This window comes from Acinonyx jubatus, chromosome B1, assembly GCF_027475565.1.
Source record: "Acinonyx jubatus isolate Ajub_Pintada_27869175 chromosome B1, VMU_Ajub_asm_v1.0, whole genome shotgun sequence".
In the NCBI taxonomy this organism is placed as follows: Eukaryota; Metazoa; Chordata; class Mammalia; order Carnivora; family Felidae; genus Acinonyx; species Acinonyx jubatus.
Window position 1 is genome coordinate 51,483,977 of NC_069382.1, and position 125,200 is coordinate 51,609,176.

Here is a 125,200-nt window from a genome sequence, read left to right on the forward strand (position 1 = left end):
AATAAGTAAGTCATGCAATGTAATATACAGCATGATGACTACAGTTAACAATACTATATTGCATACTTGAAAGTTGCTTGGAGAGTAAATCTTAAAAGTTGTTATCACAAGAAAATAAGTGTAACTATGTATGGTGATAGATGTTAACTAGACTTATTTATAGTGATCATTTCACAATATATACAAATACCAAATTCTTACATTGTTGACCTGAAACATACATTATATCTCAATTATACCAACCACAAGGAGACAGGGATTTCTCTACCACTGCCTAGTTGTGCTCTTTGAACATGTAATCTTGTTCTGATTTAGCTTTGCAATCTGTAAAGGAGGACATAATTTTTTAAAATGTGGGGGGCACCTGGGTGGCTCAGTTGGCTAAGCGTCCAACTTCAGCTTAGGTCATGATCTCTTGGTTTGTGGGTTCAAGCCCTGTATAGGGCTCCATGCTGACAGCTTGAAGCCTGGAACCTACTTCAGATTCTGTGTCTCCCTTTCTCTGCCCCTCCCCGATTTGTGTTCTGTCTCTGTCTTTCAAAAATAAATAAACATTAAAAAAATTTTTCAAATTTTGAGAGGCATAGTTAAGGCAGTGTTAAGAAGGATATTTATAACACTAAATGGTTGTATTAGAAAAGGGAAAAAGTCTCAACTAAATAAGCTCCCACCTCAAAAAGCTAGAAAAGTCAGAGTGAAATAAATCCAAAGTACGTAGAAGGAAAGAAATTAAAAAGGCAATAATAGATATCAATGAATTTGAAAACAGAAAAAATGATAGAGAAAAATCAATGAAACAAAAAGCTGGTTGAAAAGATCAATAAAATTGACAAAACTCTAGCAAAATTGAAAATTTTAAAAGGAAAGCAAAGATACAAATTGCCAAGATCAGGTATGAAACAAGGAATATTATTTCAGACCCTCCAGGCATCATAAGACAAAAAAGGAGTACTATGATCCATTCTACACACATAAGTTTGACAGCTTAGATGAAATTGACCAATTCCTCAAAAAACAAACTACCACAACTTACTTAATATGAAATAGATCATTTTAGTAACCCTGTAACTCCTGAGAATATTACATTTGTAATTTAAATTCCCAAAAAGGAAATATCCAGGCACAGATTATTTTATTGGATAATTCTACCAAATATTATGAATGTGAAGAAATAACAGCAATTCTATACAATCTCTTCCTAAAAACAGAAATGGAGGAAACATTTCCCAGTATATTTTATAAGGCCAGTATTACCCTGATACCAAAGCAACACCAAGAAACACACAAAAAGAACATGACAGACCAATATCTTTTTATATAAATGCAAAATCCTTAACAAAATATTAGTAAATAGAATACAGCAATATATAAAAAGAATTGCTCATCATGACTAGAGAGATTTATTCCAGGGATGCAAATCTGGTCAAATATTTGAAAATCAATCAGTGTAACCCACCACATTAATAAGCCAAAAAAGATAAATCATATGATCATATCAATTGGTACAGAAAAAAGCTTTTGACAAAATTTGACATCTATTCACAAAGAAAACTCTCTGAAAACTAGGAAGAGGAGAATTTCCTCAACTTGATTAAGATTATTTACAAAAGACTTATACCTAACATTATACTTAATGGTGAAAGACTGAATGCTTTCTCCTTAAGATTGAGAATTAGAGAAGGATATCCACTCTCATTACTTCTGTTCAACACAGTACTAGAAGGTTAGTCAGAACAATGAGACAAATAAAGAAAATAAAAGTAATGCAAATAAGAAAGGAAAAAATAAAAGTATGCCTAGTAGCAGATGACATGATAATCTACATAAAAAACCCCAAGGAATCACCAAAAAAGATTTCTAGAACTAAAAAGTGAGTTCAACAAGGTTGCAGGATACAAGATCAACAATTATGTTTTTATATGCTAGCAACAAAAATGAGAAAACTGAAATTAGAAGTATAATATATACAATTGCTCAAAAAATAAATACTTAAGAGTAAGCTAACAAAACATGTATAGGACTATATACTAAAAATTATAAAACACTAGTGAAAGAAATCAAGAAATATTTAAATAAATAGAGAGCTATACCATGTCCATGGATTGAAAGACTCAACATAGTAAAGATGTCAATTCTCCCAAAATTCATATATAGATTTAATGCAACTCTCGTGAAACTCTCAGTAAGACTTTTATAACTACAGACAAGATTATTTTAAAATTTATGTAGGTAGCCAAAAGAATTAGAGTAGTTAAAATGATTTTGAAAAAGCAGAATAAAATAGGAGAAATCATTTTGCTTGATTTTAAGACTTATTATATAGCTATAGTCATCAAGAATGCATAGTATTTTTTTAATTTTTTAATGTTTATTTATTTTTGAGAGAGAGAGAGATAGAGCATGAGCAGGGGAGGAACAGAAAGAGAGGGAGACGCAGAATCCAAAGCAGGCTCCAGGCTCTGAGCTGTCAGCACAGAGCCTGACACAGGGCTCGACACAGGGCTCAAACTCACGGACCGCAAGATCATGACCTGAGCCAAAGTCAGATGCTTAACCGACTGAGCCACCCTGGTGCCCCAAGAAAGTATAGTATTTTTAAAGAAGTAGATACAAAGACCATTGAAACAGAATGGAGAACCAAGAAAGAGACTCACACAAGTACATCCAGCTGATTTTTGACAAAGGTCCAATTCAATGGAGGAAGGATAGTCTTTCAACAAATGGTGCTGGAGCAACTGGATGTCCATAGGTAAAACAAATAAATAAACTTTGAACTAAACTCACACCTTATACAAAACTAATTATCATAATTAATAATTAATTAATTATCAAAATTAATTATCATAGATTTAAATGTAAAATATACAGGTATAAAACTTTTAGAAGAAAGCATAACAGAAAATCTTCAGAATCTAGGGTTTGGTGAATGTTTCTTAGACACCACACCCAAAGTATGATCCATAAAAGAAAAATTAATAACTTGAACTTTATAAAAATTGAAAACTTTTCTCAGTGAAAGACCCTCCTAAGAAGATTAAAAAATAAGTCAGAGACAAGAAGAAAATATTTGAAATATTTGCAATAACTAGTTGTAATAATAGTGCAAATATTCGTAAAATAATCTGACAAAAGATTCCCATCTAGAATATATCAAGAACACTCAAACTCGACAGTGAAAAAAGAAACAACCCAATTAGAAAATGGGCAAAAGACACGAAGAGACATTTCACTGAAGAGAATATACAATTGCAGATAAGCACATGGAAAGATTTTCAATAAACGTCACTAGCCATCAGGAAAATGCAAACTAAGACCATGATAAATATCACTGTAAACCAATCAGAAGAGCTAAAATTGAAAATAGTGAGAGACCAAATACTCCACAAGGATGTGGAAAAACTGGATCTCTCACACATTGGTGGCAGAATATAAAATGATACTGTCACTCTGGAGGACAGTTTGGCAGTTTCTTACAAAACTAAATATACAGTTACCATGTGACCCAGCAATCACATTCCCGGCATTCATCCCAGAAAAATAAAAACCTATGTCCACACAAAAACCTATACACAATTACTTTTAGCAGCTTCATTTGTAATAGCCAAGAACTGGAAATAACCAAAATACCCCTCAACAGGTTAATGGTTAAAGACTGGCGCATCCATACCATGGGATTCTACGCAGCAATGAAAAGAAATGAACTAATGATACCTGCAACAACTTGAATGAATCTCAAGAACATTATGCTGATTTTCAAAAGCCAATTTCAGGGTGCCTAGGTGGCTCAGCCAGTTGGTTAAGCATCTGATCTTGACTTCAGCTTAGGTCATGATCTCACAGTTAGTGGGTTTGAGCCCCATGATGTGATCTGCGTGGACAGCACAGAGCCTGCTTGTGATTCTCTCTCTCGCTTTCTGTCTCTTTGCCCTTCTCTCTCAAAACTAAATGCACATTTAAAAAATAAAATAAAATAAATAAAAATAAAAAGCCAATCTCACAAGGTCACATACTGTATGATTCTATTTATATTACATTCTCAAAATAACTAAATTACAGAGATGGAGAAAATTGGTGGTTGCCAGGGGTTAGGGAGGGGGATGGGTGTGACTATAAAGGAGTAGTACAAGGGGGAGGGAGTCTTTGTGGTAATGGAATAGTTCTGTATCTTGACTGCAGCGATGGTTACACAAATCTACATATGATAAAATGGCACAGAACTATACACATACATTGTACCATGTTCCTGAATTTGATACTGTGCCATAACCATGAAAGATGTAATCACTGAGGGAGGGAAACTGGGTAGAGCATATGGAATGTCTCTGTACTGTCTTTGCTTCTTTCTGTGAATATGTGTGTGTGTGTTATATTAATACATTACATTATTATATATACTCAGTGGTGTATTAGCAGCCAAGAGACCTTCCTATGAATAAGGCCTGTAAAGGGAAGAGCATTTGGGTTATAATGAGTCCTTTCCTCATATTTTAATTGCACACATTTCTTTTAACAAGCTATGGATGATGGTCAGGGATAAGAACAATGATTGCACTGCCTTCCTTTTATTTTTGAGAAAGGGAGAGCATGCACGCACAAGAGTGAGGTAGGAACAGAGAGAGAGGAGGACAGAGGATTCAAGGCAAAGCAGGTTCTGCACTGGCAGCAGAGATCCTGACCTCAGCCGAAGTCATTGCTTAACCAACTGAGCTGCCCAGGCACCCCACACCGTCTTCCTTTTAAAGTATATAATGTCAAAGGAAGGCTTAATCACTTAGAACTTAATAAAAATTGGGGCACCTGGCTGGCTCAGTCAGAAGAACATGCGACTCTTGATCTCAAGGTTGTGAGTTCAAGTCCCACACTGGGTGTGGAGATTACTAAAATAAATAAACAAATTTTACTTTTTCAAAAAAAGAATTTGAGGGGTGCTTGGGTGCCTCAGTTGGTTAAGCAGCCAACTCTTGGCTTCGGCTCAGGTCATGATCTCACGGTCATGACAGAGCGGAGCCTACTTGGGACTCTGTCTCCCTCTCTGCCCCTCCCCTACTTGCCCTCTACCTCTCTCTCAAAATAAATAAAAATAATCACTTCTCAGCCTTTTGGCTAAGATCAAGTGCAAAATAAAATTAATTAATTAATAATAAAATAATTTTGTAGAAACTGTCAAACCATGAGAGAAAAAGGGATACAGTTTCTTCAGTTCCATAGTCTCCTCATTTATACAGGCCAGCCAGTCAATGGAATTACAAATTATTCTGTGTGTGCAGCCCTTTGTTGGTATTCTTCCATTGCAAGTGTCTAAAAAAAATCATATTAGCTTAATAAAGGTATAGCTGAATCTAGGGGTTCAAAATATGTCATCAGGGCGCTCATTACCTCCCAGACTTTCTTTCACATGTGGAGCCTGAAGTACACATCCCACCAACTTTGGAGCCCCAGTGGACAGATGGCTTGTTTTTCATCATTAGCCTTGGCTGGAAAGTCCCAGGAAAACCTGAGTGCATCTTCAAATTGGCCAACTTGGGACACTTGTTCCAACTAAGCCACCAAAAAATAAATGTCCCAGAGGAAAGAGGATTCTGCCACTTGAAGAAGGGATGAGAAAGGCCAAGTGCTGGGACCATCCTTCCTAAAAAGCCCTCTCTGCCCTTAAAAAGGGAATTTTCAGGCAGTCTGTGCTCCTGAAGACTTTATGTTCCACAAGGAGAAATAAGATAAGCCCAAATGCCCAAGTTGTATATCAACACAAGAGACAGGAGCTTGCAAATATGTACGCATTGAACCCCAACTTTCTAAAAGACTGATCTGAGTAGGATATCAGGAAAGTGTGAATAACAAACTGCTGCACTGGTCTTGGACATGAGTGGAGGACCTGGAATCTGATGGATCTGGTATGGGGCGGGGGGGATCTAATTTCAAAGGAAGGGAAGCATTTTGGCTCCTGAACACACAAGGTTAATGGGTCAAATGAGAGAACAGAGGCGAATGCTTGCTAAACTGTAAACTACTTACACAAGTATTATTTAGCAGACAACATGGGGAGAACATCCCAAACTTGAGGAAGAGCCCAATGCGTGGTTCAGAGTCCATTGGCCCATCAAGAATAACAGGGTTGAAGCTAGCAGACCTGAGTTCAAGGCCTTCTGTGACATTAGATAAAAGGATAAGGGAAAATGCACATAAAGTGTTCAGTGTCGTGCTTGGCACACGATGAGAGCCCAAGCAATGGTCACCATTCATAGCTATGGTCCTGGTTCATCAGGTCCATGTGCAGAGCAAGAGGGAGAGAGTGTGACTGAGCTGCAGGTACAGACACAGAAGATGAAGCTAGAATGAAGTGAAACTAACAAAGCCCTAAGGACTGCTCTAGCTAGAGAGCTTGGGATTTTATTTAAGGAACTTTTAGGAAACGTCTATTGAATCCAATCAAATTGCAGCCAGGGTGATGGAAATGTTCTGGACTTAGATAGCGGTGATGATTGCACAGCCTTGTGAATATACTAAAAGCCACTGAACTGCACATTCTACAAGAGAGAATTTTACGATATGTGAATTATATATTAATTTTTTTTAATAAATTGAAACCTGACAGGCTAGAGAAGAGAAAGAAGTCAAAACAGGGTGGAAATGCAATTAAGTCAGAACCTGCTCCCCCCTCCCCCCTGCCGCCCAGGCCATTTGTTTCTGTCTTTACCTCTGCCCATGCCACAAGGACCTGAGGGACTTCTAGAGTCAATGAGTTCTTCTTAAGACCCAGGCTCACATAAAGTGCCCACCCTTACCTAAAGCTAGTCCCCTAGGGCTTCCTGGTCCCAAGGGGATACTTACCTACAGTTATGTCACCACAATAGAAGGGACTGCTACCTGCTAAGCATGGCACAGCCATGAGATCCTGATCCTGGAAGAGTTCTTGGACAGCTGGCCGACACTTGCCAGGCAATTGTCCATGGATTTCCTGCCTGGACACAGGTAGGCACAGGTGGTTAGAGCAGGGTCACTGGGTGAAATGCAAGCCTCCTCTTCTGCCCCCAGCTAATAATATTAAAAACAGTGTATTTATGTATTTATCCATTCAGTCAGTCATTTTAATTAAACGTTTATTTATTTACTCTGAGAGAGAAAGAGAGGGGGGAGGGCAGAGCTAGAGAGGGAGTGAGAGAGGTCCAAGCAGGCTCCAAGCAGCCCTCAGAGCAGAGACTGACCAAGGGCTTGATCCCATTACCATGAGATCATGAAGTGAGCCCAAATCTAGAGTTGGCCGTTTAACCAACTGAGCCACCCAGGTGCCTCTTTTCATTCATTCATTTAATGCCAGGCTTCACACTCAGTGATTCCCATCTCATTGAACTTATGCGATAAGAATTGTTATTCTGCCCATTTTACAAATTTGAAAATTGAGGCTTAAAGATGCTAATTAATTTGCTCACACAAGAGGAAGAAATGTAATTTCTGGAGACTATCTCTTAATCATATGCTCGATGTTAAACATCTCAGAGAAAGAACAGGCTCCAGAAGGGAAGTGAGAATTTAAGAGTTATTTGGTGAGAGGAGGGGGGCAGGTGGTAAGAAAGACTGTCATTTTCTACCTTCTATAGTACTTTTAATTTTAGCAATAAATATGTAACACTTTGATAATAAAAAAATTAATAAAACTCTGTGTGTGTGTGTGTGTGTGTGTGTGTGTGTGTGTGTGTGTATACGTGCTTTAAAGAATAGGGAACTACAGGGGCGCCTGGGTGGCTCAGTCGGTTGAGCGTCTGACTTCGGCTCAAGTCATGATCTCGCAGTTTGTGAGTTGGAGCCCCGCATCAGGCTCTGTGCTGACAGCTCAGAGCCTGGAGCCTGCTTTGGATTCTGCGTCTCCCTCTCTCTCTGCCCCTGCCCCGCTCATGCTCTGTCTCTCTCTCTCTGTCAAAAATAAATAAACATTAAAAAAAAAAAAGAATAGGGAACTACAGAGAAAGACAGATACCATATGTTTTCCCTCTTATGTGGATCCTGAGAAACTTAACAGAAGACCATGGGGGAGGGGAAGGGAAAAAAAATTAGAGAGGGAAGGAGCCAAACCATAAGAGACTCTTAGAAACTAAGAACAAACTGAGGGTTGATGGGGGGTGGGAGAGGGGAGAGGGTGGGTGATGGGCATTGAGGAGGGCACCTGTTGGGATGAGCACTGGGTGTTGTATGGAAACCAATTTGACAATAAATTTCATATTAAAAAAATAAATAAGTAGCAATCCTAAAATTCATATGGAACCACAAAAGGCCCCGAATAGCCAAAGTAATTTTGAAGAAGACCAAAGCAGGAGGCATCACAATCCCAGACTTTAGCCTCTACTACAAAGCGGTAATCATCAAGACAGCATGGTATTGGCACAAAAACAGACACATAGACCAATGGAATAGAATAGAAACCCCAGAACTAGACCCACAAACGTATGGCCAACTCATCTTTGACAAAGCAGGAAAGAACATCCAATGGAAAAAAGTCTCCTTAACAAATGGTGCTGGGAGAACTGGACAGCAACATGTAGAAGGTTGAAACTAGACCACTTTCTCACACCGTTCACAAAAATAAACTCAAAATGGATAAAGGACCTGAATGTGAGACAGGAAACCATCAAAACCCTAGAGGAGAAAGCAGGAAAAGACCTCTCTGACCTCAGCCGTAGCAATCTCTTACTCGACACATCCCCAAAGGCAAGGGAATTAAAAGCAAAAATGAATTACTGGGACCTTATGAAGATAAAAAGCTTCTGCACAGCAAAGGAAACAACCAACAAAACTAAAAGGCAACCAACGGAATGGGAAAAGATATTTGCAAATGACATATCAGATAAAGGGCTAGTATCCAAAATCTATAAAGAGCTCACCAAACTCCACACCTGAAAAACAAATAATCCAGTGAAGACAAGGGCAGAAAACATGAATAGACACTTCTCTAAAGAAGACATCCGGATGGCCAACAGGCACATGAAAAGATGCTCAACACCGCTGCTCATCAGGGAAATACAAATCAAAACCACACTCAGATATCACCTCACGCCAGTCAGAGTAGCCAAAATGAACAAATCAGGAGACTATAGATGCTGGGGAGGATGTGGAGAAACGGGAACCCTCTTGCACTGTTGGTGGGGATGCAAATTGGTGCAGCCACTCTGGAAAACAGTGTGGAGTTTCCTCAGAAAACTAAAAATAGACCTACCCCATGACCCAGCAATAGCACTGCTAGGAATATACCCAAAGGATACAGGAGTACTGAGGCATAGGGGCACTTGTACCCCAATGTTTATAGCAGCACTCTCAACAATAGCCAAATTATGGAAAGAGCCTAAATGTCCATCAACTGATGAATGGATAAAGAAATTGTGGTTTATATATGCAATGGAGTACTACATGGCAATGAGTAAGAGTGAAATATGGCCCTTTGTAGCAATGTGGATGGAACTGGAGAGTGTGATGCTAAGTGAAATAAGCTATACAGAGAAAGACAGATACCATATGTTTTCACTCTTGTGTGGATCCTGAGAAACTTAACAGAAACCCATGGGGGAGGGGAAGGAAAAAAAAAAGGAGGTTAGAGTGGGAGAGAGACAAAGCATAAGAGACTCTTAAAAACTGAGAACAAACTGAGGGTTGATGGGGGGTGGGAGGGAGGGGAGGGTGGGTGATCGGTATTGAGGAGGGCACCTTTTGGGATGAGCGCTGGGTGTTGTATGGAAACTAATTTGACAATAAATTTCATATATTGAAAATAAATAAATAAATAAATAATGATCAAAATTTTAAAAAATTAAAAAAATAAAGAATAGGGAAAACACACCAAAAGCCAAGTGTTCCTCAGAAAGTCTCTCTCTAGCTGTCTCCCAGGTGTGGGTTTTGAGTGATTTTTAGAGAGTTCTGGCTGCTTTTATCAGCAGCACCCTCATCTCCATCTCTGGGGGTTACCTTCTGACCGAGTAGGACAAGCATGTGAGCACATATGACGTTCAGCCCTTTTCCGGACCAGCACACTAAGCAAGAGCCGGCAGGAGGCTCTGCTAACTGGGCCCAAAGCACACCTGGGGTCCCTGGGGTCTCACCACCTCACCCGTCACCATTCTGGTCAGTGAGGGGCCCAGGGCTCCTATCCCTCCCAGGAAAGGCTGGTGCTAGCCTGGACCTGACGGATAGAGCCCCAAGTTAGGCCTCAGGATGGCGAAGTTTCAGGTTCCCCAAAATATCTTCAGACCTCTGGAAAGTTTGAAACCACAGGGGACAAAAATGGGCTTCCCTCCACCTCACAAAAAATTCTGGAACGTAGGGAGAAATGAAAATACGTAAAGGTTCGTTAACTCCCCCGTGATTGTTTTAAGTTTTCAAATTTCCGAACACAGAAAACACGTGCAATCTATAGCTTGCACATTTCTTCCCTGGGCATCCCTAGCTAGCCCCGACCCTTATGCTGTGAGGCTCCCAGATTCTTGTGGTCACATGTAGAAGACCGAGGCAAGGAGATGTCAGTGCTGGGACTCCAACACAGGTGCTGCTGTCTCTGCACCTTAATCAGAAGTTAGCTCCCTTAATCTTTTAATAAGGAAGCATTTCTATGAGCGCTGTCTCTGCTCCAATGTAACTCCCAAGAGAACCTCATGGACTCCCTTCTTTCCTACTGCAAAATCATTCTCTCTTACAAGCTTCTGAGCAGGCAGGGTAATCTGCCCCTGAATAGAACCCTAAGTAGGAAAAGTGGAAGTTGCCTCTTCTCCAAATTTTAGATCAGAACTCCATAAGGAGTGGAAAACAGCATGGCGGTTCCTCAGAAAATTAAACACGGACTGCTTTATGATCCGGCAATACCACTTCCTGACAACGGGAACGAGACACAGGTATTCACACAGCCATGCTCAGAGCAGCATTGTTTACAATAGCCAAATCGTCCATCCGGGGGTGAATGGGTGCACCAAAGTGGTCTCTCTACGCAATGGAATATTATTCAGCCTTAAAAAAGGAAGGATATTCTGACACATGCTGCAACATGGATGAACCTTGAAGACATTACACTAAGTGAAATAAGCCAGTCATAAAAGGACACGTGCTGCACGTTTCCACTTAAATGAGGTACCTAGAGTAGTCAAATTCATAGAAACCAAAAGTAGAATGGGGGTTGCCAGAGGCTGGGGGAAGAGGTATGGGAGTTGGGGCTCAAGGGGGCAGAGTTTCAGTTTGGGAAAATGAACAATTTCTGGAGCTGGGCGGTGGTGATGGTTGCACAATATGGATACACCGAATTGTATACCTAAAAGTGGCTAAGATGGTAAATTTTATGTTATACATAGTTTACCATAATTTTTAGTGTTTATTTATTTTGAGAGAGAGAAAGCGTGTGTGCACAAGTTGGGGAGGGGCAGAGAGAGAGAGAGAGAGAATCCCAAGCAGGCTCCACGATGTCAGCACGGAGCCCAACACGGGGCTCGATCCCAGGAACCGTGAGATCATGACCTGAGTTGATATCAAGAGTCAAACGCTTAACTGAGCCACCCAGGTGCCCCTTACCATAATAATTTTTTTTTAGGAATAGAATTTAGTGATTCATCACTTATATATAACACACAGTGCTCATCCCAATAAGTGCCCTCCTTAACGTCCCTCACCCATTTAGCCCATCCCACCCCCCGACACCCCTCCAGACCATAATAATTTTTTATAAAGTCCATAAAGGGAAGCTACTTGGGAGCAAGACAGTCCTCTGGTGAAATATTGGACGTGCTGCTCCCCTGGAGAAAGAAGGTGGACCAAAGCTTCTGCGTCCTTGTCTTACACTGTTCAGCTCACTCTTTAGGAATTTTAATGATCTGACACCACAGGGAGTTTTACACTAAAATCTTCCCGTGGCATAGTTTTTACAAGCTATTTGGCGGGGGGAAGAGTGTAGAGGCAGATAACAGTAATAGACACCTTATTCATCACTTATAAAAATATTCGTAACTAAAAATTTTTAGAAGGGAAAAATATTCATTTTCCCCTTGTTTTTCCTTTTTTTCCCAGGCCTTCATCTCTCTAATTTCTTTTGCACTACACATTTGCTCTTTGATTTCTGGCAGTTCAGTTCCCTTTTCTTTTTCAGGTTCCCGGTCTACATACAGAAAAAAGGTAGTAGGTTGTATGTCCTCTCCTCACTTGGCAGAGACCGTTGTAAGGATCCTGGGAGTCTGGGAAGCGGGAACTATGTTAAAGGATAAAGGTATTGTTGTTCTTCTTATTATTAAGACCCGCCTCTGGGAGATGCTGATTCCACAGAGGAGACTCGTCCTAAATAAGGCCGGGCCTGAGAGGAAAGAATTCCATGCAGCTCGTTCGCCTGATGACTCCAATCAGGCCTTGGCTGGCCACAGCTCCCTGTTGCTTCCCGTGTGCCTGGCACAGCCCTGCAATCTTGGGTCATTTGTGGGGCAGGGAAGTATGGTGGCCAGTAGAGCTGTACCTCCATGCATTGTAGAGTGATGAGCTCCCCATAGCAGGAGTATTCAAACAGAGTACAGCTAATCACCTCATGGGGATTCCTGCTTTGGGTAAGAGATTGGAATTCTGAGGTATCTTGCAATCCTAAGAATTCACTGATTTCTTTATTGCTACATTAGAGAGCAATTCATCTAGAATCCGACATGGGCTCTATCCTTTTCCAGGCTGTGTGACTGGGCCACCGGCACATTTCTAACCTCTCCAGGCTCAAGGACCTCATACTGTTTTAGAAGCTGCCTGCTGCTCCTGTTGTGAGGAGCCCAGGAAATACTACATGAACAAGTGTTATTTTTTATTGCCTACTGGAAGAGCAGTGCTGCTGTTATTGTTATTTCTGCCCTCAGAGGACGATGTCGCCTAGGCCAGCACCACCAAAGGCTGGACTAGCCTCTGAGAGAGACTTGGGGTGAAGAAGTCTCATGCTGTGAAGTCAGCATTTTCCCCCCACAAATGGTGACTCCTTAAGTTTGTTTCCTGTAGGTCTCAGTCCTTCTGAGTGACCTTCCGGAAGCATCTCTGGAACCTTGTGAACACTGACTTATTAAAAAAACGTCCAACTAGGGCTTCATTCCCTAACAGGGTTTCCTTCCACTTGTACACATACCGGAAAAAAAAAAAAGGCTTGCTGAATTAATGAACCACTTCTCTTATCTATTTTTCCTGTTATCTAATTCTGAGGGGAAAGCTGGGAGCTCTGAGGGAGCTGGGAGACTCGGCTCACAACGCCTCCCTCCCACCCCGCTGAGAACAGCCTGGAATCCCTGAGACTGAGGGAAGAGGGAAGGACGGAGACCGACCGTTCCTGAGAGACTGCCTCACACCAGCCTCAAGGAGCTGCAGGGACACCGCTCCCACCGAGGGTGAGTCCTTTCCTGGCCTTCCTGGGGACCCTCCGCCCGGGAAGAGAGAGAGGCAGGGAGCTGGGAGGCCAGGAAGGCCAGGAGCAGCAGGGCGGAAGGAAGAGAAGGCCGAGTGAGCTCTGACTCTCAGGTTTGGGCAGAGGGGAGGTGTGGGGATAGGGGCAGGGAGAAGACCTGCCAGTGAGGATGGGCAAGAGGCTCTCAGACCTTTGAGGACAGGAAGAAAGGATGAGATTCTTGGCAGACCAAACGGCAGATACAAGGCTTCCTTTCCCACTTCTTCCCTGTGCTACATTTTCTCTCTGTTTCCCTTTCTCCCAACTTGGTACCGTGTAGTGTCTCTATTTCCGGGTTCAGCCTCCTACTCCAACAATCAGAAATTGGTGGGGATGGTCAGTCTCTCAGTAAAAAGTAAATAAATACATACCACACAAAAATGCAAACGGATCTGACCAGGTGCCCCTGGGCCGGCTTGTCTTTGCTCGGTCCAACACAGATCCATGCCTTTCCCCTGGGTCCACGCTGCTGATGCTCAGTCTTGAGAACCCCTTGAGAAAGCTCAGGAAAACCCTTCCTGACCCCTCTCAGACCAGCCCGGTAGGCTCTCAGGCCAGAAAGTCTCAGCTGTGTTTCCTATGGCTTCATTAGTGAATTAGCGAATGGGCCTCAGGGCCCTCGGGATCTGATACTTTTCTTTGCCTATTTACAGGCCAAGGGTCAGCCAGGCTAGGTGTAGGGTTTAATTTTCATTTATTCTGGAGCCAGACATGTGATGGGAAGGAGGAGTGGAGGTGGGTTTTGCAGGTGCACTGCAATGATTGTGGTTTTCTTCCCCAAGCCCACTGCGTGCTTTGAAGAGCTTGGTTGCATATGCTTTTGCATACAAGATAAAATGACCTTCGCTTTCTATAAATCCTGAGATTGGGCAAATGAGCTTTGAATCTTATTTGTAGCTGAGAAAAGAGCCGAGTCCAAAAGGAGAGACACAGGTGAAGAAAGACGGGCAGCTCTGAGAAAACACAGGTGGAAAGTGAGAAGATCCTGAGTCCAGAGTGAAGCGTTACTTAACAGCTAAGGCTCTGGGAGAGTTTGAAGGCAGCCGGTTTGTCTGAGTTCCTCCCCTTGCCCAAAGGTTGAAAACAGACAAGGGCATATTTTAACCTTGCAGCCTTAGGGAGGACTGGGTGAGCCCTTTTTTGGAATGGGGTAGGATTTAGTGCAGTCTCTTGGTGTCTGTGCACTTACTACAAATACCAGTTCTGCAAAACAGAGAATGGAAAATTGTTCCTTCGTGTATGCTTCCCTCTCCCAAAGCCTTGCTGGCTTCCACCAGGATAAATTCAAAAGCTGTCTCAAACTTTATTTTCCCCCTGCCCAGCTCCAGCTTGCCTTGGCCCTCCTCATTTCCCCCGAGTCCCCACACACTCACTCTCCTGCGGATTCACCAAGATGGAGGGAAACTGGAAGGCTTTTAGCTGGGCAGGATTAAGGAAGTGCCAATATCTGAAATGAGGGGAAGCATGACTGTGAAAGTCTGCTAGAATCCCACAACCTATCATCACAAAACTGGCTTGGCTCTTTTATTAGTAGTAGTGATTAAGTGTTTTGTCTCTGTTAGTCTTCTTTGGATAAATGAGCCTAGAGTAAAAAGATATTTGAAAGTCCCAATTTATGAAGTTTTTTTTTTTGTTTTTTTTTTTACAGAATACATTGGAGTTCATTTTTAGTGATGTAGACATTTCCTCTTTCTTCTAAAGAATTTGTGAAAGTGATTTTTCATTGACGAGTTCAAGGGGCGGGGGTGGGACATTTAGACAGTTTTGTGAGGTTGGTATTGAGGAAATGGGAATAAGTTGCTCTTTATCCCTGCTCTATTTCTCAAGCCCAATAAAATATCCATTTCAAATGACTTTCTAATGCCTAGTTATATTTGCCAAGTGATTTATAGGACGTAAAGTTACAGTTTGCATGTGTAAGTCCAGAGATGTGTTAAGGCTGGGGACAGTAGAGAAGACGGCGTTGAGGGCTGGGGCAGCACAGACACTGAATAAATTCAAACGATCAATCTCCAACTGTCTAAACACAGCACCAAGTGGAGATTCGAGACAATTATCCGAATAATTGCGAGGGGGGAGGCGGGCACTTTCACCTACCTTATCTAGATAAAGGGGCGACACAGGCAAATATTCGTGGCCCTGAAGGCCCTGCCTCGGTTCTCTCCACGATCACGGGAATTGGGGCGATGTTTCTGTAGGTTCTGGGAGCTGAGTCAGGATGGGGCCCGAATGAGAGGTTTTTAGAGAAGTTTAAAAAGGGCTCCCACCGCGCCACTGGGGGGGGGGGGAGGGGGGGAGAACGTGCCCCGCGGGACGCTCCGCGGGGCCTGATAAAGCCGCGGAGCAGATCTAAGGTCAATAAACCAAGTGGCGTCAGGCTCTGGCGGAGGGTAGGAAGGGACAGGAGAGAAAAGGGAGCAGGCTTAAGGTTGCCGGAAAAATGAAAAGAACCGAGGACGTCTGAGTTCCAAATCTGGGCGCCAGTGACGAGCGCGCGGGGCCGGAACCCTGGGTCTCAGTGCGGGCGCGCAGCCGGGGAAAGGGAGCCGGCCAGGCGGACTGGGTGGGGTCCCCGCGGCGCGGCCCAGCGAGAATAGCGACGACCTTAAAAGTGTCCCCGGGGAGGCCTTAGTGGGACGAGTCTGGGGCGAACAGTCCTAACCCCGTGGAGAGTTTGGTGAAGGAAACGAAAAGTAATTTTTTTTGATTTAAGGGAGGAAGGGGCAATGGAGATTCCCAAATAATGGGAACACTCAATAAAGCTTCAGGGACCCCTCAAAGAGGCAGAGAAATGCCCCTAAAGTGGGGGGGGGGGGGAGGAAGAAGACCGTATTAATTAGTGATCAATATTAATCCCTTTTGGGTGGAGCTTAAAAGTTTACAAATTCACTTCACATCGAGGTGTTGTTTCTCCCACACCTTACATGACGGGAAGAAAGATTGGGAGCAGTTACTCTGCCCAAAGTTACATCGCCTGGGTGCACCGCAAAGGGGCTCGAACCCTTTGCCAAACAACTCCTCATCAGGAGCGATCTTCCCGGGAGCAAGCCCCGTGAGAAGCACGCAGCCCTCGCGGAAACCCGGGCAATGGAAACCCGAAGGGACGCTGCTCTCCCGTAGGCTGGGTTAACGTCCCGAGTCCCTGGTCCCTCTGGGGGAGCCGCTCGTGCACAGTCCGAGTGGCCAGGTGGGAAAACGAAGCGGTGGTGGTGGAGACGACTCCTGCCTGCAGCAACAGGAGGCCCGGAGGAAACCCCGAGCGCGTGACCACACCTTCTAGACCAGCGGATCTTTGCAAAGAAATAACTAGACCGCTTGAGTTCTTGGCCACTTTGCAGCTGAACCTCCTCTTATCGTTTCTATTCCTGGCGAGGCTGAGGTTAGGTTGGTTTGGACGCATTCAACCATTAGGGCGCCACATAAGCCAGATCACCTCACACGGGTGTCGCTCCGGCGGCCCCCAGCCTCCCGAGCGGGGGTAATGGGCGAGAAAGCCCAGGCCGCAGACAGCAGAGTCCAGGTCGCGGTCAGTCGTGTGACCTCGTGCCGGGGCCTGGTGCTGCTCAGAACGCGTCCCGGATCGCCCTCTCCCAGATCTGAGCTTGGGGAGCTCAGACCCCGGAAATGCTCAACGCACAGATGGACCCGGGAGCCGAGGAGATCCGCCTGCGCGCGCCGTTCCAAGGGCAGGGGCTGGCGCGACCCTGGACCCGCTCGCCCCAACGCCGCTGCCCTCACGGTCTGGGCAGCAACGAGGGGAGCGAAGCCGCGTCCTTCCGCTGTCGTTCCAGTCTCTAACGCCCACGTAAGGTCCCTAAACAGGCCAAGAATTACAGTGGGAGTTTCATCAAAACGTGTATTTTTACACGCACACACCCACCCCCAGTTAGGCTGTTCCGCATTTCAACATCCCCCTGCAGATAGACACCTCCTTCCCACCCTAGTCGAGGGCGCAGCGAACCCGACTCCAGTCCGCAAGGCACTGGTTCAATCCTTTCCTTGGCGGGGTTTGGAGGGTTCCTAAGGGACTCGGATGGCACCCGGATCTGGCTCGCGGGCTTAGTGGCTACGGACGCAGAGTTCAGAGTCTCCCTCAGCCGCGTTCAAAGAGCCTTAATATTTCATGCACAGTTCCTGCCGGCGCGGAGGCCGGAAGCAGAGATTTCTCGAAGCTTCGGGACCTGGGACTTGCGGAGAGGCCACCGGATTCCCAGGCCTGGGCAAGCTGAAGTTCTGGGGAAGGGCACTGCCTTTTTATCATTTCTTGGCCGCAAACTCGACAGTTCCTCAGCGCCCCTCCTTCTGAGCCTAGAAAAGACTCCTGGCAGACCCTTCCCAAATCACATTTCGCTAAACCCAGGGTCAGTAGTGGCAATCCTGCGCACAGATGCCCGCCCCAGGGGGCCGGTGTCCAGGCGCCGGGCGCGGCTTTTACTGGGTCGGTGTTTGGCAGGGCGGAGTTTGGAATGGCTGCTGCTTTTTCTTAGATGCCGTGATGTGTCGTTTCTCCCCCATCCACCCTACCCACCGGTCTGAGGGATTTTCTTTATTCGTTTAGTATTGTCTTAGCTTTCCCTGTTTTCTCCTTTCCTTCGTTCATCCCCACCCATCCCCACCTCCCTCTCTGATTCTCGTTCCCCTCCCTCTAATTCAATTCCTGAGTTTCCTTTTCTTGCTTAATCAAAATCTTTCCCCCTTACTTTGTTCTTTATCTATAAAACGTGCTCTTCTTTTTTCACTGCGTGCCTTTCTATTTGCCCGGTCCTTGGCGGCTGCAGACCAGGCTGATCTTAGTGACCGCAGGGTGCTTCCAGACACACGTCCCACATTTAAAATTTCCCTGTGTCTGGCTTGATCTTTTCTCATCCCAACCATAGACCCTTCCCCCTCGTGATAAATTCGTTTTTATTAATTTGGGTGTACCACTTGCGTGCAGAACTTACTGGATAAAGATGTCTCCTCGGGTGAATCAGAAGCCTTCTGTTGGCGAATTATTTTGAGGTCTGAATATTAATCTACACAGTAGCTGTGCTGTTTGTCCTTACGAAATTTCTTGAATTTCCACCTCTAAATAAATAGCATACTATAAAATCATTTTCCAGTGGCTAAGTGGAAGTCTACCAAGATTGATTCACTACAAAACATGATGCAGGGTTTTTTTGTTGTTTTTTTTTTTAATGTTGTAGAAACATTTCCTACTGAGCCAGATGATTTGTCCTGCCACACCATTTATTATGGCTTTTCACTAACTGCAAGATTTAACAGGAAATTGATATGGTATAAATAGATAACTTTTCCTTGTTCACCAGCTAAGACTTTATTTGCTTTCTGTTATATCACAGTACTTCTATCATAATAATGATAGAACAATTAGTCTCTCCTTGTAGATAAATAATGATTTTGAGCATTTATCATTGTTTTATGTATAATTTGTTGTTAGAGCATACATGAAATTCTTACTTTTTTATAATAGTGTTGATAAATAGTAGATCCTTTTTTGCTTTTAGATAATGACTGGAGACAAAAAAAAATCACTTGTAGGGGAAAAAATCCTTAAGGCTTATTTAAGGAACTTAAAGAAAACTCTAAAGAAACTTTTCCTTAACAAACAGGATCATCAACAGGTAAAAACTTGACCATGGAGAATTAGGAAGGGAGGTCAGAAAGTCAGCTATGTTTCCTCTGCACCGATGCAAGAACAACAAAAATTAGGAAAGGTACAGCCTTCCTGGTCTCATGCAGCAGTCGCTGTGCAAAAGCATCTCTCTGGTATTAAGGGGAGGGAGGGTGTTATCGTCAAAGTGTTTCCAGCTTCTCAGAAGTTGACAAGAAGAATCTATGAGTTACTGTCTTAGAACTGCTCCCCAGAATTCAGCAAATAGTAACTACCGACCACTTCAGTAGTTACTTAAATGCTATAGGGGGAGGGAGTGAAGGATTTAGGGTCAGAGCAAGTTCTGAGAAGAGGCGCTATGTGGAAACAGCCTCGGGGGCCCCAGGATTTGTTAGCAGCTCTCTGCTCTCCCTTGCCTTCTAGATTCCCCAGGCTTCTCGGGGCTGCCTTAGAAAGCTCTCACCAGAGTGGCCGCCCGGGTTTGCTCCAGCCACGATAACGGAGGGGCTTGCTATCTAATCTGGACAGCAGCATGAACAATCCATTAGACCTCAGCATTTATCCAGGGCGGGGGTGGAGGGAGGGATGCGGTCTGGCTGCCCCACCCGGTTCTGGGAGGCTTTGAGCTAACCCATCGGCGACAGGAGGGATTAATGAAATAGAGAATTTTGTGTGGACTCAAAACTGACCACTGAATAATATGCTTGCTGATGCTGGTAAATTATAACTCTACCCATTGTCAGTGTAAGGACGAACTAGAATCCCTTTGGGTTTGGCAGATCACATTTCCTTTTAAGAAGTTCAGAATATTTTTACATTATCTCATTCAAACTCTACACCAGTCAAAGGGCACTGTAAGAATCCAATAATCACCAATATTCCTTGGGACTTGGGAGGCTTAAATGCATCCACCATTCTTTCGGTCATTCATTCAGCAAACATTTACAAAGCTTTTCTCTGCACCAGGCATTGTGCCTTGTACTGACAGGTTAAATTATTTGCCCAAGATGAGAACTTCACTGGTGAGCGGGGTGGGACCCTAAATCAACTATTCCAGTCCCGTGACTGCTCACTTCTTTACTCCAACACATACAAATCAGAGACGTCGGGAGCTAGAAGGGCCCCAGAGGTTATCTGGTTCAGCCTTCCATTCAGTGCAGGAATCCCTTCCCCAGAAGGCCAGCAACAGTCTCTACCCTCTACTGGTGCAGTGACAATCGCTCCTGCCTAAGCTTTCCACTTGAATGTGGCTCATAGGACTGGCAGGTCTTTCCCTGGGAGAAGACCACCTCTGCTTGCCCATACCTAAGCTCAGGGTGCTAAGTCCCTTATGCTGCTGTGACCCACAATACCCCCACCAACCCAGCTGTGTCACTTCCCCTTCAGACTTCTCTTGGAAAGGGAGATCCCGGGTGCTGGACAGGAACCCCCGTGAAACTTTAAGGCTCTATGGGTCTTAGTCAATCCTCATTTGCCCACAGAGGGTATTTGCTGGCAGAAGAAACACTATAGGCAGTAGCCAAAGAATCACAAGAGCTTGGATTCTAGTCCCAATGCAACTCCCCACAAACTGGGTGACCTCAGGCAAGTTATTTCTCTTCTATTTCTGGCATATCCTAGAAATAAGATGTATGAATGTGCTTCTTAATAGTTGAGTGTCACCTTCTTCACAGATAAATTTTCCCTTCATAGATAATCTGAGATTATTCTCATTTACTGGTTAAAACCTTAAAAGCTACAAAAGGCAACTTCTGGGCAGTGAACTCATGACAAAGAACATTCTGGAGACTTTAGATTTGCCGAGATACTACATTCAAATTTGGTCAGTGGTAAGAGTTTGGACTCCAATGTGATAATAATATGATTTGAATCCCATCTGTACTACTTACTGGCTATGTTATTTTGGGAAACTTTCTTAACATTTTTGTGCTTCAGTTTCTTATATTTTGAAGTGGTTACAAACTTTAGAGAACAGACAGGACCTCTCACCAGTCCCTGAAATAATCTCCAAAGTGTGATTCATTCAGTTTGGCATCAATGTTCCCCTTGGTTTCATTTGGCATTTTGTTTTGTTTCTTACCTGTGGCTCCAGAAATTAAATTTGCCTAATAAGGGATGGAAATTTACCTGATACTTTGTCAGATCTATTTTTGAGTTATCTTACCCAAAATTGAGTGCTGCTGGTGGTAGTAGGAATTTTGGATGCAAAAATTCTAGAAAGCAACGTTGCAGTATGGATGCAAAACACTACTAGTGTTCATATTCTTTGACTCACTTTTTCCAGTAATAGAAATTTACCCCAAGGAAATAGTCAGAGGCTTACAAGATGCTTTACTTACCAAAATTTATGTCAATTTGACAAGGACACATCAAACTTCTATTTATAACAGTGAAAAGTAGAAAATAACATGAACTCTGAACAGTAAGAATTTATGTACATAAACAGTGCAATGTATGTAGCCATCATATTGTTTCCTTGAAATATTTAATGACCTAGAAATGTCTCATATTTTTAAAAAATAAAAAGTAGATTGCAAAAGCACTCTATTCAGTGTGAAACTGGTGGAGTTTGGGGAAGGGAGAACACTAATGTTCTCAGGGGTTCTTTCTGGGCGGTGTGATTAGGACAGATTTTCTTTTTCTTGATATACTTCCCTGTATTTTCCAAATGAACTACAAGGAGTTCCTGTCTCTTTGAAATTAGAAAATGAGATGTTTTGAGAGGGGTGGGGAAGATTGACCAGATCCAAGATCTGTTTCTTCCTAAGATTTCATGACTATTGTGCTTCTGATAAAAGCTTATCCATTTTAGAGAATTCAGCTTTAGACTTCCTAAAACTCCAAGAATAGCCCTGGACTCTTGATTCCTGGCTAAATACATTTACAATTGGTGGGAGTGAGATTTCCACAAAGAGGTCCCCTCATGTCCCTTTCGAAATGTTTTCACAGTTGTCTCAGAATTTCACTTGTAACCTTGAGTGTTTCTGAAATTGCAAACAAGTCTAAGTTCTTGTAACTTTTCCTCTTCTCAAAACTCCCTTTGCTGACAGAAGGATGTGCTGGAATGTAAGGCCAGGTGCTGGTCCAGCTGCAAATAAAAGCTGATTATTCAGACTAGGGAGAAGAGGAGGAGAGCTTGGACAGGGGAGGGAAGACAGACATTTAGTGGTGGCCCAAAAGCTGGAGAGGGTGTTCAAAAGAAAAGACCTTTGTGAAAGCAAGAAAGTTAATCACTAAGAATGGGACTGAAGATCAAATGAATTACAAGACAAGTATTAATGAATGTCAGGTGCCATTATTGAAACTGAAATCATTTTAATTTGTACATAAATAAGTAGCAGTTTATAAAGATGAAGGTTGCTTCCTCCCCCTTTGTAAGCAGGTGTGAGATGGGGTGAGGGAGAGAATGGTAACAAAAAGAAACAAAATCCCACCATAAAATTATGGAGGCTTCAGGAGCCTGGCTGGCTCTGTGGCTGGAGCATGTGATGCTTGAACTCCAAGTTGTAAGTTCGAGCCCCACATTGGATACAGAGATTACTTAAAGATAAAATCTTTAAAAAAAATTTTTTTTTAATGTTTATTTATTTTTGAGACAGAGAGAGACAGAGCATGAACGGGGGAGGGTCAGAGAGAGGGAGACACAGAATCTGAAACAGGCTCCAGGCTCTGAGCTGTCAGCACAGAGCCCGACACAGGGCTCGAACTCACGGACCGTGAAATCATGACCTGAGCCAAAGTCGGCCACTTAACTGACTGAGCCACCCAGGCACCCCAAGATAAAATCTTTAAAAAAAAACACGTTAAAACTTAAGGAAGCTTCAAAAACCTTTGCACTGAAATTTTTAACTTAATGTAACTCATTTGGTCATGAGAAGGTAAAAGTAACATCAAACTAAAGGTCAGTTTCATCATTGTTAATTAGCAAATAAACATTTAGCAAATAAAAACTTGTAGTCTGAGTACCTAGGAAGTATAGACTTACAATACCACTCTTATTCTCTTTCTCTGTGCTCTATACTTTTTTTTTTTAACTTTGAGGTCAGCTTTTGTCTATTTGGTTGGTTGGTTGGTTGACTGTTTGGCAGTAGGAAATATGAATAGAATTTTTATAGAACCACAGAATTTTAGTTTTTGTAGAATTACAGTTTTGTTGACTGTTCATCTCTGACCTTCTCCACTACAAGGAAAGCAGGACCCAGTCAAGCAACATATTTATCGTCATGCCACATTTGCTAGCCCCCTGGCACTGTACAGACATGGTGGGAGTGCTATCTTGAAGAATAATTCTCACAGGGCTGTGTTCCAGACACTTTTGCTGACTTCTTTACAACAGCAATTCTCAGCAACAACTGCTTTCTCTGCACACATCTCTCTAGGGAATTAAACCCAAAGCCTTGGGCGGACCATAAGTACTTTTCACATGGCCAGGGTGAACCCCAAAGCAAGGGGTCTGAGACGCAAGGAGAACCAGAGCTGGAAAGGGTACATATTTTCAAAGGCTTCAGAAAATGCTTTATTTTCTATTAGCTGGGAGTTCCTAGGTTTGTGGGCCAGTAAGATATTAACTGATTTTCTTATCAATATGTCATTTAGCATTCCCAGAAATTTCTCATCAGGCACAGGTTTCTTTTGAACACTCAATCTTTATATAATCTTTGTATAAAGATTATATAATCTATTTATATAATTTTTAAATAAATTTCAATATGTAATCCAAATAGAACAAGAGAGGTCAAACAATCCTTCCCTTGGCTCTGCTACAAACTGATTAACCAAACGGTACCTCGAATGGTCCTCTCATCTCTAAATTGGGGCCAATGAATAACATTTATCAAAGTGCTTTCACATGTATGTCACATTTGATCTTCACATTTTATTGCTCTTTGGAGTAATCAGTGTATTACTGGAGTATTGTGCCCGTTTTATAGATGAGGAAACTGAGACTCAGAAGTGTTGCATTGCCAAAGGTCACACCACTAATAAGTAACAGAATACAACTCAGAATGCCCTGCTCTAACTACCGAGTGCTGCCTTCCCCGCCCACCAGGGATATGCAAAGGATTCATGAGATAGTCTATGCGAACTGATTTGTAATTGCTCTAATAGGTATTATCAGGATCCCTTAATTTCCTCCTTTGAAAATCATGGAATCAAGGGCTCTAAGACCAGCAAACCTCTTAGAGCTGATCTAGCACCCCCCCCCCCACCATCTTCCTTCTGCAGGTGAGGCCCAAGGAGGTTAAGTGATTTGCCAAAGGTCATCTCATGAGTTAGTGGAAAATGACCAATGTGATTTTTAAAAATTAGTTTAAAAAACTGCCTACCAAGCCCATTTTTATGGCTTATTTTAAGCAAGTTAATAAGTATACCAGACATAGCTTTAAACCCAACTGAGTAAATGCTGACACTAGTTTATAGATTTAGCAGATAAGTAGCAATAAGGAATTATTCATCTCTCATTTATCAACCAGCCTCTCCAAGGTGCAAGCTATAAAGTGAAGCAAATAGCACTTTAAGAGCCCCCACACATATGAGATCAAAACAGTGAAAATAAAGTGGTTTACAAAGCCATACTTTTACAATGTGGCTGTGACTGAGGTTTCCTGAAGTGTGAAAAGAGAAAGAAATTTGCACAAATTATTGCATTTCAAAAATAGGAAATTTCTTATACGGAACTCCAGATTCAGTTTCTAGATTTATTCGTTCAGTCACTAATTTATTCTTTTGAGTGTGTATTGAGCACCTACTATGTGCAGGGCATTGTGGGGGATCTGGAGAATTCCTAAATACTATTCCAGACATCAGGGATTTTTTTTTAAGTTTAACAACGTGACAAAATAACGTGCACACACACACACACACACACACACACACACACACACACACTTGAATTTCAGAGTCAGCCGGTATAAAGGGAATGTTTATGTGGAAATAGGAGGAAAGAGGAGACTGCCTGACTGTTGGGGTAGCCACAACAAGGACCACACTGAGGAGGTGGCCTTGCCACAACCTTCTCCCCAACACCATTTCTTTATCATGAGAATGGTGTTGGGAAACATTATGGGATGGGGGGGGGAGGATAAAAAGAGACGGTGAATTAATGGCCCCAATTGAGAACCACATAAAACAAATCCTGTCTCTTCCATTTAGCTAGGTATTAAATACAAACAAACTGGTGGAGAAGAGAAAGAACTGATAGGGTGCAACAGCAGTTGTAATATTTGTAATACAGTTCTAATGAGTAATATGAACATGATCTGCTTATTTGGGAGGTGAGTGCTAATTAATTCCCACATATTATTCAGAAGGGCTGGCTTATTTTATTATTTTTAATCAATCCCAGTTTGTCAATGGTGAACCTGAAGCCCAAAGTTCAATGTCAATAACAGAGCAATCACCAATCCATTAGTGACTTTGCTCTCAGCTGCCCAGACAAAAGAAGCCCTGAAGCTTCTCTTGCAGCCCCACATTCATAAAATTGAAGCATTTTCAAAACATTGAAAAGAAAACTTGAAAGATATATGCTCAAAACCCTTTATTTTGTAGATGGGGAACCAAGGCTCAGAGAGTTCAAGTGACAAAGAGTGACCATTTAATTTGTGTGAAACTGTGTGCGCTGCTAATAATTACCCAGGACAGCAGGCATAAACTGGAACATGGGGTCACCCTATGAAATGATGAGAATCGGAACAACGATAAAGTCCAGAACTCCGCCCATTATGTGCCCTCCAACTTTTCTGTCTTATTTTCTTTATTTGGAAGGCTGGAATATTTATGAGTCCACAGGATATGTGGAAGATATTCAGTCTAGAAATATAATACACAGCAAGTGCCCCTTTTGGCTTGGTTTGTCCTTGGTCTAAGAGGGGCATGGAGTGACTAGAGTTTTGAATGTCTATGATTCCTTGAGACCCTGTGTCACATCCTCATACCCCCACCAGCCCCCTACTGGGGCTGAGCCAGGGTGACTGTTTCCACCTTCCTACAAAGGGCAGACTGAGCAGTGCTAACCAGGTTCCCAGACTACCACAGAGCTCAGTGCTGCCTTATCGCTAATCTTCTCACCCTGGTGATTGTATCAGGGTGAGGAAAGCTTGGCCTTGGGGTTCAGATTTATAGAGGGGAGATAGCAGTTCCTATAGCAGCATGTTGAAATAGAAGAACAGGGTATGACCAGGGTCCCAGATCCCCTGCTGCCAGCTTTGCCATGAAATAGCTGTGCGACTCTGAGTAAGTATGTAGACTTTTCAGGGCCCTTGGACCAGAATCTCTGTGATGCCTTGCAACTCCAGCACACTACATCAATATCAGTCAGAGAGAGGCTGTCCTGTGACCAATAACTGAGCCAAAGGTACATACATGGAGACTTAATTATGCCACCAACAGGTGCACTAGAGCTAAGACGCTAGTGAGGCATCAGATGGCATCTCCTGTATGTGCGTTTTTCTGTTCGCACTCAGTGGAAGGGACCACGGCACATGTGTTTCAGCCACATCCCTGATAGTACATCTTCAGTCATAAAGGACAGGGATTTTACACTGTATAAGGACAAGTTGAAACTCCAATTTTCTGAATTTAATTCAACAAACTTCTTAAAACATCAACTACATGCTAGAACTATGGAAAATACAAAGGCACCAAATATAGGCTTTCTGCCCTCAAGAAGAGTGAAGTTTGGGAGAGAGGGATGCGGAGACAGGCAGGCACGTGGAGATATTACACTGAAATACAACGTGTTAAAAGGCTGTGAAACCAGAGGGAGAAAAGGGATTGATTCTGGGAATGGAGGGTTAAAATATATTTTTTAAAAAATTAAAGGAGGATACATAAGAAGTAAGCCCTTGCTTTTCCCCTTTTATATCCCTCCTGGTACCAATGCCTTGTTCATAGGGGTAGTGTTTGGATTGTGAAAGCAAACTACTTGCCTATAAATCTCGGCTGTCACCTATCAAGCTGGGTGAGTTACTTAATAACTTTGTGCCTCAGTTTCTTCATCTGTAAAATGGAAACAGAGTGATTGTGTGGCTAAATGAGCTAATCTATCCATGCAACATACTTGGCAGCATGCCTGGCATATAGTAAGTGCCCAGTGTTAGCTGTTCCTCAATAAATGTTTGTCTAGTAAATGGATTGAAGTTTTCATCTGCAGTCCAAGTCTTTTATCATACACACTCAGTCAGGCCTCATATTTTGGGTTCCTCGCTGAACACACTCATTATCTGCAGCTAAGATTAGGTTCAGACTTAGAGGCCTGGCATTCCCGCCCTTCCACTGTGCAGGACCAGGAATGAACCTCTTGGTATCAGATCTTTGGGGGGCACAGAATGGCACGATTTGGTGCTATCCACTTGGGGACCCCCCCTAAGTTACAAACGTTGACGTAAGAAGGTGTCCATTCTCTTCATCTGACAGACAGGAAATTAAAGCTTAGACAAGTTAAGTGATTTGCCTGGGGTCCTGCCTCTCGCTGCGTGGAAGTGTCCGGGATTAGAACCCAAGACTTCTGACTCCCAGATCAATGAGCGTCCACCATTGGCTGCCCAGATCCTGCCCCTCCTGGCCTAAGTTGCATTCTCCAATGAGTGTCTTGAGCCACGCCAACATCCACTCTCTCTACTGAGCCCCGAGAAAAGACTGCCTTTTTTTTTGGTTCTTAAGTCTCATCGAACGCAGAAGTAGGGCCCTTTTTACCTGTCAGGGCTAGCCCGTGCTCCAAGTGGGGAAAACAACAGCGTGTACCCCTCAGCGCTAGGAGTTAAGTTGTTTCCGGTATTGCCTTACTCCTTTCATCCTTATGAAGTAAAGCGCTTTGCAGGTTACGTTCACGGTTCTCATGTTAGTGTCACCAACAGAGTAGGTGGCCTTGGGGGCTTTCGCTAGAAAGGCAGAGGAGCTAAGGCACCCTGCCCGTGTTCTGCAGCCCGTCAGGCGCTCCCACATCGGCCGGGCAGGCCTTCTTCTCGTTCCGAAAGGGCAGTGGGAAGAAAAAGAGGCAAAGCAAGGTGGGAGAAGGAGGAACTGGGAGGAATTAGGAGGGGGGCGCGAGAATGAACTCAGCTCCAGTGTATCCCAAAGGAGCAAGTAAAATGCCTTTACTGTTGGAAACGAATACTTGCTCAATCAGAAAGTAAGCGTACAAAAATGGGGGAAATGCCACGTGGGGCATCACCAACTTTACCCGTAGGTGTGCTTTTCTTTATCTATTTATCTTCTTATCGATCACTGTATACGTTTCTGAAGAACACGAATGGAATAGTCGCCGGTGTCCCAGCTTTTCTCACGCCCCGCGTGGCTGCCGTGAAACTCCTTCTAAACTGTGCTGCACGTGAGACTGGCGGCGGCGGCCGAGTCCCGCCTCGCAGGGCGCGGCCCCTTCGCTCGGGAAAGGCGCTCCTCTCCCCGAGCAGCGCCGGCGGACACCGCGGCCCCGGACGCCCGCGCCGGCCTCGCCCGGGTAGGAGCGGAGGTCCCGGCAGCGGCCGAGCGGGAGAGAGAGGAGGGGCCCCCAGGGGAGGTGTGCGGCCGCGGCCCCGAGGGCAGGGGTGCGGGGGGCGGGAAGCGCGGCGGCCGCGGGGAGGAAGCGGGCCCCGCGCTTCGGGCGCCAGGCCCCGGAGACGCTTCCGCACCCGCCGCCCCCTCTGCGGAGCCGGGCCGGGGCGCGCCGGAGGGGCGGGCGCGGCCGGCCGGGGGCTGACCCCGAGCGCCGCCGAGTCTGCGGCCGCCGGCCGCGCCGCGCTCGCCTCCTGCCGCCTCGGGTTACGCGGCGGCCGTCAGCGCGCACCTCATCAATAAGGCCTGACAGGCCGCCGGCTCCGCGGCCATCCATCACGCGGGCTTGGCGCGGGCTGCGCGGGCGGAGGCGCAAGGGCACCCGCGCGGGGGGGGGGGGGGGGCTGGGAGCCGGCGGCCCCCCCGGAAGAGCCAGACCCGGGATGGGCCGGTGTTCACCGAGGGGCCGGGAGATTTCGTGCAAGCCCCAAACAGACCCGCGTGGTCGCGGGAAGAATTTGTCTATCAATCAACAAATATTTGACGTTAGTCCACCCGTTAATCCTAGTTGTCTTTTTAGGATGTGTTCATTTGTTTTTAAAGAGCTGTAAGGGAGCTTAGAAATGATGTAGCGCAACCTGTCCATTTCACAGATGAGGAAACTGAGAACCAGGTGGGGGGTGTGGGAGGCTGGACATGCGGGAGGTCACACGACCGGGTGATGGTAGAAACTAGAGCCCACATCGCCTGACCCGGACTCCCAGCCCAGGTGCCGCCGGCCACAGTGGAACTCTGCAGGAGCCATGACCCGTATGCATGTGTGACTTCCAATGTATGAAATGGGGGAAGTCGTGCATGTTCTGAGTTTCGTCTGCCTGTCAGTGCAGGAACTATGCAGGGTCCTCACAATCCCTGCTCCCAAGCGAGGCCACCGCATCCCTAGGTCCGCAAAGAGAATAGTTAATGAGGCAAAAGTATGGGGAGTGGGAGACACCTACACATACAAATAATATAGTTCCTTGAATCCATTTACTTCCTCCTCCCACCTACCCTTCCCCGCCCCCCCCCCCGCAAGGAGTGTACATGGTTTCTCTTCATGCATTCATCTATTTCCAGAACTTTCTCCCCGTTGCCTGTTTGCTGGACTCTTTCTCACTGATCTGAATAGTTTGAGTGTAGAGACTTCGTTGTGTTCCTCCTTATATCTCTCCAAAGTTTGCAGGGTGCCTGGCACATAGTATGTATTCAATAAATGTTTGATCTATGAATTTCAACACTTGTAAGAGAATTTAAATAATTCCAGTTCAGAAGACATCAAGGCTGAAAGAACTATCAGATCATGGTGTTCCTTTCATAAGAGGGAGACTGGTCCACAACCCTGTCCTTGATTTACCTAAGGCTTCCCAGGGGGTAAAGTCAATGCTTGGTGATTCCCAGGGTTCCCTTCCTTTTTTTTCATTGCCTGCCATCATGCTCTCCTAGTTGTGATTCCTGCGCCCTTTTCACTTCTTTCCTTGCCTTCCCACCTTTTGGTTCTTCCACTGATTAATTAGCAAGCTCTCCAAGGATAGGGATGAGAGTAACAGGGAAATCCACAAAACCAAACTGTTTGCTCTGGTTCTAATAGGAAACAAAATATTTTGTGGGGGTTTGTTCTGTTTTTCTATATTATGGTGTTATGATGGTATTGTTGGTTTTTTAATTCAAGTGAAAAGGATAAGATTAAAGCCCATGGCAATGGGTGTCTGTTAACCTTAACATTATTCATTTTCCCTCCTTGACCACAGTGCTTTGACTGTAGTTGGAAACAAGGATATTATCCACAGCTCTGGGAAAGGATAGAAATCAATACACACACACTTTTATTGAGCAGGAAATGTAGCAGAGCCGTTCTATGGCCGAGGTAATCAGTGGCATTTGGGTTCCCCTGTGATGTCCACTAGACTATGATTTCTGTAAATACAGGTACAAAGTGTGGTTTTATCTGGCACCGGGCACTCTTTCTTCCCATTACCATCCACCCGATGGTTGCCAATCCATGTGCACATCATAAACTGCAGCTAAGTGTAATGAAAATTGATGTGAGAGTCAGAGTCAAAACAACTTAACCCGCAGAGCTGTTGTGAGGGTTGACTACAATCATGTGCAGGAAAGGCCGCGGTCCAGCAAATGCTTTCCCTTTGGTCCATTCAGAAATACAGCCCTCCTCTCGGGGGTACACTCAATTTTTCAAGGCCAGGCTTTGGCTTCCTCTTGCCTCGTGGGACTAGCTGGAGGAAACCCAGTCTGCCTGGGAGACCGGGTTCTGGTCAGCTGGGTCGCTGCATCCTCCACTGCCAGCAGGTCGCCTGGGAAGTGACTTTGAAGTTTCTGAGCTTCTGATGACTGGCTCCAGGACTCTTGGGATGAGAGAACAGAATAACCCATCCTCATGCGCCACCCTCCTTGCAGCCCACTGTGAAAACTGAGTGCAAGTGTGGGACATGTAGGAACCAGGCACTGGAACTGCCATAGCATTTCCCGTGGATCTGGAGGAAGGATGAGCAATAGGGAGGACCAGCCTTGGAAACCGGATCCTTTTGAAAGAGATGCAAGGCTTTCTTTTGTATATAAATCACTCTTCTGAAGTGTTTCAGGTGGGAGTTGAACATGTACCAGGGATGTGGCGTCTCGCTAAGGACTGGGGATGGCTGCACGCACAGGGGTGGGGGGGGAGGGCAGGGAGAGAGATAAAATAAGGGCTGAAGAATCTTATCCTACCCCAGCCATACTGTTTCCCCCCTGCTTTTCGAGAAAACTAATTTATTGAGATGAAGTTTACTTCCAGTAAATTTATCCTTTTTAGTGTACAGTTCTTTGAGTTTTGACAAACACACAAATGGTGTAACTACTCCCACAATCAAAATATAGAACAGTTCCAGCACTCCCCAAAATTCCCTTCTCCCCTTTTGTAGCCACCTCTTCCTCACCCCCCTGCCCCTGGCAACAACCACTGATCTGTTTTCTGTCCCTATGGTTTTGCCGGTGTGACTGTGCCATATGAATGGATTCATTTAGTCTTTTGAGTCTGGCCTCTTTCGTGCAGCCCCAGTGCCCGAGATTCACTCATGTCGCTGCATGTGTTTGCATCTCATTGTCTTTTGTTCCCGAGTAGTATTCTGTTGTGTGGATACATATCCCTGTATCTATTCCCCAGTTCAGGATCATTTGTGTGATTTCAAGTTTGGATCAGTCATGTATACAACTGTAGGGCTTGAAGATCCCAGCAATCCTCTTTTACAGATTAAAGACTAACTTAAATTTAGCTGTTCTTATCCTGAAGCATACTGGGAACAATACATCTGCTCAGGAGCCACGTTCAACAAGTTTGGGGTGAGGATGTCAGAGTCCCTAACAATAGCGGCATATGGAGGTGTGGGGTGGGGGAGGAAGAGAGCAGAAAATAAAGAAATGAATGAATAAATCTGGCGAGGAATGAGTGTGTGCTAACTACTGAAGCAGGGAGGGGTTGGGGAAGGGGAGAGACAGGGGATGAAAATTTAGGGCTTTTGAAGTGGACTAAAGACATTTCTCACATGGTGATTGAGAAATTGATCACTTTTGATTGATGAGGCTCTGTCTTATACTATCTGCTCTCAGCCTTCTGCCTTATCCCCACCACACCCCCCAAGCAGAGTGGGACTTCTCCAGAGACTTTGTAAGGGGGTGGGTGGGAGATTCGTTCCCCTCACCAGGGAAAGGCTCCAGCTCCTCACGTGAGGTGGTAGGAGATGGCCGAGGGAGGATGGGAGGTTAGCAGAGACTCCTGGGGTTAGCTCTGCACCTCCAAGAGTGAAAAGCTCCCCTTCTTCTAGGTGCTGATTATTCCATTTCACTCAGACCTTTGCTTCTTGCTCTGTCTCCCTGTAGTTTCTCGTCCTGTGGCAATTTGCTGTTTATTAGTGCTTTATTAGAGGGCCTGGGGCTGTGGAAGAAAGCAAACTTTAAGTCTAGAGCACCTGTGTCTTCCAACCAAACTCACAGATACCAAATGAATGGGGGGGGGGGAGGTTGAAACTGGTTGAAAAGACATGGAATGCCAAGGATCTTCCAGTCTTCATACTCTCTCAGGTCAGAGTATAGTACATACCCTTGGAGGGAAATAGATCGGTGTAGTTACTGCAAGATGCATGCCTCTGCTTTCCTCCTGCTGTTGCAAGAAACCAATTATTTCCAAACAATGAGTACCTCCAAGCCCAGACGGGTGTTACAAGAATGAACAGAGCACTCTCTATGGGCACCTGCTACAACTGTGGGTTGGTGGCACGTAAAGCCACGTTACTGTCCTTTACAGGGAAGCCCAGGCCTGTCTGGAGTGGGTCCTCACAGGCGTGAAGGACCTCAAGGCCTCCAGCCGCCAGTACCCCCAGCCGCCCCCGCCCCGCCCCCCACCCCTGCCGCTGTTTTCGCACTTGGGCTTCGCGCTTCCTTGACACTTTCCTGTCTCTCGCTCTGCCGCGCCAGGTCGCGGCGCCTGCCTGGGCGTCTTCTCCAACTCCGGGTCACCTCGGGCTCCGTGGCCAGGGGAAGGGTGCAGGGGCTGACGGAGGAGGGGGCAGCCTGTGCGGAAACGCACCCGAGCTGGCGATCGGAACATCACGTCTCTGGTGGCCTCACAAGTCCCCCGATATGTGCGTCGGGGTCTGACAACTGGCAGCGCTCCAGCCGCTGGTGTCCTCGTCACCACCACTGCCCTCCCTGGCAGCTGGGCGGGGGATGGGAGTGGGGGGCGGGGTAAGCCCTCGACTCCGGATTGACCTCGTCCCTATCTGGTCCCTCTCCTCCGATTGAGCCCTGGCGCTTTCCTTCCCATTTCTCTTGCTGGCTTTTTCTCGAGCTGTCTCTATTTCTGTCGCCAGGTCTCTTGATTCCTATTTCATCTTCTTTCTCTAGATTTGTGCTTTTCTCTCCCATCTTCCCCTCCCTCTTTTCTCTGGTCTCCGTCTTTAATTCCTCTCTGCTCTCTCTGCGTGTCTATTCCCTGCTGTTTTTCCCATAACGCTCCACCATTAATACTCAATATATTTGACTTTTTTATTGTCTGTCTTCCTCTTCTAGAATGTAATCTCCTGGAAACAGAGTTTTCTCTATTTTGTTCCATGCCAAATCCGAGTGCCTGGCACAGAGTAGGTGCTCAATGAATATGGAAAGGAGGAAGGGAGGAATGCACGAGTGATCCTGTCCCTCTCCGGCTTGCTAAGGCCCCTCTCACTCTCAGTTGCTGCCCCCTACTTTTTCTCTGTGCTCCTCTCAGCCTGCCTTCCCTTGTCTACCTCCCCCCCTTCTCTCCTTTCTCCTGTTTCTGACTCTCTCCATAGCCCCCCTTCATTTTTTTCTGGGTCCTAGTGTCTGCCTGGCTCTCTCCATCTTTTCAGGAGTTGTGGGTCTGGGCCCTCCGTGCTCCGGAGACGGTGCACCCGGCACCCTTGTCCGTCTTTGCTCTTTGTTCCGGGGAGTCCCGAGGCCTCCCTTGTCAATCGCCAAGGCCTCAGCGCCTAATCGGGTTCTTCAGTTTAACTCAACTTCCAAAATCCTGACTGCGCTCCGCGCCCGGAAATCCCTTCTTCCTGCAGATTCTGGAGTCCATGGACTCCGGGGTTTCCCTAGGGGCAGCCTAGATTTGGGCAGATTTGTAGTTGGCCAGGGTGGGGCTGAGCGTTGCAGATAAATGCTCTCCAGTAACCCAGACTGTGCTACTCTCTTGGTGTCCAGCCTGGACCTCAGTGAGTTACTTTGTGAACTGGTGGTGACCCTGGGCACCTACTATGTGCCCGGGGACACATTCCCCTTTGAGGGGAGTGCTCCATTCTCCAACTGCCAGCAGCCCTGGGAGATGCCATTGCAATCCCTTTTGTAGTTTTAATCATTCAACAAACATTTATTGAGCAACTGCTGTGTGCCAGCCACAGTTGCGGCCCTCATGGAGCTTACCTTATGGGGTGTGTGTGGGGAGGGCTGTGTATAACCAACCACAGATAAATGAATTTATAACTCCAGGGAACATAAGGCCTGTGGATAAAGCAAATTAATATTTTATGTATTCCAAGAACATTTATGGAGTTCTTGTTATGGACTCGGTGTTGTCAGCACTGTAGTTTCTAAAAGTCTCTGCCAGGGAGGGAAGGGGGAGGACCCACAAGTGAACATATTGAGGCCCATGTCACCAAGAGAGATCCCAGAGGTGACAGTTTTGGTCCCCAAAGGGTAGAGGCCCTCCCCTCAGCTCAGAGTCTGCAGGCAAGGAGTCTCCATGGAGCTTGGACAGTGGGTACAGGAAGCTCCCGTTTGCTGCTGTTTTCATAAGGTTCTTGGGTGAGGAGGGAGAGAAGGAGCCAGGCTGGGAAGGGAGAAAGGGGCCTGTGCGAAGGCGTCAGCGTGGCCGCAGTGAGTTGAATGATCCGGGATCCGCAGCCTGCTGGCCCAAGTGCCCGGACTTTCGGGCGCCGCAGAGACCGGGTTTCAGTTCTGCCCTCTGCGGCCCCGGGACCTAAGGAGCACCCTCCCCATTTAAAAAGTCGCTGGCATCCTTCCCGAATTTAATGAAAATGTGGGGCCTCGTTTTTGTTTTTCTTTCTCTTCCCACGGGCTCTTAGGTTATGAGACACGACCTGCTTTGTTTTAAATTGATTTTAATTTTTAAGTGTTGGGCGTATTCATTAAAGCAAATTTAGAAATATTTGAAAAACAAAATGCAGGTTTAAAAAAGTTTCATTATAGATATAAACTCAATATTAACTAGAGTGGAAAAAAGAACTAAGACTCAGGAATCTAGATTCAAGACCTGCTGCGGAGCACACAGTCTTTGCCACCTGGGACAGGTGTCTTAACCTCTCCGGTCTCTGAGTTCCTGTTCCTATGAGACGGTAACACCTTCTCTTCCGCCCTCTCGCTCGTCGATGTTGTTTCCTCAAGAGAAAAAAAATGAAATCTGGGAGCGTTCTATAATCTTGAAATGACTATAAAATATTAGGAGCTGTGCCAAAAACTCCAATCCTCACAGCCCGAAGCACCAACGAGGCGTTCGCCACGGTCTGTGAGCGACATCGTGGCTTCACTTTGCAACACCGAATAGTATTTTTAAAAACAAGACAGAATCGGAAAGCGTTGCTGCCTTTGCTCCGTTACATCTGCCAGCGGGTGATGATCACTTCCTGGGGTGCAGAGCTCGGTTCCCGGTGGGAGGGGGCAAGGGTCTCTAGGTCCCCGACGCCCTTCCCTCCCCGCCCCTCATAAAGAATTCTAGGTGTGGAACACCGGGCTCTAGGAGGGAAAGAAGGTCTCCGTAGCTTTGCAGCTTAATTCGTTCTGCGTGTTTGCATCAGCGGGAACGGCCCTGCTCCGCAATTTGGTTCTCCCAGCTCCAACCGCTTGCGGGGGCGTGGGTTTGCCCTGGGGGCAAGGTGGGCCACACGAGCAAGGCCCGGAAGTCGCAGAGGGAGGAGGAAACGTGTGGACCCGGTGGGGGAATTCGAGGGCCCTGTGGGAACCGGAGCCAGCCTACGTTCAGTGCGGGTCACTTTGCATGTCTTGTCATGAGCCCTGGGGCTCTAGTCTATAAGAAGCCTCTACATCTGGGAGGGATTCGTTATAAAGGGCGAGGGGAGACTCCTGTCGCCTCTCTGGTTCTCTCTCCCTATGGGGGTCTCTTGTTCCGATTAGAAGACTTTGGGGGCCCCGTGTTTCTTCAGACACGGTTGGTTTTCGGGTGCTGTCCGCGGAGGCTGATGGCCGCAGGTTGCCAAACGGCGTTACTAACCCAAATCTGAGATTGTGGCACCTGAGGTTGCGCTCCGTTTAAAATAAGCTGGCTCGGCTCCGGCTAGGAAATCCGGTTACCCCGTGAGGGTAGACCCTCGCTGGTGTCACCGTGAATTCCATCGCCCAGTTTATTAACCCTTTTGTTCAGGGAACTAGAGTTCAGCTTCCTCTGTACACTATGTCCAAACACAACTGTGTCTCTACCAGGGTTTGGACCAGCTCACGTCCGGGAGACCTTAGTGGAGCAAGAAAATGCAATCTATTCTTGTGTCCTGGGGAGATTAAAAAAATTTTTTTTAATTTACATTCATTTATTTTTGAGAAACAGAGTGTGAGCAGGGAGGGGCAAAGAGAAAGGGAGACGCAATCTGAAGCCGGCTCCAGGCTCCTAGCTGTCAGCACAGAGCCTACTCGGGGCTCAAACCCACGAACCCACGAACAGTGAGATCATGACCTGAGCCGAAGTCGGACGCTTAACCGACTGAGCCATCCAGGGGCCCCGGGGAGACTTTTGTTTGTTTGTTTTTACGAGCGCAGTACATCTAAATAATTCTTATTTGTCTAAAATCTCAGGACTTGACTCTTCATTAGACCCAGGACCTTAGTAAAAAAAAATTTTGCAGTGTCAAATTTTCCCTCTTGACTATGGGAAAGAAAAGAAAAGAGAACGTGAGTGGTGTTGGGCCACCATCCCAGGCCAGCCCAGGGACATGTCCTTAAAAATAGCCAAGACTCCGAACCTCAAAGCACCCCCTCCCCTTCCCAGCGGCCTCCTGAGCGAGAGAGAAGCCTGGGAACTTAGCGGCAGCCGATAAACCTCCTCCAGCCGGCGGGCCAGCGAGGCCTTGAAATGCTCCCCGCTCCTGGCAACGCGCAGCGGCCGGCCGCGGGGGCTCCCGCCTTGTCCTAGAGAGGGGAGAGGGAGGGGGCCGGACGAAACTGGAGGCAGGGAAAGAGGCAAAATGAAACACCCCCAAAGGAACAGACCGCTAGCCAACCACCTTCTGGGCGGTCCTTGAGCTGAGCCCTTTGGGGAGAAAATTTGGGGCGCCGGGCCCAGAGAAAAAGGCCACCAGAAAGAGACACAAACTTCTCCATCCCAGGCGCATTCTTAGAATCAAGGAATCTTTCAAGATTCCCAGACCTCAGCCCACCTGAAGAGCGCCAGCGGGGTGGGGGGGGGGGCGTGGGTAAAACAGCTCTGTCATGTCCCTTGTCAGAAGATTCGCCCCCACCCCGCCCCCACAGCCGTGAATCCGGGGTTCCTAGCAAGCGAGCGCTTAAGAAAAGCAGGCTCTTCTATCTAGGGTCTCACAACAGCCACAAAGAGCAGGCAGGGCCTGTTGTGCACCCTTCCTGCCCTTCCCCCCCCCCCCCCAGGAGGAGACTGAAGGTCCGAGAGGTCTGGTGTGGGGGCAGTGATGTGGGAGGCTCGCCCCTGGCCACCCAGCTAACATGAAACTCAGCACACATCCTGCGCTGCTGGAAGAAGTCTGCCTAGGAGTGGCCTGCGTCCTTGGCTTTGGTGAGGGCGCTTGGATGGCCACTCCACCAGACACTAAGCCCCAAGCCCAAGGCTTGTTGCTAAGAAAATTCACTGCCCAGGCCGAAGGCTCGGCGCTGAGGACCGCGTGTGGAAGGCAGCTCTGAGACCTAAGGCATCGCTGGAGCCACAAATACCCACTGAGAAAAGAAAGGCTAGAACAACTTGCCGCTCGACTAGCCCAGACTTTTAACTCTCCAGAAAGCCCTCATAGGCCAATGGGGATGTTGTTTCAGACTGCGCAGAGATCGAGCACCCTTCTCCACCATTCGGCTGAATATGCGTGCGCCCGCCGAGTGTCCTCCCCCAAACCGCCTCTCCCCAGCTCCAGCCTCCGGGGTCCTCAGAACACCCTCCCTCTTAAGTTCCTAGACACCTGGGATCTGCTGCGCCAAATTCTGCAGAGGCGCTGGCGAGGAGTTGAGGGAAGCTGGAGAAGAAGGGTCTCTAAACACACCGCCCTAAGCTTCCGGGGCTCGAAGGGTCCTGGGCCAGCAGCTCCTAGGGGTGGGACGGGGAGGCGTGGGTGCGTCCAGCCGCAGCGCAGACCTTACGTCGCTCCGCCGGGCGCCTCAGTTTTCTCTCCTAGGCTCTGGCACCTCTGGACCTCCGAACGTTGAGCTCAGGAAAGAGAACTCCCCGCGCAGCCGCGCTCAGTCCTTCCTCCGGGATTTTCCTGAGAATCCCCACGAGTTGGCCACGATCCCTGTGGGGTTTTCCTTCCAATCAGCCATGCGTCCTACTCTCATCCTCAGCGCTCAGGTTGCCCTCGCGCAGGCCAGGAATCCACCACTGATTACCAACAGCTGAAGCTGGCGTAGCCCCTTACCCTTCCTTCGCAGCCGCACAAGTTTCGTGTAGGATGGTACCCCGGCCCCCTCCCGACCCCTCTAATCTGGTATGAAAAACCTGCTCTAGGGAAAGAAACTCGGCCTTAGTGGGGCGGGGTGGGGGGAGTTTAACCGAAAGGGTGAGAGCCACCGGCCGGGTGTTATCTGGGGCTGAAGGCTGCGGTAATCGATGGGTTATTTTTACGCGGTAATAGGGCCCTGTGATTGCTCTATTAACCTTTAGACCTGTCTGAGGGACTCTCCGGCTCGCAGCCCCGCTGCGCTGGGGCCTCTAGGCACTGACGCCGACTACAGACTCAGGCCTGCCACCCTCCCCGCCCCCAGTCCTAGGGAGGGGGCTGAGGAGCCTTGGAAGAGCCCTCTCGGCTGGGAAAGCCTGCTCCCGCTGGACTGCCAAGCCTCCCAGGACCCCGCCACGTCCCTAGGATTGGTGCAGCGGCGCCGAAAGCTGCTGGGAAAACGGAAAGATCTGAAGGGAGGAGGCCACAGGAGATGGGAAACGTCGCCAGGAAGGGGTGCACGTTTTGCATAAATACATAAAACTGAGGGCTGGAGGGCCGCCTTGCGGACTCCCCAGGCTGCTGGGAAGGCGGAAGGGAAACTTCGGTCTCTGCGCTCTGACTTGAGTGGGCCAGTCCCAGGTTTGGTGTCTTTTCCACCGGCACTTCGGGGCTAGCAGGAACCCCACTATCCACTACCTCCTGGAGACTCGCAGCTAGCCGGGCACCCCTGGTAACCCTGTGCTCCACAGCCGGTCAGGGGTCTCGCCCAAAAAGGTCACCTTCCCGTCTATCAGCGCCGCCCCTTGACTCGCGAGTCCTGGGCTGGGGCTGGACCAGGACCACCGGGAGGCGGGGTGGGGGGTGGGGTGGAGGGAGGAGGTAGGAGAGGGGACTCCTGAATAAAGCTGACCCTGGGCAAAACTGCAAACCGGATTGACCTCTGGCAGGGCGGTGGGTGAAGCCCTGCGCCCCGACCGGTGGCACTTTAGCATTTTCCGAGATCCGAGCGCCTGGACTTTGCCTGCTGGGGGAGTTTTTTGAACAGCCCCGAAGCCCGGCGCCGAGCGGAGGTGCAGCCTCTGCGGCGCACCCCCGCCCCCCGCCCTTGCACGTGACTCCCACAGGCCAGTCAGCGCTCGGGAGCTGGAGCGCAGGGGCGAGGGGACTAGCGCCGGGAGGTGGGGGACTCGGAGGCGGCCGGCACAGTGGCCGCGAGAGGCACCGCCGCTGCCAAAGCTCCCGGGGCGCTCAGGGGAGCGTGCGCCGGCCCTCCAGGAAGCTCAAGTCCCGCCAGGTACTGCGTTTTCTGTCTTCTCCTTGCTCTTTCCCACCGTTTGAGAAACCCAGAGCTCCTCCGCGCTTGTTTGCCTGGGAAGGGAGACGTTGATCACTCCCTCCTCCCCAAACTGGCCAAAGCCCGCTTAACTTTTTGCTTTGGCTTAACAGCTTCTTTAAAGCAAAGTTAAGATTTGCGGGGAAAGCGGAGAGGGATATTCGAAGTGCTTTTTGATTTTGTGTGTGTGTGTGTGTGTGTGTGTGTGTGTGTGTGTGTGTGTGTGTGTGAGAATTTGAACGTTTTTAATCCCTGCCCCAGCGTATATATTCTCCAGCCCTTGTTTGCACCTCCCCAGGCCAGGGCCTGGATGGTGATGATGGCCGTGCGGAATCACACGATCAACTGACCCGGGACAGGTCGCACGGAGGGACTCAGGCGAGGAGTGTCGCCGGTCGGTGACTCCGGGGACTCAGAGTGGCTGTGGGAGGCTGCGTAACTGGGCCTTGGGCCCCGGGGAGGCGCTTCGAAGCCGGGAATGGCTACGGAGCGCCCGGACGTTTTATGCCCTTCTGGCCAGCCTTCTAGCCTTCCTGACTGGGGTCCAGAGAGTCAGAACGCCACCCACGAAGCTAACAACCCCACCCACCCACACTGCTTCTGGGTAAAAGTAGCTGAGGGCCGGAACCCGGGAGGAAGGCAGTGACGTTCCTCCGCTGGCCACGGTTAGCTGCCCCGATCCACAGTATTATGTCCCTTGGCTTTGGGTTGGGGGGTCCTTCAGGTAGGAGGAGGATGCCGGGATGGTGAACTGCCACCAGGTTGAGGGAACGAGGAGGCCTTTCGGTTGGGAAGCAGGGTGGAGGACCCAAGGCTGGAGGGATTTGGGGCCGCACGGACGGCTTTTCGGGGAAGGTTGGGGAAGCGCCGAAGGCAAGTATTTCCTGTGTTTCTCAGAAATGGAATGGACAGCCAAGAGCAGGTTTCAGGCTTTTAAAGTAGGGTTTCATTTGGGATAACGGAGTGGTGCCTCCTCCCCCCCTAAACTTCTGAGTCTCCACGTTCCACAGCAGCGGACAGCTATATTACTGCTGGCTAGTGTGTGCGTTCGTGTGTGACAGTTTTCCGCGCAGCAGGCCGAGAGTGAAGGCGAGAGGCTGAGCCCAAAGAGCAGGAGTGACCTGTAAATAAACACAGACATTAGGGCAAGTTTTCAGAAATAGATCAGAAAAGGGCCGTGGGCTAAATCACGAAGAAAGCATCTCCTATTTGGTCTGTGAATTGGAGGTGAACTGAAATGAGTGATCTGGAGAAGAGGGAAAAACTGAGGATCAGGCCTGAGTCCCCATGATGAGGCCAGATCTCTTCTGCCATTCTCAGTAGCTCTCTCTGCTTCCTCCACGGTCAGACGCCTGAATCGAGGCTTAATAACAGAAGCAAGCAGAATGATTTCTTGTCTTTTCAGAAAGGTGTAGAGGGGTATTTTCTCCTCCTTCTATTGTTCAGTAATCCAATGCCCAGGTAATGTACCAGCCATTTTAAAAAGGCCGAGAATTTAGTAAAGATGAGTGTTAGATTTATGGCATTTTTAGCATTTACATTTTAAAGCTGGTAAATTAGCATCTGTGTGTAAGTTGGCTTGCAAAATTATAAATCTTCCTTCTCTGCAGTTATGTGAGGAAAAAGTATGATGTTATGCATTAGAACTACGGAAGTTGAGTATTACAGAAAATACAATGAAATAGGTGAACTATTTTATTTAAAAATTAAATACTGAATATTTTATCAAGGTAAGCCTATGTGTTTACTTATTGAAGCGCACAGATTCCTATAAGGTACTAATTTTTTGCCTTCATTTTCAAAGAGTGAAGTTGGTGATTTCGGATAAAAAATTTTTTGTAATATTTTAGTTGTAAGTAATCTCTATACCCAACTGTGGGGCTCGAGCTCACAACCCTGAGATCATGAGTTGCATGCTCTACTGACCGAGCCAGCCATGTGCCCCTCAGATCAAATTTTTTGTATCTACCCTCTAGCCAAACTTCTTCCTGGAAGGAAATGTCCAACAAACCAATAATTTGTTGTATAGTTTTGAAAGCAAATGATAAACCATCTAGAAGTTGACATGTGACTATAGAAAACAGTTCTATTAACTCCATTATCATTAGTGATGTTGCAAAGATGGTTAAAAGCATTATATAGGTATATTAGATGTAGTGTAGATTAGATTTTCAGAATTTTTTACAATAATTAAGATGACCATTCATTATAGTATGATTATATCTGAGGCATTGTCTTATGGTACATTAGAAATCTGTAATAGTAATAACAATAGCCAACAATTATATAGAACTTTGTACCTGTTATAAGTTTTATAAAACCCTATTATACTTGCTTTACATATATTAGTTTACAATCCTTACAGTCCTCACCATGACTCCACAAGATAGGTACCTTTAACATTTGCATTTTTGCAAATGAGGAAACTGAGGCACAGAAGTTAAGTAATGTGTCTAAAGTCATTTGTTCAGTAAGTGACAGCCTGGGTTTAGTATAATAAAGGTCAATTGATGTTTTTGTAATTCTGTGGCAGTGAAAAAGAAACCAGTGTTAAAAAGTGGCTGTCTCTTAAGGAGACAAGCGGGAATGTAGTGGTCAGCCTCAAATCCCTGGAGACCCACGGATTCTGTCCCCCAGCTCCTTTAATTGTACTTTGATCTTTGGCAAGTTTCAAAACTTTACGATGCTTCAGTTCCCTCTTTTGTAAAATGAGGAGACACACTTTTATTTGAGGAGCTGTGGAGAAAAAAAAGACCTGAGACAGAGCAGGTGCTTCAGAACACTGAGCTCTTATTTTATCAGAAAAATTGCCTAAGAAAATAGAAACACAGGATACAAGGGCATAACCAAGCCCTACAAACTGTTCTTCCCCTTCAGTTTGTCATTGGCGTTCTGATTTCCCTCCACGGGTGGACCAGTGATTCTATATGGGAAAAAACCCATTCAGTGAATCTGAATGGTCCAGTGAGTAGTTCCACAAAGTGAACTTGTACATTTCCCTCACTATTCTGGTTTTAATATCCAATCTGCAGAATCACTAAAATATAACTATTTGCCAGAAACAAATGTCTTGTCTGATTTGACTTCCATATGGTATAGTGTGTGGATGGATAAGAGATTTCACAATCCTTTTCACAGAGATTTAGCAGACACTATGCTCATGTGTAAACATTTAGACTCTACCCCTAGTTTTAATAAAAAGATTACAAACAAAATTTTCTTAGGTTGCTGGTTTTTTTTAAAGTTTGTCATTGTGTTTCATGGGCAATCTAAAGTTTTTTCATGGCCAGGGACGCTTAGGGTTGGGTGGGGGAACAAAGATGAGCGATATTTCTTGGGTCCCAGGCATTCCGGCGAAAACTGAAACCCTTAAACTTATCTGTGACAAGGGTCTTTCCTGACAAGCAATACCAAAAAAAATTGACTAGGTCACAGTCAATAATTACATGTCTAATAACCGTGAAGCCCCACTTCTCTAAGGCTCCCCTCCCTAGGCTTCCCTGGGGCAGTCAGACCCCACGGGCTGAGAAAAACAAAGACCGAAGCTTCCTTAGGAACTTCGTGGCCTCCAAGGCTGGGCGCAGAAAGTGGCGATTTCTTTGGTTTGCGGTGCGGGAGAAGCAGCCGAGCACAAGGAAAGTGGGCTCCGGGTGAACTTGTGTCCCTTTTTGTCGTTCTTCTAGGACCGCGGCTGCGGCGAGGAGGACGGGAGCCAACCCAACCTACCGCATCGGAGCCAGCCTACCGCACCCAGAGCCGGAGTCTACGGGTGTCCTGAAGAGGGTGCGCAGCCACGGCCACCGGCGTGACCCGAAGGCCCGTGCCCCATACCGGCGCCCAGGCACTACCCCTTGTCTTCTGCCACTCGTGTAGGCGCTCAGGACCTCTAGGCCCTGGGGTAGATCCCGCCCCTTCTCCAGCACCTCCGGGAAGAACCAAAAGTTCAATTTGGGATTTTCCTGTAAACAAGAGCCTAGAGTGTTTTTGCTCGATGCTGGATTTAATACGAATATATTTTTGAGGGATTTGCATTTTTACTTTTGATTTTGGATCTTCATTTACGTGACAGCCGTCACCTGTACATTATTGTTGTTGTTGTTGTTATTATTATTATTATTATTATTATTATTACTCTCTCCCCGCCTTGCGCCTTGACTCGCGAGTGAGAGAGAGGACTCGGAGGCGGAGAGCTCCCAGAGGCCATGTACCAGAGCTTGGCCATGGCCGCCAACCACGGCCCCCCTCCCGGGGCCTACGAGGCGGGCGGCCCTGGCGCCTTCATGCACAGCGCGGGCGCTGCCTCCTCTCCCGTCTACGTGCCCACGCCGCGGGTGCCCTCCTCGGTGCTGGGCCTGTCCTATCTCCAGGGCGGAGGCGGGAGCGCCGCGTCCGGAGCCACCTCTGGCGGCAGCTCCGGCGGGGCCCCGGCGGGCGCCGGGCCCGGAACCCAGCAGAGCAGCCCGGGCTGGAGCCAGGCGGGGGCCGAGGGAGCGGCCTACACGCCCCCGCCTGTGTCCCCGCGCTTCTCCTTCCCGGGAACCACCGGGTCCCTGGCTGCCGCCGCCGCCGCCGCCGCCGCCCGGGAAGCCGCGGCCTACAGCAGTGGTGGCGGAGCGGCGGGCGCGGGCCTCCCCGGCCGCGAGCAGTACGGGCGTGCGGGCTTCGCAGGCTCCTACTCCAGCCCCTACCCAGCCTACATGGCCGACGTGGGCGCGTCCTGGGCCGCGGCCGCCGCCGCCTCCGCCGGTCCCTTCGACAGCCCGGTGCTGCATAGCCTGCCCGGCAGGGCCAACCCCGCCGCTCGACACCCGAACCTCGGTGAGTACTGAGCGCGAGTACCCGGGCCCGTTGGCTTCCGGAACAGGCTGTCCCGAACACTGCTTGGGGGCGTTTAATTTTCCGCAAGTGTGCGTATGGTGGGGAGCGGTGGGGAGGGGGCAGGATGCGTGAGTTTCCAAGGAAAGCAAACTGGAAAACAAGCTGGCGGCCGCGGCACGTTGGTGGTGGTGAAGGTCACAGCCGCAAGAAGCCCATATTCTGTTAGGTGAGGGCAGGCCTGCTTCCTAAATGCTTTTCTGAACGAGAGAGGACTGCAGGGTGCAGGGTCTGAGTGTGTCCCCAAGCAGCCCCGACGTCGGGTATGTCTGTGCGCCGTAGGTGAGCGCTGGCGGCCGACAGGCTCCAGGAAGAGCTGGGAGGAGCAGCCCCGGCAGCCCTTGATGGACAGCACTAGCGGTCGCGGGGTTTCTGTTCGCATTTCCTCTCGGCCCTCCCTTAGGGTCCTCAGCAGGGAACTGATTACATTGGCTAGGGCCCAAGATCTTCTGGGCCATTTGGCGGCCCAGTTGGAAGATCCTTCGGAGTGGCAGATGATTTTCCTGTCGGGATTTCACACCTGGAACAAAGGAGGGACTGGAGCAGCGGAGATGGGTTGAACGGAGGCTAGCACCTTGTGGGTGCCTCGGGGCCACGGCGTTCTGTGCACTTATTGTGCACTGCGCTGGTATGCCGCCGCACTTGTGAGGGGTGCACTGAAAGCGCATGCCTGGTCAGCGTCCAGGAACTCGGGAAGCGCAGAGGGGCTTCTTTGAAAGACCTGACTTAAATGGACACTTTGCAGCAGCTTCCGTAAGTGGAGCGTCCTCTTGTTCGGAGGGCCGGGGTTAGAAATAATCTAACGGGCACGACTGAATGTTTCCTGTGAATGTCAGACCCGGCAAGGACGGCAAGCCTGTGCTACCCCGCTCCGATTTACAGTTGAACAAAATGAAGCCTGAGAAAGGGTCCGGGTGCTTTGCGCTGGGAGAGAAAAGGAAGTGGCAACCACTAGTTCAAAATGGAAAAAAAAAAACAAAACAAAAAACACCTCTGGTCTTGTCGAATTTCAGGAAGGGACAGGATGGGGTTGGTTGGAGATGGCTTCTGGGGGGGAGGGGGGAGGTGAAGTCCAGACCCAAGAAACAAAGTTAACGTTTACTGACTACCTACTAAGTGCTAAATCTTTTCGCATTTGTTCTCACTTTGAAGAGTAAAGCCTGTCCCTCCCAGGTTTCCAGTCTTAAGCTGGCTCCGAGAAGGGTCCCGGCTTTGAAGAGTTTTTTAAATTATCCTCTGACCCTGGGTGGCCAGGGAAGGTCCCCAGGGGGGTGCAGCCAAATACACATCCCAGGTAAACTGATTAACCGTGGAAGTGGCGCCGGGGCTGGGTCTATAGCTCCTAGTTTCCCCCTCCCCCTCTCAGGGGAGCCAGACGGCACCCCCTGGGGGAGGAGGGGCAACTGGCTCCGGAGCCTTTCGGGAGGCCGGGAGTGAGATAGCTGGCCTGAAGTATCTCCATACAATGGCAGCTCGAGGTGGGCGTGTTGGGGAGGGGGTGGGGCGCTGTGGCCCCGCGTTCTCGGAACTCTTGCGTTCTCTCTGAAACTCAGAGCGCACTGTACCCACTGTATGCTAGGCAGTTTGACAATAAATTATATTAGAAATAAATAAAACTTTCTTTAGAACTTATGTTTTAAAACAGGGAGAAATGGTCCCTCCCCATAGTTCTGCTTTTTGAACTTGTGGGAGGGCGTGGAGAGGTTGCTTTCTAACCCCTATTACCTGGAGTCAAAAGACAACAATGGAGGATGCTTTTCTGATCAGGAGAGTTACAACCGCAACAATGTTAAAAATACACACACACACACACACACACACACACACACACACACACACACACAATGTGTGAATGCACACAGTACTTAAATTCTAAAATGTAACCCATACCAGCTAGGAGAGTGCTGAAGTCAGTAATGTTTCCCAAATTAAAGGATCAACAAATGGTAAGCTGACCTCCACGGAGCACCTCATCATGGAGAAGTGTGGCCTGTCTTCCCAGTACTCTGCTCTGTGCCATTGGTTCAGGAGGTCCTACCTGAAGACAGCCCTTGGGTCTGGCCTAGCAGCTGGATTGGCTCGCCTGGACAGAGCCAAGTGTGTTAAATGGTCAAGTCAGGAAAGCTTCCCTGTTATCTTTGTGAGGGAACATGAGGCATGCAGAGCATGTTGGCATGCACGTCTTCCGCGTGTTCTGCAGGTGGCACTTACATAAAAGCCAGCTAAGTTAAAAGCAGTGCATGTAAATAAATATGCTTTTTATATATGCCCCTCCTATCACATGGACCCTCCTGTAAATGCCTGGTAGCTGTCTCAAGGACCAACACTGGCACATTAGCTGATGCTGAGTGATAGGAGCATGGTGATAAGTGATTACTAATTCCATGAGATTTATCGAGAGCTTGCTGTATGGAGCTGCCATTGGACTCTCAAACGGTAATACAGTGTGGTGGTATGGGACAGGCAAGCCTGGATTCCATTCCAGGTACCCTTGTGATCCTGGGCAAGTTACTTACCTCTCAGTTTCCTCTCTTGTTCTGTAAAATGTGGTAATCATAACTGCTTTCAGTGTTGTCTTAAATTCGAAAAATAAGGCAGTGTTTGTGAAGTAGTTGGTTTTGGCTCCTCATAAGTGATGGCTATTTTATTAAATAGCTACTCACTATCATGTAGAGGGATGTATTTTTCTGATTTTCTTAGGACTGAGGGGTTTCCCAGGACTTGCTAAACCTAGGACAGTCCCCAATAAATGGGGATGGTTGGTCACCCTAAAGACATGAAAATGGGTAAATGACCCAGTAACATGCTGCAGGAATGAGCTGAGAGAAAAGGAGAGAAGACAGAAGTGGTTCTTTCTTCTGTCTAGGAATCTGGAAGTCTTCACCCAAGTGGTGTCATCTGCATTTGGTCTGGAAGGGTAAGTAGGAGTTTGCCAGGAAAAGCCAGGCACCTGCTTTTTGAAAAAAAGGAAAAAAGTTATACCCTCATTTGCCATCACATTTTGTGGTACCAAGAAATGACCCAACACAGCTTGGTTTTTGTGTAAATAATATATTTATGACCAGAGGTAAAACCACAGAGACTAACTCACTCTTCACCTCAGAAACTGCTTTCAATTTCAATGAAGAGAACTAAGAGAACAGCTTTATTTTTTTCATGAGGTATTAATTGCCTCAGTTTTAACAAGAGTTAGTATCTTATGTTGGTTACTGGAAAAGACAAAAATCAAGGTGATGAAAGCTACCAAGGGCCTCAATAAAGACCTGCACTTAGGTTGAAAGGAATTATTCTGCCTTGACGGCAATGTATATGAACTTCAATTCATTCCAAGTTCAATATGAACCTGACCCTGAAACAACTGTTGAAATCATTAATGAGGCTGCATTAATGGAATTATGTGACCTTACTGAGGGCAGGTACAGAGTCTTACTCATATTTAAGTGCCAGGCACATGCTGAGCACTTGGCAAATATTTATTTGAGTAGAGATCTAGAAGGTACTCACCACAGTACTCGGCCCAGGTCAACACACACACACACACACACACACACACACACACACAGTGGCTGCTTCAGAGGTCCATTGGAGAGCCTCTGGGTACAGTGAGCAGGGTGGGAGAGGGTTCTGCAACCCTTGTGACCACCTGCGCGCTCCCCCCCCCAGAACTGTTTAGGGAGGAGAAGTCACAGGGTGGTTGAGAGAGAGAAGGACCGTGTAAAAATACCTAAAAGGAACTTTAACATTTAAAGGCCTTTTATTTAACGTTGTGTTCCTCCAGGCGAGCGGACATTAGGTTTGGCAAGAACACTTTTTCACACGTGATTGTAGTTGTTGAAATGGAATATGGAATCTGGAATATAACTTATCTTAATAACACCCCCTGGGCACTGAAAGGGCTTAAGGAGGTATGGTGTTGCCATCTGCCAGTGGAGCTGGGCAGGGAATGTCTTGCATTTCAAGGGCTAGGGTCCATTGTTTGTGTGCACGTGAAATGGCTAGAGCAGGTAAGATGACTGTCTCCTTTTAAAGAACCCAATGAGGGTAGTTATGCAGGTGTATCAATTTTTCAAAACTCATGATGGAAATTTACTATTAAAATGAGCATGGGGGTGCCCAGCTGGCTCAGTGGGAAGAGTCTGTGACTCTTGATATTGGGGTTGTGGGTTTCAACCCCATGTGCAATGCAGAGGTTGTTTAAAAATAAAATCTTTAAAATAAAAAAGCAGGAGTACTTTTTTGTATGTACATTATACCACAATAAAGTTGACTTTTATATTAATGTTTGCAAATATTTAAGGCAGAAAGGAGACAATGGGAATTATGTGTAAATACGCGATGAAGTAAATAGCATTGTGGTAGATGTTACTGGAAAGCTGTGAAAATATGTTTTATTATGAAATAATTCCTTTGGGTAATAAAGAAACAAGCAATTATAATATTATCAAAGGATCTCAAAATTGTTAAATAATTTTAAGGGTTAAAAAAATGACACAGTGAAAAAATGTATATCACCCAGTGTTACCCGAATGGTTTCTTTAAAAGCTTTGCCTCATTTGTGGTGTTTCGAGAGTTTGTTTATGATATAGATTGGTAGGAAACTCTAAAGTGTTTTCTGGATCTTCTGGGGACTGCTTATCAATTAAGTCAGTTTCTTTCAGAGCCAGTTCATTTATGTAGGGAACTTTGTGAGATCAACTCTTAAGTAGCTTGTTTGGCCACAGAATGATTTGTCAGTCTTTGAGAAAACCAAAGTTGTTTAACTTTCCGGTTACCACCCTGAGCAGGTCAGTCCGAGTTGGGGCTGGTCTGTGGTGCTAGATTGAGAACCAATTAAATGGGGAAGGTGTGTGTGGGGTGGCCAGGGGTGTGTCACTGCTTCCAGTGAGATCTGTCACCTGCCCAATTGTGTCCCATCAAAAGGTCAGGCCACATTTGCTAGGCACTTTCTTTCTAAGCACTCAGGTGGAATGATGCACAGGAGACAGTTTTAGATAACACTTTCTTCTGTATCCTTTCCTTTTTTTTTTTTTTTAAACTCTAATGAGCTAAGAAAACAAACATGCTCAGAGGTGTAGGGAAACAGGAACTCTGATACCTGTGGGTGGGAGTGTAAATTGGTACAACCTTTCTGGAGAGCCCTTGATGGTATCCAACAAATTACAAAGTAGATACCCTTGACCCAGAAATTTAATTTCTAGGAATTTATTCTGCAAATGTACCGGCACAGTTATAGCCCTGTTTGTAATAACAGAAATTGGAAATAACCTAAATGTGCATTATCAGGGGAGTGTTTGTATACATACTGTATGTGCAAACAGTAGGATATCATGTAGACTTTAAAAATTAGGAAATTCATTATGTAATGGTAATAGAGTTGTCTCCAAGAGAAGTACAGGGTATGTATATTGCATGTTACTTGTGTAAAAAAAAAAAAGAGAGAGAGAGAGAGTGGGGAAGAGGTGCCTGAGTGGCTTATTCAGTTAAGTGTCTGACTTTGGCTCAGGTCATGATCTCATGGTTTGTGGGTTTGAGCCCCACACTGGGCTCTGTGCTGACAGCTCAGTGCCTGAGCCTGTTTCATATTCTCTGTCTCCCTCTCACTCTACCCCTCCCCGCCCCAAATAAATAAACATTAAAAAGAGAAGAAAGGAGTGTATGCATTTGAACATATTTAATTTATCTTTGGAAATATTTGCAAGGAATTTGTAATGTCAATTGCCCAGGGAAGGGATAACTGGGTAGGTGAAAGATAAGGGTGGGGAAAGCATTTTTACCACATATGCCTTAGAGCCTTTTGAATTTTTAACCAACATAACCACTTTTTAATAGTCACTTCTATGCTTCTTTATTAGCCATTTAAATAATAAGAAAATATATTTAAAATAAAGGGAAGTTAAAAAAATATAGGGAGGTTAAGGTTAAGTTTCATTTTATTTTTTATTATTAAAAAATGTTTTAATGTTTATTTTTGGAGAGATAGAGAGACAGAACACGAGTGGGGGAGGAGCAGAGAGAGAGAGGGAGACACAGAATCCGAAGCAGGCTCCAGGCGCTGGGCTGCCAGCACACAGCCCTATGTGAGGCTCGAACCCATGAACTGTGAGATCATCACCTGAGCCAAAGTCAGACGCGTAACGGACTGAGCCACCCAGGCACCCCTAGTTTTATTTCATTTTATTCTTTACCGTCTTAGCCATTTTTAAGTATACAGTTCAGCAGCGTTAAGTATATTCACATCATTGTGAAACAGGTTTTCAGTGAAAACACTTTTCATTTTGCAAAACTGAAACTCTAAACCAATTAAACAACAGCTTTCTATTTCCTCTTCCCCAGCCCCTGGTAACTGCCATTTTAGTTTTTGTCTGTATCAATTTGACTACTTTAGGTACCTCATATAAGTGAAATAATATAGTATTCATCTTTTCATGGTTGATTACACTTGGCATAATGTCCTCAAGGTTCATCCATGTTGTAACATGTCATATGGTTTCCTTCCTTTCTAACACTGAATGATGTATATATCACATTTTTCAATCCATTCATCCACCATGGACACTTGAGTTGTTTCCCTCACTTGTGAATAATGTTGCTGTGAATATTGATGTGAAAGTGAATCTTTTGAATTTTGAGCCATGTGAATATATTACCAATTAAAACATATTAAACCAGCTATTAAAGAGACATACAGCATTCATGAATTAACTTCCTGAGAGTCTCTCTCCCTCTTTTTGTCTAAAACAGGGTTCTATATTTAGAGTTATGGATGTCCAGGAAAAGTACTTTATAATATAAATTGTTTATTGAATTTAGCTTTTGGTTTTTGCTCATCCAACAGGAGATTGCTTTACTGAAGGGACAAAAAAAGCTTATTCCACTCTCAGTAATGTCTCTTGGTAGCAAATCTCAGCAATTGTCAGGTTGCTGGCCTTGGGGGCACATACATAGGTGCTCTTGGCTGGTATGGTAGTTCTCCCTCAGGTTATCTTGGGACTAGAACCAGAAACCACCTTGGCAGTGATAGGGATTATGTTAGAAAAATAAATTACCTTCCCCCCAGGCAAGGTAAGTCTTTTAACCAATTCTTTTCTGCCTGTCCTTTTAAGGAGATTGAGTTGTTATGTATTTAGAGCTGAAGCCAGTTGCAAATGTATGCTGCTTTTGTTTGCATACGGAAGAGGAAGGTGTGCTGGTTTTTCCATTGCCTTGCTCTTAGCAAAGGGCAATTCTTGCAGGCCTCTGGATACTGCTGCTTTAAGAACTTGAAGGGGCCTTTTTGACACCTGAAAAGTATTTGTCTGCTGGTGACTTTTTTGGTCTGCTCATCCTGAATAAGGTGCAGGTGATAAAGCCCTCTCGTGGTTTGAGAATAGGTATCACTCTGTTCTATTGACCTTCCATGGACCATGACCTGGGCTCATGTAACACATTCCATGAAGGATTATTTAAACATTTTATTGGCTATCTATATAGCTATTTCTTTGTCTCCTTCTAAAGAAAGTAGAGAAGATAATATGAGTGGGATTATAATAGGAATGGCCTCTGATCTCTTTTAATTTGTACAAAATAAATTTACAAGTTTGGATACATTAATGTTTGGAAACTAGTTAACTTTTTAGGGACAGTAGCTTATGTCTTGTGCTACATATATGCCTGTAATCTTGCACTATATAAATGCAATTTATGGATAGTGAGTTGGACCCTTTATCAAGGGTAAATGGGGAAGTTGTGATAGGGACTTGTAAGTCCTTGAGAGGGCAGACATAATCTCCATTTTGCAGAAGAGGTAACTGATCCTCAGAAAAATGAAGTAATCTGCCCAAGTTCCCCGTGGTAGTAAGCAACAGTTCTGGCTTAGAATTCAGGTAAGTCCCACTTCCAGGACTTCCATGTTTTCCTTTCATTTACCTCTTGCATTTGCCAAGATGAGGGTGCTTATCCCTTCAGGACGAGAAGGTGTGTTGTGTTTGAAGGACTCAGATGTTAGTATTTTCTGTTACTTGGTCTCCCCCTGCTCCCTCTCCCCAGTGTAGTTTTTCCTCAGTGCTTCTCCAGGTACAACATCTTCTCTAGTGGCTTTCCATCTCATTCTGATACAGCCCACCTTGCACTTGGGGAGTGTTAGGAACCCCTGCCTTGCATCAACCTCCTTTTCAGGCTCCTGATTCTCTTGTGCAGAGAACTGAAGAGACATTTCCCAGAATTCAGACCCTCCAAACTAGAGGATTCTCCTATTCTGGGGCAGGAGTGGGGATTGCTGGCTGCAAAAGAAGAGCAAAACCATATGGCTTTCTCAAAAATCCTTCCCCTTTTAGGGGAACCATCTCCAGAACCATCTCCATATTCCCTTTTCTCTGAAGATTCAAATGTATTTGTGGTAGGAGCAGAGAAAGGACAGGAGAAAAGCACTATAGTAATTATGCTTTTAGTGAAGATGAGAATAGGGGATAGGGGGATGGATGAGGACAGTGAATAAAACCTCAGGCTGGAAGAGCCCCATGGAGTTGGGCTGAGCTGAACACAGAAGCCGCCAGTGGAAGCTTTCTCATTTCTGGCAGGGGGCCTATGGTTTTATCTATTACTGCTCTGTAATCAGAATTGAGCCAGGATATTCAAGCCTCTTATCTGAATGAAGGGAATTTGGTTTTCTGGTCTTCAGCATTTTGCAGGAATCCCAAAATGGACTTCATGGCTCAGAGTATCTTTTTTTCTGCCTAAGGAGGAATATAATCCAGACAGGTAAGCCATTCCATTCTTTTAAAGTCATTGAAGAGCTGTTCCAAGTGGATTGTGAGTTTTTCACTCTGTGTTGAATTGTCCCAGATATACTTTATTTTGGTGGATGAGAAATCAAGGAGATACCACCAAAATTCGGTGGATTGTTAAACCATAAGTGTTGGGATTTCCTAATTGCAGATCTTAAAGCTGAATTTGGTCCTTAAATTATTTTGGAATCTTCCCTTTTTCCTCCCGGTTTAAAGCTCCATTTTTACTTCTAGAAATCCAGTCAAACTTTATCACCTCCATTCAGAATTGATCAATAGCCACTGGTGAGCAGGTTAATTATAATCGCAGAATAAACGCTGAAGTCTCAAAGTTCACCACTTTTGCAATGTTTCAAAACCCCTCGGGGACCGTGCCAAGAGACTCTCATTGACCCATTCAGAGCAGGTGTGGGAGTTTGAACCAGGGGCAGACAATCGGATCTGATTCAAGACAACTCAATTTGGTTTCTTATCTGCAGCTTTTCCTATCTTACGAGGTCTGTCATTGCAGATAAAAAAAAGTTCAGTCAATTGAGCTGGGAAATGGCAAGTTATGTTTTCTTCTGATAAAAGTTTTCTGGTTGTTGTTTTATCAGATCAGGTTGAAATTGTATGTTTCTGTCAAGGTCTGCAATGACCTTTTCAGATATTTTATCAGGTATTAGGTGGAGGAACCTTTTTTTTTTTTTCTTTCTTTCTCTCTTCGACCTAGCAAAGAATGACCTGACTTCCAAGATCATAAATCAAACCTGGTAAAGAGAGGCAATAATACAAGTTACCCCTCGAAATTGACTAGGCGGGGAGAAAACAAACAACAAATAAAACCTTTCCCTAGCATATAGAAAGAACTTAACTTGACCCTAAATAAAGAATGTGGTTCTCACGGAATACACACTTAATAGGAAAATACAGCTGATTTGAAAAAAGCAAATTGTTTTCCAGGTCAAAGTTGGCCTCAGAAAAGCAAATAGTTTTTTTTTTTTTTTTTCAAATAGTATCAGTAAAAATTATCCTTCTTTTATTAAACTCCATGTAATATGGAAAAATGAAAAACTCATATAAACCAGTGCACAAATAGTTTGTAATCTTAGCACCCAGAGATAACCACTGTTAGGCATTAATCCTTGACTTCTTAGTTACCATACGTATGCAGGCATGTGTATACGTATATACTTAAACAGTCATAAAAGTTAGTGTTTAGTTATTCCAGCATTGAAGAAAGTTTTTAAAGATCAGTGATCCAGACTGACTCCTCAAGTCAGACCCCTGAAGTAGAGCAACAATGGGAAACTGGTAAAAAGAACCGCTAGCCAATCAAATGGGAGAGCTGTGTGTAAAAACTTAGTTTTTCGGTCTTCTGATTTTTGTGTATAATAAATGTGAGCAGTAGCTTCCAACCCATTTTTTAGAAAGGGAAGTCAACGAGCTGAAAGCACATGAGTCTGGCACCAAGGGCCCCTAGGACTCTGTCCTGTGCTCTCTTTTCCTGCTGTACAAGTGTGAACAGCTTACTGTGCCTCTCTCCGCTTGAGTACCTGCATTATAAGACTAAGATATCAGGCCAGGGGAAGGAGTGGTGAGAAGGGCTGCCTCTGGCGCCCTTTGGGGTATTTAAAATCCTGGGTATTACAGCAGCCCCCAGGATAATAGTTCATGTTGACTTTGTCTTTGTCATACCAAAGCTATCATAGTAACTCGTAGCCTTCCCGAGCTTGCCTGGGCATCAAACTCAAATGCATGCAGTCTCTGTAACATAGGTTTCCATGGTTACCTGCCTCCTTTTAAGCAACAGTATCTGTGACATTTGGGGTTTGATGGGCAGTTTTATTTTTTATTATACATAATAAAATACTTAACTACTAAGATGTAAAAACAACTTTTGGAAACCATGGGTTAAGTTACCTCAGAGTTGGTCTTAGTTTATTGTTCCTTTGGTTTTGCTTTTCTGTTATTACTAAACCCATGCCCGTGTCTGAGTTTCTAGGAGCCTGTGGAGATCCACAGAAGGTAGGGCTCCATTTCAAACACCAGTGAACCAGCCAGCCGATATTTTTGCCTGCCTCCTGAGAGCAGGGCACTCGTTAGGCATTGGAGATCAAAAATGAACAAGATGGTCTCTGCATTCCAGCCACTTACAGTGCGGTAGGGAGAGGTAAGAAGTGACTGTGCCCCTTCAGTGTAGGGAGAGCTCTAGTGGAGTAAATCTGGGTTCCCTGGGAGCCCTTAGGGTACCGAAACTGGCCCTGTCACCTCAGACCAGGCTTCCTGGTGGAGGGAACTCCTGTGTTGTGTCCTAAACAGTGATTAGGGGGGTGCTACATAGCAGGGAAGGATAGTACAAGCTGAGGATGTGTCTGGAGTCTGGCTATTTGGCCATGTAGGTGGGAGGCCAGGAGGCCAGGAAGCCAGGATAGCTGAGGCGTGTAGAGTTCGAACTTGGCCTGGGTGAGAGCAGACTTGAAAGGAAAGCAGCACAGAGGCAGGACCCGAGTAGCATCTTGGGTGTATCGCTTCGGTTATAGTGTAGAAAGGTTGAAAATAGTGGCTCTTAGTTTTGTTTTTGCCTCACTGTGGCAAGGTGATGGCTGCCTTCCTTCTGTGTTTTTGCACCCATTCCCAGTTAGAGAAGGAACTCTGATAGGAAGGAGGTACATGCTAGCAGGATGGTTTGGAGGAGTTACGTGTATGTGCGTTAGCAGCAGGGCACAGCGTGGCTGTGTGGTTTGTGTCTGGGCTGAGGTGGAAAGAAGGGCAAAACGCCAGGCCAGCTCTAGTTCCTAAGCCAGATCCTTCCCTGTCCTGGGAAGAAGAGGGACTAGGCTACTCTGCCCCTGGAGGTGGGATCCCCACCCTCTTTTGTAATCCCGCCTGCCTGCTTCTGGTATTATCCCTAGAGAAGTGGGTGCCAGGAGTGGCCTCCAATAAGAATATGGGTAATTCCACAGAACAACACTGTTTGTGCAGGTATGCATCACTAGACCCCATAGGATGGATTAGCCAGAGCACCTACCTCCCAGGAAGTTTAGAGGTGAAGATGATGAAGATTTTAACTTCAATTCTTGCCTTTTAAACAAATTTGGTAAAGTTTCAAGTGTATGCAGAAGTAGAGGGTCACTGTTCAGCCCTCAGCTTCAACAATATCACCTCATGACAAGCTGTATTTCATCTGTATGCCCCCCCTTCCTTCCATACTATGTTATTTTGAAGGAACTTCCAGATAACTTACCACTTCATCTATAAGTACTTCTGTATGTGTCTCTAAAAGATATGATAAAACTTAAAAATACATGTAGCTCCAATGCCAGTATCACTCTGATTTGAATTAACTGTCACTCCTTAATATCATTAACTATCCAGTGTTCAGATTTTCCGCTTGTCTAACTTTCTTAGATTGTTTGCTCAGATCAGGTCCATATGTTGCCTCTGTTGATATGTCTATTAAGTTCTTTTAATCTGTAGGTTCCCCTTTCATCCTTTCTTCTTTTTCTTATGGTATATTCGCTAAAGAAACTAGGCTCTTCCCGTAGAGTTTTCCCACTCTCCAGCCTAGATTCTGTTGGTTGCATTTGCTTCACGACATAACATGTTCCTCTGTCTTGGTTTTTTTGTTTTTTTTGTTTTTTTTTTTAATGTTGAGAGAGCCTGCGCGTAAGTTGGGGAGGGGCAGAGAGAGAGAGGAAGAATTCCGCTGCCAATGTGGAGCCGGAAGCAGGGCTCGAACTCATGAACCTCGAGATCGTGACCTGAGCTGAAGTTGGATGCTTAACCGACTGAGCCAGCCAGGCACCCCTCTGCCCTGTTTTTCATATAAATCTGTAATTGGAAAAATAGGCTTGATCACATTCAGCAGCCATTGATGGACAGTGCCTAAGTCCATGATTCCATTAGTGCTTGCAAATGGTAACATTCTAATGCTCTCATTCCTTCTTCATTTACTAGCTGGAATATATCTGTAACAACTAAAAAATACTTCAGTTTCCCAATTATTTGGTCACCCTGAGATATAACTTGTGTCAGAAAGGCAGGATGAATGCTTATTTCTTTCACTTTACTTTTCAGTGTTCAAAATAATGAATTAGTTCCCTGACCAGTGACTTTTTTTTTTTTTTAGTATTGTTAAGAATTCAGAGATTTAAATGTATATGATGTGTTGTAATCCATGTTAGCTAGTGTCCTAACTGATGCTCAGATTTTTCTGTCTTTGCCAGGGGGAACCTGTCTAAATTGGGCTCCTGAGTTCTTTTGACAAAATCGTAGTTTAATCCTTTCGTGCTTTCCATACCACAAAATACTCCAAGCTCTTCTTAGCATTTTCTCCCCCTTGCTGTAGCCATTTCTCTAGGAAGCCCTGGCTCCTTTTAATTTGGACACCACTCCTAGAGCCAGCTCTGCTGGTTGTGCTCTTTGTTATTGGGTTAGTCATTCAGTAGAAAGTTTGGAAAAACTTCCCTCATCCCACCCAAAGATAAGATAAAAAAGTCACGTGTCGATACCATACTTTGGATTGAAATTAAGGACTAAAAAAAAAGTTTTCACTTCCTTTTGTGCATCTTTTTTTTTAACCTGTGCTAAAATATACACACCATGAAATTGACCCTTTTAACCATTTTCAAGTGTACATACAGTTGAGCGGCATTAAGTGCATCCGCATTGTTGTGCAGCTATCATCACCAACCGTCTCCAGAACTTCTTCCCCATCTGAAACTGTGTATCCATTCCCCATCTCCAGCCCCTGTGAGCCACCATTCTCCTTTCCCTATGAATTTGATACTAGTTACCTCATGTAAGTGGACTCATCCAATATTTGTCCTTTTGCGTCTGGTTTATTTCACTTTGCATAATGTTCTCCAGGTTCATCCATGCTGTCGCCCGTGTCAGAATTTCCTTCCTTTAATGGCTGAATCATATCCTATTGTATGTATATACCACATTTTGTTTATCCATTCCTCTGTGATGGACGCGTGGGTTGCTTCTGCCTTTTGGCCATTGTGAACCAATGACGCTGTGAACATGGCACGCTTGAGTCCCTGTTTTTAGTTCTTTTGGGCAGATACGCAGCAGTGGAATTTCTGGATCATATGGTAATTCCCTATGGTTTGGGGAACCACCATACTGTTTTCCCTGGAAGCTGTAGCTTTTTACATCTTTCATGCATCTTTCTAGCTGTAAATCTTTTCATCCACACCAAAAATTACATTCTCAACAACCCAACATCATTTCACATTTGCTTTATTTATGCCACGACATCCACAGAGTCTCAGAAAAAGAACATCGACACTTTGACTGGCAATCTGTTACCGAAACCAGTTTTGTCTGTTTGGTCATTCCTTGCCTTTTGACTTCAGGGTTACCTCCAGTGTTTCTAGCGTTTGGCTTTGTGCTCCTCTTCAACTACATGAGCTGTGTTACTCCTGGTAGACTCCCCCTTCCTCTTGCCTCTTGATACAGGGCTCCACCCTAGATGGCCATGTTGAACATTTTGGACATTATCACCCATATCTCAAAACTTTTCCCAGCACTCTGGCAGCTTGCTTCCATTTTAGGGATTGATAAGGTTGACACAGTTGGGACCAGATATGCAGGGCCTTGAAATCTAGGCAGAGGAGTTTGGGGCTTTATGAATAGAGGGCAAATATATTGAATCAGTAAATTGAGAATACACACAGAGGGGTGTGTGTATGTGCGTGTGTGTGCGCACACGTGTGTGTTTGTGTGTGTGTGTGTGTGTGTTGGCTGGCTAGTATGGAGACAAAAAGCAGGTGACTCGGTGAGAAGCTGTCAGAAGTACTCTCTAGCCTGGAGAATGAGTGAGTAGAGGCAAAAGACATGGAAAGAAAGGCAAGAGGAAATCACCAGGCCGAATTGGCTGAAGAAGGGTATAGGGGAAAACAGAGGTCATTACCTTTCTTTTGAGTCTCTGTAGCCATAGTTCGAGGAGAAAGAGGTGTGAGAAGTATGCGTAAACCTACTTCCATGTACCTCGGGGGTGGTCATCTTGAACCCACCTGGAAATTGAATTTGACTTTGCCTCATTTCTTTGGGATTTTGAGCTGTTCTTCCATGTTGTTGTCACAGAGGGTCACTCCTGCTGTATATCCTTTCTGCTTAGCTGATAATCTCCTGCTGGGGGCGGGGGGTGGGAGTGGGAAGGAGGGGACACATAGTAGCATATGGGACACAACATCAAGGCAGAAATCCTGGATTTGAGGTCTCACATCACTGACCAGTCATGTGGACCAAGTCTAGTCATTCCTTTATTTCTTTGGGGTCTACTTCCCATCAGAAACACATACCATTTTGTTGCTGTTGTTGTTGTTTGCCCAGTACCTTGATTTGCTGGATTGAAAAAGTCAGTAAACTGTTGAGTACAATTCCTCACCCCATAGTCCCATTTAAGCCTCCTTCATGGCCCAGGGACTGGGGAATCTGATTCATCACTTTCCCCTTCTGCCTGGCAGCCTCTGACTGCTGGGTCAGCCTGGAAAATAAATGGCACTTCTAGGAAGGGCACTGGGCAGGAACTGGGAGTCTCTTATTTGATTGCTTTCCTATGGAGAGAAGAGCAAATTCTGTCTTTCTGGAAAGTCCCTTGGGTTTTACCGCTTAGACTCAGTAGGTCTTGGTGTTTGACGGGAAGGCCAGGATAACTGGAACATTTGAACCGAGCTCTTGACTCTGGAGGGGCAGCCTTGCTGTTCTCTGTAATGGTGATGAGGAGCATAGACACTGGAGCCCTGACACACTGGGAGTGTCACGATGACTAGTGATTCTTACTCAGCACCTTGGCAACCATGTAGTTATCTGGTGGGCTAATTTTTTTCTTCCTACCCTAATAATTCCATAATGGCTTTTTATGCAGACAACTTTTTTTCTCTTGTTCTCACTCACTTGCCTGTGGAAGAACTGGAAACAAACAAGAATGTAGGTTCATACTGCCTGTTGGAAGCAAAGAGGGAGCAGAAGGTCGATCTTGTGAATGTGTGAAATCTGGAGTGGGATCTCTCTTTGGAATCTCTGCAGTGGGCTTATCTCTGCAGGCAGCCTTTGATATGTCTCTGGGCAGAACTGTCAGTGTTCAAACAGGGCCAGTGTTCTCCCTGTATCTTATGGTACTATCTTTTTATTTGGATTATAGTTCAGTAGCCTGGAAGTGTTTTCAGGATATACGTCATTCATTTTGGGGCCCAAGTTACAATGACATGGTAGATAATAAATGTTCATTATCTGAAAAGACAAAGCCTGGAATTCATCAAAAATTATATGTGTGGGCCCTCAGGCTCACATACTCATACCTGCAGGCTGGCCCTACGGAGACTCAGAGTAGGAGGAGAGGAGGCATCCCTGTAAAAGGAATCTGAGAGACAGAAGTCTAGGAATGAGCATGTCCAATTTTATAGGGAGAGGGACCCGGGATGGTTTGGAGGGGAACTGAGGAGATTGAGGGGTTGTAAGAATTTTGCAAAGGCAGCCAAAACCTAGAAGGCCAGGAGAGAGAAGAGCACAGAAGACCCCAATGGTTTTCTCAGAGCTAATAACAAAGAAACAGAGCACATAGAGGTGCGACCATTATTTTGGATATGGTGGGTCTGAAGCCTGAGTGAGGGACATACAGGTGAGATTTCCAGGAGGCAGGTTGTATGAGCTCAAATCTATGGGGTCATCACTCTTATTGAAGCCTTGGGAACAGGAGAGAGCCCTTGGGGTATTAGGGAGAGTGATAGAGGCAGAGAAGCTCTACTGAAGGCAGGAGGGGAGTGAGGGGCAGTCCAGCATAACAGATACCAAGAAAGGAAGCTGAAAACATGGTTAGGTGCCCTCCATGTTTTACTTTGTAAAAGCCACCTGGGCTCGTTTCCTTGATCCTGTGGTGCTCTGCTGGGTCCTGATGGTGCCCCCTTGGGCTTCCTAAGGACCCCCCAAAGTCTTCACACCCTATCAGTGTTCTGGCCTCAGAGCCAGACCGATTATAATCTTTCCCTGCCAGTTTACAGACACTTGTAGGATTTTGGTCATCGAGTTTGTCCTGAATCCACTGTTTTCCCTCCTCCCCACTTTACATAGATTCCTAAGATCCTTCTTAAAGAGCCTCTTGAGGCACCAGGGAGAGTTTTGTGTATATGAGTAACTGCCTCTCAACCTCACCCTAACACACAAGCTCAGGAACTCAAAGAGTCTCTGTAGAAACAAACTCTCCCGTCAGACTCTGTTTAAAGGGTGTAAGTGCCTTTTGATTTGGGCAGGAGGTTGGTCTCTCCCTGCCTGAAGTGCTTCACAGAAGTGACAAGACACTTTCCTTCGGGGAATGTTGATATTAAGTTTCCTGCCCTGTGTAAACACATCTCCAGGAATGGCATTAATAAAGGGGACCCTTTCCCCAGGACAAAACAGAAGGGGCAGTGAGGGGGGAAAAGGACAAAGAAGACAGATCTGCTGGGGAGGGGGGAGATGACCATCTAACCAGCTGTTCGTGGTGAAGGCAGAGCCCATTAGCCAGGCTTACTTCCATCATTTTCAGAACTATTGCTTATAATACTAATACTTTTTTTTTTCATTTTTATTTATTTCTGAGAGACAGGGCATGAGCGGAGGAGGGGCAGAGAGAGAGGGAGACACAGAATCCCAAGCAGGTTCCAGGCTCTGAGCTGTCGGCACAGAGCCTGATGCGGGGCTCGAACTCCCAAACCGTGAGATCTTGACCTGAGCCAAAGTTGGACGCCCAACCAACTGAGCCACCCAGGCACCCCAGAACTATTGCTTATGTTCCTTGTTGGGACCTCCAACTTTTTACCGTTTGGCAGCTGATAGTAGGAGGGGCAGAAGAATCTTGTATTTAAGATCGAGAGTCAGCACCTGATTTAAAATTCTAGCCATTCTTCTTGCTGTGTTCCCCAGTTTTCATGTCCATATGATTGAATAGAAGCTACTTCATAGTGTTACTGTGAGAAATAGGAAATAATGTTCATAAACCGTCGTATTTGACATGCAGGGAGTATCTTTTAAATGTTAGCCATTAGTCATTCATTAGTAAACGCTTGGTGTTATCATTAAAGGGATCATTCAAATAGGATCTTGTTGGTTCCACTAATAGAGGGTTAGGTGGCTGCCAAGTTGAATTAAATGAGGGTTTTTGTATTAGAATTTGCTCTCATTCTCAGTATTCATCTACATTCAGGAACATAGACTCTATATCCAACTTAGTGTCTATAATTCCTTCTACATAGGGGGGCCCTTTACATAAGCAGAGGCTAATTAGGGTTGTAGATACCTCAAGAGTGACTTTTGTCATAGCTTTAGAACATTTTAAAACTCGTTCTAAGGGAGTCGGAACCAGCTGTCTGCATCCAGTGAGATCTAAACAAAAGGAAAAATAACCACTGGGTTGTGCTCAGAAAGAAACGGTTGTGGTATGGCTGCTGTTGGGGAGGGCGTGCATGTTCTGAGAAAGCCCTGACAAGGTCTGTGCCTGGGAATCTCTGAGAATAAGGGACACCCCCCTTTCACCATGAATTGCTTCCTAGGGTCTGACTGTTAACCAAATGGTTAACATTCTCATGGTGCTATATCGTGTTTGCTGAGAAGCAGGGGGCAAGTCGATTGCATTGTGGGTTTCTGCCAGAAAAGGTATCTAATCCTTGGTGGCTGCCACAGTGTGAGAGGGTTTGGAGAAAGCTATGAAGAAAAGGAGGAGTTGCTTATTAGTATGTTTTGTTGTTGTTGTAATAACCCAACATATACGCCTTCCTGGGCGTTTCTCTCTGGCGTGTGTTATGCTCTGGAGACAGATCTAGGTTTCTTTATGCCTCTGTCTCTCCTGGAGGAGTGGCATGGACTTGGTGCCCATCTTAGCAGAAGTGATCAGGCTGTCTTTTCAGGAGTACTGGTGGAAGCTGCACTGTCCGTATGGGCTTTTTGGGCTTCCAGTTCTTTCGTGAAAATGAATGAATTGGGAATGGGACACCTCTTATATCTATGGGCCCTTCCAGCTCTGCCCATCTGTGAGAGTCAGGGAGGGTGAAGACTTGTGAGGTTGTTTTAATGACTCTACCAAAAATAGGAATAGAATGTGAAAAACAAACAAGTGAATTACTTGTGCTATTATTATCAGGAGCAGGGGCCTTTGTTTGGTCCTCAATTAGGGGCTGAGGATGGCAGCTGGTTAGAAATCTAGGCAGAAAATGAAGCCTAGGTCTCCATTCACAGCTTTGTCCAGCCTGCCCAGGTATTGGGCAGTTTGGAGAGATTTGTGGTAGCATCAAGGCCCAGCAAACACTCCCTGCTGTCTTCCGGCATTGTTTTGTTATTTATTCCCAGAACTGTCCTGCAGGAAGGGGTTGCAATGTCCATTAGCAGGTGGAGAAACTGAGGCTGTGGGATGTGCAAGGCCACAAAGGGGCTGAGGCTGGTGGGACTCAGGTCAGCCTGACTGCCTGGGCCGGTGCCCTTCCCATTCCCTGTGTCACCGATGGTACGATGGTACGAGTCCTCCCATTTCAAGGAACTGTATGCACGGAGGCCACCAGACATGCTCCTGAACAGCTCTGTCAGGTCTGGGCTGCTTGGGTAGTCTTCTTTCCCTCAGGACCTTGCTGCCGCAGGATTTTCCTTTCAGCCTGGCTTTTCTGCAGCTACTGTTACCTCTGAGCTTCTTCCTAGAAGACTGAGTCTTACAAAGACTATGCCATGAGGAATCTCCCCAGCTGGGTCAATAAATAGCAGCCATAGGGGTCAAGATCTGATTGTTTTGTTTTGCTTTTTAATGCACAGCTCTGCGTTTGTTCCTGATTTTTTATTTTTTATTTTTTTGTAAAGACGAATACATTATTGATTAAAAAGAGAGAGAGAGAGACAGTAGCTAAAAGGTGGAAGCAACTCTGGCATCCATAGACGGACCCATGGATGAATAAAATGAGGTATATATGTATATAGAATGGAGTATTTGTTCAGAAAGGAAGGAAATGCTGACGTATTCTATTCTACAACATGGATGAACCTTGAGAACATTATGCTAAGTGACATAAGCCTGTCACAAAGATAAATTCTGTATGATTCCACTTGTGTGAGATACCTAGAGTGGTCAGATCCACAGAGACAGGAAGTAGAATGGAGGTAACGAGGGGCTACAGGGAGAAGGGAGTTGTTTAATGTGAACAGGGTTTCAGTTTAGGAAGATTAAAGAGGTCTGGAGATGGTTACACAGCAGTATGAATATACTTAACACTGTTGGACTGTACATTTACAAAAGATTAAATGGTAATTTTATGTCACATATATTTTACTGCAGCTGAAAATAAAAATAAAGAAAGAGACCATGCAGAAGCTTTGCCAGGGGCACCTGGGTGGCTCAGTCAGTTGAGCTTCTGACTCTTGATTTTGACTCAGGTCATGATCTCACGGTTCGTGAGTTCGAGCCCCATATCGGGCTCACGCTGACAGCACAGAGCCTGCTTGGGATTCTCTCTGTCTCTCTCTCTCTCTCCCCTTTTCTCTACTTCTCCCCCACTCAAGCTTGCATGCTCGCTTGCTTGCTCTCTCTCAAAATAAATAAATAAGCTTTAAAAAAAAACTTGAAAAAGAAGAAACAACATGCTGTGTAATTTTCTCCAAGTTTTATTTTTGACTATTAATATGTTTCTGAGTTTTAATTATGTTGATAAATATGGAGGTACTTTGAGTTACTTTTATAACTTTCCAATTACACTAATATATCATATTCAATTTTTAATTTCCTTATTGATATATATTCAGGTTGTTTTCAATTTTTGCTATAATCAATGCTGCAATAGGCATCCTTGTACATATCTGTTTATATATGTAAGAAAAGTTTCTCTAGGATATATTAGACATGTTATTGATACATTCAAAGATATATTTATAAAACACTGATGTTTGCTTTTGGTTCTGTTTAACAACGTTACAGTCAGCTTTTGCTCCATATCACCAAATCTCAGTGGGTTACTATCTTAGAGATGTATTTTTTGCCCTTGCACATTACGTGTCAGCTGCAAGTCTGTCATATGTGTGTGCTTCGCTCTGGGATCCAGGCTAAATGTGCAACCTCTACCTGGGTCATGCCAGCCTCATGGCAGGGGCAAAAAGCTAGGTCAGAACCACATGGTGACCTTTGAAGCCTATGCTTGGAAGCTGTGTAAGTAGCTTATACACTTCTAGTCACATGTCATTAATCAAAGCAAGTATCACAGGCAAGCTTATGTTTAAGTTTATGATATGATCCTCCCCCAGGAAGGGCCTCCCAGGAAGAACAGTGCCATTTGCCTGCACACAAATGGGATCATACCATAAGAACTCTTCTGCAGCTTAGTTTCTCCGTGGAAGCACATCTGTTTGGATATTCTCCCATATCAGTACAGATCTACTTCACTCTCTTAAGAAGATTTATTAGTTCTACATTTTAAAGGTACATGACACTTATGGGGCACCTGGTTGGCTCAATTGGTAGAGCATGTGACTTTTGATCTTAGAGTTGTGAGTTAGAGTCCCATGTTGGGCGTAGAGTTTGTTTAAAAAAAAAAAAAGCATGTGATACTTACATTCTATTTCATAATTCCTACAGTTGTTTAGCTGTACTTTGATATTTGAAAGGATTTAATGCTTAATGCCAGTCTTTTCACACTACAGCTTCCCCGTTTCTTATGCCTTGGCTGTATTTCTGCAGGTAGTTTTTCACTACTGCGCATGAGAAGGCTGTAATGAACATCATTACATTAATTTCTGTGCCATTACCTGCTTACTTTCATTTGTTCTGATTTCTGACAGGGCAACATCTCCTCTGTCTTTTTCTATGAAAATTAACTTGGATATTCTTATACAATAACTCTTCCTTATGAATTTGCCACTCAGCCTGACCAGTTGCATTTAAGAAATCCTGTTGGGAAATTTGCTGGGACTGTATTAAAATGAGAGATTTGCTCGGGATGTTTGGAAGAAAGAATACTACTCTATTTTCCAATCCAAGAATAGAGTATCTTTTCCCATTTAGTCATGTCATCTTATACATCCTTTAGCAACGTTTTGATAACTTTTCCATAGTGGTCTTACAAATTTGTTTACCAAAGTTGACCATTCTTTCATCTGCAAATAATGAAAACGTTGCCTGTTCTTTCCAATCCCATTTATTTTCTTACCTGGGAAATTTACAACCTGCTGGAGGTCTGAGAGGTATGGCTCTTCAATGTGATCTGAATTTCCATCGTATTGGACAGTATCTCTGTAGATGAGGGTAAGAATTGTTTCCTCGTTTCACTGGAGATGAAACTTTTATTTTGGGGAGTTTGGTTTTTATTTTTTGTTTCTTTTTTCTTAATTTGATTGACTGGTGTTCAGGGAGGTCCAGGAGAAAGCATCCCTTTCCTCTGCTTTCACAGGAAGTGTCCACCCCCTTCTTCACCATACACCCTTCTCAAATCCTGTCACCTGTCCCTCTTCCTCTCACTAGCCTTTCTAGCCTAACCCAGTGTTTCCATGGGTATACTTGGAAATTAATCACAGCGGTACCGAATTTTATCTACTTTATCCTTGTCATGGAATATCATTTAGATCATTTAGTGTTTTTTTGTTCTTTCCTACCAAACTCCATTTTGCTCCTAAGCCAAACTATAAGCACGTAGAGATAAGGGTACATTTCACACCTTGTTTATTCAGTTAGTTTTATTTTCTCTGTCCTTTTTCACTCTAGTCTAGGAGTGGAGATTCCCTGCATCGGAGACTGTACAGAGCCTGGCTCTCAGCCTGTCTTCCTCCCATCCACACACAATACCACGGTTGAGTTCCCGCACTTCTCGAGCATATTTGATAACAAAGGTCTCGTAGTTCAATGCATCTGTTTACAGCTTTCACTTACTTGGCAGACATCTTAGGAAAAGTGTAAAGCTGCTGCAGAAAAACAATCTTAAACAATGAACTCAAGAGGGACAGTACTAGCGGTTATTACATTAAAACTGCTTACACCTTCAGAGAAGGCTATAGAATGTGGTCTTGAGGAGAGAGAATTTTTATAGTTTACTCTCTATTCATGAATTTTTTTAAAAAAGAAATGTTCATTTATTTATTTTGTGCAGGGGAAGGGGCAGAGAGAGAATCCCACAGAGTAATCAACTGTATTTGCAATGTCTTTTTCTTTAAAAAATATCTGAAGCAAATATGGTAAGATATTAAGATTTGACAAAGCTAGGTGGTGAGTCTAAGAGTGTTGTTATATTCTTTTTTTCTCAGTTACTGAAATACTTCATATTTGTAATAAAGTAAATTTGTACATGTGATTTACAGTGTGAAGGCATTCAAGTAAATTAAAAAAACACAAAACCAGACTTAATAAAGTTCAGAGGTGCATATACATGTGTGTAAAAATACAAGAATGAATTGGAAGGGTATCTTCTAAATTCAAAATAGTGATTGGGTAAGAGATCGTGACAGTGAATACAAGGGATTATTATATTTTTCTTGGTATTTTATGTAATTTCTAAATTTCTAAAAATCATAATTAACAAGATACAAAATGTCTAAAAATGTAGAAAATTTGCTAGCCATCATCGCCTCTAGAGAGCATGGTATCGGTAATGGTGGAGACTTTATTCTTCATGTGACATCCTCCGGTAGTGTTTGAATTTTTATAGCAGTTATGAATTATACAACTTAAACTAGGGGGGAAATTTCTTAACATACATAAATGGGAAGAATTACAATGTAGTGCCAAATTGGATGATTTTGAAAGGAGGGAGCTCGAAATCATCTTGTCCAAATACTCCATTTTTGAATTGTGGAGACCAGAGCAAAAGAGGTAGCGTTACTTTGGTAAACATTTCCATTCCTGATAGCTTGTGAAATTGTTTCTTATTGCTCCCAGCCTTTAAGTTTGGTAAATGTAGGTTTGTAATATTGAAGCAATGGATGGACCCTTAACACTCCTACAGCTATGCTCCAGCTCCCTCTAGTGGCTGGAGGACCTTCCTCAAGACCACAGGGTATGGATGTCAGCCCATAGAGGGGGGTTTGGGAAGAGTCTGGGATATCTTTTCACCTAATTAGCTGCACTGTTCTGCCTTTCTATGTCTGGCTTCCTCAAATAAATTTTCTTTGAAGACTGCTCAAAACAGCAAATGACAGAAAAATCACTAGTGCAGAGTAATTCATACATTTGATCTGAAATTAATCTGGATAATTTTCAAAGTAGGAAGGACCTAGATTATCTGGTCTAACACCCTCATTTACAAAGAAGATCCTAGGCACGGGCAGGTAAGTATAGCCCAGGGTCCGTTGTAGGGAGGGACAGTCTCCTAGCCCTGCTCTATGTGGTCTTTACCCTGGTTTTCCGTGTTGTTTTGTCTTAACTGGATTCAAAGCAGAGCCCTTCTGATTCTCCTTAGACTTCACACTTCATGCAAAAAGCTTGCAGGAAAACTAGGTGGATTAGCAGAAGATGTAAAGTGGTGGTGATTGAATTTAACCGTGGATTGATTAAGTAATCCTCAAGAAACCCCCAGAGGGGAAAATAGTCCCCGTGTATATGTTTCTATACCTTTGCTCCCCTCCCCTTCTAAAAGGCGTAAATCTCCCCTGAAATGCCTCCCTAGCATTCAGAGCAATAAAGAGGTCACATTATAACTCCATAAATCTCCCTGGCTGACTGGCTGGCTGGCTGCTGCCATTCCAGGAGGCGAAAGGGAAGTTGTTTCCTCTTGACAGCCACTGGGCTGGAAGGAAAAAGCCTTTTCCCTCCAGACCCATTGTCTTGGTCCCTGAGGGAGCTGGTCTGGCAATTTGTTCAGTGTTTCCTTTCTATCCCGCCAGCTTATAACAAGCTGGAGAGGGGTTTCAGAGTCCAACAGGCCCAGACTGACCTGGGTTAAGTCTTCTCAAATGGCCCTGATAGAGGGTCTGGCCAAAGCTCCCGCTCAGTCTTCCTAATTACAATAAAAAGAACGAAGTTTAAACAGGCAGTGTGTGTGTGTGTGTGTGTGTGTGTGTGTGTGTGTGTGTGTGTAACTGTGTATTAGAAACCAAGCCAGATGCAGTGGAGGCTGGAACCTGAGCCTGCCTGTGAAAGCCTGTCTAGGGACCCCTTGAGACAGGAGCTAAGGCACTGTGAGAGAAGACCGTGGGTCAGTGAGGCTGAGAACCCACTTGGAAAATGGGAGGCCATAAGATGCCTTTGTGGGAAATCAGAAAATGGAACCTTCTCTAAATTAAATATAGTACTACAGGGCCACTTGCATAGCTGGCGTAGTTGAGCGCCCGACCCTTGATTTTGGCCCAGGTCGTGAACCTGGGGTCATGGGATTGAGCACTGAGTGTGGAGCCTACTTAAGATTCTCTCTCTCCCTCAGCTCATCTTCCCTGCTGTTCCCCCCCCAATAAAAAATAAAATAACAACAACAAAAAAATAATAGTGTACATGAAACAGTGGTGATGTTAGGGCATATTTGTTTATTTATTCTACATACAAAAAAATTATTTATTGCAAATAGGAAATAAATTAACATAGTTCAGTCTTAAAAAGATTCATATGAACATGTGGTCAAAAGCATCCCTGAGCCACCGGGATGTTTCCCTGGCAGCAATCAATATTATCTGTTTTTTGTCTGTCCTTCTAGAGATATTTATTATATATACAAATAAATGTGTGTACAGACTCTTCTCCCCTTCTTTTTGTAAGAGAATATCATATGTACCGTTCTGTACCTTGCTTCTAATATTTCACAACATATTTTGGGAAAAATTCCATATTAGTATATGAAAGATCTTTATTCTTCATGGCTACATAGTGTACTTTAATTGAGTTAACCAGTTCCATACTGATGAACGTACAAGTTGTTTTCAATCTTCTGCTATTGTAAAAAACAAAAACAAAAAAACCCACAATGAATATTCTTATACGTGAGCCATTTTACACAAGTGCCAGTGAATCTGTAGGATAAATTCCTGGGAGTGGAATTTCTAGATCGAATGGCCCACGCTTTCGCTAAGATATGGTCAGATTGCCCCCCAGCCCCAGCCCCGAGCTGAACCATGTCACCCTCACCCACAATGTGGGGACTGACATTTAAATGACAGAGGCAGGCTGGCAGGAGGCCTAGAGAGGGACATTGACTCACCCCTCCCCTCCGTGACTCCTGACTCAGAGGGAGGATGCAGGACCAGCGTTGGACTTTGCCCACAGTGTGACTGGCAGACAGCTTTTGATTAGCTCATCATGTACATCCTCACACTTTCTGGTCCTCCACCCTGGAAAGAGCCTTTCTCTTTCCTTCTGTGGGGTAGAAAGAATAGTTGGTGCCAGGCTGGATACCTGAGCTTAGAGGAGGCTCCCCTGTGGAAGGGGAGGCAGTTGGGCCCAAGATAGAGAAGGCACTTTGTTTTTTGGAATGAGAGGAGCCCAGGAAGTGGAAGAAATTAAGTAGACCTCTCTATTCCTCTGACTCTTAGGCAGAGATGGCTTTTCAAAATTTAACTTAATTTTTTACTATTTTGTAACACCTTTATTAATATATACTTCACATTCTGTAAAGTTCACTCATTTAAAGTGAACTTCTTCAGGGGTGCCTGGCTGGCTGAGTCGGTAGAGCATGTGACTCTTGATCTGGGGGTCGTGGGTTAAAGCACCACATTTGGGCGTGGAGCCTACTTAGAAAATAAAAAGTGTACTATGCAGTGGATTTTAGTATACTCAGTTGTGCGTGCATCTCCCGAACCCTTGAGAGCATTTTCATCATTCCAAAGAGAACCTTTGCCTAGGAACAGTCTCCCAATTCCCTTTCCTCCTGCCCTTGGCAACCACCATCTGTGTCCTTCCTGTCTATGGATTTGCCCATTCTGGATATTTCATATAAATGGAACCACACACTGGTTTCTTGGACTGCCGCCTTTCGGGGTGCATGGTATTATTTTTATAACTTTTTTTGTTATTTGTTTTTTTAGCAAGGGAGAGAGAAAGTGTGGGAAGGGCAGAGTGAGTGAGTATGGGAAGGGCAGAGAGAAAAGAGAGAAAGAGAATCTTAAGCAGGCTCCACACTCAGCTTGGAGCCTGACACAGGGCTCCATCCCACAACCCTGGAGTCAAGAGCTGAGCTGAAATCAAGAGTTGGATCCTCAACTGACTGAGCTACCCAGGCAGGCTTTTTTTTTGTTTTGTTTTGTTTTAGTTGTTTTGTTTTGTTAACTCCGACGTTATTTTTAACCATTCGTTTCCCCCCAAGTTTAGTGCCTTTGCACTGCTGTTCCCAGTGTCTCCTACATATTCCCCAGATACAGAGATGCTTGTTTAATTAAATGCTTAATTAATGAACTTAAGCTGTGTTAAAGGAGGGGGAGATCTTAACATAGTTCCTATAATTGTCATTTTAAAAATCAACTCAAATTTTCCTATTTTTTTTTTTTTACTGCAGCTCAGTTTTCTTAGTCATTTCCCTATCTATGGACATTTGGCTTGTTACCAGTATTTTGCCATGAACATCTTAACAATGAACATTTTCTTTCTTTCTTTCTTTCTTTCTTTCTTTCTTTCTTTCTTTCTTTTTTCTTTCTTTCTTTCTTTCTGGGGGGGATGGGGGTGTCCTTTTGATGTGTTCCAGGGTATTATTAGAGCAGTTTTGTCACTGAATCATGGAGTAGTTTTCCATATCTCATCCATCTGTTATATATAATTATACACACACACACGGTACACATATGAGAAGCCTCTGGCCCTGCATAGTTAACTCTCAGTTGAATTATATGTGTCCAGGAACATGGCATCTCAGTGGCCAGGCTGTCAGGCAGAGCGCTCAGATTAATACCATTCCATGGGCACTATTGCTGCCTTGTTAGACACTTTAGGGCTCTGCATTTTGTTGAAATCTGATCATGAATGTGCATTGAGTTTCCGTTGTATGCCCAGCACGATAGAGTGATTCAGCCTAAGAGCAGCGTGGTGCTGGGGAGGGCAAGGATCAAGTCACAGAATGTTCTGGAATCTTACATGAGTCACTCACCTTCTCTGGACCTTGGTTTCTTCTCCTGAATGTTCATGGAATCACCCAAACATCGCTTCCAGTCTTTAAGATGACTGTGTGCCACCTGCCCTCCAGGAGACTTAGAGTCTTAACTGAGACAAGTCAGCACACAGGGGACCAATGATTAGGGGATGTCCAGAGCTAAGCAGTGGCTATAGTCACTATATAAGGCAGGGTCCAGAGAAGGGAGGGTACAGTTTGGACTCAGTACCCAGAGTCCAGAAAGTGGCAAACATTTTCAATTGCTGGTGCCTGGTCAGGGCTCTCGTGGCTGTCACTGAGCCAAAGGCGGAAGCCAGGGAGCTGTGAGATAGCAGTGGCCAACTAGAAAACCCAGCCTTTAGAGTGATTTTACACACTCCTCTCCTTGCGTCCTGCATGCACCCTGTCTGGGAGGTGGTAAATCAGCCCAGTTTAAGTCACTTGGTGACACTGGAGAAAAATGGCTGTAGGGGACCGCAGAGGGCATAAGGATCAGTGATGCAGGTCTCACAGCCAGAGTTCTGCCTAGAGTGGCCACACATCCTGATTTTAAATCTGTTGTTCCGGAGTAATTAGCAATATGCCCCTTTCCCTCAGAAGCGCCCCATCCTGGAGGATGAATTATGTGGCATCCTGGTCAGACCTGGCAGAAGAGAGGAGCACCAGTGGTTCCAGGTTTAAGAGGGTCGGTATGGGGGGTGTGCTTCAGGACGGGGAGTCCACTGGACACGGCAGCCTGTAGAGACTCAGGCTTCTGCATGCTAAGTAGCGTGAGCTCACGCTCCGTGGGCTTCTTTCTGAGGACCCACAGGGAAGAGCCTAGACTTCTCCTTCACTGAGGGGTAATGGACAGGAAGCAGGGAGAGGGAAGCCCAGAGAGGGAACCCAGATAACGCGAGGAGACAACTGGGCAAAACGGCGTTTGTAAAAGCATTTACTGTTAGAAGGACAAAATATCAACATTTGGTTAAGTTTTATAAATAGAAATGATAACACAACCCTGCCTTTGAGCATTCCCTTCTTTGCTTTGTCCATTTGCCTGCTTTCTTTTTTTTTTTTTTTTTTAATGTTTACCATTTTTGAGAGAAAGAGAAAGCACCAGCGGGGAGGGGCAGGAAGAGAAAGGGAGAGAGTGAATCCCAAGCAGGCTCTGCGATGTCAGAGCGCAAACCGTGAGATCTATGACCAGAACTGAAATCAAGAGCTGGACGCTTAACTGACTGAGACACCCGGGCGCCCCCTATTTGCCTACTTTAAAGATGCTATTCCAGCCTGTAGATCACCTGTAGGTGGGAAGGGGCTGTGGGGACCCTCTCCTGGGAGTCTACGTGTGTATGTTTAATTTCCAGATGTGGCAAAGGAATTCATATTCTCAGCACCTAACACCATAGAACTTTTCCTAGCAATGTGGCAATCTACATCATTAATGGACCTAACTTTGTATAATGCTGAAGGCCCAGGACCTAGTCATCGCTGAGGATTAACTTTGAATTGTAAAGCACCAAGAAATTTCTCCTGGAGCTAGTGAGTGACCCTGCATTTCATGGGGAAATCTTTAATACTGTAATTACAGTCTCCCATGTGGGGATTCTTGAAGGTCTCAACATCTAATCTTCCCAAAGATGAAGGCTAGGGAGCATTTCTCAATTGGTATGCCAAAGAGCATTGAATCAGATGCGCCTTCAGATGCTTCTGTGATCATATGAGTCAGGAAGACAGAGCACATGTGGGTCCTGGACTTCTTAGAGCCCCTGCTGCTGACGTGTTATATTGTGACCCTAAATGATCTTTCATGTACCGATTTTTGAACTGTTTATGTTGACACCATCTGCTTCTGGGGAAAGGATTGGGTCCCCAGCAGGATGGTGAAGTCCAGAGCTGGAGCTCATGGGATTCTAGGCCCACGGTTAAGAGACAGCTGGTCAGTCAGCGTGGGTTTGTAATGCCAGTTCTGCTATTGATTCAGTAAGATCTTTTCCGAACCACGTGAACCACGTTAACATTCTTCTATTGCCTGCCCTCCTGGGCCAACCTTCCACTCTGCCCCTGCTAGGAACACACACCAGGTAGACCTGGAGGTGGATATTTGGGGGCTTCTAGATCTCAGGGGAGGGCCGGTTGGTCACAGAAAGGAGGACAAATCGTTGACTCTTTCCATATAATCCCTTCAGTGATGGGGCACCAATCACCGAGTAGAGCCTTCTTCTCGTCCTTCTGTTTGTAATTTGCAATGTCTCTTAGCGTATGAGGGAGGTATTAACTCTTGGCAACATGCTCTAAATATTTTTCTTCAGTCTCATTTGTTCTTCAGCCCCTTCCTTTTGCTTTCTCTTTCTTTCTCCCTTCTTGTTTTTGATGCTTTTTCCTTCCTCTCAGAATGTTCTTTCTCCTTTTTTTTTTTTTTTTTTAACCTGAGTCACGTTCTTTAACTTTCCTTCTAAACCTGAAGCCAGGCTCCTAGAAGAACAACAGTGTTTTTTGTTTGTGTGTATGTGTGTGTGTGTAAAGGTGAAAGTTTATTTCCAGTGCAATTACAATATTCGCCTGGAGAAAAGGTTAAAGGTCTCTCTCTCCTATTATTCAGCCACTATTAAGAAATGTAGCATGCTAAATGTTTCATATAGATTATTTTCCACTTCCTTGTTTGTAAGATTCTAATGATGTTACGCATCTCATGAAACCGCAGTCAGAATGTAGTTGATTATCTCTGTGAATCGCTGACGTCTTTGTCCTTCAGCGCTCTGAAGCCGAGGCCGCAGACGCTAATGGCCCACTCTTGCCAGGCCTGGCGGGAACCGTTTCTGTTCAGCTTTCAGAATAGGTGCCCTAATCCCTGCCAGCCTGGATGCTGCTGGAGCTGTGTCCGCCTTCCCCTTGGCAGCCTCCTGTCACAGGCCAAGCCTGACGAAGCCCAGAAGACCAAAGGCTCAGGCTGCCAGAAAAACCTCAGGATCTGTTTGCTCCTTGTGCCCCAGACCCAGGCGCCAGTCCCGGGGACAGATCCAGGCCTGTCAGGAAATCCATACACAATCTCTGGTGAACTTTGGATGGGACAGCAGGGCTGGGGTTCAGCAAGGGACATATGGGTGGGGCTAGGGACTTTGTTCTTGAAGCCCCTTTGGCTCTGGGGGAAGTCTCTGGATAGGTACCTCCTCTGGCATCGCCCAGGCCTTGGATCCCCTCTGGTTGTAGTTTTGTAGCATTGAATGGCTGCCCAGAGCATGGGCAATTTCCATTGTGTTTATGTGTCTTCTCTCCTCAGATTGTGGAGTGATCTAGGACAGCTAAAGATGTGTAATGGAGGGCGGAGAGGTGGGGGTGAGTGAAAAAGCCTAGGTGCCATTGCAGTTTGTCACATTTAATAGAATTCGTTGTTTTGAATTGTGTATCCCCAGCCAGACCAAAACAACTTTGGGCAGGGGTCTTGCCCCAGTTGTGTCTGCTAGATCTCCATGTCCAGCACTTGCTACAGGGGTCAGTAGAGTAGACAGATGGCAAATGTTTGGGGCTTCAGTGCCCCCCACGGAAACAGTGGAGGGCCTGAGGTCAGATAGTCTCCGCATCTGAGGGTGAAGGAAGGGGCTCAACATGGACTCTGGCTCAAGACCCAGCTTTCTCTAGCAAGAGAAATCCCTCAAAAGATGGAAGCCTGAGGGGCACCTCTACAGCAGAGCAGAACCAGGCTCTGTGGCACCAACCCGGTGGGCTGGCATTCATGTGGCAGTGCCCACCAGCCTGAGCTTGACCTCCGGCACTTGGGGGACAAAGCCACTTTCGGGCAGTGCTTACCTAGTGCTGCCAACCATGACCCCGACCTCTGATTCCTTTTCCTTGTTCCTCCTACTTTGCCCCGTTCCCTCTTCCTTTTTTCTTTCTCCCAGTGTATCTAGGGTACGGGGGTGCAAGTTCACCTGACTCTGGGGGCCCCAAACAGACCAGGTTTGGCCACTCCCCACTGACAAAATCCAGAGGCAGAGAGACCAATGGTGGCAAAACCAGAAAGGAATTTCTTTCGGTGAGGCCAACCCGGGAAGACAGTGGACTAGCATCTGAAAGGTGGTCTCCAAAGTGCTGAAAACACTTCCAGGTTTATATAAGGAAAACATGGGGCAAAGGTCCGTGGGTCTGTGCAGGTGGGCAGTGAAAGTCAGACCGATCGCTGTCTTGGAGTCAGTCCTGGGCAAGGGTCTTGCTGGCTGAGGGTAGTCCCTGATGAGGGGGTCCTTTGAGTTCCCAGCAGGGATGCGTTACCCTCAGGGTCTTCTGCCTGAGTCTAGAGACAAGCTGGAAAGAAGAATCCAACTAAAAAGTTTGAGGTCAAAATGGAGGCCACCGAAACCCTCTCTCACCAGCCCTGGCTTGCTTAGCCCTGCCTGTGGGTGGGTTCCCCAAGATGGATGGAGCAGGTCAGGGGAGAGGTCGAAGCCTTTGCCTTTGATTGTATCAGTTCTCTGTGGGGAAGTCAGGGGTGGGATCCTTCAACCTCCTGGCCCACATTTTTCTTTCAGGCACTTGGGGAGAAGTGATTCCTAGGAACACCCGTAATAAATGTCTACGAAATCAGGCTGAGTTTGTTGCCCTCTTTAAAAACAATGTTTTCTGAAGTGGGTCATGGATGGAGGTGAGGAGTTAGATCCCCTTTCTCGGGGTTAGGACCCAATTCATTTTGTGTTTCTGATTGCTGAGAGTCATTAATTACTATTGCTTATGAACAGCAGCCTTGTGACCTCGTAAGTGTCCCCTGTGAACCACGTTGCCAGTTCGTTCCTTGCCCACCAGCCTCCAACTTGGTCAAGTCTGGGAGTGATACACAGTTTACAATTCTGAGCATGGCCCCAGTGGTTTGAGAAAAGGTCAGATTCCCAAATCTCCTAGCTCTTTTATCTATCCCCTCCCTCCTGCAAAAATCCCTCCTGAAGATTTGTCCCTGGCCTTCCCACTCCTTCTCCACCCCTCCAAACCTAACAATCATCCATCATTGTTATCTCATTTGGTGTTTACAAATCACTTTACAGCCATTGTTGTGAGTTTTGCCTCTCATTTGCAAAGTACTTTACAACTATTATTACAAGTCTTTTCTCCAAAGTGGGGTAATGCTGACCCACTTCCGAGAGAGTTGAATTCCCACTGCCCTCTAAGTGATTGGACCCATTCCCATGATGCTCAGCACTGGGTAGGTGGGGCTTTCATAAGTGAAGGTCATATCTATGCCCTTGGAAATCTGGCTTATAAACTGGCTTCAGACCACCGCCTGCTGGCCCTTTGGGAAGTTTCACCCAGTGCATTTCTTAATTTTTTTTCCAAGATTTTTAAAGTAATCTCTCCGCTCAACTCACATCCCTGAGATCAAGAGTTGCAGGCTTTGCTGGCTGAGTCAGCCAGGCACCCCACCCCCCAGTGCACTTCTAATGAAGGAATAAGAGATGGTTGTTACCAGGGTCCATGCTGCCAGATGTTCAGGCTGGTGTGGGGCTCCCTCACTGCCTATTACCTCCTATTTATGGCAGCCTGGCTGCTAAGCAGCAAGGTTTGAACTCCGTTCTCTCCTTCCTTCTGTCCCAGGTAGGGGGTGTGTGTGTGTGTGTGTGTGTGTGTGTGTGTGTGTCAGATGCAAGAGAGAATAGTCCCCACCTCCACCCCACCCCCATAGTGGACTGGGAGCTGCTTAACGTGATCAAAAATTTTTCTGGTTTTGTTTTCTGTTTTTTGTTTTTAATGTTTATTTTATTTTTTGAGAAAGAGAGAGAGTAAGTGGGGGCAGAGAAAGAGGGAGACACAGCATCTGAAGCAGGCTCCAGGCTCTGAACTGTCAGCACACAGCCCTACTTGGGGCTCGAACTCATGAACTGTGAGGTCATGACCTGAGCCTAAGTCGGAGGTTTAACCAACTGAGCCACCCAGGCACCCCTGTTTTTGTTTATTTTAAATCAGGTTTTTAAAAATAGGCAATATGACATTACAGAATGGTGGGTTTTTTTAATTTTTAAGTTTATTCATTTGGAGAGAGATAGAGATAGTGTGAGTGAGGAAGGGTGGAGAGAGAGAGAGAGAGAGAGAGAAAGAGAGAGAGAGAGAAAGAGAATCCCAAGCCGGCTCTGTGCTACCAGCACAGAGCCTGATGCAGGGCTTGAACTCATGAAACCATGAGATCATGACCTGAACTGAATCCAAGAGTTGGGCACTTAACCAACTGAGCCACCCAGAATGGCATTTTTAAGAAAGAGAAGCCCAGAGAGAGGTTAGAGTGGGAGAGAGCCAAAGCATAAGAGACTCTTAAAAACTGAGAACAAACTGAGGGCTGATGGAGCAGGGGAGGGAGGGGAGGGTGGGTGATGGGTATTGAAGAGGGCATCTTTTGGGATGAGCACTGGGTGTTGTATGGAAACCAATTTGACAATAAATTTCATATATTTAAAAATATTTAAAAAAATAAAATAAAATAAAAGAAAGAAAAGCCCATATCATAATAACTGGCCAAGAAAAACTTCCTTCCTGGTGGGCTTAGCTGCCATCACAATGGATATGGCATTTTGTGTATTGCATTTTTCATTTAACATGCAGGGTAAGCCTTTTCCTTTATTGTTACATTGTCTTTGCAATAATCATCTAAAATTTTATAACATCTTATTGAGTAGGTTGGATGGTACAAGACTTTCTGGTAGAAAATATGGAAATCTCTGTAGATTTGGAGGTGTAGTGGATTGTAGAGAGACATGGGATGTCTGAGAGCATATCTTTAGGAAGCATGGCCTTGACCTCCTATCCATTCTCTTCCTTTGGCTACCGTTGTTAACACCTGACCCTTCAATCTGGGTCTGACTTCTGCATTTCCTACCCTAGGCAAGAAGTATTTGCCATCCAAATCCCCAATTAGGTTAAGGTATGTTCTGAATATGAGTTGAATAATATTGTTACCCATTATCGATATTTTGGCTCAATTTGCCCAACTAGGTTATTAGCATTCTGAGAATAAGTTTCCCTCTTAGCATCTGTGACATCTATCAGAGGGCTTAAAAAGCCAATGCTCAGTAAACATTTGTTGGTGGTAAATACGTTATTTGCCAACCTCCAGTGCCTTTCCCTGGCTAGTAAAATAGTTGCTCAAGTGTGTAACCAATTCTGTGAGGCAAATGTGAAGGAATTTCTAAGGCAAACTTTTGTGTTGGGGTCTCAATGCAGCATAAGGCCAGTAACCACCACCCAAGAGACCTATAATTTCAAGGATGGTTCCTTCAATGAGATTCTGTCCCTGCATGTAATACCTTAAGTGTGATGAGAAGAGGACATCTCCCCTCCAAAAGAGAGAACAGATTATGAGATTTTTGTCTGTAGAGGCTTCTTTAGATAAACTAAAACATAGGAAAGAAGCTGGTTTGCCTATCTTTAAAAGGAGGAGAGTGCATCTTTATCTGTGAGAGCTGCATACTGGAATATTTATGAGCGAAATGGTAGAATGTCTGGGATTTTCTTTAGTTATACAAGACGGAGGAAAGTCAGTAGAGAGATACATGAGACCAGACTGGCCACAGCTTGTTGGAAGCTGGCTGATGATTAAATAAGAGTTCGTTCTGTCCACTTTGGAGTATGTTTAGCTCTTTCTGTGATAAAAAAAAAAAAAAAAAAAAAGATAGAGTAAGAGGGTTGCATTAGGTTTGGACTGGAAAAATGATCTAGAAAAGTCCTCCACTCCCAAGGCATGGTTTAGGCTAGACGACTGTCTTGGTTCAATTGTGAGGCTGTAGCGCCATCTAGTGTTTACAGCAGATCCCCACCAAAAGGATGACATTGCCAAAACCCCTCCTTGTTCGAAGGTCCTTCTGTGAACTCCCTTGGCCTTCCCAGTTCCCTTGTGGGAAGGCCTGGGCCAAGGGAACAGGGTTTACTGGCTCAGAGCAAGGTCAGCACATGCCAGTTTGCAGGTGGTGGTGGCTGTGATGGCGGTGATGGTAGTGAGGGTGGTGTGCGGGCTCATTGCTTGCCTCCCCCAGGCATGGGGAAGCAAACTGTGGACAACAGTTGCCGTTTTGTGTGTGGCTCTGAAAGCAGGTGACCTTGCTGGAGGGTTCTCAGTGTGACCCAGGTGCAAAAATAGCCTCTCGTGACTGTGTGTGCTCAGCTCCCTGGCTTGAGCAAATAGCCCCTCACACCTGCACATTGTTGACTCGTTGTGGACACACAGCTACTTGTTTGCAGGTGCAAATGACTGTTTGTATACCCAGACTTGAGGAGAGGGCCCCCCCACCATGCTCTTCTTCAGCCCGCATTCCCTTAGAGCAAGTAGCTGGGCCACAGAGCTAGAGAATGTGGGATCTTAAACCTCAGTGCTAGGTCCTCGTGGAGGGAGAGCTCTTAAAAACCCTCCCTTCCAAATATCCCCCCGTTACTAGAGAAGATCCCACTCCCACTCTGGAGGCAGGACAAGAGCTACCCTAATACCAGGGTAGCTGTACTTAGGGATGAAAAATCGGGATAGGATGTAAAGTATTTTTCAAAATAGGAAGCAGGTACATGGAGTCAGAGAGACTTCTGGAAGTTCTGAGCCAGGCTTTATACAGATCATAGGGAATAAGAAGCCCACCCCAGCCTATCTCACCAGGGCAACTGAAATGGGCAGAGTGAAATTTGTCGATTGTCAAATTCTGTAGACCTGGACGGTAAAGATGGTGATGTAGCGGGTTTGTCAACGACTGCAGGAGACTGACCATGATGGCAACATGCCCGTGGGACTGTGAGCAACAGTAAGTCACAGTTGCTTGCAGTGCGGGCCTTCATTTTATGCAGTAGGCAGGAAAACATGTCAGATCAGGATACAGCATATCAAACAGATACTGAAATGATGAAATGATGAAAATGATTTCAAAATTTCAAAAAATGTAGTCCCTTTGGTTCAGTAATTCTACTTCTAGGGGAGCACCCTAAAAGAATAAGCAGAAATGCTAAGATTTGTGCACCAAATGAGCTGTGTTTACAAAACAAAAATCGGAAGCTGGATAGTGATTGAGTAAAAGTTTAATAATAATAATAAAGGATGGCACATTTGTATGATGGATAATATACTGTGCTAAATGAGTTTACAAAGAATTTTTAAAAACTTTCATATGTTTTATTTTATTTGAGAGAGAGAGAGCAAGAGCAGGGGAGAGGGGCAGAGAGAGAGAGAGAAAGAAGAGAGGACACAGAGAGAGAGAGGATCCAAAGCAGGCTCACACCCAGCACAGAGCCCAACGAGGGGCTCAGTTCCATGACCCTGGATCATGACCTGAGCTGAAACCAATAGTTGGACGCTTAACTGACTGAGCCACCCAGGCACCCCAAGTTTATGAAGAATGTCTAATGTGGGAAATGCCTTGGTATTAAGTGAAAACAGTTGGCTCAAAATTATATAGCTTGACCTTGACTAGGCACAAATATACGTCAATATATAAAGTACTGCAAAGGATATAATAGAACAAAATGTTAATAACACTGGTGATCTTGCAGTCATAGGATTACATATGATTTGTATTTTCTTTACACATTTTATTTTCTAATTTCCCAGAGTAAATTTTTTTTTTAATTGAAATGGAAAGGGATCTCCATTTTGAAGGGAAAAGTGAGGAAAAAGGTCTGGGCAGAATTCAGTGTTGGGTGAGACCTTCAGGGATACAGGCTCTGAAAGAGAGATAGGGACGAAAATCCAGGCTGCCGGTGGTCGCGGCCCGACTTTTCTTTTTCTCGTGACTGGGGAGAGCCTTGTCTGGGATGCCCGGGAGTAAAACTGTCCACTCCAGGGGTTGAGGCCAGAGTCAGGAAATGGGAGGCAGCCTGAGGTGATCCATGTCTTTACTTCTTGCAAGGAAAAGACATTATTTCTAGATTTCCCAATGTAAGATTTCTGGGCCCCAACAAAGAATGAATCCTCTGTGTTACTCTCCACCCAGTAGACATGTTTGATGACTTCTCAGAAGGCAGAGAGTGTGTCAACTGTGGGGCCATGTCCACCCCGCTCTGGAGGCGCGACGGGACGGGGCATTACCTGTGCAACGCCTGCGGCCTCTACCACAAGATGAACGGCATCAACCGGCCCCTTATCAAGCCCCAGCGCCGGCTGGTAAGCAAGTGCCCGGCTCCTTGAGTCTGCCCTTCCCTCCTCCTCTTGGCCCCCGGCTTTCGGGCTCACACTTAGGTGGGAAATGCCTAGGTTTTGAATTCTGGACTTCGAGTCGTGTTTGTTTGTTTAAGTTTATTTATTTATTTTTGAGGGAGACAGAGACAGCAGGAGTGGGGGAGGGACAGAGAGAGAGAGAGAGAGAGAGAGAGTGTGTGAGAGGGAGTGAGAGGGAGGGAGGGAAAGAGGGAGAGAGAGAATCCTAAGCAGGCTTTGCTCTGTCCACACAGAGCTGATGCAGGGCTGGAACTCACGTAAGGGTGAGGTCATGACCTGAGCTGAAACCAGGAGTCAGGCGCCCAACTGACTGAACCACCCAGGCGCCCCTTTCAAGTCCTCTTGAAAAGGAGGCAGGTTGAGGAGTTGGGTGGGTGGCTGGCAACATAGTAATGTCTCATCCCTTTAGAGTGCGCTTGAGCTACGAGGATGTTCCAGACCATCTACTTTAACACCTTAATTATGCAGAAGTGAAAAGTGAGGCTCAGAAAAGCTAACAGCCTTGCCCACGGTCACATGGCTACTGAGTCTCCTATCTGGAACCAGAGCCCAGGTTTCCTTGTTCCCAGTCCAGCCTTGCCTCCTACATCTCCTGTTTTCTCATCTATCCCATGAACAAGGTGGACTCTTCCTTACCCTGTTTCAACTGATCAGTTGATAAAACCCAAAGCCCAGGGAGATTAAGCAGGGTGTATCAGGCCCTCTGGCTGGAAAAGTGTTTGTAATGGGGTTTTTGGCTCGTGGCTCCATGGTCTTTTCTAGTAGAATTTTCTTTTGACCAACACAAACTAGCTTTCGTGTATATTAGGAAGGGAGACATAGAGGGGTTAAGTCCTGATGCTTCCCTTTCTCTCTGGTCACAAGGCCCATTCAGTCTTTGATGTATTCAAATATAGTAATTGTTCACCCACCACCCATGGCTGGTACTGGAAGCCCACATTTATTCTACTTTTGAGAAAAGCTTTTCTGCCTCCAGTGCCCAGTGCTTGCTGGGGTCTTTGATGAATGACTGATAATGCCACTAATGCTACAGTTAGGAAAAGAATTCACTCTACTTCTCCTACAGCTGAAGTCCTTGTTCTCATTCACCACCCCGCCCCTAGGCTCTTTTTTTTCCCTTTTTTTTTTTTTTAATGTTTTTTTATTTTTGGGAGAGAGGAACAGAAGAGAGAGTAGGAGACACAGAATCGGAAGCAGGCTCCAGGCTCTGAGCTGTCAGCACAGAGCCTGACGCGGGGCTCGAACTCACAAACCGTGAGGTCATGACCTGAGCCGAAGTTGACTGAGCCACCCAGGCGCCTCGTGCTCTGGGATTCTCTCTCTTTTTTTTTTTTTTTAATGTTTGTTTATTTTTAGAGGAGAAACAGAGCTTGAGGGTCAGAGAGAGAGAGGGAGACATAGAATCTGAAGCAGGCTTCAGGCTATGAGCTGTCTGCATAGAGCCCGATGTGGGGCCCGAACCCACGAACCGTGAGATCATGACCTGGGCTGAAGGTGGACACAACTGACTGAGCCACCCCCGCCCCCCGTGCTCTGGGATTCTTATACAGGGCTACGATGGCTGACCCTGCCACCCACTTAGGGCCAGCCCCTCGGTGCTCCCTGCGAAGTAGAAGCAGCAGCACTTGCCTTTTACTTGGACTTGAAGGGTTTGCCTTCTCTGTTGCAGTCTGCCTCCCGCCGAGTGGGCCTCTCCTGTGCCAACTGCCAGACCACCACCACCACCCTGTGGCGCCGCAACGCGGAGGGCGAGCCCGTGTGCAATGCCTGCGGCCTCTACATGAAACTCCATGGCGTAAGTAACCCCACCGCCAGGCGGGGTGAGCAGCCTACCAGCGGCCATACGTTTGTTTCCATTATTCACTTCTTACTTGTCTTCCAACTTTCAGATCATAATCCATTTTTCCCTTCTTAGCAAAGAAACCTAGATTTAGAAGGGACCTTCCAGGCTGCTGGAACAAAAGTCCGTTGGGGCTGCTGTAACAAAATACCACAGACTGGATGGCTTATAAACAACGGAAATTTATTTCCACATTCCTAGAGGCTGGAAGTCCAAGATCAGGTGCCAGCGTAGTCAAATGCTGGTATGGATTTGGGGAAATACTCTCCTATGTCATTGGTTTGCATGTGAATTACTCCAAGTATTCATTAGGAAATTAACCTAGTAGTTCTTATTAAGGACAAGAAACACACATATCTTTTGATTTTGGCAGCTCTGCTTTGGGGAAAGTAGTCTATAAAACAATAAAAGAATCAGTACCTAATGATGTGTGAACTGTTTATTGCTGTGGTATTTGTAGTGGCAAAAACAAGAAACAGTCATAAAGCCTCCTAAAGGAATGGTTGACTAAATTATGGCACAAACTATAGTGTGAAATATTGTGCAGAAGTTTAAAAAATAATTAAGTCAGAGCCCTGTATCTTGACCTGGAGTAACAAAACACATTTGCAAAGTAATGTACATAGTATGACCCCATACTGTGACTCCTTACTATGGGAGTAAGGGTGAGTGAAACACACACGGATACAGATGGGTGGGTGAATGAATACACACATACATAAGTATATAGATATGTACATGTGCACACCTGTTTGAGAATGTTTTAAAATGTAAGAAACATAACAGGCTGGTATTTCAATCGCCCCATGGGGACAGGATTGATGGTAGTGGAGTGGGAGGGGTTGTTACTAACTTAGTCTCATGAATCTAAGAAAAGATTCTTCATGAACATGAATTTTTTCATGTTTCCTTTCTTTTTTTTTTTAAAATTAGGTGTTTAGTTTGAATTCCAGTGTAGTTAACATACAATGTTACATTCAGTTTAGGTGTACAATATAGCGGTTCAACAGTTCTATACATTATTCACGGCTCATTGCGAGAAGTGTACCATGTTTTCTTATTATAGTGAGAAAAAAATAGCCAAAAATATACTTAAGAACATTCATAAGAAAATACACTTCCTTCTGCAAAGAAGTGTATCAAGGATGTTTGTTGAATCACTGTAATAGTGCAAATTGAGGAGAAAAAAAACCTTCAGGAGGAAAATGGATAAAGAAATTCTAGTTCTTCAATAGAGGAATGGTAAAAGAAACTGATAAAGGAATATTATGCAGGTGTTAAACAGATTGTGTCCTCAAAAAAATTAAAAACAGAATTACCATATGACCCAGCAATCCCACTTCTGGGTGTATATCCAAAAAAGAATTGAAAGCAGAGTCTTGAACAGATACTTGTACCCTCATGTCCACAGCAGCAGTATTCATAAGAGCCAAATGTGAATGTAACCCAAGGGTCCATGGATGGATAAGTAAAATGTGGTCTGTCCACACAAGGGAATATTATCCAGCCTTTAAAAGGAAGTAAATTCTGACACATAGTACCAGATGGATGAACCTTGAAGTCATTATGCTAAGTGAAAGAAGCCAGTCACAAAAGGACAAATCTTGTACGATTCTACTCATATGAGGTACCCAGAGCTGTCAAACTCATAGAGACAGAAAGTAGAATGGAGGCTGCCGTGGACCAAGGGGAGGGGGAAATAGGAAGTTAGTGGTTAACGGGTACAGAGTGTTAGTTTTGCAAGATGAGAAGTGTTCTGGACGTGGATGGTGGTGATGACCGCACAACAATGTGAATATACTTAACGCAACTGGAAATGGTTAAGATGGTAAATTTTATGTTATGTGTATTTTACCATGATTGTTTTAAAACAAGTACTGAGGTTGGTGGGGATAAACATGAGGGCTGTATTTTTCTGAAGTCAGGATGGGCTTCAAGTGGGCCAAAGTGTGGGGCTGGGTGCTGGAGGGAGGAGAGGCTACTTCCCTCCAAAAGTGGGAACACTGACCCCTCAGTTGACTAGAAGGCAGGTTCAAGTTCACGTAATCTGATAACCCTTCTCTCTTAACCATTCCATGTTTAATCTCTCAAGTGGCAATTGCTTTCCTTCAGTATTTCAGGGATGGCCTTTATTAGTCCCATACAGGAGAAAAGCACAGACCAGGAACTAAAAGATTTGGGTTGGCCTGGCCTAAGAGAAACCAGCTGTGAGGAGGGCACATGTTTAAAAATACTAGAAAGATGACCCGGCAAGCCTGTTCCCCAGACACTTATTTAGGCATCTGTGAATGGTTCAGGAGCATGATGCTTGACAGTCACTGCTTGTTTATGAGAAGTCAGTGCCGTAAAAGTGTTGCCGATGGATAGTTTATCTCAGGACCTGGCCTCAGGGCCATCTCCCCAACATAATCTCTGGTTGCTCCCCACCACCCATGGAAACACTACGATTTGCTCCAACCAGACTCAGTGCAGTGCAGAGCTGCTCTATTCACATCTCAATTCACTGAGCTGCACCAGCTTCTGCCTATTTTCTTGGTATAATTATTAATAGCACCCCGTTTTCACTTTCACAGTGTCCTGATACTGCTGATAAACTAAAGGCTTTTGCACATACTGCTCCTGCTGCCTGAAATGCCTGCCTCTTGTCTACTCGACAGCCTCCCACAACTTAGGCATCACCTCCTCAGCGAAGCCTTCCTTGATGTGATCATGTGCCTCTTCCCCTCCTCCCGGGCAGAGGATAGAGCTTAGTGTTTCTTTTCTGTTCCCCCACATCATCTATGAGTCTGGTTGTTTCCTACTTGTCTGTCTTTCCCAGTAAACTGTGAAGCTCTGGAAGAAAGGAATGGTGTCTTTAAGCTTCCATTTCTCCAGAGCTAGTATAGTACACAGCATATAGTACAGTATGCTAGTATATTTGAACAGCATTGGTTTCTTTCTCAGCAGGAGCTCCAGGGGCTGATTCACTTAGTCCCAGCCCTAAGGTTTGTAGAGGAATTGCTTAGATGTTGCCTTCTCATAGTGTGAGTGCGTGTTTAAATAAGGTAGCAGATCACGTGCAAGTAGAAAAACCGTATGTATTGACTTGTAACTCCCCAGGTCCCCAGGCCTCTTGCAATGCGGAAAGAGGGGATTCAAACCAGAAAACGGAAGCCCAAGAACCTTAATAAATCTAAGACACCAGCAGGTGAGTAAAAGCATTGTGTGTAATTATATTAAGAACTCAGTGGCCCTTGGAATATGTAAAAGTCATGTATTCTTAGTGGGTCAGCTCAGGCTACCAAGGCATAATGATAGCATTGTCCATCCCAGCTATTCAGTTTAGTCCCTGCGGCTGTTTCCAATTTTCCACTTTCTCTCCAGCTGCTTTTGGGGAGGGGTGCTTTTCCCGTATGCCCCTCCCCTCCCCAGTCTCCGTCCTCTCTCCACCCGCAAAAGGGGTTCCCTACCTTTCGGGGCTTCTTGCTCCCCAAGTTCAGCTCTTCGTGTCGCGTACCTGCTGAATCCTGTGGTTCAGGTTGTGCAGATTGTTGTGTTAATCTCCCAATCAGTTTTCTAGGTGTGTAGGATGGTTTAGTGTTGGTCTGGCTGTATTTCATGGACGCGAGACACACAAAAAGCGTCATCCCAGCTCTTCAGGAGAGAATGATAACCCAGTGAAAAGTAACATCACCACGCAAAATTTTGGGAGCTTTTGAAGCAGGCTCAAATCAAGTTGCACAATTCTTTCCAGTTGCAAAGGCTGCACTGGGCCAGCTGGACCAGTTGTGGGCCAGAGAGAAAAAGAACATTACTGGTCCCTCCATCTTTGGTACTGCGGCCACTCAAGAACTCAGCTCCATTATGTTCTCTTTGAGATAACAGGGATCTAGGAGGACAGGGTTCCATTAATTTCAATCCACAGATTGATTTGTAAGCCAAAGTATAGTTAACATCATGTAGTACTTAGCATTCTAGAAAGCTGCTCTACAATTAGTATCTCCCTGGTCCTTAAAGACCCCCTTGAGACCAATTATCTGCATTTTACTAATGAGCAAACTGGGGCTCAGAGAAGGCAGTGACTTAACCAGAGTCATACAGCTGTGAGTGGATAGACTTGGACTTAAAACCCAGGTTTTTCCACTTCAAGCTCCATATCCTGTCCAGTATGCCACTTTGCCTTTTCAGTTTCTAGATTAAGAATGAGGACTACTTATGCTCCTATCGAGAGCATTCCCTCTTCAGTACTGCTACCAAATCAAAGATTTCACTGGGAAATGCTGCAGTTGCAGAAAAAATAAATCGGCTGATCCAGTGGAAAGTTTATCTTCTAATCTAAGGCATGACAAACAGATAAATTTTCCTCGTCCACTACTGAGAACATGACCCAAGTCCTCCTTTCCCAGATTCAACCATGGCTTACCCCTTCTGGCAGTATATCTGATTAGGTATTTTATTTTAGATCTTATTTATTATTACATCTTATTTTCTGTGTCTCATGCCAGTGGTCTTCAGCCTTTCTCCCTCTGTCCACAGTTTTAGAAGCACAGCACATTCCCCTAGGTAACTTCACCTCTTTACATGTTGCAGTGATAGAGCAAGCATTTGGTTCAGGTGAGCAGGGCCCCCTATCCAAAATTCCCAGTGTAGGGAGCTAGATTGGGCAGCAAAACCTAATCTGAACAGACTCAGGCTATTTATAGTCTTTATTTATCCCATGTGTGAATATTCACATGTTTTGCTGTAGAACAATTAATGTGCTTAGTTACGGAGTATTGTCTCAGACTCCGCTGGGAGTATTCTATAATATACAGTATTAAAATCCAAAAACTTCTGAGTCCTGAAACATGTAGTCTCAAGGGTTTGAATAAGGGGTGGTGAGCCCGTCGCTTAAATTCTGATATTTTCAGTTGTCCCGTTTTGAGAATTGTCGCCCTGCCCTGATGAAGGGCCCTGCTTCATTCCCCAGCAAATAGAAATAAAGCTGTTAGCACAGACCTACCCTGGCTGTCTCAAAGGACCACCATCCATTTGCCCCTGTCCCTGGTCTAGGTGTCCTGACTCTGCCTTATTTTAGGTCCCTCGGGTAGTGAGAGCCTTCCTCCCGCCACCAGTGCTTCCAGCAACTCCAGCAACGCAGCCACCAGCAGCAGCGAAGAGATGCGCCCCATCAAGACAGAGCCCGGGCTATCAGCCTACCATGGGCACAGCAGCTCCATGGCCCAGGTACTTCCCTGGGCGGGGAGATAGGGCTGCCTGTGGGATAGTACACCTCAGATCACCAGGTGGCTGGGTCAGCGCTGGAACACGCGCTTCAGCAGGGCCCCAGCAGGTGGCAGCAGGAGCCGCCTGGTGCCTTTGGGGTCCCACCTGAGGCCCTATAAGGGCTATCTGCACAAGGGTCTATTTCAGCACATCTGATCACATTACAGTGATTTGGACGTACAACTACAACAGACAGATGATTAGCAGCTCCTCTGTGCCAGGACCTTCAGAGACCAGGAGTGGGGAGGGACACATTATGGCACAGCCACAACCTGAATCAGACTGCATGCTTTGGGGGAGGGAGGTACAACTGTAGAAGGTTCTAGGAGGTGGCACATGGGCTTTCTGAGCAAGTCTGTCTCCTAAGTGAGAGGTGGTGTGACCTTCTCTTTGAAGTTTGGGAGGGGATGGAAGAGGACCCTCCTGGCATGGGCAGAGGTGTGGAAACTGTGGGGAGGGCAGGGTGGATGGGCAGGGGGTTGGTGAGGAGGTCACAGGCAGGCTGCCATTTAATGAGGGTCGGCTACAGGTCCAGCTTCACGTGTGTCCAGAAGATGAGTCAGTGGTCCTGTCCTTTCCCTCTTTCAAATATGATGGCATTCCTACTCCCCAACCCCTTCCCTCTTTGGTTCCCCTATTTGGGATTAGGGAAGTTCTGAGCTTGGTTACAGTTTCTAAGCAGTAATCAAGCTTGGTTACCGTTAACTCTGATCTGTCGTCTGCATGCACTTGAGGGAGTCTGTGTCCTAAAGAGCTTTTTACTGTCAGGGTAAAGAACCCGGGTCCCATAGGACCAGGAGAGCCAGGAACCTCTTCTGGGCGTGGATAAGATTGGCGTGGATCTGGATCACCTCTTCTGACGGTGATAAGATTGTGGAAGATGTCTCATGTAACTATCCGAGCCATCTGAGAAACCAGAATATCTACAAACCTCTACTGGGTCACAGTGCTCAGAAGCTGGTGAATCACACAGACCCTTTGGTTCCCACAGCACAGGGGTTAGGAAAAACAGAGAGAAATGTTGCTTGGTGTCTTGTCCTGCCCTTGTCCTAGGGCCCTCTCCCCTCATCCCTTTCGTGGGGTGGGAGCCAGCTGGGGGACATCTGTGCACCAGGGCTCCCCTCTCCAGCCCGGACCTCTCCTCCTGAGCCCTCAGGAGTGATTCTGTTGAGCTCATCTTGCACTTTTTGTTTTCAGACGTTCTCAGTCAGTGCGATGTCTGGCCACGGGCCCTCCATCCACCCAGTCCTCTCGGCCCTGAAGCTCTCCCCACAAGGCTACGCATCTTCTGTCAGCCAGTCACCGCAGGCCAGCTCCAAGCAGGACCCTTGGAACAGCCTGGCCTTGGCTGACAGTCATGGGGACATAATCACTGCATAATGTCACCTCCTTCCCTCCTCAGATTTCGGCACAGACTTGGGACTTGGAGGACAGCAGAGATGAGGCTCTGGGCTCCCAGGGGCCAGCCTGCTCTGTTGGGGAATAACTCCAGAAGAACAACCGGGAAGAAACTTGAAGTTGACAATTTGGCTTAGGGGAAGTGGGTATTGGATTTTATCGGATGCCTTTTCAAGGGTAGGCAACTGGAAAGAACCCAGACTCTGATCTGGAAGAACCCACCCTTCACTACAAGCACATTTAAGTCCCTTCTGTGGAGTAAGAGACTTCTTTCTTATTTCCGCCCTACCCCTCCCCTACAAGAGACGAGATATCTTTCTCCTCTGCCTTTCCACCACCGTGACCTAAGATGGTGGCTTTTCCATGGTGTTCCTAGCACCGGGGCTCTGAGGGTGGGTGAAGGCTCTGGGACCCCTGGTCCAGCCTGAAATTGGATGCGACAAGCCCCTCCGGGCAGCTGCTGCCCTTGCCCAGCACTCCCCCTTCAGGTTTGGCATACTCCTGCTTTCCTCAATACCGAATCTTGGCTCCTGAAACGTTGCGTATAGCGCCCATGCTACTGAGGGCTTCGTGGGGGAGATGGAGGAGAGGGCCACTTCACCCACTGCCACGTGTGGCTTGGGCAAAATTGCAACTAGGAACTTCGCCTCCCCCAAGTTCCTTTCCCTGACCCAAGGCTCAAGCCTCCGCTCCTTCTCCTCACCCCCAAAGCCTCTGAAAATAAAAATCCCTTCCACTGCTGAGTGATTCAGCTCTGCCTTCAGCTTGAACATGTCTCTCCCTCCACAAAACAAGAGCTTGGCAGCTTAGCCACACAGCAGCCTCCCCCACGCCTGTCCCCCCAAATCCTTCATCCACCCCTTCACACACAGGTGGGTCCCAAGTAAGTACAAAAAAAGTTCTGCTGCTAAAGCGAGTTTGACAAACACTCACCTAAGACTTGAGATCCTTCAGAAGAGCGTGTCTGGTGGACACCAGCCCCGGGGGTGGGCAGGGGGTTTCCGTGAATTCTTGTGCTTGGATCTCGTGGACGACCCTCTTGTTCTGCGGAGCTGTGTCTCTTGTTCAGACAGCAGGCCGAGTTCATCCAAGGGATGCGGAGCCCCTGCACCTACCTACATCCTTTCCCCAGAAGACATCTGTCCAGGAGGCAAAAAGCTAGAGATCTTGCAACATACATTCAAAGCAAACAAACACAACATGACAAAAACTTAATGGAAAGACAACAACCGATAAGAGAAGACACTGAGGGTGGGCCTTGAGGGAGTGTCCGGCCCTTATATTGTCCTGGCATTGGCCTTCTTCTCCTCTTCATATTGCCGTTTCTGCCCGAGATGCTGGAGCTCCTCGCAAAGACTTCTCCTTCCTCGTCCTCATCGTCAACAGACCTGTAGCTGACTGTGGCCTTACCACATCTTCCCCCCAAATCCCCAGCTCCCAACCCCAAAATCCTACTGGCTGTAGCAGAGAATATTTTTAAACCAAGATTCTGTTTTAATCATCATTACGTTGCTTTCTTCCATGAAGGCCACCCTCATATACCTTCCCTGACCCACAAACCTGTTAACATTGTCTTAAGGTGAAATGGCTGTAAAATCAGTATTTAACTAATAAATTTATCTGTACTCCTCTTTTCCTTCTCCTCCCTCAGAAGTCATTACTGGGAGGTTCGAAGCTGCCCTTTGCCAGGCAATCTTGAGCCACGGAGGCCCCTTCGCCGATCTGCTCACAGGCCGCATAAAATCGTTTTCTCCCTTCAGTCATTTATGGCAGTTGGCCAAGACTTCCTCTGTATGTGATGGTGGCTAGTGAAAAGAACACTCATCCCAGCCCTGCTACTGACTAGTTTGCGACTTTGACAGGTAACCTCTAGGCTTTGGTTTCCCAAGAGAGGGTTGGGCCAACCAGCCCTCAATTAATTAAAGTTCCTATGGCCCAACAGTTGTTGCCCAATGAAGGGAGCCATTTCTAGGGCTTTCCTCGGGGCCAGCAGGGGCTGGGGCATGGAGCAGAGTGCAGGGCAGTGGTCTGTCCAGCCCACCTGGTTTAAGACATGTCCTGGGGGGTCAACCTGAGTTGTTCTTGCCATCTTCCACTTCTCCTTTATGGTTTGATCCAAGCAAGCTTCTAGAGAGGAGAGGAAATCTCCTTTTTCCATTTGTCTTCACCATCTTCAGCTACAGAATTGCTTCATTGCTTCATCTTAAAAGCGGGGTGGGAGTGGGGGCAGTGGTCCTGAGGCCACCCTCTGACGCAGTACCTGTGGAATGGGACCCAGACAAGCAAACCTGCCCACATTCAGAACTGTTCATGGTGCCTTCTGCCTTCTCTCAACTGGCTTATGCCAAGCCCACTGGGCAACTGGTGGCCTTTGACCTTTCACAGCACCCCTGGTATTTTTGAGCAGGTAAGAAAAAAACGGAAACAACCATTATTTTACATAAAATCAGAAAAGCTCTTAAATTTGCTAAGGAATAGCCAAACCTATTAAATGTAGCTACCATTCAGAAAGACAAGGAGCAGATAACTAACAATTAAGAGTAACAAAAGAGATTCAAAACCATAAATAAAACCTACCAGGATTTATGCTGGGAAGCACATGTTTTCTGACGATGAAGTCTCTGTTGAAGACATTTGCCACTTCTCTTTAGGAATGGCTTTCAGAACAGAATTATATACAACACCGGATCAACCTCATTCCTTGTATAGTCATAACTTGGGCTTCATCCTAGTTGGTATAATCAAGCTAGATTCAGCCTCCTTGCTCACTGGACTTGGTTGCTTCCCCAAATCAAATCCATTCTCAGAGGAGGTCAAGTTATTACCAATCAGGATATTCTAAAGGATGCAATTCCCAGAGGGTCGGAAAGTGGCTTGTGTGGAAGGATTGGGGTGGGTGGGGGGCGGGGGGTTGGTCACTAGCAACGATGGTGTCATTAGAATAAGTGTCTGGCCTGGTGTGGTGAGTGAAGCAACAATACATGTGTCCAGGTTACAAAATCCTTCACATTCCCCTAGAGTCTCACCTCTTGCTATGACAAAACAGTCTTGTAATTTTTAATTATTTTTTATGTTATTATTTTTTAAGTGTATTTATTTTGAGAGAGAGTGTGTATGCACGTGAATGGAGGATGGGCAGAGAGAGAGGAAGCAAGAGAGAGAATCCCAAGCAGGCTCCACACTGCCAGCTCAGAGCCCAACATGGGGCTCAATCCCATGACTCTGGGATCACAACCTGAGCCGAAATCAAGGGTTAAATGTTTGACCCACTGAGCCACCCAGGGGGCCTTATGATAAAACCTTTTGAAGCACAGTTTAAATTAATGGTGGGAGAGCATTAATCCTTAATATTTGACTTAAAAAAATTTTTTTTTGAGAGAGAGTGTGAGCAGGGGTAGAGGGAGAGAGAGAATCTCAAGCAAGCTCCATGCTCAGCACAGAGCCTGATGTGGGGCTCAGTCTCACGCCCCTGAGATCATGACCTGAGCCAACATCAAGAGTTGAATGTTTAACCGACTGAGCCACCCAGGCGCTCCCTTAATATTTGACTTTTGAATTCCTTTAGGGGAATGATTGGTAGCACATTTATCTGTGATTATACTTGACTTCAGTTGACAATAGTGAGAATACATTTATAGTCCCTGAACATGCACCTAATGGAGCTGGGGTAGAGGTTATTTGGATGAGCCTCCTACCCCTCGAGCCCCCAGAACTTGACATACATGAATACCGACTGCATGAGAAATAGCCATTTGGAAAGCTGCTTTTGGAGTGGAGGTGACTGTTTTTTGGTTTTTTAATCATTTTCTGACATTGGAGGCTAATCTTCAGATTGTATCCTTGGCTTGCTTGAAGCTAGACCACCAAAATGCCATGTCATAACACAGGTTTAAATCATCCCATCACCAAGGATCAGCCTCAGAGCTTCAGGGTTTAGCCTGGGAAGTGGAATCAGTCTTGTCCAGCTCTCCCACCTCCTGGGCACTTGCTTTCATTTCACTCTTGGCCTCCTGGAGAGTGCTGGCCCGAGTGTGATTCTTATCTCCCCTCCAGTGGCTGTGGCATGGCATTTGCAAACAGACTAGTCTGTAACAAGGAGAACTAAATAATCCAAGCAAAGGTGACATTAAAACAGACCTGGTTTTTCAAAGTCAGTTTTCTTTTGGTCTGTGTGTTGCTTGTTCACTCTTCTGGCTGAAGCCTGGGAGATTTACAGAGGTGATCGATAGCTGTGTTATGGGTTACCAGGAACAGAGGAATCCGAAAAAGCCTGCAAGGCACCCACAGCTCCTGGGCCCAGGCTGTAGAAGTGATTGCAGGCTCCAACTGGGGAGGTCTTCAGATGGATGCAAACAGGGAGCTTTTCCTCCTGAGTGAAGGGTGATAAATGAGATGTCCCCCCACCCCTGCACCCTGCACATGACTCCCATCACGCACGCTCCAACCCCTCCCTGCTCTCTGGTGATTGTCTTCTCTTGTACAGCTGTGGTCGCCCTGGTTCACCTGAGAAACAAAGATGTGACTTCCTCCACCCTGGGTTTAGAAGAGGTTTTTTTAAACAGATGCACCTGCTCTTCTCATCACTGAGCAGTGGAGGTTTCTAAGCAGTGAATTTCTGATTGCAAGCGGTTCAGAAGCAGCACAGTAGTAGTAAACAGTACTAGTGGATAACTCTAGTAGACCCCTCTTACAATGACTTGTCTCTTGTGCTGCCTCTTTAAGATGGATTTGCTCAAATGAAATGGATTGTAATTAGAGATGTGAAAACACTTAGATTCGCCATTCCTCCCTTGTTCTTTTCCTTAGAACGCAAATAAAAAATCGAAAATATCTGTTATTCCTAGGGTTCTTGATAACCTGAGACGTTTGAGTTGGGGCACAGATGTAGTAAGAAAAGACTGACATAAGAGAATTCTAAACAGGCGTACAAGCAGGATTCTCTGCCAAAGTGATAGGCAATGCCGTTTCGTATGCTTTTCATCCTAAAGGCTTTTCATTGCTGTATTATCCCAAGCACCCCCCAGCACTGCTGTAGTGATGGGGGTTAGAAACACTTTTAGGAATCCACCTGTTTTCTCCCTGTCTCTCTGACATCCTTGACAGTAGCTTCATGGTGTAGCTCACCTTGCAGATTTCCTCAATGTGGCTTCTAGCCTTACCACAGCCAGTCCCCTTTACCCCGCCCCACCCCTGCGTTAATTCGCATGTTTTGAAATTGTTCTATTTACATAATAATCTAGGCCTTTCCTCGTTTTTCATAGATCAAAAACACAACCATGTGTAAATTACACCTCTATTTTAAAAAGAACAAAAACATAACTGCCAATCTCTGCTACCAAGTACCAGATAGTTGATACACTGAAGTGACTGAGTTCCCACTCAAGGCAGATTTTTAGTCTGCTTTACAGTCTTGGTAAAGCAATTAGGAGGATGGTTACCTTGGGACTTTCTGACTATTTAAAAATTACTTGTGGGCTCCTACTGGGTGAATCTCAGGGTCTTTAGAAGGGGGTCGCTGGCATATACACACTCCTGGAATGGATTCTGTATCCATCTCCATTCATGCTTCTGCTTCCTCAAAAAAGGGAGAGGGCCAGAAAGAGTTAAAAATGGAAGTTTTTTTTTTAAGTTTATTTATTCTGAGAGCACACACACGTGAGTGGAGGGAGGGACAGAGAGGGAGAGAGAGACAATCCCAAGCAAGCTCCTCACTGTCCGTGCAGGAGCTCAATCCCACAACCTTGGAGAGAGAGTCCACTGGAAAGAGTAAAAAATGGAATTTGGGGCACCTGGGTGGCTCAGTCGGTCGAGCATCTGACTTCAGCTTACGTCATGATCTCATGGTTTGTGGGTTCGAGCCCCTCATCGGGCTCTGTGCTGACAGCTCAGAGCCTGGAGCCTGCTGCTTCGGATTCTGTGTCTCCCTCTCTCTCTCTGCCTCTTCCCTGCTCGCTCGCTCTCTCTGAAAAATAAACATAAAAAACTAAAAAAAAAAAGGAATTTGAGGGTTCAGAAATTGTAGTCCAGGTCTGGCCATCGTCTGGCTGCACGAGTTGGGGCAGTTCACCAAACTGCTCTTCACCTCAGCATCTTTATCTGTAAAATGTTTTGGATCCAGCAGATCTTTAAGGCTCCTCTGAGTTCTAAGTAGTTGTGACAGCTGCCATAATCTGAAATTATCCGTGCCACGTCTGGTATCATACAAGGAGTGCACGCTACCTTTCCTGTTTGGTACTCCGTCGTGTTGTGAGGATGATCAGGAAAGGACAGAAAAATTATTCCCCAGAGACCCACTGAATTAGATCTACCATCCAGGACTTCGGACCAACAGCTCTGAAACTACAAGAAAGTGGCTCACCTCTTAGTCTTACATACTCTTGTCAGTACAGATGAAACCTCAGGGCCTGGAGTCTAGAGACTCCAGATTGATGTTCTTTGAATGGAAACCCATACCTTTTTTGTGTTCTAAGTAATGCACTTAAAAAAAAAAAAGTTTCAGAAGCCATACATCCAGCAAGTATTGTCTCACAAAGTACCCACCTTGGAAACTACTTATTTTAATGCTGCAGCCATTGCAGAAATATATGTTGGAATTCCCTTTAGACACTCTCCAGAATCTGCTCATGTCAACCTAAGAGAACCAGGCTTGTTGCTCATTGCTTCCTAGCCACATTCAGTGTGGGGCCCCAAATAGAATTATATCACCTGACCAAATTTTGTCACCAGTCCTTTCTAACTGCCTCTTTAAAGGATAGGAATTTGTCATCAAATGAAGAGCTATTGAGGAATGTTCTTTAGACTCTGAAAGCTACTCCCAGCAAAGAGAGCAGGGGAAATGGGGAACATTTTCGGGTCTTCTATGGATGCCACACTGCAGAGGAAAGCATGCTATGCGCTAATTCTGGTCTGAGGTTTCCAGAAGAACGTTACTTACTTAGAACGTTACTTATTTAGAACATTCTAAGTAAGTATTCTGAAAATATAATAAAAGCCAGGTCTACTTGCCCAGGAAGGTACCCACGCCCTGAGATTTTACCCGCTATTCATCATTTTAGGGGTTTCACGGACTCTGGAAACTTCTCCATATAACCCAGGTTAAGAACTCCTGCTCTCAGGCTCTGGTTTGGTCCAGTGCTGCAAGGCCAGGTCAGCTCCATCTAGGGTGTCCTGGCACTTGGTAGGACACGCTGGCTCAGAGTAAACCTTCCTATTTAGCTATGAAGTCAAGCAATCTATCAATCCTGGGGGCCCTGGTGCTGCTCTAGACTCCCAGGGGGCCCTGCAGCCTAAAATCCAGCTGTTTGCACAAGGACACGGCCGAGGAATTCTGGGTAGTTCAACCTTACAGGATGGTATGGGTCTGGAGTCGTGGGAATACGATGGGGTTACAGGACACAAGCTGCTAAGGATTTGGGGAAGTTAACGTTGCTAAGGTTTCCGATAGCGGGTCTGGGAGAGTCGAACAGAAAGAAAACTGAACGCTGCTAGGAAAAAAGGATAGATACCTGGATTGAGAGACCATGCCTGATTCAGTTACAGATCGTGAGTGGTCTCAGAGATCATCTGGTCCAAACCCTCTTGTCTCCCACCATTGTTGAGGGAACCTGCCCAAAGCCATGGAGCTGACCTGGAGCCACACCTAGCACCTAACCTCAAGGAAGTCTCGGAAATTGGCATAAAAGTACCATCCTTGCAGTTAATGCACTCACCATATGGGGGCACCAGCATCCTCCTACTCTCTTGTGGCCACCGGAATATAAAAAAGCCTGATTTTCAAGCAATCTGAGGTCAGCCCAGAACTTCTACTAAAAAAAGTGCCCACTGCTTATTGATCATTTCTGCACGTAGGACGCCGCTAGTAGCTTTATATATCTACATAAAACATGTCTATATCCTCACAATCATGTTTTGAACACCAGGAAGATACTGCCCATGGATTTTAAGTAACTCACTGTAGGTCACAGAATGAATATGCCTCCAGAAACGAATGAAACCTTCTCAGGGTGGTTCAGAATCCCCATACTCTTTTACTGGCAGTTTGATTCCTCACCAGATCCTTCTGCTTTTCTCCTTCACGTCCTTTCTTGCTATCTTTGAGGTGGCTGTATTCTAACTGATTTTCATGTGCACTGTAACTTTAATGCTGTTGGAGAAATCAGGGCCACAAAGGAAGAGGGAGGAATTGGCTTGATGGCCCTTAGAAAGCTAGGTGCTGAGACCCAGGCTCCTGTGAGCTTTGGGGTTGCCCCCAATCCAGGAGACAAATAACAATAACTAAACATAGGGAGCCGGGCCCAGTGCTCAGAGATGTAGGGAAATCGTCTCAATAAATCCCACAGTATCCCAGGGAGGTAGGCATTTCATTTCATTCCATAGATGAAGAAACTGAGGCACAGAAAGGTAAATTACTCGCCCAAGTTCTGCCCACTGAGTGGTGAGATCTGGACCCAGGTAGTCAGTTACAGAAATAGTGTTCTTTGCTGCTATTCCACAGAGCTGCACTTCTAGGACTAGGAGTTTGTCCTTCCCCAGCCTTACTCTCTTGGAATGAAGGTTACATACCCTTGCACAGTGCTTTACAGTTCATGAGTGTTTTGCATCTAATATCTCATTTAATCATTCAAAGAATATTTATTATTGAGTGCCTACCAACTGCCAACCACTACGTTCTAAGTCCTTGCTACCCCAAGTGTGGTCCCTGGACCAGCAGGAGGGAGCTGCTGGAAAGGCAGTCTTGGGCCCTGCTAGAAACCAGAGTCAAAATCTTCTTGTAAACAAGATTCTCAGGTGATTCATAGGCATATTAAAGTTTGAGAAACCCTGTCCATAATAAAGCCATATATATCTCACTTAAATTATAAAGATTCAAAGATCTATTGTGACTTGCTTGTCTTCCCGTAGCTAATAACAAGGCAATATAAAGAGCTTACAACAGTATCTCACATATAGTATCCGCTCAACAAATAGCTATTATAAATGATAGTCAAGCTGTGAAACATTTGGTTTCTTTTATTTTTTTAATGTTTATTCACTTTCGAGAGAGTGCAAGTGGGGGATGGACAGAGGATCCAAAGCAGGCTCTGCACTGACAGCAGTGAGCCCGATGTGGGGCTTGAACTCACGAACCGTGAAATCATGACCTGATACAAAGCTCAACTGACTGAGTCAGCCAGGTGCTCCTGGTTTCTTAACTCTATAGCCCTTTGGCCTCAGCAGAGCCTTCTTAGGCACCATTCATTCCAAGAGCTGAGGCAATGATTGCGTTCTGTCTTCCTTCCTAACTCAGCCAGAGTCTAGAGAATGGGGATTTAGGGGCTCCAGAAGCTACTGTTTGTCCAGATCCTACAGCAGGGGGCATCCTGATGGTGAGGCTGTTCTCCAGAAGAGGCCAGATATACAAAGAGGGAGACTAGAAGGTTCTCAGGGGATCCCAGTTTCCAACCTGGAAATTCAGCACCTGTAAACCTCATCCCGTCTCCAGGGTCCCTCCATGCTGAAGAACTTCAGTATCCCAAGCCTCCCTAGCCCTCCTCTCCTCACTTCCTGCCCCATCCCCTTTAGTAGAAGGCCACCTGTTCCGTTCCCTCTCAGTCAGAAAGACACCATCTGGCCCAGGAGACTGGGCCTGTCTCCTGTGCTGGCCAAGTCCTCCTCAGGATCCTCTTGGCCAGGGTCTATGGTGCCTGCTATCCTGGATAGTTTCCAGAACACCTGCTCTGGCTCTTCCCCAAACTTCCCTGCTGTCTTCTTGGAAAGTGCTGGCTCCCCATCCTCTTTGGAGAACTAACAAAGGAACATTCATTTTTAAATAATCTACCGTTTTATCTTTATTACTCTCTGAAATAAAAATTTAAATATTAATTTTAAAGCAAAATTTGCTTACGGCAAAAATTAAATAATAATATTCAAATAATATAAAGTGAAAGATTCCACCCTTTAAAAATTTCATGAGACTTTCTTGAAACTTGTTTCCTTTCCAAAATGACCTAAGCTTGGACGCCGTGCGAAATCAACTCAAAAAAGGTTTTGCCCGAACCACCCAAAGTTCTCCTATTCAGGAATTTAACTTTTCACTATAGTTGCCTGTCTCCATTAGACAATAAACGTTCCCAAACGCGGTTTGCTGGTCTCCACCAGGTGCTCGATCTCTGCCTCTCTGTGCCCTTCTCTCCCTTTCTCCCGCCCTTTACGCCCAACACGCGGCCACCCCCTCAGGGGAGGAGCCTCGCGCCCTCCCCAGCCAGAGCAGGGCCCCGCCCCCTGCGCTCTCCACCCCCGCCCCCAGCTCGGGGGCGGAGTCCCGCTCCACCCCACGCCCCGGCCGTACACCGGAGCCCTGCCCCCCTGGAGGAGGAGTCTGGCGCTACCCCGCCCCTCCCCGCCTCTGGATCTGGACCTGCTTCTCCCGGGGTCGTTCCGCGGGTAGAGCCGGGCGCACGCCAGCCTCCGCGTCCTCTCCGTCCTGTGCTCGGAAGCGGCGCCGCGGTCCTGGGGCGGGCTGAGGGGTGCGGGCCGCAGCCGGTGAGTTCCGCCGCCCGCCCCCGCCGTGGCCCGCGCCTGCGGGGAGGGAGGAGCAGGCCGGGACGGCGCAGGCCCCCTGCGCAGCGGTGCGCGGAGCCCCCGCGGCCTGCGCGGGGTCGTCACCAGCTACCTGCGCGACGACGCAGTGACCGACAGTTTTAGAAGCATCCTTTCCGGAATCCGCACCCGCAGCCCAATTTTTTGGTTGGTTTGTTTACCGCTGTGCGTCCCTGCATTTACCCCTGGGAGGCTCCCGTCCGTGCCCTTCAGCCCTGTCTCTGCGCCTGCCCATCTCCCTGCCTCACCCTGAGAGACTTGGGGAAAAGTAGCCATTTTAGAGCCACCCTCGGGGAGTGAGTGGTTTACCTCAAGAAGGGAGGACGCCCTGAAGCCCCTCTCCGCTGCCTCTTTCGGCTACGAAGCCATTAACCAGCCTCACGGCAGTTAGCCTCTCTAAGGAGGGGCCTTGAGAGTAGGCAAGATGTCCCCATCAAATCTTTGTCCTTTCCCCTTCTGGTCCCTTCAGGCTATGGCAGAGGTAACTTGCTGCCCAGTTTTACATCTCCATAAGTATACCTAAAAGAAATACGCCCCTGTGTCAAGAAATTTCAAAGGGTAAGTGCATTTCAGATGGACGCTTTTCCAGAAACTTCCTCCGTTGGAGATGGCCTGGATACAGAGAGCTGGTTGAGGTTTAGGTCAGCTCCAGTCTGGCAGGTCGCCTTGCAATCCAGAACTTTTTGTCAGTAAAGCCTCTCCAGTATCTTGAAGGCCTGATTAAGGGAAATAGCGCTACTTTTTAGCGAATCTAAAGCACCATCAAATTTAAAATACACATTATTGAACGTGCTGCTAATTAAACTATGAGAAAGCATGCATATAGTAAGAGGCATCCCCATTTTGGAAAACTTTAAATGTTTTTTAGAACTGCTGAAATACGATAGCTCCCACCATGCCAGGTACCTACTTAGTTCTTTGGGGTTTTGTCATAACTTACAGAGTCTCGTGCAGGTGAGGAAACGGATGGTTAAGTAGTGTGCCCTGGTTAAGGGGAGAGGTGGGGTGGGGAGGGACTCCTAGCTGCAGGAAACCTGGGTACAGGCCACTCAGACTCAAACATCTGAATGCTTACACGTAAACTCTGAGTGAACTTGGGTGATTGGGGGCAGAGAGAGATGGGGGTCACAGATAACCATGGATCAGGGTTAAAACAACCCCAGCTGTTTGCAGTTACCAGGAATAATTATCTGTAGTTAAGCTGGATGTGGCCTCTCCCTGCTCGGAACGAACATGACCCCCTGTCTGCACTTGTCATGGTTCTGAGCTCTGTATTTGTCATCACACACACAGAACCCCTACTAGTGGGGTGGTCCTGGGAAGACCACATCCACATCTGTGTCTGTCTGTCCCTTACAGCCTTCTCTTCCATCACCATTTCTCCCCTAAAAGTGGGGAGAGAAATCAGCAGCAGTGGGTTGGAATAATTAGTTTTGCTGAAGGGGGAGGACAGGGAAAGTGTGGAGAGGAGTCTGGGGCCCACAGTGCAGGCAAATTACCTAGGGCCAGCTCCTGTCCAAGCCGCCACAGGAGCAAAGTGGAGGCTCCCATGACGTGATGCCTAGTATGCTGTTGGTGTGTAACAAGTTTGCTGCATGAAGAAAGGAGAAGGAAACTGGGCCATTACTGGGGAACTGGCCCACACCCTGGCACAGTTCGTCCTTCTCTTTGATCTGACCCCTCTTCTCAGCCACACTCTCTTTTTGGCCATCTGTACTCTTCAAGCTGATGGCAAAACACAGCTGCTTGGAACTTGGCACCCATAAAAAATGCTAGAGAAAAGCTAGCTTCTTTTCCCCACTTCTGCCTGCAGGGATGCCAGAAGGACCATCTGTGAGGAAGTTCCACCATTTGGTCTCCCCCTTTGTGGGGCAGCAGGTGGTCAAGACAGGGGGCAGCAGTAAGAAGCTAAACCCTGCCAGCTTTCAGTCCCTGTGGCTCCTAGACAACCAGGTGAGTTGATTTGGGCTTGATACCTCACATAAATGGGCTGGCTCCATCAGCATGTCCTGTGACTCCCGTAGAATTTATCTCTAGGGGCTCCTGGGTGGCTCAGTTGGTTGTGTGTCCGACTTCGGCTCAGGTCATGATCTCGCGGTCTGTGAGTTGGAGCCCTGCGTCAGGCTCTGCTCTGACAGCTAGGAGCCTGGAGCCCGCTTCCCATTCTCTCTCTCTCTCCGCCCCCCCCTCTCTGCCCCTCCCCTGCTCTGTCTCTCTCTCTCTGTTGAAAATAAATAAACATTAAAAAAAAACAACAAGAATTTATCTCCAGACTTGCCATGCTGTCGCTTCCTTGAGCCCAAGACAGCCACGCTAAGACCCCATGCAGCCTCTCCTCTGAAAGAGCATAGTCTTCTGATCTAGATTCCAGTTGGCTCATCCTTGCCCTGAGCATAAGTCAGAATTGCCTCAAGGAGGGTCCCAGGGCTCCTGTGGTCTGACTTGTGGCTCTTCCTCTAGGCCTGCTTCTTACCCTGCCCTAAATCTCACTTCCAATCATATTGAACTATCTGGGGCTCCTCTACCAATCCTTCTTGCTCAGGGTTTTGACATGCTGCTCCCCTGCTTGGGCAAGTCTTCCTTTTTTCCCCAAATCTGCCCCATTCCTATCCCTTCATGTGACCATGGTAATTCCTCATTTTCAGGATTCAGCCTTGCCATCACATCCTCTGAGAAGCCTGGCCTGCCTGCTCTAAAGCTGGGGAGAGACTTCTCTGTGCTTCCAGGCCCCCCCACCCTGAAAGGCGGGGGGGGGGGGAGTGGGGGGGGGTCCTCCAATTGAATTTGTTTTACTTGTTGAATGGAGGAGACAGATAAACAGGTCAGGGCCTGTGCCCTCATCAGTATTGTATGCCTAGCACTAAGCTGAATGCCTGCTCTTAGGAGGCATATATATGGTAATTACCTATAGAAAAAATAAATTAGCTCTGGTGTTTAGCTGTGTGCTCCTAAGCAAATTGCTTAATCTCTTAGCTCTAGTTTCTGCAATCGTAAAATGGGGATAAATCACTTACCAGTTAAAATTGTATTAAACCGACTTTATGCCTGGCACAGATAGGTGTTCCATAAATGCTAATTCTCTTTTTTCCACCTTACCCTTCACACACCCCCCTCAGGTTATAAAACCATTCTTGGTTAGAACTGAAAGAGGTGTTCTAGAGCTTCACATATATTTTCAACGTTTGGAGATGGGGGCTCAGAGAGGTAGAACTCTCAACCCAAGTTGGCCTAGCTACCTGGAAGCCAGGTCCCCTGACTTCCAGGTCTGTGCTCCTCCCACGGGAGCCTTTGGACTCTTTGACCAGATGCTACACTGCAAAGTTTGCAGGGGCAGGATTATATCCTTTCACCTCTGGATCACTAGCACTTAGCCCGTGCCCGCCACAGAACTAGCTCTCCGAGAATATATATGGAATGGCTGAGTGGACTGAAGAATGTGTGGAAAAGGAAATCTCGAGACGGAACTGGGAGCCAGTTTCCTAGAAAACCAAGGTAGACATTGGGTGTTATGGAAGCCTGAGAACCCTGCGGGACATGGCCTTGGGGAACAGCCTGGCATGTGGGTGGTAAGTTCTCATCACTGCACTTCCTTCTCTGCACGTCTCCCTCCTAAGGGTCCAAGAGTCGAATTTGGAAAGTAAGACCTGGATGGACAACAGAGGAAACTGTTAGGTAACAGTGAACGGGAAGGAGAAGAGCATATGATTAAGCCCCATTTGAGGGCCTTAACAGAGAAGAGGTCCTTGGGGCCTAGAGTAAAAGACTTCATGAAGGAGGTGGGATTTGAGTTGGGCCTTGAAGGATGTAGGAATTTCGATGGACCAAAAGGAAAAGAAGGGCATTTCAGGTTTCTGAAGCAGTTACAGACAGGAATGAGAACAGTGGGCTGATGAAGCAGGGAAAAGATTGGCCCCACTCTGTGCCACCTGTTTTTCTGGCATGTCACTTTCCCTGTCTTTCCTTGTTGGTTCTCCAGTTTCTATATCTGGAATTGTGTTTGATTACTCATGACAGATTCAGAAGAACTGCTTATTCATGTCTGGAGGTTCCTCCCTGCCACCCCCTGCCCCCCGCTCCCCCCTTCACTTCCTTGACATAATGGGAAGTCTAGAGGAGGCAGTCCAGAGTGGTATGGGAACAACACAAGATCATTAGGCATCAGGTTCTCTGCTTTCCCCTCCCTGGGGTGTGACCCTCATCCTCATGATGATAACATGGCTGCTGGGATTCCAGCCATTACATTCTAGGCAGGAAGAAAGAGGGATAGGGCAGAAGGGACCTGAAAGCTGCTTGTTCACCTGTTTTATTTTACTATTTTTTTAAGTTTATTTATTTTGAGAGAGTGGGGGAGGGGCAGAGAGAGGAGAGAGAGAATCCCAAGCAGGCCCCCTCACTAACAGTGCGGTGCCTGATGCAGGGCTCCATCCCACAAACTGTGAGATCATGACCTGAGCTGAAACCAAGAGTCAGACATTTAACTGACTGAGACACCCAGGCTCTCCATGGTTCACCTGATTTAAAGAGCTTTTCTGGAAACCACATTTGACCACTCCTGCGTATGTATCACTGGCTGCCCCATCTCTAAGGGAGTCTGGGAGACAGAGATTTTTAGCTGAGAATATTGAGGTTCCCATAATTCAGCAGGTTTGTCAGTAGGGAAGAGGAGAGAAGGAGCTTGGGAGGCGGTCAACAGTCTCCCTACACCAGGTTCCATATCTTCTTTGTTTTTCCCTCTCATGTTGCAAAGCACACACTCCAGGAACTGCCTGAGAAAGAGTGCATGGGGGATAAGTATTGAGTCCTTACATGGCTGTTAATGTTTCTATTCCATCCTTTTTGGGTGGAGTGGGAGATCTAATCCAACCCCCCTACATACTTAGACTTTTAACCAATCCTCTAATTAAAAATAAATCTGTAGCAGCCTTACTGAGATATAATTGACATAACGTACAATTCAGCCATTTAAAATGTGCAATTTGGTAGTGTTTAGTATCTTCACATAGTTTTACAACCATCACCACAATTGATTTGAGAACATTATCATCTCCCCGGGAAGAAACCCTGTGCCTGTTAGCAGTCACTCCCCATTTCACCCCAACTTTCCACCCCTAGCCCTAGACAACCATTAATCTATTCTCTGTTTCTATAAATTTGCCCCCCCCCCTTTTTTTTAAACGTTTCACATATATGGAATCATGCAACATGTATTCTTTTGTGACTGCTTTTACTGAGCATAATGTTTTCAAGGTTCATCCATGTTGTAGCATGTGTCAAGAATTTCCTTTTGAAATAATGAATTTCCAGAGGGAAAGAGTGGAGATTTACTCATCTGTATGCCCCTCAGAGCTTAGCGCACTGACTGGCACATTGCATTGTATAAGCTCAATTAATGGTCAGTTAATTGAAGTAACAACAATTTCACAGGAATTTAAAAGAGGGACAGTAGAAATTGCCAACAGTGTCTTGACCTAGGCGTTTTTTGACCTGATGAATGTTTTGATCCTCAGGGGCATTTGACAGATACAGCATTATACCAACATTGGTGAATTTTCATCAAGAGGGTATTTTCTGGAACAAAGCCTGTTTTTGCCCACTTAATTCTTGCTTACTTTTTTATGTAGCTCAGTTAAAGCTGTTTCTAATATGTGGCAGCAAACTGCCGTGCTCAGACTTGCAGATGAGTTATTCTGGAATTCTTTAGAAAGGTAATGCCCTCTTTTAGGGAGAGGATTTCGAAGAACTACAGTTATAATGTGTATACTCACTGACAAATTGGAGATGACATCAGAACTGTGTGATCTCTAAGTACGTACTTTTGGTGGCTGAAAAAGCAACATAGGCGATTCCATTATTGACGCTGGGTGTTTTGGTTTTGCCTGAATTTCAAATCATGCAGATCTGGCTCATCCTGGAATCTGGACGCGCATATTACATACCAGGGCTAGCAATATGAAAATAGAATACGAAGCAGCTGGAACATTCTTTTACATACATTTCCCTTTCTCCTCTTTTACTGAAATCATTTTCATTGGGATGAGGTGAATTCTTATTACATTTTATATACATTTTATGGTTTGATTCATGGATCAGTTTTTGTTGATCGATACTCCATTTTTATTGATTATAGTTTTTTATTGTGAGTTCTCTTGTGGTTTCTTCTAAACCCAATTTCAGTGAGTTGAGAAGTACCAATTTTTACGATGTGTAAAATACATTGTATATTTAGAGTGTACACAATACAGTACTTTAGCTGCTGTCGATTTGTGTGGTGTGTGTGCTGGCTATTTCTAACAAAGAAAAGGTATTAATTAAATACAAGAATGACAATTTGCATTTACTTCTTAGCCAATCCGTGAAAGCATTTCCCCTCAGGAATTCTAGGGTGGTCCTGCTGTAGAGCATGGATCTGTGTCGTTGCTAATCTAAGTCTTCTGCTTTCAATCACTTTGAAAACTATGTGCTAACTGCCCACACCACTTGAGTGGAGAGCAAAAGGCAAGTACAAAACATTCAACTTGGGAGAGCTTCATGGAAGAGGCAAAAAGGGATAAATTTGCATTCAGAGAGATACCTGCATACCCCTTTTCTCGTCTTCCCTTCTTTGGGGCTGTAAGCCTGTCCCAGTCCATTCAGACTACTTTAGCAGAATACCACAGATGAGGTGACTTATCAACCGCAGAAATTCATCTCTCACAGTTCCAGAGGCTGGAAATCCAAGATCAGACAGCCTGGCGGCTTGGGTGTCTGGCGAGGGCCTGCTTCCTGGTTCATAGACCGCCACCTTCTTGCTGTCCTCACCTGGTGGAAGGGGTATGGGAGCTCTCTGGGGTCTCTTTTAAGGGCACTAATCCCATTCATGAAGACTTCGCTCTCATGACCTAATTATCTCCCAGAGGCCTCACCTCCAGATACCATCACACTGTGGGTTAAGTTTGACTGTACAACTGTGGGGAGAACACAACTCCATAGCAAAGGCTTAGATCACTTTCATTTTTTTCAGGTCCATGGAAAGAAATTATTCCTAAGATTTGATCCAGATGAAGAACTTGGGTCCCTTGGCAACAACTCACTACCAGAGCCTCTGCAGGAAGGAGAGAAGAGGGAAGAGGCTGAGGACCAAAAGCAGGCCTTGGGGCCCAGCAGCCGGGAAATCTCCAGCCGGTCCTCTCAGTCCCTGGAGCGTGTTGTTCCCAGTGGAGGCAACGGTTTGGAGTGTTTGCAGGGAGACACTCCCGCAGAAGGTGCTGAGAGGTGGCTGCAGGTCAGCTTTGGTTTATTTGGCAGCATTTGGATGAACGAGTTCTCCAGAGCAAAGAAAGCAAACAAGAGGGGTGACTGGAGGGACCCCATTCCAAGGTAATGGAGTGGTTGAGTGGGCTGTGGGCTGTGGCTCTGCAGTGTTTAACACAACGCCCCCGTGCAGGCTTGGGGCTAGGCTCTGTGGGCTCACTCACATGGCTATCCTCCCTGCTCTCCAGCTGCACACTTCCTAGGAGAGAGAAGACCCTTCTGTGTCTACCCATAGTAGACAGCAGTCTGTGGTCTGTACTCAGAGAGCGGAGGAAACGTACTGGGGCAGCTTAGAAAAAAGGAAGAACTTCCCCCACAGGCGTGGCTCCTGAAGGTGGGATGGCTCTGAAGGACATTTTATGGCTTGACTAGTGCACTGTGAGAGCAATGCCTTGGTGTGTAAGTCTCTGTCCATTTCCAGGATTATTTCCTTAGTACAGATTCCCAAAAGAGTCATTGCTGGTCACGGAGAACGCACATTCTCATGGCCTTGCAGAAGTGCCCACACTTGGCTGGATTCTTTTATATTTATATATATGTGTATATGTATATATAAAGCTTATAGATATATAGATCTGTAGATATGATCTATAGATATAGCATGTATATATTATACATTTTTTTCCATGGGGGTAAAATATGTTGGTCAGAGTTTAAGGGATAATTTGTCCTGAGACCTTGAAAACTTACAAATCAGGGGCGCCCGGGTGGCTCAGTCGGTTAAGTGTCCGACTTCAGCTCAGGTCACAATCTCGCGGTCCGTGAGTTCAAGCCCCGCGTCGGGCTCTGGGCTGATGGCTCAGGGCCTGGAGCCTGCTTCCGATTCTGTGTCTCCCTCTCTCTCTGTCCCTCCCCCGTTCATGCTCTGTCTCTCTCTGTCTCAAAAATAAATAAACGTTAAAAAAAATTTTTTTTAAAGAAAAAAAGAAAACTTACAAATCAGAATGCACATCTCAGCACTGTGGGAAGGGACAACCAGGTAGTCCTGAGGCTGAGGCTGAAGCCCCTGTGCACTCTCAGAAGACAGATAATGAAGATTAAGTTTACTCTAATTATGATGCCCTTACTTTATGCAAGTCTCAATATTTTAAGCCACACAGTATGTGCACAATCGCAGATAATGGCGGGGAAAATAATGCCACTAAATAAATTCGCAACAAAAGATTTCATGTGTCTGTTTGCCATCTGGATGTCTTCTTTGGAAAAGGGTCTATTCATGACTCCTGCCCATTTCTTCACTGGATTATTTTTGGGGGGGGGGGGTTGTTGAGTTTGATAAATTCTTTATAGAATTTGGATACAACCCTTTATCTGATATGTCATTTGCAAATATCTTCTCCCATTCCATTGGTTACCTTTTAGTTTTGCTGATTGTTTCCTTCACTGTGCAGAAGTTTTTTATCTTGATGAGGTCCCAATAGTTCATTTTTGCTTTTGCTTCTCTTGCCTCTGGAGACATGTCAAGTAAGAAGTTGCTGCAGCTGAGGTCAAAGAGGTTGCTGCCTGTTTTCTCCTCTAGGATTTTGATGGTTTCCTGTCTCACATTTAGGTCTTTCACCCATTTTGAGTTTATTTTTGTGTATGGTGTAAGAAAGTGGTTCAGTTTCATTCTTCTGCATGTTGCTACCCAGTTTTCCCAACACCATTTGCTAAAGAAGCTGTCTTTTTTCCATTGGATATTCTTTCCTGCTTTGTTGAAGATGAGTTGGCCATATATTTGTGGGTCCATTTTTGGATTCTCTGTTCTGTTCTATTAATAAACATATTTGCTTTTGTGCCAGTACATACAGTCTTAATGATTACAGCTTTTTGTAATACAGCTTGAAGTCAGAATTGTGATGCCTCCAAGCTTTGGTTTTCTTTTTCAATGTTACTTTGGCTATTCGGGGTCTTTTTATTTATTTATTTTGAGAGATAGATTGAGATTGTGCACAGGGGAGGGTCAGAGAGAGGGAGAGAGAGAATCCCAAGCAGGCTCCAATGCTGTCAGCACAGAGCCTGAACATGGGGCTCGATCCCACAAACCTTGAGACCATGACCTGAGGTAAAATCAAGAGTCAGATGCTTAACTGACTGAGCCACCAGCACCCCAGGGGTCTTTTCTTTAAATCTTCTCTTGCCAAGTCATATCTGTTTTTTTTATTCTTCATGTTTTATATTTTCCTTTGTCCCCCACCCTACTCTTTTTCTTAATTAGGCTTACCAGAGTTTTATCAACTTTGTTCGTCTTTCAAATAAATAATACTAGTTTTATATACTCTATAAGGGAAGAGTGTCTACTCATTTTCCAAATGTTTGAGTGGGGTCATCATTTTGTTGTCATTTTATTACTGGATTATGATCAGGGCAGTCAGCCTGTAAATTTTCTACTTTAGGCATCTGTTAAGATCTGTAGCCAAACACATCATTGATCTTTGCTTACATTTTTATGTACATAAATGAAGATCAACGTAAAACATTATGAAACTGTTAAGAACAGGTTATTGCTTTGAAAACTCAAATTTTCTCTATCCTTGCTTATTTTTTATTTAATATGCCAAATGTGGGAAGAAGAGTGTTAAAATCCTCTAGGGTGATTGTGGTTTTATAAAGTTTCTCCTTGTCTTTCTAGTGTGTTTATGTGTTTGCTGCCCTTTTGTTCAAGGCATCAAAGTCTCTGACTCTCATAGGTTCTCTGCAGCTTTATTATTAAATAATAACATACATTCTATTTGCCTTTAATCTTGAATTTTGCCTTTCCTGATGTGAATAATGCTACTCTGGTTGGCCCCCCATTTGGTCTTTTTCCACTTAGTTATAGGCATGCTTTTTTCATTGATGTTAGGTATGTTTCTTATAAACGGTGAACATCAGGCTTTCGTATCTTATTTCTTTTTAAGTTGACTTATTTATTCTGAGAGAGAGAGAGAGAGTGTGCAGGGGAGGGGCAGAGAGAGGAGAGAGAATCCCAAGCAGGCTCCACACCAGCAGCCCAGAGCCCGACACGGGGCTCCAACCCACGAACCATGAGATCGTGACCTGAACCAAAACCAAGAATCAGATGTTCAATTGACTGACCCACCCAGGTGCCCCGGCTTTGGTATCTCTTTAAAGTCAAACCGAAACTGTGTTTTGGAATGGGGTAGCCGCAGTATTTGGATTTCTTCCATTTGCCATTTTATTTTATCTTGTTTCTTTCCTTCTGTTGGATTTTTCAAGTTTTTTTTTTCCTCTTTTTAACTCCTGTTAATTTGGAAGTGCTTCTGTTCATCTCCTTTCTATTGCTAATAATCTTGACTTTAAATTAGACCTGTGTTTTTTCTTAGCTAATAATGACTGCGTTTTAAACAACATTAAGTGAATGACACCTGTCCCTTATTATTGAAACTGGTTTTTTGCTCACTCTCCTTCATCCTTCTGAGAGGAGACCTTTAAAATGTTTGTACTTCACTGCTGCTTTTCTTGTCATATCCACCCTATCTCCTGTGTTTGCTGAGATCGTTTAGAACCTTAGTTCCAGGTTGTTAACTATATAATAGTATTAATTATGTGTAGGTAAATTAATTAATATTAAAAACACATGAACATGGGTATCTTCTGATTCAAGAATGCCTTCCTAACACATTACAGTTCTCCGGTGTGCTACTGTATAGTCCGCTTAGATCTCACAATAAATATTACACAACCCAGTGCTGCCCCTTATGACCCCCCTTTTCATCTCCCCTTGGCTTGAGGTCCCTGCTGCTCTCATTCCCATTGGACAGTTAGTCTTCCTTGAGTAGTTAACCTTAGTTGCTATGGTAGATGTGTCTCTGAGTCCTCTTCCTCTGAAGTTGTCCCTTCACTTCCACATAAGGTGCCAGCTACGTCAGATATGTGGATATTCCCTTTCAGATGTGGAGTCCGGTTGCGGTCTGATTATCTGCCCTCACAAAGTAACCCATTGTTTCTTTATCAAAGTTCCTAAAGTTTCTCTTCTGTCCTTGGAATTCAGGAAGCCCCTGGGAGTACGTGTGGGTATGGATTTCTCAGTAAATCTTGCCTGGACTGGGAGTGGTACCTCTTTAGCATTCATTTCTCTGTCCTCCTTAACGAACTGTGTTTTGTGCAGGTAGCCACACCTGCTGGGCTTTAAGACTTTTCTGTGTGTTCCACGTTGTCTTCAGTGAACATGTATTGCTATGATCAGAGAAATGAAGCGATACAGATGTCTTCTTTTAATCACCGCATTTAGCCCTGAGATTTTTCTGATGCTGGCAGAGCCATCCCTTTTCTCTTTTGGGATCTTAGCTTCCCTGGGTTAATCTTTTTTTTTTTTTTTTTTTTGGTTAATGTTTATTTCTGAGACAGAGACAGAGCATGAGTGGGGGAGGGGCAGAGAGAGGGAGACACAGAATGGGAAGCAGGCTCCAGGCTCTGAGCTGTCAGCACAGAGCCTGATGCGGGGCTCAAACCCACAAACCAGGAGATCATGACCTGAGCCGAAGTCATTCACTCAACCGACTGAGCCATCCAGGTGCCCCATGGGTTAATCTTGACTGTGGAGTGAGAGCACTATGGACATCTGGCCTGACTCTCGAGTGGGAACTGTGTGTATGCGTGCCCTGAACTGTATGGACTTACGATCTTTTCTTTCTTCCCAGGTTGGTCCTGTACTTTGGCGGTGGTGGCTTCCTGGCATTTTATAATTGTCAGATGGCTTGGAGCCCTTCCCCAGTGGTCATACCCGCTTCTGACATCTTGTCTGAAAAGTTCCATCGAGCACGAGCCTTGGAAGCTCTGAGCCAGGAGCAGCCTGTCTGCTATACACTGCTGGACCAAAGATACTTCTCTGGTTTAGGTATGACTGATGGGAGAGGGAGGAGACCACCCACCCCCTTCTCCCCCCCCCCCCGCCCCCCGAAGTGTGCCAGTACTGCTGGTCTTGAGGCAGTCATTTAATCTCTTCAGCTTCACTTCCCTCATCTTTAAACTGAGGGAGTTAGATTAGGCAATTTCTAACTTCTCTCCTAGCTGAAGAGTTCGTATCCTAATTATATTATAAGCTGGAGTCTGCCGGTGGCCACAGTCCAGTGTAACTTCCTAAGGGGCAGGAGCCCTGTCTTCTTCCTCCTTGAATGCTCCACTGCCTGGTGTGGTGCCTGGCACCCGGCAGGTACTCGATCACCTGATCGGTATCTGCTGGGAACTGAGAGCTGTACAGTTTGCTGAGGGAGAGCACCGCGTTCGCTGGTGGGGCCTCTCTTGGGCAGGTGGAGCTGCCTGCTGGCCAAAGCACACAAGCCTCAGGCCTCCTCTGGGAGCTTAAAAGACATGACCGAAGAAGCAGGTTCCCTCTCTCTGTGCAAGGGTCATGAGCAATGAAACTGTGAGCGTTTTGAGGCGGGGAGAGCTGAGCACTGTGAAAACTAGAACAGCCTGAACTAGAAAAACTTACTGCTCTTCCTGCTTCAGCAAAAGAATAAGTGCACCTGTGATTGGCTGCTGAGGCAATCGAGCGAGCCGGTGATGACAAAATCACCTCATAGCCGAGGCCTCGTGTTGCCTGCCGCAGCCACAGCTCACCTTGTGAGCAGGGAGGAGGCCCAGGGGCTCACCAGACAGCGGCCTCGCATTTTCACAGTAAGACTGTGGGAGTCCCTGAGCCCTGAGGAATAAAGAGACCCTTACAAGTAGCCTTTGGGATATTTATAGCGGGAGCTAATGCTCTACTAACTAGTCATTATTACTAACCATAGTAATAACAGCCAACATTTTTTCAAGTGACTCTAATATGCCAGGCACGTGCTTTCATTCTTACTGTTTCTCTGTAGGGTAGTTACTTATTACTTTTCCCTTTATTCAGATGAAGCAACTAAAGCAGAGGACACATTGCAGATAAATGGTACAGCTGAGCCGTGAAACCGGTTTGCCAGTGAATTGGTCATCCATCCACTCCACACATGCTGAACACTTGCCTTCTGCCATGCTCAGCTTCCCCTCTTAAGGAGGTTATTAATGGCCCGGTGAGCACGGACTCAGGTCACCACAACTTAAGATAGATTGTGGCAAATGCCTAGTAGAGATTAAAGAAAGTGCACTGCTGGAACATTTTGAAGAGAATCAGTTAACTGATTCTGGAAGGAGGGCTCAAGGCTGACTTCAGAGAATGTGGCAGCAGTAGAAAAATAATGAAATAATACCTCTTAAACACTTTCTACTTCAGGCATTATGCTTGACATTTTAAATAATAACAGCTAATATTTATTGAGTATTTTCTGTGTACTAGCCACAGTGCTCAGCATTTGTGCTTGTGTGTGTGAGAGAGAGAGAGAGAGAAAGAGAGAGAATTCTCGTTTACTGCTCACAAAAGCAGGTAACCAAGCCCCATTTTACAGCTGAGGAAAGTGAAGCTTACAGAAGTTAAGGAACTTGCCAGAGTTACATAGCTAGGATCTGGTTGAGCAGGGGTTCAAAGGCAGATGGTCAGGTTCCATAGCCTGTTTTGATAACCTCTTTGCTGTAACATGGACCATGCCTAAGTTTACTTCATTCCGTCTTCACAGCAACCTTAAAGGTAAGTATTAGCAAACCCGCTTGGCAGACAGGAAGTTGACTCAGGATATGTGACTTGCCCAAGAGCCTCCAGTCCATGGTAGAGCTGGCTCCAGGTCTCCTGGAGGAGCCCCCTGCCGCCATCCGACCAGCTTCAGTTAGCTCTGCTAACTTTGCGGACCGCGCTCCTCATGGATGTGTTCTTTTTCCTTCCCTTGCCCTCTCCCTGCCTCCTCCCAGGGAACATCATTAAGAACGAAGCCTTGTTCAGAGCTGGGATCCATCCCCTTTCTCTTGGTTCCCTCCTCAGTCCTCTGCATCTGGAGGCCCTGGTGGATCACGTGGTGGAGTTCAGTGCCGACTGGCTTCGGGGCAAGTTCCAGGGCAAACAGCAGCACACGCAGGTCTACCAGAAGGAGCAGTGCCCCGTCGGGCACCAGGTTATGAAAGAGGCATTTGGGCCTCCAGGCGGCTTCCAGAGGCTCACCTGGTGGTGCCCGCAGTGCCAGCCCAGGCTGCCACCTGACGAGCAAGAGCAGGGCCGGCTCTCCTAAGGCTCTCTAGCCCCTTCTTCATAACACTTTGCCCTGCAGGGGCTGATTCCTGAGTGTCAGGAAAGCGGGCACTGTCAGTATGTGGGACTGGGCACAGGAAGTGGAGGGTAGCGTGGGTCGGGGGTGGGGGGCGGGTGTCAGTACCATTGCTGTCCATCTCTCTGGTGTTCTAAGGCACTTTCTACAGGGTTAGATTTTTTTCTTTTCTCTAGTTTTGGTTAATTCTTCTTATCTAATTCTGCCGTTGTGAAAGATGAGAAAAATTATGACAATGGTAAAGGGAGAAACCTCCCAATGGGGCATTGAAAGTGATAGCATATGGAGAACAGCTATGCCTCCACATTGCTTTGCAGGCCTTTGGTTTTGTTTTTGAAAGCTTGGTTGGTTTTCAGGCCCTCCATTTGGAAAAAGGAGTTGTCTCTCTTTGTTCCCCTAGAGGGATCCAGGGATGAGGATGGAGTAGCACATGAGGGTAGTGACCCACCTGGATCCTTTCCTGTGGGATGGAGACCCCGAGAGAAAGGTGGGAGGAAGAGAGGGACCGGGAATTGGCCACCTTCCTGCCATGCCCAGTGGGCTTAAGAGAAAAGCTGCTTATTTCCTCCTTAAGGTGTTGATATGTTGAACAGTGCAGGAATCGAGGATTGTAGAGACACGTTGTCAGGTTGTTAGCAACATGTCCAAGAAACGAGGACAGTGACGTGAAAATAAAGCTCTTTGTTCTTTTCCGTTGTTGTCTTTATTTGGTAGTCAGGGCTCTCAGGCTGTAAATACCTGAGCTCTCGTGAAGGCGGCTGTGTAGGACTGGCTGAGTTGGTCCGACGGGTCCGCTGAAAAGGAGCAGGGCAGGGAGGGGTGAACACACACCTGCTCTTCTGCCCGTAGGTGTGCTGCATTGCCATGAAATGTGGCAGAGCACAGGTGGATTTATTTCCATTGCACCAACCTCTGGCCTGTAGAAGACAGTGATTTGCATGAGCAAAATGGAAAAACGGTAAATATTTTAAGGCTTTCCTTTACATTCATCTCTTATGTCATCAAGAGTTGTTAACACTGGGGAAAGCCACTTTATGGCAGACCTGTAACCTGTAGGGACAGTTAACATGTACCGAGTACTTTATGAGGAAAGCTGTTAGCCCAGTTATTGCCATATAATCTGCAAAAAAACCTTTCGTGGAGATAAGTACTCACTGTTACAGTCTTTGTTTTATAGATGAGGAAACAGAACTCTAGACTAGAGGCTGAGGAAGTTGCTTAAGATCACACAGTTAACAGAGTTCAAGGGCACACACATATCACTCACAACTTTGTGGTTCCTTCTGTACAGGCCTCTATAACTGTGCCCCCGTACTGACCCAGGTGATGACTGACATCAGTAGGGGTATGTCCCTGAAAGTAGCCAAGTTTCCTTCGATGCAGCACCTCTGAAAATATGACTTTAGAAGAAGCATCACCCCTGATGTCTCGCAAATGAAGGGTTCTGTCATCAGATAATGCCTTATTCCCCTCGTGGTGCTTTGTGGACCTCATAAAAGGCTCCCAGAAATTTTGCAATGAAGCAAAGTGCTCTTACTTTGCCCACTGTTTCCTTATTTTACCATGAAACGCATTTCACCTTTACTCCTCCTTGGAACAGAGTGTGGAAAAGGCAAACTTCTTCAAGCACCATTTGAATCTGCTCTCACATGTGCCTCTCCACTGTCTGTTTTTCCTTTGGATCATTGCCTGCAACCAATATCAACAACCGCATTCAGTCATGACTTTTTTTTAAAGTTTATTTTGAGAGAGCACACAGGCGAGTGGGGGAGGGGCAGAGAGAGAGAGAGAGAGAGAGAGAGAGAGAATCCCAAGCAGGCTCCCCACTGTCAGTGCAGAGCCCGATGTGGGGCTCAATCTCGTGAACCGTGAGATCCTGACCTGAGCTAAAATCAAGAGTCGGATGCTTAACCGACTGAGCCACCTAGGTGCCCCTCAGTCATGACATGCTTATATCCAATCTAAATCATTTCTGCTTTCTTTGTATTTCTTTCATAAATATCTTACACAATTGTACATTAGTTACCTTTTATACTTTACAGAAGTGCCATTCTTTCGGCCTTAGGCTGTATACGAGTCAGCTAGGGTTGCCTGACAAAATAGTATGGCATGGGAAACTTAACAGAAATTTGTGCTCTCATGGTTCCAGAGCCTGAAGTCTACCGTCAAGGTGCCAGCATGTCAGTTTCTCCTGAGGTCTCTCTCCTTGGCTTACAGCTGCCTTCTTGGTGTCCCTACAGGGACTTTTCTCTATGTGCAGGTACTAACTGGGGTCTCTTGCTCTCCTTAGAAGGATACCAGTCCTGTATATAGGTTAGGGCCCCACACTTACGACCGCATTTAACCTTAGTCACCTCTTTAAAGGTCCTATCCTAATATCCCACATGGCAGGTTAAGACTTCAATGTAAGAGTTGACTGGGGAGAGAAATGGGGGTATTTAACTTAAATTAGTTTGTAAAACCCAACTTCCAGACTGGATACTGTGAAAATACTATTTGAGTAATAGACTGCTTTTTGTATCTATAAGAATTATTTATCCACTCTTGCATGTATGTGTGTGCATGTATATATATTATAGGAAAATGTTATGTGTGTATGTGTATATACATATGCATATACGTATATATATGTTTCCTGAATTCAAATTTATCTTTCTAACTCACATGGGAAAACCTAAGTGTAAAATGTTAGGTATGAGCTAGGGCAGTGACGATGTCCAGACTGTTTCCTCTAAGTCAACATCTTATCAGTACACTTGGTCCAGAGTACAAGAAGGGGAATGGCCTGGGAAGGTTCTAGAGACACGGGAGGGTTGGGCACTGTGGCCTGTGTGTGGGTCTATCCCATTGTGATTGGTAGAAAAGGAAGGAGAAAAACGCTGTGGCTGCTGTTGATAAAAGAAGTGACAGAACTGGAAACAGCAATGGGAATGGAACTGAGGGGAGGTGCAAGGGCAGTCACGGGGTCGAGCTCCTACGTGTCTAGATGTGGACACTCGAGGCCGGGGTTGGAGAGGGAGAGCTGAAGATAGCTCAAGCCTGGCGCCCGAGCTAGAGGAGCTTCCCCGCTGACTGATAAGGAAAATCAGTGAGGAGGTGAGCAGGTTCTGGGGAGAAGATCAAACTTGAGGCATGTTGAGCTGGAGGCACCTGTACGGCACCGGAGCTGGGGAGGACAGCGTAGTTTGGAAGTAGACCTGGCCCTCCACAAGTGCAGGCCGGGCTGAGAGGCACGGATGTGAGAGCTTCCCTCATAGCATGATGCTCAGTTAGAGAAGGTTAACAAGGGCCATCACGTATCATGAGAAAAGATGGCGGTCACAGTGGGACCTTAGAGAATGTCTTGTGTTTAAGCAGCAAGAGCAGAAAGAGAAGCCAGTCAATGAAAGATCAAGTATAACAGGAGGAAAAGTCAACTTCAAGTAGAAGCTGATAGTCAACTGGCTCATGCCAAGTTGAAGGAGGAGAATGAGAAGAGGCCTTTGGATTTGCCAATCAAATGTGAGGTCATGAGAGCCTTCAAGAGAACAGTTGCACAGGGTGGCAGCCAGTCTAAAGGGGCTCAGAACTGCACGGGAGCTGAGGAAGTAGAAGTGATGAGGATGGTGTGCCCTTCAAGAAGGTTAGTCTTGAAGGAAATGAGAACGAAGAGGTCAGGGAGGAGATACTTATTAAAGGCTGGATATTGGGGCACCTGGGTACTTCAGTCGGTTAAGCATCTGACATCGACTCAGGTCATGATCTCAGGATTCATGGGTTTGAACCCCGCATCGGGCTGTGTGCTGACAGCTTGGGGCCTGGAGCCAGCTTCGGATTCTGTGTCTCCTTCCCTCTCTCTATCCCTCACTTGCTCATGCTCTGTCTCTCTCAAAAATAAATTTAAAGAAAGAAAACATTTAAAAAATTAAAATAAGTAAAAGGTGGATATGGTGTGAGGATTTGTACATAATTAGTTGAGAGGAAAAACTAGACAGCACACTAGCGCTGGCACTTAAAGATGACCAGGCAAGGATAGGAAGAGAAAAATAGATCCGGAGGAAATTTGCTGAAGGTGAGATCTCTTTAAGTACAAAGGAGGAGGGGGCGAGTTTTGTAATAGCTGTTCTGGGAATTTAGAGCCACTTAGGGTTCAAGGGAAGGGTTGTAGAGCCACACTGAACGCGCAGGGTGAATTGCTCTACCTCCCGACTTTCTCCAGCAGTATCCAGTAGCCAAGGCTCCAAAACAATGAAATGGATGTTGTATTAACATCCTGAAAGTAGCCTGGGTAAGAATGGTAGAAGGCCAAGAAGGTGAATGAGAATCTTTATTATTTAAAGTGTTTTTATTATCTTTTAAATTACAGATACCAAAAGATTCAAGTGATAAAGTTTACAGAATAGGGACACTTCTTCCATGGCTCAGTTGGTTGCATATCTGACTCTTGATTTTGGCTCAGGTCATGATCTGTTTGCGAGATCAAGCCCCCGGGTCAGGCTCTTCGCTTGCTGACAGTGCAGAACCTGCTTGGGATTCTCTCTCCCTCTGCCTCTCCACCCCCCCCACCCCACCCCCACTCATATTCTCTCCCTCTCTGAAATAAAATAAAATAATATAAACTAAAATAAGATAAAATAATAAAGTTTATAGAAAAACATGGAAGAATCATCCTTACACCTGCTCTATCCTCTCAGGAGGACTTCTTATTTCTCTGACTTCACTGACTTACCTAAAGTCTGTAGAATGGGGAAGATACAGCACCTACCAACAGTTGAGTTGTAGGTGTTGCTGTTGGCACCATCAGAACTTCATCAGAATTACACAGACTGGGGGCGGGGGGGAGGGCGCCTGGGTGGCTCAGTGGGTTGAGCATCCGACTTCAGCTCGGGTCATGATCTCACGGTTCATGGGTTCGAGGCCCATGTTGGGCTCTGTGCTGACAGCACAGAACCTGGAGCCTGCTTTGGATTCTGTGTCTCCCTCTCTCTGCCCCTGCCCTGCTGTGTTCTCTCTCAAAGAATACATAAACATTAAAAAAAAAAGAATTACACAGACTGGGTTCTGCATGGAAGAAATGTGGAAGCAGAAACGTGGAGAGCTGACAGAAACCACAGCTACCATGCTCCCCTCTAAGATTTTATTCATCATGGCAGGAGGGTGTCAGAAAGTTTTAGTTGGTCCTGAAAGGAGGGAGGAAGGTGTGGCATAAGTGGAGTGAATGGGAGCTAGAAAAGAGGTGATGGTGGTACAGAAACAACAGCAGGGGTGGGGTGGGTGGGTAGAACAGTGAAATTACTCTTATTCTGTGCCTTTTGGATGGAAGGAGAGGCTTTTGCTTGACAGAATTGCAGGTGAGGGGTGGGATTCATAGAGGGAGAGACCAGGTTTCACTTAGAAGTAAGGAGAGGTAAGATTTGTATTCAACAGATTTAGGGGAAAGACTTATTTATCTCATGAGCTGGAGTTATGTGATGACTGACATTGTGAAAAACCTGGTATTTAATGTTGGGTTTCAGTGGCCCTAGCCATTCAATAAATTTTTTTCTTTTCCTTTTCCTTTTCCTTTTCCTTTTCCTTTTCCTTTTCCTTTTTCTTTTTCTTTTTCTTTCCCTCTCCTCTCCTCTCCTCTCCTCTCCTCTCCTCTCCTCTCCTCTCCTCTCCTCTCCTCTCCTCTCTCTTTTTTTAAAATGTTTGTTTATTTTTGAGATAGAACACGAGTGGGGTAGGGGCAGAGAGCAAGGGAAACAGAGAATTGCAACCAGGCTCCAAGCTGACAGCAGAGAGCCCGATGCAGGGCAAACTCACAAGCTGTGAAATGTGACCTGAGCTGAAGTCGGACACTTAACCAACTGAGCCACCCAGGTGCCCTGTAATAAAGATTTCTTAAATGGCTTCTAAGTGCTGGGTCTGGGAACACAAGGATAAAAAAGACAAGAAAACCCCTACATTAGTAGCAGGAGGCTGGCTTATTACAAAAAGCATTAAAAGTGTTTCAGCAGGTTATGGAAAAAAATGTTGTGTTGAGGGTGGGGAGGATAAGTGAGTGCTGATCTTGTGTTCTAAAAGTTCCAGTACAGAGGTGCCTGGTAGTCTTAGTGGAGCATTTGACTCTTGATCTTGGGGTTGGGAGTTCAAGCCCCAAGTTGGGTTTGGGATTGCTTAAAAATAAAATCTTTTAAAGGGGTGCCTGGCTGGGTCAGCCAGTGAAGTGTCTGCCTCTTGATTTAAGCTCAGGTCATGATCTCATGGTTCACAGGTTTGAGCCCAAAGTTGGGCTCTGTGCTGACAGCGTGGAGCCTGCTTAGGATTCTCTCTCTCCCTCTCTCTGCCTCTTCCCAACTCCTGTACTCTAGCACACACACTCTCTCTCTCCCAAAGTAAATAAACTTTAAGCTGTATATATAAAATATAAAATCTTAAAAAAAGTAAAAAAAAATGAAAATAAAAGTTCTAGTACGGTCCCAATTTCAAGCATTGTTATTCCACAGAAAGTAGTGGAGGTTTTGTTATGTGGCAAGCACTGTGCCAGGTGTTACATTTCGACATGGTCTCTGGCCTTGAGTTTACAGTGAAGAGACAGAAAAGAGATTCTGGACCACACCAATTTCAAGATGAGAGCATCTGATGAACATGATCCAAGTACTAAGGTTTATGAAAATAAAGACTACCGAAATAAGAACAAATGAGGCCCTTTATTCAGAGCTTGCTATATAGCAAGGGCATCAGCCACTGTCACTTGTCATCCGCATCTCGCAGAGACCCAGGCAGGGGAGTGGGAAAGCTTTATAATGAACAAAAAGGAAGGACTCAGGTGTGCTGATTGGAGGATGTTGGCATAGAGAAGCTGGAAGCAGGCTACCTGTCAGCTGGGTATCTTACGCGATTTCTTTGGCTTTCTGTGGTTGTTCTTGAGTTGAAAGGAAGCGCAAGAGAGAAGTTACTGACCTGGTCCTGACTATTCTGGGCCTGCTGCTGCAGAGGTTGTGGGTCAGAGTGTTGCTATGGTATACGGTCTGGCCATTGACTATTTGTATACGTAGTCTCTGGTTGGGCACACAGGTCAGACTCAGGGAGCTGGATTAGGATTCAACCATGTCTCTCATAAATACCAGCACCATTACGCAACCGTGTCTGGTGTGGTGCCTCTGGAAGCTCTTTGGGGTCAAAGCTCATCTTGCTCATCTTTGTTTTTTTTCAGTGCCTGCCACATTGCTGATGTTCGGTGGATGCCTGTTGAATCTAAAGAACAGATAATGGTGAGGCCAGGGAACTTCAGAAAAGGATTTCCGAAGGAGGGGATTCCATTTAAGCTGTAATGAACGTGAGGCGGGTGGCTAGATGAGGAGCAAGGGAGAGCATGCTAGAGGTGAATTACTGGGGCCGAGACTGGGGTATACTGTGGCCTGTTTGGGGTCTGCAGGTGCTGCCAGGGCTGGGTCAGGGCTAGAAGTTAGGGTAGTGATGGGATAGAAGGTGGCTAAAATCCAAAAAAAGGAATGGAGGTGCCAAATGATGAGAGAGCTTTCTTTCTTTCTTTCTTTTTTAAAGTTTATTTATTTTGAGAGAGACAGAGAGCGGGGCAGAGGATCTGAAGTGGGCTCTCGTGAACCTCGAGATCATGACCTGAGCCGAAGCTGGACGCTTAACCGACTGAGCCACCCAGGCACCCCGAGAGAGTTTTTATTACATGCCAGAATCATTAATATTATTGAAAGGCATTTCCTTTGAGGAATTTAAAATTGAAGAATTGTAGGCAAGAGGGTAATATAATGAAGTGTGTGTTTTAAATAAATTAAGCTGTCACTAGGCATGCATGGAGAGAGAGAGATGCGAAGTTGATTTCAAAATAGTTTGGGAGAGAAGATGGGACTTAAACCAAGATGGATCAGAGAGGAGAGATTAAGACGAGAGATGTTTGTTTCTTGGACTCTAGACTTGATGAATGATTTCAAAGGGGACAAGTTTAGGGAAAGGAGGAGTTAGGGATGACATCTGGATTTGATAATTTGGCAGCTGAGAGGTTGTTAGTGCTATTCACCAGAAAAATAGTTTCAGTGGGAGATTTCAGTTATGGACATGTTAAGCTTGCACTGTTTGGGGAACACCAAAGAGGGGGTCCGGCTCAGTTCAGTAAACATTCATCGTGCAACTAGTATGTGTCGGGCACTGTTCTAGATACTTGGTGTGTTAGTGAACAAAACAAAGATCTATCTATCATCTTCCTCCAGCAAGAGGAAACAGACACTGATCATCATAAGTAAACCTTGTATTAGCACATGATAAATTCTATGGAGAAAACTAGAGCAGGATGGGGATCAGCAGTGTGGTGGGCGTGGGGGGACAAACACCGTCTAAAATAGAATGATCCGGGTGGGCCTAAATGAGAAGGTGAGATTTCATCAAGGACATGAAGGAGCTGGGTGTCTGGCGGTAAGATATTGCAGGAAGGGTGAAGTGAACAGCTATACAAAAAGGCCCTAGGGCCAGAGAAGGGGAGAGAGAAAAGATGGAGGCCAAAGAGGTAATGGGGGTGGAGGGGTAATGATACAGGCCTTTGTAGACACTTGTAGGGACTTAGGCTTTTACTAAACAGGGAAGAGGTTTCAGGGTTTTAGTCAGTGATTGCATCTGGCTTAAATTCAAAGTGATTGCTGGTTGCTGTGTTAAAATAGATTGGGTGTGGGAGTGTGCAGTAGCAAGTCGTTTCTAGGACTGGAGAGATCTCAGATGGAGATACAAATTTCCACATCCCTGTAACAGAGGTTATAGAAACGCTTCAGATTCATTTTGGGGACAAAGTGGGGTCTAAAACACTTATTTAAAAGAGGTCCTGTTGTTGAATTTCCAGGAGTGAGTGATATCAGCCAGAAAGAAGTCAAAGGCTTTGTGAAGCGGGCAAAGAAGGGGTGTTACTGCTGGGGGCAGGTGCCCGGGATTCCATGGGGTTGCAAG

The 125,200-nt window shown here is 45.8% G+C and overlaps 2 protein-coding genes across 8 annotated transcripts; both read left to right on the forward strand.

The window, feature by feature from the left end:
• Positions 1 to 13,124: 13,124 nt before the first annotated feature.
• Positions 13,125 to 92,929, forward strand: GATA4 (GATA binding protein 4). Of its 5 annotated transcripts, none has more exons than XM_027069364.2 (7): positions 13,125 to 13,361; positions 43,733 to 44,867; positions 82,593 to 82,762; positions 84,486 to 84,611; positions 87,756 to 87,843; positions 89,713 to 89,861; positions 91,098 to 92,929. In XM_027069364.2, the coding sequence occupies exons 2-7, from the start codon at positions 44,252 to 44,254 to the stop codon at positions 91,278 to 91,280; spliced, it is 1,332 nt and encodes a 443-aa protein (XP_026925165.1). In that variant the 5' UTR covers positions 13,125 to 13,361; positions 43,733 to 44,251; the 3' UTR covers positions 91,281 to 92,929. The 5 variants fall into 5 exon arrangements, with proteins under 5 accessions (XP_026925165.1, XP_053072670.1, XP_053072671.1 ...); XM_053216695.1 differs by lacking the exon at positions 13,125 to 13,361 and adding an exon at positions 37,744 to 38,761; XM_053216696.1 differs by lacking the exon at positions 13,125 to 13,361 and adding an exon at positions 39,231 to 39,355.
• An 8,732-nt stretch (positions 92,930 to 101,661) lies between these two features.
• NEIL2 (nei like DNA glycosylase 2) lies at positions 101,662 to 116,961 on the forward strand. Of its 3 annotated transcripts, none has more exons than XM_027069377.2 (5): positions 101,662 to 101,819; positions 103,690 to 103,829; positions 108,877 to 109,232; positions 113,789 to 113,985; positions 115,920 to 116,961. In XM_027069377.2, exons 2-5 carry the CDS (start codon positions 103,692 to 103,694, stop codon positions 116,231 to 116,233), a joined length of 1,005 nt encoding a protein of 334 aa, XP_026925178.1. In that variant the 5' UTR covers positions 101,662 to 101,819; positions 103,690 to 103,691; the 3' UTR covers positions 116,234 to 116,961. The 3 variants fall into 3 exon arrangements, with proteins under 3 accessions (XP_026925178.1, XP_026925179.1, XP_026925186.1); XM_027069378.2 differs by lacking the exon at positions 101,662 to 101,819 and adding an exon at positions 101,907 to 102,023; XM_027069385.2 differs by lacking the exon at positions 101,662 to 101,819 and adding an exon at positions 105,264 to 105,442 and having other exon boundaries at positions 103,728 to 103,829.
• The last annotated feature ends 8,239 nt before the right edge of the window (positions 116,962 to 125,200 follow it).

Bases quoted from the DNA above. Each gene is read 5' to 3' on its own strand.
- GATA4 (XM_027069364.2), top strand. From the start codon at position 44,252: ATGTACCAGAGCTTGGCCATGGCCGCCAACCACGGCCCCCCTCCCGGG. The intron at 82,763-84,485 runs GTAAGCAAGTGC...TCTCTGTTGCAG, and splicing joins TCAAGCCCCAGCGCCGGCTG to TCTGCCTCCCGCCGAGTGGG. The intron at 87,844-89,712 runs GTGAGTAAAAGC...GCCTTATTTTAG, and splicing joins TAAATCTAAGACACCAGCAG to GTCCCTCGGGTAGTGAGAGC.
- NEIL2 (XM_027069377.2), top strand. From the start codon at position 103,692: ATGCCAGAAGGACCATCTGTGAGGAAGTTCCACCATTTGGTCTCCCCC. The intron at 103,830-108,876 runs GTGAGTTGATTT...CATTTTTTTCAG, and splicing joins TGTGGCTCCTAGACAACCAG to GTCCATGGAAAGAAATTATT. The intron at 109,233-113,788 runs GTAATGGAGTGG...CTTTCTTCCCAG, and splicing joins TGGAGGGACCCCATTCCAAG to GTTGGTCCTGTACTTTGGCG.